At 43.9% G+C, this 144179-nt stretch overlaps 1 protein-coding gene across 1 annotated transcript; it reads left to right on the top strand.

The window, feature by feature from the left end:
* Positions 1 to 23357: 23357 nt before the first annotated feature.
* On the top strand, positions 23358 to 86646 carry PTCHD1 (patched domain containing 1). The gene is made up of 4 exons (XM_080652089.1): positions 23358 to 23544; positions 23628 to 24474; positions 67695 to 68355; positions 81354 to 86646. The coding sequence occupies exons 2-4, from the start codon at positions 24124 to 24126 to the stop codon at positions 83006 to 83008; spliced, it is 2667 nt and encodes an 888-aa protein (XP_080508215.1). The 5' UTR covers positions 23358 to 23544; positions 23628 to 24123; the 3' UTR covers positions 83009 to 86646.
* Positions 86647 to 144179: the final 57533 nt, after the last annotated feature.

Raw genomic sequence — 144179 nt, forward strand, 5'->3', positions numbered from 1 at the left:
TCTGTGCAACTTACAGTAGGGTATGGAAGACAGATATGCAAGAAGCAGGCAGGCAGGTAGATACATACCGAAGGTGCATTCAAATAATATCAGGAGTCAAGTTCAGAGAAAGGAGGCTGTAAAGAGGGCAGGCTGGAGGAAATAGCATGTGTGAAGGCCCTGGGGAGGCAGAGAAAGTGGGATTTTCCGGGAACGGAAAGAAGGCCAATGTGGCCAAGGTCAGAGAGAAAAAAAGAGAGAGAACTTAGAAATTGTCTGACACACTGACAATAACACATCATCAGTATGCAATCATTATTAGCTATTGAGGGACTCTTTTCTTTCTAATAAAAAAGCTCTCGCCCTGACTGGTTTGGCTCAGTGGATAGAGCATCGTCCTGCGGACTGAGAGGTCCCAGGTTCGATTCCAGTCAAGGGCATGTACCTTGGTTGCGGGCACATCCCCACCAGGGGGTGTGCAGGAGGCAGCTGATCGATGTTTCTCTCTCATCGATGTTTCTAACTCTCTATCCCTCTTCCTTCCTCTCTGTAAAAAATCAATAAAATATATTTAACAACCAAAAAAAAAAGCTCTCACTTCTTCAAGTGAAAACTCCAGCTTGGGGTAAATTTTCACAGCCCGTAACATTTTTCTAGAAATACTAGTACCTACCTGAGGGTCATTCATTAAATTAAAACTGTCCATTAATTTAACAGGACTTCTCAAACCTAGCTGCTCATTCGAAATACCTGGGGTGGGGGGGGGCTTTGAAAAAGAATGATTCCCTGACACCCACAACCAATCAAATCAGAAACCCGAGAAGGGGAATATGGGCCTGAGTATTTTTTTAAAGTTCCCCAGTTGCTGTCGTGTGTGGCCTGCATTAAGAACCAGGGCAATATCTTAACATGATGGAGTTTATGAGCAGCTATCCGGCCTGTCACTAAGCCAGGGCCCAAATGGGATACAAGAAAGGTACGTTGAATTGAAATTGGGATGAATCTGCTGAGAGCCTGCTCTGGGCTGGGCACTTTTCATTCACTCTGTGACTCGGTATCCCCAAAACTCCACGAGATCACTCTTTTCATCCCACTTCATGGATGGAAAACAACTGATATTCAGAAAAGCAAGATGCCCAGGTCATGCAATAAGCAAATAGGGGGTGGGGGCGGGCAGGAGTCCAACTTTAGTCCTTTGTTCTAAACCAGGGGTCCTCAAACTACGGCCCGCGGGCCACACGCGGCCCGCCGAGGACATTTATCCGGCCCGCCGGGTGTCGCTGCCTGTCCTGCTTAGCAGCCGACTCATCCCGGGCCCGCAGTGCGCATAGGAATTTGTTCATAGTTTTTTTTTTTAAACTATAGTCCGGCCCTCCAACGGTCTGAGGCACAGTGAACTGGCCCCCTGTTTAAAAAGTTTGAGGACCCCTGTATAAACCCTATCCTTTATCTACTACCCCATGCGGCTTTCTAAGAAAGAGGTATATGGGTGCAACCCTTGAGAAGCCAAAAAGGAAACTAGAGACTGAGAAGGTGGTGGCATTGACAGAGGTCGGGGGGGGGGGGGGGGGGAGGGCAGCGTATCAGAGGGCACAAGACAAACTGTACATAACTCATCATTTTCCCTTGCTCAGAAACTTCTCCCCACATTACTGAGGCGCCATCCCTGATACCACTCTTCCTCTCATCACCCTTACCTAATTCATCAGTAACTCCTATGGTCCATGCCTCTAAAATAGCTCCAAAACGCGGCCACTTCTCACTACCTGCACCGCTGCAACCCTAGTCCAAATCACACCACTCCCCACCAGGAGACTGCGCCAGCCTCCTTCAAACTCTTGCCTTCACCGGTTGATCTGCACCCAGTAGACAGAACTACGGTGGGACACGGAAGTCATATCAAGCAAGCTGCTTTGTTTAAACCCTCCTCACTGTGACCTCCGGGAATCTATCTCTAAAGCTCTGGGCTCCATCTCCTGCAAAGCTCCCTCTCACCCACACTGCCTTCCACCTGGCCCCCAATGTTTGCTGCTCTGTCAGGGCATTTCTACAGGCTATTCCTGCCACCTGGAGTGCTATAAGCCACATCTCCATAAAAGGAGAGGCTGTCTGCTTCTCCTTTTAGCGTTCAACTCCAAAGGCACCTCCTCAGAGAGGCCTTGCCTGATCATCATAGCTGAAGAGGCCTCCACCCTTACCTCGCTGGTCATGTGCTAGGCATTCGATAATTACTTGCTTAGGGATGGGCATGCTTTTAAAAGTGTAACTAACTGCATCTATGGCCAGAAGGACTGTGATTTTTTGGTTGGAAATTCTATTCATCACACTCTGTTTGACATGCTCTACAGCCTTGAACTCATCCCTCGTCCTCTTTCTCTGTGTGCAAAATGAGAAGAATGATTAACAAGAGTCTTGAGGTGACCTTCTGACTGAGGGCTCAATGCGTGTTAGCAATTAGACTCCCAGTGCCATATTCAGAAAGAGGAATGACCCAAAACCAAATCTTTTTTTTTTTCCTTGCACCTTTCCCTTTGCATTTGATGTGGGCTTTTCATTTGCATTTAGCACATTCAGGGAGGAGGCAAATAAACATTCCACCAGCTGACATCCTGTGAATGCGCATCAGATCCAGTCAGTGCAAGAAGGCTGGGAGCAAATGTGACCACAAGCCATCCAAGGCTTGGACCAAACTCCAAGTCCATTAATCTTCTGCAAGATAACCAAATCCACTGCCAATAAAAAATTAACACCACCATTTCCTGGATGTGGTGTTATCTTGGGGAGTCCAAACAGACCCAGAAAATGGAGTGTGGCTTTTACTCCAGGCCCTTCATAAAAACATGGACAGTGCCCGGGACAGATGACAAGCTGCTGCTACGGTCAGTGCCTGGTCCTCTGCCTGCCCTCCTTAACTGCAACATTAACCTGCCTCTGTGTGGGCCCATCTTGTCTCCACTCTGCAGCTAGTTCTATACCTGTGGATCCCCATGAGATATGGGGAGAATGCACAGGGTCCATAAGTCGGATGGGAAACTTTTACCTTTTGTTTCCAATCTTTTTTTTTTTTTTTCTGATAAAATTCTTTTTTCTTTCTTTTTCATTTTATTCTTAGCACAGCTTATTTTTATATTTTTATTGAAGTTATTGGGGTGACATCTATATATATATACACACACTGAGTGGCCAGATTATTATGATCTCTGAATGTGTAATAATCTGGCCACTCAGTGTATATCCTATATAATAAAAGGCTAATGTGCAAATTGTCCCCTCGACCTGGAGTTCAACCAGCAGGCAGGCCGGCCAACCGCCATGTCCCTTCCCCCTGGCCAGGCTGGCCGGACCCCACCCATGCACGAATTCATGCACTGGGCCTCATATATATATATATATATATATATATATATATATATATATATATACACACACACACACACACACACACACACACACACACACTGAGTGGCCAGATTAATATGCGTTCAGAGATCATAATAATCTGGCCACTCAGTGTATAAAAGACTAATATGCAATTTGTTGCCACAGGAGTTCGACCAGGAGGCCAATCACTCACTATGACGTGTGCTGACCACCAAGGGGCAGCATGGAATGAATGAAGGCCTTGGACAGCAGCTGGGAAAGGGAGGCCCTGGCCATCAGCCATCAGCCAGGGAAGGAAAGCCCCGGCCAGCAGCCGAAAGGAAGGCCCCAGCCAACAGCTGGCCAGGCCTAGGGACCCTACCCGTGTACGAATTTTGTGCACCAGGCCTCTAGTTGGATAATAAAACTATATAGGTTCCAGGTATACCATTCTATAATACATCATCTGTATATTGTATTATGTGTTCACCACCCAAGTCAAGTCTCCTTCTGTCACCATTTATTCCCCCAGAGGGAAAAGGGGGTGAAGGGAGCTAGAAGAGGATATAGAGGATCCACATCTATCACTTAATCCCTTCACATTGGCATTTTCTTCAACTCAACATAAGTAAGAAACCTCAGCAGTACTAGCAGTACCTGTGACTGTCACCAATAAGATTCACAGTTGTTCTCCTATCACATTTCAGTTGTTGCAGATATCTCAAAATACTGTTAATACTCATCACTGCTTCAAAACTACAGCAGTCATTAGACCTCTCATTAGATCTTGTTATTTAAAACGTTAATAAAGAAGCACGTGCATTACTCTATCACCAATCTGGTTCTTTAATCCTATATAATAAAAGGCTAATATGCAAATTGACCCAGTGGCGGAACAACTAGTTGCTATGATGCACACTGACCACTAGGGGGCAGATGCTTAACGCAGGAGCTGCCCCCTGGTGGTCAGTGAGCTCCCACGGGGTGAGTGCCGCTCAGCCAGAAGCCGGGCTCAAAGGCTGGTGAGTGCAGCGGCAGTGGCGGGAGCCTCTCCCACCTTGGTGGCAGCGCTAAGGATGTCCCACTGATGACTTAGGTTCCTGTCGTCGGACATCCCCCGAGGGCTCCCAGACTGCAAGAGGGCGCAGGCCGGGCTGAGGGACCCCCCCACCCCCGTGCACAAATTTTGTGCACCGGGTCTCTAGTAGTTTGAAAACTGTATTTCAGTATAAGTGATGTGCTTTGTTATCCTATGCATTTGATTTTACACATTTAAAAAACATTTTCTGAGAGGGAGCTCAGAGGCTTCACCAGAATTCCAAAAGTCGAGCTCCCACCTTAGGTCCCGCATTAAAGTGGCCAAAGCCTCTCACTGATACTTCAGAGAAGTTTTTATCTTAGGCAACACCTCAATGTGGATCAGGTTACTCTCATTTGTCTCCACAGCATGCCCCACTCTATCCTGTATCACCGTTTCTCGGCTTTTGTGGGCCATGCTACCTTTTAATATACAGTACATTCATGCTCACTTTTTAAAATATTTTTATTGATCTCAGAGAGGAAGTATGAGAGAGAGAGAGAGAGAGAGAGAGAGAGAGAGAGATCAATGATGAAAGCGAATCATTGATCAGCAGCCTCTTGCATGCCTTGTACTGGGGATCGAGTCTGCAACCCAGGCATGTGCCCTGACCGGGAATCGAACCATGACCTCTTAGTTCATAGGTCGACGCTCAATCTCTGAGCCAGCCAGCCAGGCCATTCATGGCCACTTTTAGTACTCTCTGAAATGCAAAACAAATTAAACGCTGTGATTAAAATACACTCAATGGGGCAAAGCACTGCTCTGTTTTAAACCATCACATGTCAACTTAATCAAAAATTCTGGTTCCCCAGCCGAAACCGGTTTGGCTCAGTGGATAGAGCGTCGGCCTGCGGACTGAAGGGTCCCGGGTTCGATTCCGGTCAGGGGCATGTGCCTTGGTTGTGGGCACATCCCCAGTGGGGGGTGTGCAGGAGGCAGCTGATCAATGTTTCTCTCTCATCGATGTTTCTAACTCTCTGTCCCTTCCCTTCCTCTCTGTAAAATATCAATAAAAATATATTTTAAAAAAAAAATTCTGGTTCCCCAATCTCACCAGCAACGTTGGCTGAGAATCACTTCTAAATGAATGTCTTTGTGGGAGGAGAGTAGAAATCACCCTTGTCCTTGGCTCCCCTCTCCAAGGTACTTGCCTCACTAAGAGCCCTATTCTTACCAGAATCACAGGCCAGGACGGGTTGGCTTCTCTGATGCTTGGCCTGGGAGGTAAGGGAGAGGGTCTCATTAGTGCGACATGGGCAAGTCTTTATTTTAGTTCTGCGATGCCAAGGGCGGGGTTTCTGGCAAAGTTTAGCAAGACCCTAAATGGAAAGGCAGAAATTGAGGAGAAAATGCAGTAGTCCAGAGATGGCACCTATACCATTCTCTTGGCCTTATCTTCAGAAAACCTACTTCTAATCCCAGGGTAACTCCAGTCTGGCTTCACAATGACTGGCCTGGCACTATCACTGGGCATTCAAGCCCCTGTCTTTTTCCTCCTCTCTGTCTGGCTGGGACGTGAGACTTGGCAACTGCCAACCCTACCCAGAGGGAGCTCATGGTTGGCACAGTTTCTAGGCCTGGCAGGAGTCTCAGGCCCTGCCACTGTCGGTTTCCTGACTTTTCTCCAGGTGTGTGCAGAGTGAGAAGAGAATGGGCCAATGACAGAATCAAAGAGAAAGCCAATATCTGAGGGGAGGGGCAGGACGAGGATATGGATCCAGGGGAGTGATACAGAATCCACAATGGTGGAGAGGAGCAGGCCCCAAAGAGTTGAAATGAGCACTGTGTGTGGCCCAGCTGTGTGGCCTTCTCTTTGGTTCCCCCTTGAGGCCATTACTGGTACTGCACCTAGTCCTGCACCCAGGCCCAGGCTGTAGGTAGTACAGCGCTCTCACGCTCGCGCTCTCTCTCTCTCTCTCTCTCTCTCTCTCTCTCTCTCTCTCTCTCTCTCTCTCTCTCTCTCTCTCTCTCTCCCCTCCACCCCGCCTGAAAAGCTGAAATCCCTAATCTCTTTCTCAACATGTCTTGATTTTCGTTGTTCATGTGCTACAGTTCTGGACATTAACACATAACGGGAAAATCTGCAGGGTGCTTCTAGGGAAAAGACTATATTCCTTATTAAAGGAACAGTCACATTTCGATCATAAGGCCACAAACATTAAGGGAAGGCCAAGAGAATGGTGTAGGTGCCATCTCTGACTTTCTTGAGCCGCTGAACCAATACCCCAGTGTCTAGCTCCAGATTGTGCATTCCCCAGGAAAAGGCAATCCTTTTTTGTTAAAGCCGCTCTTAGTTGGGTTTTTCTAACTGGCAGACAAAAGCATTCCTACCTCATACATCAGAAGAGCCTCCTCCTTCCAATATCTGTCCATCAACTCAAAGTAAACACACTGCTTCATTCCCAAACTCAGATGATATGAGGCCCACCTCTCCCTCGTTACCCGCTAGCCTACACAAACACTGCCGACACAGGTGACAGCCCTTAGCTATAACTACTAGCTGGGTTCATATACAATGTCATATCCTCTTCTGGTTAATGATATCTAGCTCCAACCTAAACTAGATCCCAGGCTTGTCTCAGCACCCCGACTGCCTACAGAGAGTTTCCACAATGCACAGTTGAAGAGTGGCCAGATGTGTGCCGTTTTGACATCAACTTTTACAGTTTATCTCAAACCTCACTCCTCTAAGAAGTTCCTCTTCATCACCCAAGCACGAAGTGACCACCCGCTTTGTTGAATGCCACTTACACAGGCACCACTCCTCTACTGCTGACCACGGATGGCACTGTGATGCATTGCGCTTCGGTATCTTCCACCTCCAGGAAGCCTCCCTAAGCCTCTCAGTCTGAGTTAGATACTCCAGTACAACTCCTGCAATGTCCTATGCCTTCCTCCACTCAAGTCCTCGCCACACTGTTGCCAGCTTCTGTCCACTTCTCTACATTCTCCAGTAAACTATGACTTTCTTGAGCTAGGGATGATCTCTTACTTACAACATACACTGAGTGGCCAGATTATTATGATCTCTGAACGCATAATAATCTGGCCACTCAATATATATATATATATATATATATATATATATATATATGTATATATATAAATAATTAGAGGCCCGGTGCATGAATTCGTGCATGGGTGGGGTCCAGCCAGCCTGACCAGGGCGAGGGGACATGGGCAGTTGGCCAGCCTGCCTGCTGGTTGAACTCCTGGTTGAGGGGACAATTTGCATATTAGCCTTTTATTACATAGGATATACACTGAGTGGCCAGATTATTATGTGTTCAGAGATCATAATAATCTGGCCACTCAGTGTATATCAGTTCTCATTTGGGAGCTGGCACATATCAGTTCTTAATAAATATTTGCTGAATAAATCAAGAATCTTCTCTCCCTGTCAAGATATCAAGCTTGTTGAAACAGGAATCTGGATTTTTGGCTCCTCACAACCCCCTAATAATTCACACAAGTAGACTTATGATATTGATCTGTATAGAGAGACAACTGTGATGTACATCAATAATTTCTTCTTGACAACTAAGGAACATGATTTTGTTTGTATATGCACATATACAAACATCTAATCCTGAAATATGCACGTATAAATATATACAACATTTGGCCAAGAGGTGCCAAATGAAAGCTTAGCCCAATGAGGTTTTTCCCACCAAATGACTAGGGGTTTGACTCAACCCTCCAATTTTCTCTGCATTATGCAGATCTAGCCTCTATTATTCTATTACTAAAAGCTTTGCAACAAAACTCATCAACAATTAAAAGGAGCCACTTCGGGTAAAGTTCTCAAATGAAGCACAGCAAGATGAGAGAGTTTCCCACAGGTAAGAACAAGGTGCCTTCTAAGACCAGTTTCACACGGATACACAGGCATGATCCTGTGACATCACCCACCAAAAGCCTACCATGACGTTGCTAAGTGATGCTCTCAAGAAAGCTGGTTTTGCAAAGCACCATCCATCACTCATGGCAAGGGCTGACCACTCAGACATGATGGCTCTAACTTGGGAGATTAGCATATTTAAAAGGATGACCTATATTCCCTTTCTTCCAGGTGGGAAATAGTAGCCACGTGATTCTCCCACATACAAAAAGAAAGTCACCTAAGGGTGAGGATGGGTTGAGGATGAGCATGGTATTGGCTGAGGACGGGGATGCAGCAGGTAAGCTGGGCAACTAGAGCACATATTTTCAAATAAAGTAGAAAGTAAGACTCTGAAACAGCGTTTGTTAGGCTCAAAATATAAAAATTGGGGTGGGGGCCAAAACCGGTTTGGCTCAGTGGATAGAGCGTCGGCCTGCGGACTGAAAGGTCCCAGGTTCGATTCCGGTCAAGGGCACGTAACTTGGTTGCGGGCACATCCCCAGTAGGAGGTGTGCAGGAGGCAGCTGATCGATGTTTCTCTCTCATCGATGTTTCTAACTCTCTATCCCTCTTCCTTCCTCTCTGTAAAAAAATCAATAAAATATATTAAAAAAAAAATTGGGGTGGGGGATAATACCTCCTATGACAGATCTAGTGATCTGTCACCAGATTTTTTAGGCTGCATTGCATCCCCTCAGAATTCATATATTGAATCCTTACCCCCAGAACAGTATTTGTTTTTGTTTTTGTTTTTTTTTAATATATTTTATTAATTTTTTTACAGAGAGGAAGAGAGAGGGATAGAGAGTTAGAAACATCGATGAGAGAGAGAGAGATGGATCAGCTGCCTCCTGCACGCCCCCTACTGGGGATGTGCCCGCAACCCAGGTACATGCCCTTGACCGGAATCGAACCTGGGACCCTTCAGTCCGCAGGCCGACGCTCTATCCACAGAGCCAAACCGGTTAGGGCCAGAACAGTATTTGGAAATAGGGCAATTGCAGATATAATCAGTTAATATGAAATCATACTGGAGTAGAGTGGACCCCTAATTTAAAATAACTGATGTCCTTCAAAACAAGGACACGCACGCACACACCCAAAGTACACCATGTGACCATGATGAGTGTACACTAAGGAATGCCAAAGGTTGCCAGCAAACCAACAGAAGCTAGGAGGGGAGATTCTCCCTCACAGGTCTCAGAAGGAACCAGTCCTATGGGACACCTTCATCTCAGACTTCTAGCCTCCAGAACTGTGAGACAGTAAATGTCTATTGTGTAAGCCACCCAGCTTTGTTGTACTCTGTTATGGCAGCCCTAGGATACTACTACACCAGATTAATAATTGCATCTCCAATGTTCGAATTGCCAAATGCCATCTCCTGTAGATTATTCACCACCACTAAAGAATTACCACCAACATAGAGCGGTGGCCTGCAGACCGAAGGGTCCCAGGTTCGATTCCGGTCAAGGGCATGTACCTTGGTTGCGGGCACATAACCAGTAGGAGGTGTGCAGGAGGCAGCTGATCGATGTTTCTCTCTCATCGATGTTTCTAACTCTCTATCCCTCTCCCTTCCGTTCTGTAAAAAATCAATAAAATACATATTTTTTAAAAACTCCTAGAATAAAACACAGGCTCTAAAATCTCTGACATTTCTCTTAGCAATATTTTTTTCTGATATATCTCCTCAGGCAAGGGAAACAAAAGAAAAATAAACAAAACAAACAAAAAGAATTACCACCACTGCAGTTTTCAAAGTCATCTTTCAAGTTGCTTCTAGCCCCTTCTTATGTATTTACTTTCCACAGTTAGAAAAATCTGTGTTTACTCATTTCTAAGATGGGGCTGATGCAAAGCCATCTGTTAAATGAGAAAAATTCCTATATATGAGATAATCAACAAATATGGTTCCAATTAATGATTTTTAATTACTATCCAAATATTGACTTGGATTGTGCCCATGTGATGTCAAAATAACTGATTTGCATATGAATATTTCAGTCAAACAATTAGCTGTTTTGCCTACATAACGCCAAATGATGTAGTTGATTGTTGTTCTATTATCAAATTGACTCGATTGACCGATGGTTTTGGCATCATAAAGCATAGTCTACATTCCTTTATGAGTACCAGGAGACCAAGCCAGAGAAATAAAAAGGCATTTCTTTTCTTTTCACTCCCAAGGACTGTTAATAATGAAATACTACAGTGGAGGGAATTTTCACTGAGAAAGTATCACTTAATAACATTAGTTAATAGTCCTTCCTGTGGGATTTTGTCACCACCTTATTTCATCTTTATTGTTCTACAGGGGAGTTCATTACTGTGCCTTAGGTGATACTACTGCTTTATAGAGACCAAAGTGTTACCGCTTCAGGTGAGGCAAATTAAACAGAATGCCTACCGAACTAATAATAAATAGGGAGGCAAAGCAGTGGGGGAAGGGACATGAACACATGTTCTCATTTTTCTCTTTTTCCCATTTCCTACTTTTCCTCACCACCCACTGGCCAGAGTGATGGGTACTGGATGGATAAATGTAGGGTGGAACTTGAAGGAGTAAATTGGGGAGAGTAGTTTGATCTGGAGATAGGGGAAGAAGTGAATTGGGTAAGCTTTATCCCAGTGGGTCCAAGCCAAAATCATTATTGGACCTCAGGCACAAGCTATAAATAACGTAATGTCTTTGTGGACTTCCCACAACTCTGAGACTCTCAGCTCCGTTTGGACAACTCCACTTTCTTTCCCCTTCTGAGTCAAAAAAGAGAGTGTCACAGTGGTCCCCATATTCCATCTTTGCTGTTCAATGGCTTAAAGAATTCCCCCAGCCCTAACAGGTTTGGCTCAGTGGATAGAGCATCGGCCTGCGGACTCAAGGGTCCCAGGTTCGATTCTGGTCAAGGGCATGTACCTTGGTTGCAGGCACATTCCCAGTAGGGGGTGTGCAGGAGGCAGCTGATTGATGTTTCTCTCTCATCGATGTTTCTAACTATCTCTCTCCCTTCCTCTCTGTAAAAAATCAATAAAATATATATTTTTTAAAAGAATTCCCCCAAATTGGAGATTCCACAAGTTTGGGATTCCATAGCAAGATGTGGACATCAATCTGAAATTCTTGTATCCTCAACAAGAGCTTCCCAGATCTATGTAAGTTACATGATCCTAATTCTTATTAGGATATTATGGGGATTTTCAAGAAATATTTTTAGATGTAAAAAGTCTTTCACCAAGAAATGAGAATTTAAAATATGGACGAATCAAGAAAGAGACTGCAAAGGTTTTGTGAAACTAACATCTAATAATAAGCAGAGAAAAACCAGCGTATATAATGATGAAAACACACAAGCAATCAGACAAAACACATTGCTGCTGAGAATGGAAAGTGGTTCAGGCTCTTTGGAAACAATTCAGTAGGTCCTCAAGTGTTAAGCACAGAGTTACTACATGACCCAGCTATTCCACTGCTAGGTATACACCCAACAGAAATGAAAACACGTATCCATACAAAAACGTGTACATTAATGTTCACAGCAGCATAATTCATAATAAGACTAAAAATAGCTTATTAAAGTGCTCTCATATTTACAATGCCCCCAGGCAGGTGTCAATGAAAGAATGTGTGTGTAACACTAAAATGTTGGTGCCTATTTTCTTCAATGTGATTTCTAATTGTGTAAATTAAAGCATGTGCCGTGTGTGTGTGTGTGTGTGTGTGTGTGTGTGTGTGTGTGTGTGTGTGTTTCTTAACAGAAGTATAAGCTACTACCAGGGAATAGAGGCTGACATATACAGGGCATGGTCCTTGGTCACCCTCAGAGATGGATGGGTTCTAGAGGGTCAATAGAAGGAAAATCCCCAGGTATCTATAATAATAAAAGCATAATATGCTAATTAGACCAGACGTCCTTCCGGACGACCTTCCAGACAAAGCCAGGGCTGCAAGGGAAGCCCGGATCCTGGGTGCCTGCCAGCGGCTGGAGGGAAGCCCAGGTCCCAGGTGCCAGAGAGAAGCCAGTGCCTGCAGCTGGGGGAAGGAAGGCCTACTCTTGCACGAATTTTGTGCATCGGGCCTCTAGTACATTGTAAAGATGAAGAGAATTAAAATGAATCAAAGAGGGAGGTTTCCATGGAATCTCACCCATGAAGGCCATACATTTCATTTTTCTTTCCCCACCCCACCCCCACCTCCTCATTTATCTCCTTACCTTGTCCTCCAAATGAAGTTTTCTCACGTAAGCAACTAGCCCTAAGATATAACTCAATTCTCTTGGGAGCAAGGACATTTAGCAATCCTCATAAATCACCATATGATGGACTTAACCTAGGATTTTAGCCTCCACCCTGTGGACTCATTCAGGCCACTAACCTCTCTTATCCAGCTCTCATGTCCAAACCATTACATTCAACCTGACTTTGTTGTAACTTAGAGCTTAACACAGTCCACCTTTTCTTCTTCCTCACCCTGAGCAGCTCTGTTCTCCAATAGAATTTGGTAAAAATAAACTGAAATTTTCTAGGGTTGAGTATGGTTTAGCATAGCTCTTTGAAGTGATACTATGTCTTCAGAAACCATGATGCAGTATCTCAGCTCCATTCTGCAATCATCTCAGACTTGCCAATCCTATTTTTCTACTAGTAAAAACATATAAATCGTTCCCTTTCTCTCCAGCCTACTGGCCTCAGCGTATTGCTCCAGGCCCTAATCTCTTCTTGGCCTATTATCATGACTTCCTAACTGGTCTCTTTGCCTCTTTGCCCTTTTTTATCCAAGGCCACCCAAGAAACTTTATAAAACATAAACCTGGCCATAAACTCCCCTGTTGAAAGCCCTGAAATGGCTCCCTATCACCTTCAGAATAAACAGTCAGCTCTTTACCCAGGCTTATAAGTCCCCTTTTAACGCAGCTCCAATCGGCTTTTCCAAACTACTGCCTATCCAATCTGAACTCTTTGTGGTTCCCCAAACAAGCTAAATTCTCTATCTCATCCTTATAATTTCAAATGTTATTCTCTCTGCCTGGAATATTCTTTCCCTCCATGGTGGGTTGACTAATTCTTTTTTTCCAAATGGCCTTACTGAGGAATAATTTACATACCATTAAATTCACTCGGCTTCACTAACTGCTAACCTCTGAGACTCCATTAGGATGTCATCTCCTGTTTTCGGTTGGGTTCCCCCAAAGACAGATCCTGAAACAAATATGTGGGTGTGAATGGTTTATTTGGGAGGGGAGTCCCAGAAACAAAGTGGGGGAGCAGAGAAGGTAGCTAGAAGAGAGAAAAGCCAGCAAAGGGGTGTGCTCATGAATGGGGGACTGCAGGGGGCAACCAGAGGCCCAGTCTGCGGGGAAGTCTCTCAGAGCCTGCGCAAAGCACATCTCTGAGTTGTCCCTCAGAGACGCAAAGAAGTTTGGGTATTTATTTATTTTTCCTGTCCCTCCTAGAGGTATCTCCTAGAGGTGTTAGCTCCCTGGCACTTCCTGCCTGCTCCATGGGCATAGAATATCTCACACAGAGACAGGCAGGAAGCCATCAGCGTATGGGGGAACTACCTAGAGGGCCAAGTGGGCCAAGAGGATGAGGATGGAGCACCAGACAGCATCTCTAGAAATCCTCTTAAAAGCTTTTCCAAACCCTACCTCTGCCTTTCAGGCTAGGTTAGGGGAACGTACTCATCGGTCCCATGACACATATGTCCTTGCCACACTACACAATTTTGTTGTTTCACTTGTTGGCCTCACTCCCCTGCACTGTGGACACCGGAAAGGCACGGTCTTCACATGTCTTCATGCTCCACATTTAGCAAGTGCCTTGGACCTATCAAGCCCAATAATGTGTGTGGTTGTTTCAATGCACTTTACATTCATTATCATGTTTCACACCTGAAAATCTCCTTAACAGAGGAATATCATCATCATCTTTATTATTCTGATTTTTTGTGAACAGAAATCTGAAATACAGGGATGAGACAGAGCTGGATGGAAGACCTTGTTTGCTAATGGCCTGGCTAGTAACCAAACTAGTTTCTGTTGCTTGGCAGGCTCCAGGAGATAACGGCAGTCACCGGAGGCTCAACCTTTCCACCCATGGTAGGGCAGACTTTCCCACATGGAGAATAATCCTCTTTATAATATTCAGAAGACGCCTGAAGGCAGAAGCAAAGCAGCCCTAGAAATGCCAAGTCCTGTGCTTTGTCTGAAAAAGGAAGCTTGAAACTGTTTTTCTTTTCTCACTTAACCTATCCTAGGAGCTGCCTTCCTGATGTAACTTTCCTACAAGTCTAATATTTGTTAATATGTAAATCAGACTTTACTATTAATTAATTCAGCAACACAACGCCATTCACTAGAAGGAAGTGAGCAGCCATGGGGAACAGAATGCCTTGTAGCTCTGTCATTTTTAAAAGTCAAAGCAAGAAGTACACAGTTCTAATAACAGAAGGGATGAAGTGCTTTGTTCTTAGGTTATGCTCTGGAGTACAATTTTTAAAGGGATTAAATATATAAACATCAAAGAGAGACTGCCCTGAAGCTAAAAGTTTTATCAGGAAACCCCCTGCTTTCTTATGTCCCCTATGTTCCTACATAAGACAATGGATCTGGGGATTATAGTGGTCTTTGTTCCCTTTATACAGTAAAGGAAAAGAATTAAGAAATCTTTCCCTTTGCACTGTAATGACTGCTGTTGAACCACTAAAAAATGGAAGAAATTCAACAGGCATAAGGTCAGAGTCTATTTGGTTGCTTTTTCTGTTATGTATTTTGGAACCACTTGACAGTTTTCCATTTTAACATTTTGAGGGATTTTTTTTCATGGTAGAATCCAGACAAGGACTGCATAAGTTTTGCCATCTGCAAAAGGAGTGGGTTGGATTAGATCAGCAAACACTTTGGGTTCCATAACAATATTTTTGTTGGTCCACAGAACTCCTCTAAGGAATACCAACATCAGAAATAAATCCAGCCAAAACCGGTTTGGCTCAGTGGATAGAGCGTCAGCCTGTGGACTGAAAGGTCCCAGGTTCGATTCCGGTCAAGGGCACGTAACTTGGTTGCGGGCACATCCCCAGTAGGGGGTGTGCAAGAGGCAGCTGATCAATGTTTCTCTCTCATCGATGTTTCTAACTCTCTATCCCTCTTCCTTCCTCTCTGTAAAAAATCAATAAAATGTATTTTAAAAAAAAAATAAAAATAAAAATAAAAAATAAAAAATAAAAAGAAATAAATCCAAACACTGAAAAACTGATTAATGGATAGGCCACAATATTGCCACTTTACAACACTATTAAATGAATAGTAAATACAGAAATAGCAATAAATTGTTTATAATATTCATGGCATATTATGTTATATGACTAAGATGTTTCTGACACATTATTATATCCAGTCAAGGCATTCTAGAAGAGGAAACAAGTAATTTTCTGCTTAAAAGAAGAATGATTAACAGAAAAACATGGATTCTTTTTTATTTTTAATGAATTTATTCGGGTGACATTGGTTAATAAACTTATGTAATTTTCCGGTACAATTCTATAATACAGCAACTGTATATTATATTGTGTGTCCACCACCCCTAGTCACATCTCCTTCCCTCACCATTCATCTCCCCTTTATCCTCTCCCACCTCCCCACAACCCCCCTTTACCTCTGGTAATCCCATACTGTTGTCTGTGCCTACTTACTACTTGGCTATAAAAAAAAAAGAAAATATTACCTTTTGCAACAGCATGGATGGACCTTGAGAGTATTACGCTAAGTGAAATAAGCCAGTCAGAGAAAGACAAGTACCACACAATTTCACTTATATGTGGAACCCAATGAACAAAATAAACTAACAAACAAAACAGAAACAGACTCATAGATACAGAGGACAGACTGACAGCTTTCAAAGCGGAGGGGGTTGGGGGCTGGGTGAAAAACATGAAAGGATTAAGCAAAAAATATATGGATTCTAATATCATATGGGCCTGGGTTTTATTTATACTTCCATTACAAAATCTTCCTACACAAGATATTTAATCTCCTTAATCCTCAGTCCCCTCTCTTTAAAAATGGGTTTGACAATGCATAATAGTCTACAGAGTGATTTTGCAAAGTATATACACCAAGACATGTGAAAGGGCCTAAGGCTAAACTTAGCACATAAAACACATAAAAATATTATTTTTCCCCTTTCCTATCATTTTGGTAAGTCTTAGGCAAAATTACTCCTAAAATTCAAGACATTATATTTTAGATTCAGTTCTAACATTTACCTTTAAATGTCCTCCCCACACAAACATATCACAAGGGCATAAAAGTATAGGGCACAATTTTAAATATGAATATACTGGATTTAGTGAGCCACTAATCTAAATTTCTTTCCATTTTAATTGTCCTGGATAAGGTAAAGATGATTAACCCCCTGGATTATATTACTTTAAATAACATCTTTAGCTCTAAAATTTCTCTAAAACCAAGTGATGGGGACCGGAAGGGGGAGGAGTAACTAGGTTTAAATGGATCTGTCCCTGGTGCTGAAACTGAATAATTTACCTAAACTCTCCTCATTTAGATGCTGTGGAAGAAAAGTCTTTTTAACTTAATGAAAAACCTCACATACACTTAGTTTAATATCAGGAAAGGGGCAATACTCAGGAATTCTTAGAATGAGGAGGTATCACCTTCTTTGGCCATGCTCAAAACTTTAGGACTGTGCCAAGTGAAGAGAGAAGGGGAGGGACCTCAACCAGTCGGGTCCAGTGATCAAACAGCTATCAAAAAACTGATATGTAATATTTGCATATCATATTTTTATAGATATAGATGTTTATAGATCATATGTACCAAACATTATATAACAAAGAAGCTCAAAACAGCAAGATGCTAACTCTAAGCTAAAGGTATCATCTATGTCTTTTTGGAGCTTTTCACACATTGTTGTGACCTCTCCTCTAGAATTTCCTTTACTTTGGCTTATACACTGAGTGGCCAGATTATTATGATCTCTGAACAAATAATAATCTGGCCACTCAGTGTGTGTGTGTGTGTGTGTGTGTGTGTGTGTGTGTGTGTGTGTGTATATTAGAGGCCCAGTGCATGAATTCATGCATGGATGGGGTCCGGTCAGCCTGGCCAGGGGGAGGGGACATGGGCAGTTGGCCAGACTGCCTGCTGGTCGAACTCCTGGTTGAGGGGACAATTTGCATATTAGCCTTTTATTATATAGGCTATACACTGAGTGGCCAGATTATTATGCGTTCAGAGATCATAATAATCTGGCCACTCAGTGTATTTTAATTCTCAGTAGATTTATTCAACCCTACTAGACTACAAATTCCTTGAGAGCAGGGAATCCCTTGCTCAATTTCTCATAGTTGTCGACCACAGTAGGAACTTGCTCACTGAAATTCAAATAAAATGTTTCACTAGAGTTAAATTAATGTTGGTGTGGCAGTCAGAGAAAGCTTATTCTACATGTGAGCTAGGATTTTAAAAGAACCTTGAAGATTGAAAGTATTTTGAAAGGTGGCAAGAAGATAAAGTCATGCTTTCTGTTAGGAGAAAAAAATGCAAAGCAAAATTTGGACCTGTCCACCTCAACCTTCTGGATTATATTAGAAGCACAGACACCAAGACAGTGTGTTCCAAAATGTTTCTCCCTGGATCCATGCATGAAATATACCTCTCTTAGCCCTGAGTCTTATGTTTATTCAGAAAAATGATTTTGCTTTACTCTTTTCCTTATGTCATGATGGATCATTCTTCTAAAAGATTCATGATGATATGGAGAGCCTACTGAGTTGGCAGAATATCCTGAAAGACTTAGATGTCCAATCAGCACACTTTTGAGTAGGAATTATCTACACATAACAGTGTGTCTCTTTATCGTAAGCAGCCTCTTAAGACTTGTCACACATGTGTTCCCTCTTCAATGGCAAGTTTTAACTATCTTCAGTAGTCCCCTTTGGGTAAAATTTCTGAAGTGTGGTGTTGCTCTGCATAAAACAGCCTCTTGGCCAAAACAGGGCTGAGTCCCAGAAGATATTTCATAGAAACATCTGCACTCAAGGTAATGCTGATGTTTGCCAGGGGAGCTTCCCCCCATAAAAGCATAACCTTTGTTCTACTTTGGCCTTCCCTGCGTATGTTTCTATTCTCCCAGAGATCTTACCTAGATCTTTTAGAATGGCAGAAACACTCAGCACTTTTAAAAATTCTGTAGTGTTATTAAGATCAGGAAAGTATCAGGTAATGATAAATACTCTATACTAAGTTCCACCCTCAACTGCAGCCACCCAAATATCCTTTCCATGATCCTGCTATGCATAGTCATTTCATAATTGACACAGACCTCTTTAGATTTAAGACACAGGCATGAAAATATTTTTTGTTCCTCAGGCAGAAAATGGTGGTGGGATTATTGAAAGCTAATGCTTGACAAACTTGCTAGATAAAAGCAGACCCTTGTTTCTAACCTTATCAAACCAAATAAGCTTTTCTTTTGAGTCCCCACTCTCTCCACACCATAATCAATCGTTTTTGCATCTCTGAGCAAGACTAAGCCAAGAGACTGATTCCAGATGTAACAGGTGACACCCCCTCAGTGGGAATACGTCATTTATTTTTATCAACATACTAGAGGCCCGGTGCACAGATTTGTGCACACTGAAATTAATTAGAAGGTAGCTGGTGGGACTGGGCAAGACGGGCGGACATGCCCTGGAGCCAACCTCCCATGGTCCTTCCCTGGGGCAGCACCAGGGCTCGAAGGGTGTCTGTGGAGTGAGCGGGGTCCCTCTAGCAGGTAGGGTCCCTCAGCCTGGCCTGCAGGGATCAGGCTGAAACTGGCAGTCTGACATCCCCCGAGGGGTCCCAGAATGCAAGAGGGCACTCTGCAAAGTTGCTGTCACTTGGTAGCTTCTGCATTGAGCGTCTGCCCCCTGGTGATCAGTGCGCATCATACCTGCCAGCCAGTTGGCCAGTTGCTTAGCCTTTTATATATATAGATTTAATCCCTGTGAAGGAATGCCCTTGTACCTTACCATTTAACAGTAATTAGAAAGGCATTGGTTAGGAGCAGTCTATTTAAAAGATAGTGCTGGATATTTGACCCTAAGAAAACAGCGATGCAGGTAGAGATTCATGTACAGGATGTTCAACTCAGTGTTATATATATTAGTAAAATTACAAAAAAAAACTAAATGTCCAACAATATGGTATAAACTAAGTAAATGAAGTTCAGCCATATGGTGGAATTCTATGCAGCTATTCAGATGTTTAAAAGCAGTATTAACTGACATGAGAAAATGTTCATGATCTATTTAATGGGGGAAGGGGGGAATGGTTGCCAAACTGAACGCTTATAATGACCTTCAATTTTAGAAAAAAAAATGTGTACGAACATTTTATATACATTGGCAAAGCCCTTCTGCCAAAAGAGTGCCAGGAACACACCAGTAGCTGAACAAGCTGGGTTTATTTTTTCATTGCAGTGAGGGAAAACATGCACCACAGAGAACTGAGGGGTGTCTCAAGAAGGTATTAGAAAGGACTTGCGGGATTTGGGCTTGGGCTAAGTGATTTTAAGGAAGGTTTAAGGCAGCAGGGCTTGCTCTGGATTGGCAGCTGTCAGGATGCCGGGGTAGTTTTATGGTTGGGTGCCTTAGTAAATCTTTAGCTAAAAGGAGAAAAGACTAGATCAAGTCTAAAGCTGTAGTTTTTTTTAAAAAAAAAATATAATAGTCACTCTTATTAGCCAGGATAGGGCCATGTTTGGTCGTTTCTGTAGTTTGGAGAAGGTTCATGTTTGTCTGTGTTCGGACATGATTATGAAGTGGTTTTAATTTTGTCTGGATCCATCACAGTTATAGGATGACCTTATCTGGTATCAGTGTTGTGGGGAATGGGTTTTGTTCAATAAGAGACCACCGAAGTTTAGATGTGAGTCCCATGTCAGCTCTCACAAACACCTGACCAGAAATCTAACTGTGACCTCCTGGTTCATAGGTCGATGCTCAACCACCAAGCCACACCAGCCGGGCAGTGCCTTCTATCTTTTAACCTATGTAATCCTCACTACAACTCTATGGGTTGGGTACTGTTATTATTGCCATTTTCCCTAAGTGTGGCATAAAGAGGTCAAGTCCTTTCCCAATGCATCACAGTAAGTGGTGGAGTAAGGATTCAACTTAATGGTTATGGAACCAACAGCCCTAACCTTCATATAATGTTGTCTGTGTGTACAACAACTTATCAACAGACGTTACCTTTCAAAGGTGGTGGGAGTACAGAGATACAGAGATCTTTTTGTTCCCTTCTTTTTCTTGTTATTTTTAATTTTTCTACAATTAGTACGTATTAATTTGTAATCAGAAAAGGAATAATTTACTAATGTCCTGATGGAAGCTCTGTTCCCAAGGTCACTGTCCCAAATGCAAACTCAAGTCTTTGGTGATGGCAATGCTCCCCTGAATGTCTGATCAAAGAGATGAGACAACGCCCTCTCTTCTCTTTCTTGCTCCAACTCAATTTTGAAAATGCTAACTAGATTGTGCACAATTTAAAAAAAAGTGGCAGAAAGATCAACTCTCAGGCTGTTGGGTGTCTCGGAATTAAAGCAGGCAGGGTGGAAGTTTCCCCAGATATACGGAAGGACAATTAGGAAGAGTTGGGAGAACTAGAAACAAACGCCTCAGCCTCAAAGGAAAGGCCCTTTCCGTGTGGGAGGACAACACTCCCACCAGGCCAGCTGAGCGAAGCTGGGTTTCTCCTGCTCTAAGACTCAGCCCAGGCGCGGAGCGAGGGGACGCCTGCGCTTCAGCCAGCGCGAAGGCTAACATTAAAAGGCCAGACATTCGAGAGATGGGCTAGAACCAAGGTTAGGAGGGAACCATTTGGAGGGACAAAGGCTTCAGAATAAAATGAGCTTTGCCAAAGAGACCTGTGGGCTGGTTTCCCTTCTTACCTCTGCCGCTGAGCTAGCATCAGAGCACAGGAAACATCTCTGTTCACTCCCCGCGCAGAGACTGACTTTAGGCCTTCTGAGAAGTGCCCACCCACCAGCTGCCCGCCCCCCCGCCCCCCCCGCCCCCCCCCCCCCCCCCGCCTCAGCCCTAAAGAAGTAGCTCCCGGTATTTCCCACTGCCACCGCGCACACCCCCCTCCCCCCGCCGCTGCCTTTCGGTCTAAGGGCATCCACCCTGTCATTTAGCACCTTGGCTGCGCAGCGGTGGGTGGTTTCCCAAAGCGTGTGCCCTAGCAGCCACTCGCGCTCGCCTCGCCGCTTGCAGGGGCACAAGTCAATGAGGCTTTTCCCTCCGCGATCATCGTGAATCAGCAAAGCGCTGCAGAGCAGCAGCGTAACCGCAAGCAGAAATTAAGATACTGGGGGAAGGGCACGAGCGGAGTGTTAGCTGGGGTATTTCTAGCCCCTCCCAATATGTACCTCCCGGGGAAGGCAGTACGGAGTCGTGTGGGGAGGTGCTGGCTGATGCTGCTGGTGAACTTAGGCGCCCGAGAGGAGCCTTTGGAAGCAGTGAGCGGTGTGGGGAATAGCGAGGGTGAGCAGAGAAAGTGAAGGAGAGTACAGAGGGATAGAAGGACCTATGGAGCGCAGGCTGAGCAGAACGGTTGCACCCCCGGGCTGGGCGGCGCAGCAGTTTTAGGTGTTGCTGAGGGAATATAGGAAGGAGTGTCTAGTCTGATGGAAGGAAGGAGAGAAACCAAAAAAGGAGGATTTCCCAGCCCACGACTTCCTGTTTCCAACGTGCAAGTTCCCAAGTTCAGTTTGAGAAGTGCAGGGCCGCTTGGCATTGGGAAGTAACACCTCCCTGAGTCGCGTTCTCCCACCCATTTCCCTCTCCCTCTCCTCGTCCCCTCTCTTCCTTCTTCCTCCTCCTCGCCCCAGTCCATCTCCCCTCAGCTTTTGTTAATATGCATGTCCATGTTCAGTAGTGCGGGCCACAGTCCAGGGATCGCGCCTCTATTTGCGGCTTGACCCTTCGTATTAGGAGGCCAAGCAGGAGCTACCAGAGGCTTGGGATGCGAAGGCTGAGCACTAGGAGAGGAAAGCCTGGGGACACCTCGCCACGCCCCAATCCCCACCCCCATGGCCGGACTGAGCGACTCTGTGGCCCAGACTCCAAGATCCGGCTCGGTCTGCGCTGCAGTGGATGGACCCCGGGGCTTGGAGCGCGCAACGAAAGGCGCTAAATTGTACCTGTGCATGGCCGTTCCCGCCGCTGTTGGTCTATCCCGGCCCGAAGCCGGTGCCCGCCTTCTCGGGGAATTCTCTGGAGGGGGAATTCGAGGGGAACCACAGTGGCTGCCTGATTGCTCGAGGCTGGTGCTCACACGTACACGCCCAACTTTGTCGAGCCTTCGGCGCCCTGGGGCTCCCCCGCGCCCCCTGCGGCTCGGCACGCTCAGAGACCAGTATCTCTCCAGGTCTGAGATAAGGGGTCCCCCACTCCCCACATTCGCGCATTTGAGGAGGAGAGAGTGGGGTGGAGGAGAGAAGGGGAGTAACGCTACGGACTCCCAGACCAGCTGTTCTCAAACATTCTACACCCGCACGGGCGCCCGCTCCAGCCCCGCCTCGCCAGGTCCCCCAGACCCGCCTGTGACGACAGAGGGGGGAGGGGGAGGACGACGCGGAGGCGGAGGAGGAGGAGGAGGAGGAGGAGGAGGAGGAGGAGGAGGAGGAGGCAGGGAGGAGAGCCAGGAGTCTGAAAGCACCAGAGCCTGATGACCCGTGGCTCCACCGACTGACCATCATTATCAACACTTTTATTATTGGGGGACGGGGCGGGGAGGTTGAGGGGCGCGCAGCAGAACTGCCCAACCCCAATCCGTTTGGAGCGATCCTAAATGAGGGTTTGTGTAAAGATTCTCCACAGGCGCCTTTTGGGTGGACGTACCCCGGACACGCACCGGACCCCGTGGTCCCGCGGAAACTGCAGTGTTGGGATATTTTAAATGGCTCTTACTTGAAAAGGAGGCGTGATCTCCACGTTCGAGCGTCTTCGCTCCCCACCCCCTCTCCGCACCAGCCAGTGCGCGCCACCACCTGAGCTTGGCGAGAGCCAGAGCGCACGCAGTCTTCAGCCTCCTCCTTTCCGCCTCTGGGGGAGCTCGGCTCTGAGAGGGTCCGCCTGATGCCCCCCGGGAGAACTCTTTACTTTTTGTTTGGAAAATCAGGGCCATTTCTTTATTCATCTCTGGGTCTCCCCGGAGGATACAGGGGAGGAGAAGGCGTGAGCGGCGGGCCGGGGGAGGGGAGCATGGGGAGGGGAGGGGACTGGGTGTAGCCTGGAATTCTCAGTCCTCGTGTTCCTAGGCTGGCGCGCAGAGTGTTCCCGGGATAGCGCCGCCGCCGCTCCCCGCGCCACCCCGTCGTTGGCCTTCGGGGTCGGGTGAGTGGGGTCATGACGCGCCGCGGGGGCTGCCCCGGGCCCCTTCCGCGCTGAGCCGGGAAACAACCCAGCCACACGGAGCCCCTCGGGCGGGGAGGCGGCGGAGGGTGGGGAGGGCGCACGGGGTAGGGCGGGGTGGGGGCAGCGCGGAGGCCGCCAGGCTGGGGGGCTCTCCGGGCCGGCGGGGCCGCGGGCTGGAGGGCGTGTCTCCGGCCCGAGGGGACCATCCCGAGGCGCGGCGCGGGACTCCCCGATGGTGGTGCCGCGGCTCCGGGAGAGCTCCGGGTCTCGCCTTCGCTTTCGCCGCCGCCGCCGCCGCCGTCGCCACCGCGGGCGCCACCACCGCCACCGCCGCCGCCGCCGCCCGAGCCCGCGCCGAGCGTGCGCCTCGCCCTCCTCCCGCGCCCGCTCTGCTCTAGGATGCTGCGGCAGGTTCTGCACAGGGGCTTGAGGACGTGTTTCTCCCGGCTCGGCCACTTCATTGCCAGTCACCCCGTCTTCTTCGCCTCGGCGCCCGTGCTCATCTCCATCCTGCTCGGCGCCAGCTTCAGCCGCTACCAGGTCGAGGAGAGCGTGGAGCACCTGCTGGCGCCCCAGCACAGTCTCGCCAAGATCGAGCGCAACCTCGTTAACAGCCTTTTCCCGGTCAACCGCTCCAAGCACCGGCTCTACTCGGACCTGCAGACCCCAGGGCGCTACGGCCGGGTCATCGTCACCTCCTTCCAGAAAGCCAACATGCTGGACCAACATCACACCGACCTGATCTTAAAGGTGAGAGGGGGACGGACGCGGGCAGCCTCCGCCGGCGCCGCTGCCGCGGCTGGGGCTGGCTGTGCGCGGGGTCCGGGGTGAGAGCGCCGCCTCTCCTATCCCAGGCGGCTGCCGCAGGGGCTCCCCTGCACCTCGCGCCCCTCGGAGGCCGCCTGGAGCCTCCCGGGCGGGAGTGTCCGGGTCCAAACCCGACCCGGCCCTGCCCTCGCCGCCGTCGTCGCCACCCAGACAGCTGCTGCAACAGTTGGGGCGGCGGCAGCCAGGGTGCTGTGGTCAGTGCGCTTGTTTTGGTTGCAGTGGTCTTGGGGGTTGGGCGGCTTTGGGGTAACTGGGCCAGGAAGGAGCAGAACAAGAAAATACGTACTAAAAAGTCCTGCCAGTTGAAAACTAAATACTATGCATGAGGGGATTCAGAGACACCCCCCCCCCTCTTCTTTTCTCTCCCTTCTTCTGGCCCCGGGAGTGTTTTGGGAAGGGCTGTTTGGAGGGGCTGTGAGGAGCAAAGGAATGCGAGGTGGGATGGTGAGGAAAATGCCTCCCTCCCACCCACCCAGAAGGAAGTGTGGTCCCTGACAAGGACAGGGGCTGCCCTGCTGCCCTCTACCCGGGAGCGAGGTAGCCATCTCTGTCTGCTGGGGTAGGACATGATGTTTGTAATTCACAGGTATTTCATCTGTCACCTCCTCTCCTTCGAAATGCAGAAACTTCTTTGGGAAAAGAGGGGATTCCGCGGATCCGCTTTTCTTTGGGCGCATTTGGGCATGAGGGTGAGGGGCAAAGCCAGAGGGTGAGGACACGCGCCAGGCTGTGTGGCCCTGACAGGAGCACAGGGAAGCCAGCAGCCGGTTAGAGGGTGGCTCTCACAGAAACAGGTTGTGCCATCATCGGCCTGCGGTGGGAATCTGGTGTGAAAAGTGAGGTTCATGGTGATAACTTTCTGGAAGTTCCTAAGCAGAGGAGTGGGGACGAAAGATGGAGAAGTGGAGACCTTGGGAGAGAAAAGCAAAAATAGGTGAGACTAGTCCATGCAAGTCCCTGGTGGGCATTATGGGGCTTGTTTACGTATGGTGCTTCCCTGGGGAGGGCAGAGGGGAACCAGTCCCAGATGGAGCCCTGGAGCAGAGGGATGGGAGGTGCTGCTTTTGTGTGGGTCTCTGGTCTAGAGCTGGGATTAGAAGCTGGTTAGATTGCTAGTCTTCTTATCCCAAGAGGAGTCAGCCAGTGAACCTGGGGGACTCTTTCCTTCTCTTTTCCTCCACGGGTAAACCTTTATCCCTAGAGACCAGCTAATTTCTCTCCCTCTATCTGTTGACATATTATCAATCAGTAATTAGCAATGAGGGGAATCTGACTAGGGACTCAATGGAATTAGGGCATTCCCACATTGGGTTGCTTGTGATATTTTTAATGGCACACACATTACACATACTCACTCATCACAGAGCCTTAGTAACATGAATCCCAAAATGTTTGCTTTTCTCATGATTATATTTCCAACATCAAAGTGCCCCCCCCCCAATACCTCAGTGAGCGTATTTTGGCATGCAGACAGATACAGCTCCAAATGCTTTCTCATGAAAACACGTAGTAGTTTCGTCACAGGCTTAAGGAAAGTATAATTTAGCCAATCCTGACAGTTGGAAAGCTGCCCCATGTTTTGCTAGATGATCTACTAAATGATGTTTCTCTTTGTATTCCCCCCGACCCAGGTGATGTTTCCACTGGCTTCCCCCCCCCCCAACAAACCCCCACGCCTGTGTGACAGGCAGTCACCAATTACATTCACTCTCAAGGTTAATGAGACATCAAAAGGCACATCAGATCTCTGTTAAACTGGATTGTTTCTCTCCTATTTGACTTTGATCTGTTCAAGACAGAAAACTGTATTATAAGAGAAAGTTGGAGAGAGGAGGAGACTGGCTTTGCATCCATGTCTAAAGGGCAACTTTAAAGGACAACAGTCTTGCCAGTGAATTGTTTTAAGAAATGGGGTGCTTTTTCATGTTCTAGGTGTCTGGGAAAAATCAAAACCCAGTGGAATAGTGCTCAGAACTGATTTCCAACCATTGGCTCTCTGGTCAAATAAATTCCAACAGCTCATAAAGACACAGACTTATGACACTGAGGCGATTGCCTTTGATTTTATGTATCCATGTTTTTCTTTCTACATCCAACTCCCATATTCGGTAGGTATGGAGACGAAGGACAGAAAAAGGGACCTTCAGTAGTCATGGTAATGTAAAGTGTGAGAATGAGCACTTTTTTTTTTCTTTCTTTCTATTAGAGACATGATGAAGACGTGTCCTTTACAAAAGGTGTCAGGAGTGGGAGTCACTGTTTCTGCCCTTACTAGTGTTATGCTGATACTTGGTTGCTGGCATCAAGGACAGCACTGACAGTTAACATTGTACACAACACCAGCCAGCCCCTGCCTGGTTTATTGCACTGCATTAGAAGTGAGGTGGACAAAGCAGAAGTAGGCTCAAGGCTCTTTCAGGCCCCACTCGGAAACTAGAGGAAGTAACTTCCCGGGCCATGTCCTTCAATCCTCATAGCGTTCTTGGTCGTACCTCAGATTCACATCAGATTCCCACCTCAGGCTGATTCAATGAAGGAGACCCTTCTTGGGATATTAATGCAGCTACTTTCACATATATATATATATATATATATATATATATATATATAATATTTTATTGATTTTTTACAGAGAGGAAGGGAGAGGGACAGAGCGTTAGAAATATCAATGAGAGAGAAACATCGATCAGCTGCCTCCTGCACACCCACTACTGGGGATGAGCCTGCAACCAAGGTACATGCCCTTGACCGGAATCGAACCTGGGACCCTCAGTCCGCAGGCCGACGCTCTATCCACTGAGCCAAACCGGTTAGGGCTAGTCCAGCTACTTTCTGATCTAAACTGGACTGAACTAGGATGATGACAAAAAATAAAAATCCAGGTTGATTTTTTAAAATATACTTGCGAGTATCACAGAAAAAAAAAATCCACATTTGAAAAGCAGCTGATCTGATTTGAAGGAGCTTTCTGAAATTTGGGCAAGGGATATGCTTGCCATCCTCTGACCATGCAACATAGAACTGGGCCCCAAACTGTGAGAGGGGTGACTCCCCCACAGTGGTTTCCTCTGCAGGCTGTGTGGCAAAGATGTCATTTTGGATGAAAGTGGGTAGAGCCTGATGGTGCTGGTAAGGGATCAGCCATTAATTTCTGAACCTCTTTAAGTAAATGTTGATCTTCAAAAGTCTTCATTTCACTAGAAGATTAAATTTAGCTCATTATCATATTTTAACAGAAAATACACGATGTTTCTCTCAGAGCAAATTTCTGGGTAGTGTCTCACGAGCTTTAATAGAAATGTTTTTTTCTTAATCATCTAAAATGAAGTACAAGAAGGTCTTGTTGATAATTGATCTGGGCTGTGATCAAGACGATACTTGATTTATTCCAGAATCATCTGTGGAGAGTGAGGAACCAGTTCAGTCCACTCTTTGTAATGATGCGTTCGCCTTTATAACACTTCATAAAATGTAAACATCAGGATGTTTAGATACAGTAAGTGCCTCGGGGTAGGCAGGAATGCGCTGTGATTCCATTTTACAAGTGCGAAAACTACTCTTTAAATATTAGCTGATTTGTCCATGAAAAAAGACCAAGACAGAACCAGGACTGGGACCCAGGGTGTTTGACTCCCAGCACAGTGCTCTTTTCATTGTAATGCACTGCCTTCCATATGATAAACTACTTGAATGATTTAAAATGTACATTTCTGTTATACAAATGAAGGGTATTTGACCAAAGTCTCGTACTCATCCCATACCGTTGTTCTTAACAGTGGTTACTGGATTATAAGTACACTAGAGGCCCAATGCATGAAATTCGTGCAAGAGTAGGCCTTCCTTCCCCCAGCTGCCAGCACCAGCTTCCCTCGCAGCCCCGGCTTCGTCTGGAAGGTCATCCGGAAGCACGTCTGGTCTAATTAGCATGTTACTCTTTTATTATTATAGATTCTCTTGACTTATTCTTCCTGATGTCAATGAAAAGCCACAGCGTGTTGGGCAAAAGTAGGCTTCCAGTGTTAAGTATTTGAAACAGTTTATCCTTGTGTTATTATGCATTAATTATTGTATTATTTTCCATATGAACAACTGTAAACCTACATTGGCCCCACCCTGTACAGAAACTCTGAGTACCCAAAGTAAAACATAAAGCATTTATAATTAGCAATATCCAAAGACAGAAATATCGCATCTTTTACTGAAAAAAAAATCTCTGGATGAAGAACGTGGCAATTTGAAGTTTGAGCGCTGTTCACTGGCCAGGTTCAGGTACACTCAACTCTAGTGCCTCACACAGTCCCTGGCGCCTCATGGACCGGACCCTTAGTACATACTTGTCAAATGGGCCAGCCCTGGTTTACTCAGACCCTTATGTGGTGGGTAAAGAAAATTCCCCAGAAACCACTTTAAAATCGATTTTCAAAATGACATTTTTATTTTTACAACTTTGCAGGCAATTGATAGGCTTCTCCTTTTCCAAGAAACCATTTCTCTGTCCTTGTTAATCTCTGTATATTTCAGTTTTGAAATTGGGTAGGTTCTTTGTAGGATTTTTTTTTCCCAGACCAAGGGAAGGACACATCATTGAAATGCAGGCGTACTTCCACTTACTGGGGAATGTCATTTTGTTCAAATACCGAATTTCTATTTTATTGAAACTTTTTATGTTTTCCAAGAAGGGCAGAATAATTGCTAGCTCAGGGTCATGAAGACCTGGTAGCTGGATGGGTGGGGATCCCAGCTTTTCCAAACACTCCCTCAGCACATCCCATCATTAAGGGGCTCGCCAACATTTCTTTCCCTACAATATAAGGATCAGCATACGCAAGCCTGTTTTCAAGATGAGAAGTTTTTACATTTAAAAAATATATATATCACGACAAAAACAAAGCAAAATAGGAGGTGGAGATGGCATGTGGCTCTCAAAGCCAAAAATGTTTCCTCTTTAGTCCTTTACCTGAAGAAGTTCCTGTCCTGTATTCCAAACCTCGTCTACTAGGACATTTTCAAGACGTCAATACTGTTAACCTCGAAGGCAGTGGCTCTCAACCGGGGCAGCTGTGCCCCCCAGGGGACACTTGGCAATGGTCGGAGACATTTTTGATTGGCATAACTGGCAGTGGGTTGCTACTGGCATCTAGTGGGTGGAGATAATGGATTCTGTTAAACACCCTGCGTGCACAGGACGGCCCTGCACAGCAAAGAATTATCTGGTCCCAACCCTGCTTGAAGGGGTTCATTTGTCTGTTTCTTCTGTTTTATTAGTTTTGTGGGGGGGGGTTGTTTTTGGTGGGGGTTTTTTTGCAGCTGCAATGATTATATAAAATGAAAAACTGCCAACATTTTCTAGAACTTTGGGGGCAAATACCATGACCTCTTAGGAAATGCTCTTTGGGGCAGTTGGGCAGAGACCAGATTTTTCAGCGTGGCCTTCCCCAAGGTGCAGTTAGCTATCTTGCTCTCTCCTATAGCTCTGCCCTTTATGGTCTAAGTCCCACCGAAGAGGAGCCCAAGAAACGGAATGCAGTCTGAACTGCTTGAGTGGCAAAGCTGCTGAATTGACCCTGGCCTTGAGACTTGTCAGAGTGCCCGTTCTGGGCAGTTCTGACCCTCACTCTGTAGCAGTCACCCACTAGGCCCGGCTTGTCCGGAGCGTGTAAGAGCCTGCTGTGAGTGGTGACCTGCCCGGGAGGCGGGAGGTGGTGCTTTGCTGCCTAGTCCATCTGCTTTGTGTTTCTGAACATAAAATGTCAAAAAGAAGAACTTGCATCTAAGGGACAGGAAATCAAAGACCCCTGGGTTTGGAAGGCACCTTAAAGGTCACGTCCGCAGATGCTAATGCCACAATCTGCGCTTAGCATCTCCGGGTGCTTTGTCTGGTGACGGGTGCTGTGACATCTTGGGCCGTCCAGTCCTCTCGGTGAGTTTTCTGAGTGGCAGATACTTTTAGAAAAGATTGAGCCTAGACCTGACAGGGCAGTATTTGTGTATCTGCTGGACCAGCCAGCTGCCTTTTAAATTGTTTTTTAATCTTTCAATGATAGCTGACATTCAATACGATCTTAGTTTCAGGTATACAGCATAGTGGTTTTGCACTTTATTTTTGCGCTAGGGGAAATTTTAAAAAGAGATCAAGATTCCTTTTCATTCTCCTTTGATTTCATAGGAGGCATATCCAAATAATCGAAGCATAATATTTTTCAAGGGTTGTCTGGTTTCTGAGTACATTTCAGTTGCGTGACTGGTATCCTCAGATGCCCACCTTGCGCATATCATTTAGATTTGGAGAGCAATCTTTTACTTCCCCATGCAGATAAGCACTTGGGACAGACTTTGGGTAAACTGCTAATTAAAACTGAAAATTTAAATATAAAGCTGGAGTGTGAGAAGAAGCCCACCTTTTTAATGACTCATAGGATCTTGATGGATGCTATATTAGCCTTAGAGCAGGATGATTTTTTTAATTAACACAAAAAGTGAACCTCTCAGGATTCGCCAGACTTAACAAACCTCACAAAATAGCTGCACATTAAATGGCAACTCCTTAGGCTAACTGCGAGAAGAAGAAATAAGTTAAAAGAGATGGTTTGTTTCCTGCCTGAGAAGTTGCGGCAGCTCTTGGCACAGGAGCTAGAGAGATGCAAGGTGCTGGGGATCTGATCAAGTTTGACTTTGTGGGACGTGCCATCTGGTACCTGACTTTGGGGCTCAGTGTGAGCCCCGAGTGATACGTGAGATAGACCTTTGAAGTCACCTGCTCGGTAGCACATCACAGCAAGCAGGCCTGTCTGCAGCACTGCCTGTGCTACCGCCACATGCCTGGAAGGCCACAGAACTTCCGAGGAATCCTGCCAGACTGATTTAATGACCAGCAGGGGAGGTGAGTAATCTCTAACCTTTAAAAGGGGGAAAAAAAAACAACAAAAACAGAAATCAACACCACTTGGTATTTCATATGGGAAACCCTGAATAATATGTCGTGCCTTCAACCTCAGAATGCAGATTTTGAACAAAAGGAGGCAATGAGGGGATGGGCAAGCTATTTTTATCTCCTCGCTCTCGAAGAAATCCTCTTGAGAATATTGTTTCTGGTATTTTGAAAGACGCCCATTGTTAGGTCTTCTGCTTTAGGTTTCATTTGTGGGTTCCATGTGCAATCGAGATGAGGATTGGAGTACAAGCAGTTACCTTGGGAGTTAATGTCCAAAAACACCGGTAAGGAAATGGGGACATCAAAAAGGGAGTAAGTAGCAGGAAGCCAGTCAAGGGAGTATTCTCAAGGCAGCGTCCACCGTGGGCACCCAGGACTCCGCCTCACTAGAGAACTCTGGGAGGCACAGTAGAACATGTGACCAAGTTATCCTAACTTCAGATGAAGAAACTGGATATTTATTCCCCACCTCTCCAGCCACCGTTAGATGATCCGGGAGCATTAAATAAATACCTGGCAATTTCAGGTGCTATATGTGTCCCTATAATCAGAATTCGTTTTGTTGTTGTTTTGTAAAAGCATCCAGTAAAAGTGCTGCAGGGGTTTGCAGTAAGTGGCCTTGACATGCAGGGGTGAGGGTGAACAGAGGGGATGTGGTTGGGACCATAAGAACATCTGCTCTAAGGGTCTGACCCCCCACCTGGAGTTATGCGTCTGGAAGCCGCGGGCAAGAATGATCCAGCATAGCTGTTTGGTTTATTCTTCAATTTGATAAGCAACTGCCATTTTGCGTTTTGTCACTGGAGGGTGGTAAACATGATTCCAGACAGGGCCTGGACACCAGCAGGCCTTATGGTTTTGTATGCCAAACCCCCCCGCATTTAAGTACCCCGCCCCTCTTCCCATGAGGAATATAAGAGAAGCCTACAGGCCCCCATTTTCACACATCTACTTTTTTTTAAAAAAAAATTAAATTTATTTGGGTGACCTTGGTTATTAAAATTATATAGGTTTCAAGTGTACAATTCTATAACGCATCATCTGTGTACTGCATTGTGTGTTCACCACCCAAAGTCAAATCTTCTGTCACCATATATTTGACCCCCTTTACTCTTTTCTATCTCCCCCCCCGCTCCCTCTGGTAACCACCATACTGTTGTCTGTGTCTATACGTGTTTGTTTGTCTTTTTTGTTCATTTGCTGCTTTCAGTTTTATATCCCACATATGGGTGAAATCATGCTTCTTGATTTTTTTCCATCTGAAAGGTAACGAGAGATCAAGATGGCCACTTCACACGTCCTCTCTTATTGTTCTCTCTAGAGCTGCATTCACTCCCTCCGTCAAACTTACATGTCTCCTACGTTAGGAGGCCTTCCAGAGAGGCTCCTTCCCTCCTTTAAGTCCATCTGGCTTTCAGTCACAGCCATATTCTTGAATGCTTAGCCATACACTATTATATAATGTGCTGTATTGTCACATGTTAGTTTCTCTTCAGCAAGATCATAAGCGCTTCGAGCACAGGAACAATTGTCTCATACTTCCCAATCTCTCTTAGAACCTAGCGTCACGTGGACTGTGCAGTGGGTGCTCAATACATTGTTGGTGGTTGATGACTTAGAGGATGGAAAATGTTCTCTCGTTTCCCCATTAATTTATTTTGGTCCAATATAATTTGGTCTGGTAGCATGGCCGTGTAATTTCTTTAAATCTGTCTTCATTTTTTTGATTCTTGATAAATCTTGGTTCCAAACTTGATGGTGAGCAATAAGCATCCATTCTGCTTCAGGATCTTCTGACATTTACTTTATATGAGGAGAAACTCTTAGGAAACCGAACAACTGACCACCTTCTCTGGTCCGAGTACAGTTTGGAAAGGTGTAAACTTGACCTCCTTATCCAGTGGCCCATTCCCATGTGGGAGGGCGGAGCACTCCGCAGTACCCAGGGAGCACCCTGGAAGTCAGCTCTCCACTACACGTGTCCTTAATTGCATGAACTAAAGTCTCAAAACTTGGGCCACAAGTCTACTCAAATATAAACATGAAGCACATTTTTTAAAAATCAAGGACAAGTAGTTTTTCCAGATGTAGCACCAATGTTCAAGAGATCACCATCCTGATGTTACCGAGTCTCATTCTTAAGAGGGAGCTCATGTGAACAGAAAGATTTGTTCTAAGAGGTGAATTTTAAAAAAGGATACTGGCACAGAAATCAGTGTTTCTCTGGTAAGTTTAACGGAAGCACTGGAACTACTAATTTTTCTCAGCACTGGAAATGACATTCCTTTCCCCCTTTTCCATGGGCTCCACAAATTTGTTAAATGCAGCTTTGTCAATTCCTTCCTATTGTCTCAAGACAAAAGGCATCTCTGCTATAGAACTCTCATTATAAGTTCTCAAAAATCTTCGTGATATTCAGTCCCTTAATTTTGTGACATTTTCACTGTTGTCATTTGTTTTTGTTGGTGTTTTGGTATCGCAAGTGGTCATACTGAGTAAGCTTGATGATGGCTCTTAGGCTCTTGAAGGTATCCACACATCACCTGGGCATGTAGGGAAAATACAGATTCTGATTCAGCCTAGGGTGGGACCGTGATTCTGAATGTCTAACGAGTTCTCAGGCGATACTGATGCTGCTGGTCCAGTGGAGTCCTCTTTGAGTAGCAAGGCTCATATTCAGCAGTTGTGAACAGAACACTAGGTTTGGAGTCAGGAAAGCCAAGTTCAAGTCCCAGTTCTTATAGGTATGTGATTTGGGGTAAGTCTCCTAACCTCCCAGAGAAGCAAGTTCCTCATCTGCACTGAACGCAATAGCTTCCCCCACTCCCACTCATGGTAAGGTTGCAATGAGATACGGTATGTGAAGGCACTGTGTAAGCCTATTCCTCAGTGTTTTGTAAGATGTGTTATCATTATTGCTTTGAAAATGACTATTACTTCCTCATATGTGCCAGCTTTTTCAGAACCATTATTGCCTGTTGAGTAAAGACACACGTAGGCCTTTTTTCTTTGATCCAACAGGCAATAATGGGTGTTCAATCTGCATTCTCAATGCTTAGATTGGCAATTTGTTGGTCTTTAATGACTCCATCTGAGTCATTATAGACGATTGGATTCGTCCTACTGCTGTGCATGCAGCTCCTAAGTTCTTAGGCAGAGCTGTCAGTGGGATAGGTGGATTGCATTCCAGCTCATCAAGGTGCTTTCTCAGTGCTCAGAACCTCATCTTTCATCTTCATGCTTGACAGTGCTTTGCACACATAGGAAGCCTTCATTTCCTGTCCAGGGAAGTGTCTTTGGAATAAAAAGTTCTAGGAGACTGTGGGCTCCTATTCTCATATTATCTTCACCACTCCTCACAATGGGGCATGCCAGAAAGGGATTCTCCAGCAATTTAGGTGAGAGAGTTGATAACTTGCCTCTCTCACTGAATTTACATGATGACAGTGTTTCCCTGGGAAATTTTGCCAACATAAATACACTGGGTGGCCAGATTATTATGATCTCTGAACTCATAATAATCTGGCCACTCAGTATAATATATATGTATAATAGAGGCCCGGTGCATGAATTCGTGCATGGGTGGAGCCCGGTCAGCCTGGCCAGGGGTAGGGAACATGGGCGGTTGGCTGGCCTGCCTGCTGGTCGAACTCCTGGTCGAGGGGACAATTTGCATATTAGCCTCTTATTATATAGGATATACACTGAGTGGCCAGATTATTATGCGTTCAGAGATCATAATAATCTGGCCACTCAGTGTAGATCTGCAAGCACTTGAAAGGGGAAAGTGTGGTCAGAGTTACCAGAGACCCGGAGGGACAGGCACAGTGAAAATGTAAAGTGTAAGTTTCTGCTTAATTGGGGTTTTAATCATTTAGAACATTGTATTCCCCCACCTCCTTTCCTAAAGTTTTAAAGAAATCTATAATTATCTAGGATCCAAATCAAATCCACCAAAAAAAAATCTTTTTGCCTACCTGGTTCTCTATGCCTAAATTCTTCAAACAAAACAAACCTCAGTGTAAATGAGGATCAGTAGTTCTCAAATTTGAATGTGTTTTCAAATTCCCTGGGAATTTGATAAACATGAAGATTCTGATTCAGTAGGGTCTGGGATAGTAGGCCTGAGGTCCTGTACTTTTTTAAATATATTTTTTAATTGATTTCAGAAAGGAAGGGAGAGGGGAAGAGAGATAGAAACATCGATGATGAGAGAGAATCATTGATTGGCTGCCTCCTGCATGCCCCACACTGGGGATCAAGCCTGAAACCCAGGGATGTGCCCTTGGTTGGAATCGAACCTGGGACCCTTCAGTCCGCAGGCTGACGCTCTACCCACTGAGCCAAACCTGCCAGGGCTGAGGTCCTGCACTTCCAACAAGCTCCCAGGGCTGTGGCTGCTGTTGCTGGTGTGAGGACCACACTGGCTAAAGCAGTGGCTTCGTGGGCCTGAGGAACCTTTGTGTATCATTAATTAATTGCTCGGTGCCATTTAATTGCCTCCATACTCTAAAGCAGTGGTTCTCCAACTTGAGCAGGTATCTCCTGGAGGACTTGTCCAAACACAGACTTGGGGTCTCACTGGAGGAGCTTCTGATCTGTAGGTCTGGGGTGGGGACTGAGAGTCGGCATTTCTAGCAGGTTCCCAAGGTGATGCTGTTCCTGCTGGACCACACTTGGAGAGCCACTGCTATAAAACATCCTGGTAACTGGCTGCCAGGACTAAGTCCAAAAATGCAGAGTCAGTCTCTCTTCTCTCTCTCTCTCTCTCTCTCTCTCTCCTCTCTCTTCTCTCTTCTCTCTCTCTCTCTCTCTCTCTCTCTCTCTCTCTCTCCTCCTGACCAAGAGATGCAAGGAGGGTGCAAAAGTTACTTGTGCAGCAATTAATTCTGAATGATGCTGTAATAGGTGTTTGCAAAGGGTACTACATAAGTCTGAACCTTTTTACGTTTGAAGTTTAAGGCAAGCATATTGGACAGAGCACCTGCTCCACTGCCTGTCTCAGATAAGCACCCCCGACTCACACACACATATACTGTGGCTGTTGTTGCTACCTTCACTGTGTGATTGCCAAAGCTTCCTGTCTTCCAAAGACTTCCCGCACACGGTCACCTGCCACTTGCCTTTACAGAAACCTTTTTTACATCAAACCAGAAGACACAGCAGGTACAAATAGGAGGTACATGTCGCATTTCTGAGACAAGGACCCAGCTCTGTGGTTGCCAGAGGCGTGGTGTCCACCATGAGGGCTCTGGAAGCTAATGTTCAGTTTCAACTACTGTCTGATGTCAGTGCTGTTTGAGATGAAGTGGAACTGGAGTGAAGTTCAGTAAGTACTGTTTTTGGCATGGTGGAATAGGGGTTGTTTCAGAGCCCCCAATTTCTGTGTTTGAGGCTGTGAACCCTTAATGTGTCCTTGATCAAGTCACTTAACCTCTCTGGGGTCTTCATTTCCTCGCCCATATATTGGAATCAACATTATCATCATCATAGGGTTGGGAGGTAATGTGTGAACAGATTATATAAAGTGTAACATGGCTAAAACCACACAAATCTCAGTGTCTGCACTCAATGCACACGTGTTTGTCTGGGGCAACGATTCCCTGGGAAGAAGAATAAACACCTTAGTTGACATATTTCACATCATGATCTTCTTTTGTTAAAAAAAAAAAATGCTTTTGGAGTCAGGGACTATCGTCTACTAACCAGAAGCTTTGCTGCCATGGCCTTATACTCCCAGATGATGCAATATTACATCAGTCTATATTTTTACTTTGAATGACCCACGGAGAATAAAAATAGCATATTTGTTCATCCACTGTCTACACTGCTAAAGCCTCAGAGGTGCACTATCCAATTCAGAAGCCACTAGCCATATGCAGCTATTTATTTAAATTTAATTAAAATAAGAACTTCATTTCCTCAGTTGCACTAGCCACTTTTCAAGTGCTTAATGGCCACATGTGCCTGTCATGTGCAGAAGAGAGAAAGAACATTTTTATCAGAGAAAGTTCTAGTCAACAGTACTGCTTTTCACAGATAAAATAACTGATATCCTATACCTTAACTAATAAGCAGTGGAATCAAGATTCAAACAGGTCTGGTTTCTAAAGCATCAGTTAAAAAAATAACTAGACCAGATTGCCTCCATGAAATACAGAAATAGATTAGTAAGGCTTGGCCCCTTGTGTCCGATGGCCTTGAAGTAGTATTTCAATCAGTAACAGAGTAAGGGGGAACTTTCAGATTCAGCATGTAGAGACCTTGAAAGTTATCACTCCAATCTTACATGGAGGAAAAAAAAAACTAGACAAGCTGAAAACCAATGACTTTTCTTGCACACATCAGAGAACTGAGGTCATAAGGGAAACTGCCATCCCAACATCTGTAGAGGCAGGCACATCTATAGAGACACAAACACAGTCTGTTTACCTGGAGCAGAAACATCCGGTAGAAACACTTAAATGGTAATTTGGACAAATTGCTAGAGGCTGAGGGTAGAGTAGCATGAGAGGTCAAGACTCCTGGGAGTTGCACTCACTATGTTTGTAGGAGCAGGGGTCATAGGGCTCACACTTTCTTAGGCTTCCCCTCCAGAAACCCCACCATATTCCAAGGTGAAGATTGGGCATGGAGTGGTAGAAGAGTAATCATTGTGAAATCTATTGTCTTTTTCATAACAAAGGCCTACTCTCCAGGAAAGAGGACTTGGCCAGAGCACGATTCTGAAACTTTACCCTAGATTCCTCCCCACTGAAGCCCCTTTTGTCTTCTGATTGTGGGGGAGGAAGGAAAGAGTCCTCAGGTGTCAAGGCTTCAAGTAAATAGATTAGGGGTGCTACAGCCAGAGAATGGAGTAGGGGGCAGGAGAGAAAACTGTATCATTGAAGAAATATTTGTGAAAGTCACAACCTCAAGGCACAGGCCCACTTAAAAACTGAGATTTCATCGTAAGATTAAACAGCATTTCCCCTCCCTACACCTTACCATCACATTAACAGGGCTCCTGTATAATAATAGCAGATTATAGCTAAAAGAGCTGCAAAACAAGAGGAGTACTTAGAGAAATCCAAAGTCAAGAGGTGGGGAAAATAATGACAGAAGAGAAATATGAAGTCTCTGGTACCTATAGCCATAACAAACATCAGATACATCCCAACTCCTAAATTAACATAAGTCCTTACTGTAACAACTTCAGTTCCTATTAACTGATATAGTATGTCCAGGTGTGTTTTTTTTTTTGGGGGGGGGGGCAGGGGGGATTACACACCATGACAAAAGAAAAATATATAATCTGAAGAGACAAAGGAAGCATGAGAACCATACTCAGCTACGACACAGATGTTACTAGTAGAATTACCAGACAGGAAACTTAAAATAACTAATTAATATATTAAGGGTTTTAATGGAAAAAGTAGACATCATCAATAACAGACAAATAATATAAGTAGAGAGATGAAAACTCTCAGGATGAATCAAAAGGAATTCTAGAAAAACTGTAGCAGAAATGAAGAATGGCTTTGATGGACTCATCAGTAGACTCAACACAGTCCAGGAGAGAATAAGTGAACTTGAATTCAAGGTAATCAAAACTTCAAAAACTGAAACACAAAGATATAAAAGAGTGAAAACACCCTAGAACATCCAAGAATTGTGGGAAAATATCAAAAGGTATAACATTACACACAATTAGAAAATGCTAGAAGAAGAGGGAATGTAGCAGAAGAAATATTTAACGTAATAATGGCCAAGAACTTTCCAAAATTACTGACAGACACTAAACTACATATCCACGTAGCTCACAGAACACAGGAAAAATAAAACCACACTTAGGCATATCATATTCAAACTGCAGAAAACCAAAGACAAAGAAAATCTTGAAAGAAATTGGGGGATAGAGAGAGAGACCTTAAATAGAGAGGGACAAAGATAAAAATTATATCACACTTCTCATCAGAAAGCACACAAGCAGGAAGAGAGTAGAGTGAAATATTTAGAGTTGAAAGGAAAAACCACAAACCTAAAATTCTATATCCAGGAAAATCATGCTTCAAAATAAAGAAGATAAAAAAAAAAGCTTTCTCAGAAAAACAAAAATTGAGAGAATTCATTACCTGCAAACCTTTCCTGGAAGAAATGTTCTTTAGCCAGAAGGAAAATTATAATAGGTCAGAAAACTCAGATCTACATAAAGGAAAAAAGGAAGGTAAAATATTTTCTAGTTTTCTTATTCTTAATTTATCTAAAACATAACTTTAAATCAGTAATAGTAACAATTTATTGAGAGATTATAACATATGGATAAGTGTCACTTGGGACAGGAGGTAGAAATTGGGAATACTCAAGTATAAGCATAGTCCACATGAAGCATACAGTATTATTTGAAGGTGAACTTAGATTAGGTTAGGTTATATTGTAAGTTCAAGGGCAACCACTAAATTTTTTAAAAGTCTAATACCAAGAGTTTTATAAAATGGAATACTATAAATTTTCAAAATAAGACAAGGCAGAGAAGAGGGGGGAAACAGAAGAAATACAACAACTAGAGAATAGTTATAACCATGATAGATATTAATCCAACTATATCAGTAAGTGCTTTAATATGAACGGTATATGTACCAATTAAAAGACGGTGACTATCAGAGTAAAGTAAGAAAAAGTAAGTTTCAGCCCTAGCTGGTTTGGCTCAGTGGATGGAGCGTCGGCCTGTGGACTGAAGGGTCCCAGGTTCGATTCCAGTCAAGGGCATGTACCTTGGTTGCAGGCACATCCCATGTAGGGGGTGTGCAGGAGGCAGCTGATCGATGTTTCTCTCTCATCGATGTTTCTGGCTCTCTATCCTTCTCCCTTCCTCTCTTTAAAAAATCAATAAAATATATTTTTTTAAAAAAAGAAAAGAAAAAGTAAGTTTCAGCTATATGTTATCTACCAGAAGCCCACTTTAAATATAAAGTCTCAGATAGGTTAAAAATAAAGTGATAGAGAAAGGTATGTCATGCTAACACTAATCAAAAGAAAGTTGAAGTAGCTATATTTCAGATATGGCTGACTTCAGAACAAAGAAAATTATCAGGAATAAAGAAGGGCTAAAGGAATCCGTTCTCTAAGAAGACATAACAATCCTAAACATGTATGCACTTAACAACAGATCATTAAAATACATGAGGCAAGAATTGATAGAGCTAAAAGGAGAAATAGATAAATCCACGATTATAGCTGGATATAGAATATTTAGTCAGAGGTAAGGAGCAAGATGATAATACTCTGGGCAGAGTCATATTCCAACTTTTATAAGGATAGCTCTTGGAGAAGTCTAGAAGATGGAGAGATAAGATATTAGAGATAGGGACATCTTCACCCAGCGAACTGATGTAAATCTGTTAGCAAGAGGCTTTGACTAGGATAGTGGCACAAGGAGGAAAAAGGGATTAAGATCACCATTTACAAAAATGTGTTTTAGGAATGTTTCCTTTGATGCTGAAAAAAAAAGGTTCTGTGGCCAAATAACTTAGAAAACGATGCATGTAGTATTCCTATGTTTAATTACATTAGCATATCAAAGGCTTTAAGAAGTTCCTTTGTAAAAGAAATCTACTTAAGTCTGTCCAGCCCAGCATTCCTTAAATTTATTTGATCATAGATACTTTATACTTTTTCGGTGACTCCTATTAACATCCCAAAGAACCAGTGTCCTTTAGAACACACACTGAAAATACTATCCAAAAAAAAAGGGGGGAAATAGAATCAACAGGATTTGAGGTTTATCGAATAAACAAATGAAAAGGGGTGACAGTGGCTTAGAAATTTCCCACATGGATAAGTAGAAAGAGGATGATGCTGTTAATCATAACAGGAAACAAGTAGAAGGGCAATTTGGAGGAAAAGATTCAGCTGTTGTATATATACCAGTTGAAATATTGCCATTAATAAATATTTGTAAATCTTCAGAAGGCAGATGGAAATTCGGATTTGGAGTTTGGAAGAGAGGTGAGGTATTGATGTGAACTGGGGATTGGTCAGCATAAAGATAGCAAGCCAAACCATGGAGATGAAATTAATTGCCCAAGAATAGTTGATTTGAATGTCACAAAATCAGAAGTGCCAGAGACAGAATCTTGAGCAATATCAAATTTATAAGGTAGGCACATATAAAGGAGTCAGTAAGACAGATACTGGAAAGCCAAGTTGAGACGTAAGAGAAGAAAGTCATGTCATGGAATTCATGAGAGAGAAGGAGGTTCAGTCACACCACACACATTGAGCACCTTTGTCAGGCATAGTGGAGGATACAGCAGTGAAGAAACCATACCCCATGCCTATTGAAGCCCTCTGGATTCCCATGAGAATCTCAGCATGCTTAACCATCATATATATCTTTAAATTTTATTTTTGTTGAGAGTATTACAGATGTCCCCCATTTCCCCTCTGCCCCCTCCACCTGGCTCCCATTTCCACCCCACATACTACTTTGACCCCACATTTTTTAGTTAACTACTAAGAGTTTAAGAAAATGAGGAGTGAAAAGTAGCCATTGGATATACCTGTTGAGAAGTCATTGTTGACTTTTGGTTGATGCTGGGACAGAGTCTAGACTGGAGTGGTTTGAGAAGTGAGTGGGAGGTGAGGAAATGAAGTTAGCAAGCATGAATCGCTGAAGTATAGTCAGAGACAACAAATGTAAATAGCTCCTTAAAGAAGGGGAGATGTGGCAGAACTTGGAAGGGAAGTGGAGCTAGTGAGGCCTTTTGTTTTTTAATATGGGAGAGATATAAGCATATTTCAAAGCTCATGTGAAGGAACTAATAGAAAAAGAGGACTTAGAAGAAGAGGGGATAAACAATACTAGAAAGAAGGAAAGGAAAGCCCGATCCCAATGCAAGGAATTGGCCTTAGAGACAGGGTAAGCCCTGGGGAGAATTGAAAAGATAGATAAGGGTATTTTTATGAACATGTTAGCAGCAGATAGTAATTCTCACAGGATGGCTTGGGGTTTTCTCTTTAAGATAGTAAACAAGGGCTGAAACCGGTTTGGCTCAGTGGATAGAGCGTTGGCCTGCAGACTGAAGGGTCCCAGGTTCGATTCCGGTCAAGGGCATGTACCTTGGTTGCAGGCACATCCCCAGTGGGAGGTGTGCAGGAGGCAGCTGATCGATGTTTCTCTCTCATCGATGTTTCTAGCTCTCTATCCCTCTCCCTTCCTCTCTGTAAAATATCAATAAAATATATTTTTTAAAAAAAGATAGTAAACAAGGTCGAAAGTAAGCCTTTGTCAAGTGCTACAAAAAAATGCTAAAAAAAAGTGAGCGTTTGTCTAATATCTATGGGCTTGGAGAGTAATTGACAAGGGAATGAAAAGAGACCAGGTAGTAAATCTGAAGCAATCTCTTGCAGAGTATAAAAGCAAAGAGACTCTCCTTACCTTTGTCTCAACATGGGCAAAAGTAGAAAGAAGAAATGGAAGTGGAGGTGAGAGAGAAGTTGAGAGAATTCACATTGGCTATATTTAAATTTCAGAAGTAGAATGTGAATTACAGAGGAGAGATTTGGTAACTCCATGCGATTTCTGACATTTGAATGGCGCATCAGATGAGACTGAAATGACCCTAGAATGGTTCAGAGAAAGGTTGGGATGGTGTGACCTCCAAGGGTGACACAACTCCTTGTGAGTCTTAAATTAGTTTAAAGTAAAAAGTTAAAAACATTTTAAATTCAAAGAGATCCTTCCGAGGATGAGGAGCAGCTGTTCTCCATCATCATCTAAGAAGTAAACAGGCTCCATCATTCATTTGGAGGGGAGCCACTGGACGAACTAAAGCAGAGGGGAGACAGGTTGGATTTGTGTTTTGGAAAAATGTGGTGGCAGCTTGGAGGACTGACTAAAAGAAGAAAAACAAAAGATGTGTTAGGAAACTGTTTCTGTCATCCAGATAGATTATGAGGGCTAGAACCAAATCAGGAGCAATGAAAATGGAGCACGAGAGGATGGATTTAAGAGATGTTGGAGGTAAAAATCAACAGGATTGGATGAATGATTTATGGATTGTCAACCGTGGCTGTGTATCTAGGCCCCTGCGAAGCTTTAAAATACAGATGCCCTCACCCTCGCCCAGAGATTTTTAAAAATGTATTTTTATTGATTTCAGACAGGGAGACAGCGATAGAAACATCAATGATGAGAGAGAATCATTGATTCATGTCCCACACTGGGGATCAAGCCCAAAACTGAGCATGTGCCCTGACCAGGAATCGAACCGTGACCTTGTGGCACATAGGCCAACGCTTAGCCATTGAACCACGGAGGCTGGGCTCGCCACGAGATTGTGATTTAGAGGTGTGAAGTTGAGCCCAGGCATCGGAGTTTGTAGAGTTCCCCACATGGTTCAGATGGCCAGGGTTCAGAGCAGCTGGCTCAGGCTGAGGAAACAGGAAGTGCAGGGTGAAGCTCACAGGTTTCCAATCCCAATCCGTCACGCCTGAACCAGCAGAAGATGAGGAGGCAGCAAAGAGGCAGTCTGGCTAAATTTAGGGAGGTAGCCCTTCCTCTTCCACTTGCTTTATGTTGAGTAAAATTGTAAAACGTTGAGTTATAGCCTAGTTCTCGTCCCATGGCTCATCTAAACAAATACATTTTTAAATGAAAATGAATCAGTTCAATTGAGCCATCTAAGCATCACCTCATCTTATTCAAACAACAACAACTTCCTATCAACCCCCAATTTTGAAGTATTTATACAAACAAAGAAATCCTCAGCAGGCTGGGCTGTCTGGTTCGAGAACAAGGTGAAATTCTGTGGTTTTGCTGCTGTCAGCCTCTCAGCATGTTCAAGAAAAGCCCCTTCCAACCTTTCTCCTAAAACCACCCAGGTACCAGTTCCACCTTCCTGCAGGCAAGTCTTTCATTTTGGGTTGGTTGAGTTTTGCTCCTGGGAGGCTGTTGTTTGGAATCCATCCAGGTGCTCCAATAGGTGCAGAGCGTGGTCACCCATGCCTCTGCTCTCCTGAGTCAGCAGGGCTGCAGGCAGGGGAAGGCTCCCAGTCACCGGTCACTGCTAATAAACCCCCAGGTTCCATGAAAGGTGTTCCGGGACCATGCATCATGCCCTCGGAGCCTTGAGTGGGAACGACTAATGTCTTTTACAGGTGACCTGCCAAAGCCACCAGTCTCTGCCTCAAGAACAATCTGAATTTTCCCCACTGAGAGTTGCTTGCTACCTGTTGGAATCAATCCCTCTCTCTCTCTCTCTCTCTCTCTCTCTCTTTCTCTCTCAAGTTGTGTGTGGAGCACCGTGAAAATGTTTCAGTTTCAAAAGGGTCTGCTCTTTAGCATTTCAATTTTCCCCTTTAAGAACATTTTTACCCCCTTTTCACTTAAAAAAAGTTACAAAGCCTGCTAGTATCCATTCTAATAATGCACAAGTACATGGTAACATCATAAGCACGTTGTATAGTTTAACCATTACTTAAACGGTTAATGTGAGATAGAAAGCATTAAGATGGCATTTACAGGGATACTTCTGTGTTCCAGGTTCTTTCTCCTGCCTATGCTATTTACAAGGTAATGAGGTAACTCCTATGCTCATCCATTTCTTAAATGAGCCAAAACCTAGAGATCTGTAGTCTGGTTTTTATATATTTTTAAAAATATTTCTTTATTGATTTCAGAGAGGAAGGGAGAGGGAGAGAGAGAAATCAATGATGAGAGAGAATCATTGACCGGCTGCCTCCTGCATGCCCCCTACTGGGGATTGAGCCCGCAACCTGGGCATGTGCCCTTGGCTGGAATCGAACCTGGGACCCTTCAGTCCGCAGGCCAACGCTCTATCCACTGAGCCAAACTGGCTAGGGCAGTGGTCGGCAAACTGCGGCTCGCAAGCCACATGCGGTTTGCCGCTCTGTTGACTAATGAGTTTGCTGACCACTGGGATAGGGGCTTAATCACAAGGAACAACAGCCTGTAATTATTGGAATCGAGAGTCTAGGTCAGTGGTCAGCAAACTCATTAGTCAACAGAGCGGCAAACTGCGGCTCGAGAGCCACATGTTTGCCAACCACTGGGCTAGGGCAAGGCTGGTTTATGTTGATTTAGATAAAGCTACTTCACCTTGGGAAAGGAGACAGGAAATGACAGACTGAGAATTTAAAAACCTCTTTATTCCTCATTTCAATGCCCTATACTTCCTAGAACTGCATATATTAACATCTGCCTGTGTCTTCCCTTGAGACTGGGCTGAGAAGCATCAACCTGCTGGGGGGTTTTGTGTTTAAATCGCCACAGCATCTTTACTTTGAGACATAAAAGTAACCATCTTACCCCACGTGTTCTGGTTCCTCTTGTTTGCTTTTTTTGCTGCTGTTCCCCCTGAGTCTTTGAGAACTACCTAGTACTTTCGCTTGATCACTTCCCAGTGTTTAACTAGGCTTCAGGGCATGCAGGTGGAAACTGTCTAATACCTGCTGGTGAAGCCAAGGCGGTTAGACAAGAGCATGTTATCTTGTCCGGAATGGTTCTGTCTTGAGTATTGTGTCTGCACTGTGGTGGGAGTGGAGATAGAACAAAGAATATCTCCCTAGCCGGTTTGGCTGAGTGGATAGAGCATAGGCATGTGGACTGAAGGGTCCCAGGTTCGATTCTGATCAAGGGCACATGCCTAGGTTGTAGGCTCGATCCCCAGTAGGGGGCATGCAGGAAGCAGCAGGTCAATGATTCTCTCTCATCATTGATGTTTCTATCTATCTCTTTCCATTTCCCTTTCTCTCTGAAGTCAATAAAACATATATTCAAAAAAAGAAGAAGAAGACTCAAAGATCTAAAAGAATATGTTCTACTAGAGGCCTGGTGCATGAAATTCCTGCACTCAGGAGGGGTCCCCTCAACCCGGCCTGCGCCCTCTCGCAGTCCGGGAGCCCTCGCTCCTTACTGCCTGCCTGCTCACTGCTCCTTACCGCTGGGCTTGCCGCTCCTTAGCATTGCCGCAAAGGCGAGAGAGGCTCCCGCCACCGCCGCTGTGCTCGCCAGCCATGAGACCAGCTTCTGGCTGAGCAGCGCTCCCCGTGGGAGTGCACTGACCACCAGGGGGCAGCTCCTGCATTACGTGTCTGCCCCCTGGTGGTCAGTGCCCATCATAGCGACTGGTCATTCCCCTGTTCAGTCAATTTGCATATTAGGGTTTTATTATCCTACTAGTGGCCCGGTACATGAAATTCTTGCATGGGGGTGGTGTCCCTCAGCCTGGCCTGCACCCTCTCCAATCTGGGACCGCTGGCTCCTAACCGCTCACCTGCCTGCCTGCCTGATCGCCCCTAACCACTCTGCCTGCTGGCCTGCTCACCCCCAACGGTCCCCCCACTGGCCTGCTCACCCCCAAGACCCCCCTGCCAGCCTGCTCGCCCCTAACTGTCCCCCCCCGCCAGCCTGATCACCCCCAACTGCCCTCCCCTCCTGGCCTGATCACTCCTAACCACCTCTGCCTCGGCCCTGCCACCATGGCTTTGTCCAGAAGGACATCCGGAAGGCCTCCTGGTCTAATTAGCATATTACTCTTTTATTAGTATAGACGTAATAAAGAGGTAATATGCAAATTGACCATCATGCCCTCACAAGATGGCTGCCTACAACCAGGCTGGCAGGGGGTTAGTGAGGGACGACCAAACAACTGAACAGCAGGCTGCGTGGGGCGACCAGGCAGGCGGGGGAGCCATAAGAGGTGACCAGGCCGGCAAGGGGGGCAGTTGGGGGTGACCAGGCAAGCAGGGGGGGCAATTGGGGGCAATCAGGCCAGCAGGGGGGCGCAGTTAGGGGCAACCAGGCTGGCAGAGAGGGGCAGTTGGGGTTGACCAGGCCAGCAGGGGGGGGGGCAGTAACAGGCAACCAGGCCAGCAGGGGGGGCAGTTGGGGACGATTAGGTTGGCAGGGGGAGCAGTGAAGGGGTGACTAGGCCAACGGGGGTGCAGTAAAAGGCGACCAGGCCAGTGGGGGTGGGGGGGCAGTTAGGTGCAACCAGGCCAGCAGTGGGGGGGGTGCAGTTGGGAGCGACCAGGCCGGCAGGGAGGGGCTGTTGGGGACGATTAGCTTGGCAGGGGGGGCCAGTGAAGGGGCGACTAGGCCAGCGGGGCGGGAGGGCAGTTGGGGGAAACTAGGCCTGCAGGGAAGGCAGTAAGGGTGACCAGGCCAGCGGAGGGGGACAGTTAGGAGCAACCAGGCTGGCAGGGAGGGGAAAGTTGGGGGCAACCTGGCTGGCAGCAGGGGGCAGTTAGGGGCGATCAGGCTGGCATGCAGAGGCATTGAGGGGCGATCAGGCCAGCAGGGAGGGCGCAGTTAGGGGTGACCAGGCAGGTGAGTGATTAGGAGCCAGTGGTCCAGGATTGTGAGAGGGATGTCTGACTGCCAACCTGGGGATCAGCAGGGATCGTGCCTAAACCAGCAGTCGAACATCCCCCAAGGGGTCCCGGATTGGAGAGGGTGTAGGCTGGGCTGAGTGGACACCCCTCCCGTGCACAAATTTTGTGCACCAGGCCTCTAGTATAGGATAATATGGCAGGTGATGAGACAGATGTGTTCACACACAGGGGTACAGAGAGGACCTCATCTGAATTTCCAGGTCAGGCTTCCTGGAGGAGGTGATGCCAGAACTGAGCCCATCACTCCTCACAAGTCCAAACTCCTAGAAGGGAGGACTGTGGATTGCAATTTTGCTTCCCTCTGCAGTCCTTCCTGAAGCAGCCACAGTTTCTTATTATTGCTCATCTGCAGCAGCTTCTCCCCAGATAGAGGACAGGGCTCTAAAAAGTGCCCTGCAGCCCTAGCCTGTTTGGCTCAGTGGATAGAGCGTTGGCCTGCAAACCAAAGGGTCCTGGGTTCGATTCCGGTCAAGAGCACTTACCTTGGTTGCAGTCTCCTCCCCGGCCCAGGCCCTGGTCGGGGCTCATACAGGAGGCAACCAATAGATGTGTTTCTCTCACATCGATATTTCTGTCTTTCCCTCTCTCTTTCATTCTCCCTAAAAATCAATGGAAAAATATCCTCAGGTGAGGATTAAAAAATGAATAAATAAATAAAAAGTGCCCTGCAGATCTTTCCTGCCTCACAGCAAATAAGGTACTGCAGAATAGCATGTTCTCACCTCCCACAAAAAGACAAATGCTGCTTCTTGCAAAGAATAGAACCCTCCCATCATGAGACAGGCAGCGTGCTCTTTGACAAGAACACCACTAGATAGCCAGGAAGAAAATGGAATTTCTAGGCATTAGGTTAAAACCTGCATGTGCCTTATGAATGGAAACCCATGGTCAAAGGTGCCAGTCACACTTTCTGACTAAAATGGGGAGAGGTTCCACCATTTATTAAGAACCTGCGTTGTGCTCCTCTGCCAGGCACTTTATTTGCACTGTCGGTTTCAGAAATCAGTATCACTTCTACACAGCATTCCCATTTGATGATAAGGAAACTGAGCCTCAAGTAGGGTGATTTTCTCAAGGTTATCAGGTGGTCACTGACTTAGTTGGATATGAACACAGTTCTGTATGAGCCCAATGTCAAGCTCTTCATAGCAAGACAGGCTGCCTCTGCAGCTCTTCTTTCTTGCCAGTCTTTACAGCCAGTCTATTTGTCTTGAATTTAGATATTCTCCTACAGATCAATAAAGAAAAGGCAAAACAACCCAATACTCACAGGGCAAAAGGTTTGAACAGGCACTTTGGAGAAGAGGCTAGCCACATGATTGAAAAATTACAAAGATCCTTATGGGGCAAGTGTTGCTGAGGATATGGGGCAACTGGAACTGATGTACATTGCTGATAGGGATGTAAAACGGTACAATCACTTTGGAAAGTGAAACTAAATGTATGCCTCTTCTCTGGTCCCAAAATTCCACTCCTGAGTCTATATACCCAGTGGAATTCTTAGGCTGCCGCCTACTGATGCCTGAAAGCTGATTGGACAGATCTCTTCCTAATTCATATCCCACTGGTAGTTTGAAATTGGCCATGGAGGGAGTGTTTGCAAGTACTTATGAATCAAAGCTATTTTTGTTAGAGAACTTTTGTTAAACATTTACCAACACATCACTGCATATATACCTGAGAGAAATGACTGTATATATCCACCAAAGGATTTGTACAAAGAACGCCCATAGCAGTTTTAGATATAAAAACCTTAAACTGGAAACAATGTGAAAGGGCCACCAACAGGAGAATTAAAAAAATAAATGATGAAATTGCCATCTATACTAATAAAAGGGTAATATGCTAATTAGACTGGGAGACCTTCCAGATGTCCTTCCGGACAAAGCCATGGTGGTGGGGCCAAGGCAGAGGCAGTTAGGGGTGATCAGGCTGGCAGGGCAGAACAGTTAGGGGGATCAAGCCAGCGGGGGGGAGGGTAGTTAGGGGTGATCAGACTAGAAGGGGGGGCAGTTGGGGGCGATCAGGCTGGCAGGCAGATTGGTTAGGGGCGATTAGGCAGGCAGGCAGGTGAGCGGTTAGGAGCCAGTGGTCCCAGATTGCGAGAGGGATGTTGGACTGCCAGTTTAGGCCCAATTCCACAGGGATTGGGCCTAAATCGGCAGTCGGACATCCCCCAAGGGGTCCCAGATTGGAGAGGGTGCAGGCCAGGCTGAGGGACACCACTCCCCCCCCCCCCCACCGTGCACGAATTTCATGCACTGGGCCACTAGTGCAAAAAATAAATAAAAATAGCAAACTACTAATAAACACAACATGGATGAATCTCACAGGAGGCAGACACATGAGAGGAAAGCTTAAGAATAAGCTAAGCTAATCAACGTTGATAGAAGTCAATAAGTTTCCTTCAGGGGCTGTGGGGGTATTGACTGGATCTTGATCTGAGCAATGTTTATATGCATGTGTACATATAAAATTTATTGAGCTGTGCACTTAAGATTGGTGCACTTTACTGTATATACATTGCACCTCAATAATGAAGAGTGTACACACACACACATCCTATTCAGCGACCCTATTAATAAGGTGGAAGAATGAGACTACCATCCCAGCAGTGCAGAGCACCCAGCAATGGTTAGTAACAGCAAGAAGAAAGGTAGCCTGAATCTTGGCAGACAAAGCAGCTCAGTGTTACTGGCAGCAGAGCTGATGCATGAAGAATTTGCCTCCACCAGTACATATCCCCAGGCACATCACTGCCTGGGAAGGAATCCAGTGAACACATCAGCTGTCTCTCCCACACACCTACCGCCATAATAGCAGAAATCCAGAAATGTAAAGCTAGGGACTCTCATCCAATTTGGGCAATATTCTAGCATTTGCTGTCAACAGAGAACACTGAAGTCTGAGACCTGACCTGCTGAGATGTTCCAGAAGGACGCAAAGAGCCTCAGTGATTTTTCCAATAAAGTGCAAGCCAAAGAAATGCCTGCTCCCTTTATCATCAGCAAGAAGAAAGATGAGAGATCGTGTCATCTCACAGTCCTCCACTCCTGGCAGGATGCAGGCCTAAGCCCTTGAGGAGTTAGAGTGCACTCTTGTCATCAATACACGCTGGACCCAACATGTGATTAGCTTTAAACTTTAGTGAGAAGACTGGACTATGCCCCAAATGAGGGAGGTGATAGCATCTGGCCATTTCCATTCATGAACTTATCAGAACCTCTTGAGAAATATTTGTTGTATACCTACTGTGAACAAGTTGGCCTCATCAAAAAAAAAAAAAAAAAGTATCCACCATCAAAAGACTGAGTATGAAGAGAAGCTCAAAACGTCCTAACATTACACCCTAAGGGTTCAGTTTTGTTTTATTTTATTTTTTTTAAATATATATTTTATTGATTTTTTTTTACAGAGAGGAAGGGAGAGGGAGAGAGAGTTAGAAACATCGATGAGAGAGAAACATCAATCAGCTGCCTCCTGCACACCCCCTATTGGGGATGTGCCCATAACCAAGGTACATGCCCTTGACCGGAATTGAACCTGGGACCTTTCAGTCCACAGGCTGATGCTCTAGCCACTGAGCAAAACTGGTTAGGATCAGTTTTGTTTTATTTCTTAACACCATAGTTGAATATACAAGAAATTGGGGAGTTTGTTTTCAAGTGGTGTAGTGTTCTGAGGACACTAGGAAACTCTCATTCCAGAGGCTGTGAGGATTAGGCATCTTATTTGGGTTTCCCCAGAAGCAGATCTTGAAACAAGAAACCAAGGACAGGCAGCTTATTTGGAAGTGATTGGCAACCGGAAGAGGAGCAGGGCAGAGAGTCAGAAAGTGGAAGGAGCCTAAAAGGGCGTGTGATCCAGGAGGCCACGGCTGTGGGTAACTGGAGCGTAACCCACCGTGGAAGCTCTGGGAACCAGCTGAAAACACACTCACCCATGAATAATCCCACCCATGGAGAGGGAGCTGGGTATTTATATGCCAGCTCCCATCTGTCATTGGTTGAGGTCTGCTCCCAGGGGATGTTAATTCCCCAGAACTTCTAGCTGCCAAGCAGATGGCAAAGTGGGCTTTCTGACAAAGAGGCGTGGGTGCTGGCATCCGAAGTCAGGCAGGTGTGCTCTCAAGAGGTAAGGGCTAGACTCTAGAGGATATGAACACCGTGCCAGCTGCATCTGCTACAGAGGAACTGGAGGCAATTGGCCAACAACTTCTATACTTGTATGTTCCATGACTGCACTTGAGAAGCATACATACAGAGAAGTGAAAGGCCAGACATTGGCTAGATCTGCACATCCATAAATCTACAACTAACCGACAACACATGGAGACCCAAACCTGGGAAATGCAGTTCAAATGCTTAATTGGTACTATGGATCTAAAAGTTTTTATCAACTTAAGATTGGTGCACTTTACTGTATACACTGAGTGGCCAGATTATTATGATCTCTGAACGCATAATAATCTGGCCACTCAGTGTACTTCTCTTGAGTAACTCATTTATTTGATATCAAAGATACTATAAATCGTGCACCTGATCAGTTTTCCCCTTTGCACTGGCTGATAGAAAGCTCAGGGCAAAGAGGTGGTTGATCTCCAGCAAAAGTCTAGAATACCTTTGGTACCCATTTGAGATACAAATACACTGAGTGGCAAGATTATTATGCGTTCAGAGATCATAATAATCTGGCCACTCAGTGTATATGTTACACCTGAATAATGAAGAGTGTCCACAAATACATTCTATTCAGCGACCCTGTTAATAAGGTGGTAGAGTGAGACTACTATCCCAGCAGTGCAGAGCACCCAGCCTGGCTTACTCTCTGGTCTGGCTTACTTCTGGTCTAAACTCTCCAGAGCTGTAAAAAAGTAGAGATATAAATTGCCTCCTTCAAGCCAGTTGATCGGTGTAGTTCAGATCTTCATTTCACCAACAAACTAGTTATAGCATTCATGTTTTAAACCATCTCCCTGTCTCTGATCTCCACCCTTCCTAATCCAGCTACCACAGATTGACCTTCCCCAGACACACTTCTGATCGTCTCATCCCCTGTTTGAAACTCTTCCTTGGCTCACCAGGACAAAGCCTATCTTCTAAGCTCAGCAGATTTAGACCTTGCTTGCCTCTCATTTCTCCATTTCCCTTGACATCTGTTTTGTGTCTCTGGGACTTTGCCTATGTTGTAAAGTCTGCCTGATATAGCTCTCTCCACCAGTCCCATAACCCCTATGCTAAGCCTCTGCCTGTGGTTAATTTCTTCTCATTCTTCAGGTGCTAATTTAGAAGTCACTTTCCCCGAACTCCATTGGTGTGGCTCAGTGGTTGAGCATCAGCCTATGAACCATGAGGTCACCGGTTGGATTCCTGGTGCCTGGATTGTGGGCTCTATCCTCAGTGTGTGGGGATGGGGGGTGGGGGGTGCGTGCAGGATGTTTATCTCTCATCAATGTTTCTCCCTTCCCCTCTCTCTGAAATCAATAAAAATATTTTTTAACTCACTTCTCTGAGAAATCTTCCCTTGTGCCTGCAAGGCTGGCATAGGTGCCCTTCCCTTAATATCCAGTACATCTCCCATCTAGAACTCCATGGAGATTTTGTAATTGCCCCATTGCTCATCTGTATCTCCCAAAATTTGAATGCGCTGTGAGGGCAGAGCCATCTTGTCTTGTTCACAGGGCTTGACTTAAGATTTACTAATAGTTACGAATAAATACAGGGGTGGGAAAAAGTCGGTTTACAGTTGTTCATATGGAAAATAATACAATAATACTTAATAATTAATAATTAATGCATACTCACAGCTGTGGGCCTACTTTTGCTTTACCCTGTATTCAATGATTGGGAAGATCCTCATCTGGCCCCTGTCTCCTCTCCAACTTTGTATTTCTTTTTCTTTTTCTTTTTTTGTTAATCCTCACCCGAGGATATATTTCCATTGATTTTCTTAGAGAGAGTGGAAGGGAGGGAGAGAGACAGTGAGACACAACGACTGGTTGCCTCCCACACATGCCCCGACCAGGGCCGGCCTACAACCGAGGTATGTGTACTTGACCAGAATCAAACCTGGGACCCTTCAGTCCGCAGGCACATCCACTGAGCCCAAACGGATAGGGCCAACTTTGTATTTCTTGGCACCCCCTCACTGCGACACAAACATGCATGTGCACGTGTGCACATACACGCACACATGACAGACTAGATTCCCTGTATCCCCATTATACCCTTTAGGTCAAGCAAGTCAAACTCGCGGGCCACTTGCTAGGTATACCTGTCACAGAACTGTAACCCTTCACTTCATGTTTCATATGTGTGAACCAATTCTGAGAATCAGCCTAACATCCACTAGACTCTAGGTCTCTTGAAGGTAAAACTGTGTCATAGTGTTTTTTAATCTTCCCAGGGCGTATATTAATGTCCAACATATGTAGACACTGAATACATGTGGAGTAAATAGTTCATTGTTATAACTGGTGATGAAATGCAGAAGACTTTCTTTGCATGTCCTCTAACTCCCAAAACAAAGCAAACATGCTCTGGCCTCCCGCCTGTCTGAGACTCATCACAGATTTCACATCTGCCAAGTCTTTGAGGCACTGTCAGCATTAAAGCAAGATGGAATCACCCCGAGTGACATCTTTGGACATGACAGCAATCTTTGCACCTGGTGGGTGAAGCCACATGTCAATGAGAAAACCAAGTAAAAGCCATCTGTCAATTCCAGCTGGGCCACTGTGCTCAGGTCAGGTAGATGGAATGTTCTAAGGATGCTATGGATTCACCCTTCTTCTGCAGTAGTGAACAGAACTGAGCTACAGAAGAGCTGAATCCTGATCAGAGCCTTAACAAGGGAGGAAGTTGCAGTGGAAGGAGGTTAGAGGTTGTTGAAAATAGAGATGGAAGTTTGTCCAGATTCCTTTCCTGGAGGCCCATCTGATGATAGCATAGCATCTTGTGCAATAGTCAAGGTCCCATCAGCAATGATGGGTCTGGAAACCAAAAGATTGCCATCTCCTGCCTACTGTCAGGTATCTATATATATATAAAAGGCTAATATGCAAAGTGTCCCCTCGGAGTTCAACCAGGAGACTGGGAGCTCGATCGCTGACCACCAGGGGGTGGCGCAGAATGAAGGAAGGCCCTGGCTGGCACCAGGCAGCTGGTGAAGGAAGACCCTGATCGCCAGCCAGGCCTAGGGACCCTACCCATGCACGAATTGTGTGCACTGGGCCTTTAGTAAATGGATAAAGTCACATCAGTGTTCCAAGCCTCTGGGACACCCATAAGTAGGGCCAGCATCCTGTTTTGCTTGTGATGGTCCCACTTTATGCTTGGTGTTCCTGCAAAATTAATAGTGCCCTCTTGCACTCTCAGAAGTTTTCCAATATGGATGATAAATTACACGGTCACCCTACCACCAATAGCATTAACAGCAGGCAAAACCTTCAAATACACATGACATTGGATATAGGTACATGGGCATTCTTACATTAGTTTCTACATTTTTCTGTATTTTTAAAAAACTTTTCCCTTCCAACCAAAGAAATCCAACAAACAAATACACATGAAAAACCAAACTACTCCATAAATAAACATAACACCTAATTATTTCAGTCCCAACCTCCTATTTTAAGTTGTTTTTCTACTTTTATATTTTTTAGATTATAGTCGAACCGTATCCATTTGTCTAATGAGATCAGTCATTTGTCTGCAGTGTGTAAACTACAGGACTAAATTCAATGTCATCTATTTAAGATGGAAATGATATGCATGTAGCACAGTAGCCTTTGGGTACAAATGAAATATCATTCAATGTCACCAGAGAAAACATAAATCAGCAAGAAGGAATAAACATTGAAGGTTCTCAGTTAGCACATCCTTGTTGGGCTTCCTCTATATGCCAGGGATACAGGATGGAAGGAACAGAATCCCTGCCCTCATGGAGCCAGTATATTATAGTGTCAAACTGCCTTTGGGGAGGGGCAATACTCAAATCCTATCACACCCCCAACTTCAATTTGATATTCTACAATAAGCTCCAAATTGCCAGCCCTTTTCACTAATATATTCTATAAAGTATTTTTTTTTCTTTTCCCTTTTGTGTGTGTGTGTGAGAGAGAGAAGGGGGCAGGCAAGGGAGTCACATAGGAAGCATACAAGATGCAAAGGATGCTATCTGGACAGATGAAAGTCTTATCTCTTCGCACATCTGTTTCCCTCATTCCCAGCTGATTGCACGTGCTCGTCATTGGTAATGGGATCGTGGCTTCTCTCTGAGGTCCCTGTCCTGGATATCTGGCATTAGCTGGGCCTCACCATTCAGTATAGGTCAGATTCTTGCTGCTTTATGTTCAACCCCTTGACTTTGCTATGTCATCGCCACTTTGAATTCAGAACTGCTACTAACATCTCATGCTACGGCTTAACCGTGCTTAAGCCTAATACCCCAAAACAAGTTGATCAATATCCAGATGGTCAAATCAGCAAAATTAGGGGGTAAAGTCTTTACTTTGCCAAAGGAATTCCCATTAGGGAACAATCTTCTGAGCCCAGGATTTAAATCTGTTCTGATCCACTTATGAAATCTGTGACTATGGGCAAGTTATTTAAGCTCCTTGAGGCTCAGCTTCCTCACCTGTAAATGCAATAGAACATCCACCTCCCGGAGTTGCAGTTAGGATTAAATGAGATGATAGATGCAGCATTCATTGCACAGAGCCCCAACACTGTAGGAACTTAATACTTTTTTGTTTCCTTTTTTTCCACCCCCTCTGTCATCCCCTACCTAGTCTGATGTGCACAGTCATCTAACTGGGCAGCTAACTTGAAAAAGGTGGGGTGGTTTCAGGCTGGGAGCTTACCATAGAATTAGGGAGTGCTGGCTTTTAAACACATACTAGCCAAATATTTGTGTTGATGCACACTATTAACCCCATTTATTTTTAGTCTCTCAGTAAACATGTGAACAAAAATCTGTCACCTACACATTTCATTGAATATATTTTTCAAGAACAACTGAGAAAGTTCTATCAGAGGGGGGAAAAAGGATTTTTTTGTTTTGCTCACAATCCTTTACTGGGTACCACTTGTGTGTCAGAGACTATATTGATCAGTTTACATTCAATTTCTCACTTTTCCTCCAACAATCCTAATTAGATAGGTACTATTATTTTCCCCATTTTACACATGAGGAAACTGAGGCACAGAGAGAGCTATTAAGTAACAGCATAGTGTCCAGGGTCAAACATCTACTACCCACCAAAGCTGGCAGTTGAGCCCCAGCGGTCTGTCTTTTCCACGCCACACTATACATCATTAGCACCTTCCAGTAGGTTCAAGGCCCTAGCAAGCTGAATTTGCTCTTTAAGACTTCTTTTCAGATCTGGGAGAGGGCAGCAGCTAAGAGCCACCTGTGACTTTTAAGGTCAGTAGTTTTATGTGAGAACAGAAAAAAATATTTCCAGGGGAAAAAAATGTACTAACAGGTAATACACTCTTCTAGGAATTACATCAAGTACTCGTTCCTGTAAAGCTGGTGGTCCATCATTCAGGAGTGCCATTACCAGGTCACTAGATGGAACTCTTTTCTTATTTCTTCTTTCATCAGCCTTAATGTTCATTGTCCGCAAGCTCAGTGCCCGATAGAAACTTAGTCAATCCACTGAGGGAAAAATAATCGCCAAGAAGCTCTTCTGATGGAGACGCTTGTTCATTACTTTGTCGAGTTAACATTGTTCTTAATTATTTGCAGTTTCGAATATTTCAGGGCTGTTTGGCATTTCTCTTTTTTTCTTAAGCTGAAGCTATTATAGGTGTGCATTTGAGTTGCACTCAGGGGCTCATACCCACGATGTCTACATTCTTATTTTTGCTTGTGGAAAAGGGAATGGGTGGCTATGTTGCCAGGATTCTTGTCCCAGCCTTACAAAGGGTTCAGCATTCTGGAGAAAGGGACTGATGAGTAGATTCAAGAAGGTGTCCAAAGACGAAAAAGATAATTTTGAAAGGCATTGGGGGTCAGGGGTGCTTCAGCTAAAGGAACTGAAGACTATCTCCTTGTCTAGGACCCTTGCTTTTATTAACACAATTTGTCCTAAGGCAAGGTGGAGATATACACTTCAAAGAGTAGGGTATCAAAGGGTAGAATACAGAAGCATTATCAGTTTGGGGAATAGCCTACAGCTGTTCAGGTGTTTGGCCAACAGGAGGCAATAAAATGCCCTGAGCTGTCTGGCAGCAAACGATTATCCTATTCAGGTTTGGGGGAAGTGCCGTTTAGCCATTTCCAACAGGTAAACTACATATGTGGCTCACCCTTGTTGAGCCGCCCAAGCTTCATCAACCTTTTGGTAAAACTCTTATAATTATTACATGCTGGAATTGGTTCCTGGCACTATGTGATATCTTTCCTAGCTCAAAACTGTTGTCCTTTTCCTAAAAGCCTATCTGGTACCTCCAGACCATCCCTTGAAAACCTAAGAAAATGGTCTGATGCCCCCCTATGAAAGCTCCAGTTCTGACAGGACTCTTGGGAAGGAGGAGGGGCTAGAAGGGGAAAAGAACAGACCCTTACTGAAGGGTGAACCCCATAAAATTGCCAATATGGAACCCCTTTTTTACCTATCCAAATGGCAATTTATATGGTTCAACCCAATACTAAATGCCAGGCCAGACACCTTTTATATGTTATCACAGTTGATCCTCATAATGTTTCTCTGAGGTCAGGTTTATCCCCATTTTAAAGGCAATGAAACTTTGTTAAAAGCCTAAAATCATTGTCTTCATTTTGATTTCCCACAAAGTTGACCCAGAGTCAAGGTCTCCATGTGAGTAGTATATTTGGAAGATGACCCCAGAAAGCACTGGTCAGAGAATGGCAGCCTGAGATGGGGAAGGGAAGCATTAAGGTATAGGGACATTGTCAAGCCAGTTCCTCTGGAGCCTAAACCCTCTGGGGAACTCTGGGAAACAGGGAGGAACACATGCCACAGGGTCATCCCACCTTGGGGACAAGGAAGCTTGGGCTATTTCTACATGAACTATTTTTAGTCATTGGTCCAGAACTAACAGAGGCAGGGTTTGAACTTGTGACATTCTGACCTCATAACCCATGCTGTTCCCACTGACGCACAAAATGTTGTCAAAGCGTGGGAAAGATCAGGGGCTCCCGGAGAATTGGGAATCAATTCCAGGATTGTATCTGGGCAGCTGTAAGACACCAGAGGAGAGACCGTTCCCTGCTTCCCTGCTCTACAACCACAGTTGCGTAGCTCTCTAGCTTACAAAATGCATGCACAACCATCACATCATTTGGCTCCCATCATGCCCCTGAGACAGACTAAAATCCATTCGCTTACAAGATTATTATGTGCATGTGTTTACTCCGTAACTATCGAGTATGTGTGCCAGGAAGTGTTCTAGCTAATGGAGATGTAGTAGACCAGACACACACTCATGGTAAAACTCATATTCTAGTGGGGGAAGCAGAATAAAGAAGCAAGGATGTGTACTATGTCATGTCATCGTTGGTGCCATGGACAGTTTAAAACAAGCAAAGAGGATGGTGATGGCAAGAGATGCTATTTTTTTTCCGTTGGAGGTGGGGTCAGGGAAGATGATTCCATTTGATGAGGGTAGTGAAGGAAGTGAGGCTATTTGGAGGAAGGATGAAAAGAAAGATGGGCAGTGAAATTAGGGTGTGGTTAGGCATGAGTCTGGAGACACCAGGAAGGGCAATGTACCATCTTGTTGGCTACAGTTGGGACTTAGGTTTTTGCTCTCAGCTCAGTGAGGAAGCATTGGCGGATCTGGAACGTGGAAACGGCTGGGTGTATGTTTTCAAAGGTTCATTTGTTATGTCGCTCTAACTCAGATGGTCAGCGAGACCCAGAACCAGGTCTCAAATTGAAGTTTTCTGACTCCTGATCCAGTGCTCTTCCCCCTCAGGTCCACAGTTGTCCTCCAGACCTGGGTATGCTTGCTCTCCTGTGTCTTTTGTTGTTTTGCTATTTTAATTGAATGTATTGGGGGGACACTGGTTAATGAAGTTACATAAGTTTCAGGTGTTCAAATCTATAATAAATCATCTGTATATCGTCTGTTCACCACCCCAAGTCAAGTCTCCTTCTATCATCATGTATCCCCTCTTTGCCCTCTTCTACCTCCCCCACCCCCTTTTCCTCTGGTAATCCTCACACTGTCGCCTGTGTCTGTGAGTTGGGTGTTTTTTGGTGTGTGGGGGGGTTTTTTTGCTTAATCCATTCACCTTTTTCAACCAGCCCTCTTACATGTGGAATCTAATGAACAAAATAAACTAACAAACAAAACAGAAATAGACTCATCGGTTGGCATTCTGCTTTTTTCTGTCCCTTGCGGTTTGGTTGTGGTTTCCTGACCAGATCTTAAAACTGCTGTTACCTACTCCCCAGACTTTGAGCTCCTTGGGACTCCTCTTTGCCTCGTGGCTAACCAGCTTTAACCAGTTTTATCCATCAAAACTCATGGCCCACAAACTTGCTCAACCAGAGTTTAAGCCTGACCATGAAAGTTTAAAAAACTTTCCTGACCATAAAAAAAAAAAAAAAGTTTAACTTCCCAGATCTCCAGAGGTCTTCAAGATATCAAGGAACTTTCTTGTACTCAAGATCAAGTGACATTTTCTCCCAGACGATGGGAAAAAGCGAATAGTGGGCCCGTAGTGAACTGCTTTCTTTCTCATCCAGACCAACACAGAATCAGGCTAAAGTTGCCATGAGACAGTGTCATTGCCTTTTCCTTCATGATTACCATTTTTCGTTTCTAAAAATCTCAGATTGATTGGCTTCAGATCCAAAGGGGCTTTGTTTATTCAGCCAAGGCTGCAAAAACAAACAGCCTATTGGGGGGATTACAGTGTGGGGCTCTCTTGACTGGTATTTAGTGTCAACAGCCACAAAACGTGTTTACCCCCTGGTAGAGCCAGGAGAAAAACAAACCTTCCACTCTCCCCTACCTGCACTGGCACTACCTACGGACAGAAGTGCCCATTTGTCCTTTGTCACCGCAGCAGGTCAGCATGACGCTAGGCACGCAGGCACAGAAGAAGTGTGTGGCTAGATAGTCACTTGTTTGGCTACATGCACCGCTTGAATTTCGTGTCCTCCGAACATGTAATGTTTCAGAGGCAGAATGTTATTTCTGTTCACTTATTAAGGGATGACTAACTTGCTTTTGGCTGTACTACAAATGAATCACGGTAACCATCCCCAACTTGCAACTTCTGGTGTTCTGATGTAATGCGTTTCTATTAAAAGAAGAGGAAAGAGAGTGGGTGAGAGTGAGATCATGCAGAGACGGAACATAACACCCAGGGAGCTAGCGTAATTGATGAACTTTAGAGGCCAGATCCGTCCACTTTGAGGTGTTTTCTTGTGTCCTGGGCGAGGATACCTTGCCAGTCGGTTCCTAGGCATTTACAGGTGCAGATTATAGACCCATATCAGGACCTGGCATTTCGAGGGCCTGGGTGAAGAAAGCATTTCCTTTGGGGGTGAAAACGAGATATTCCTTGAAAGCATTTAAAGGCAGTTTTGATTTCGTGTCACTTTGAGGTAATATTAGAGGGCACATGATATAGGTTGGAAAGGCAAACCAAGGACCTCCCTTTTGACATTGTTTTCATGGTATGCAGCGTATTTGAGAGCGGCTGTAGGAGGGAGGGAGTGGGAAGGCGAGACAAGGAAAGGAGGGCAGCCTAGAAAGGTGGTATCATCAGACACTGCCCCTGGGGAACCCCCACCTCCTCCGAATCACCCCCTCACAGGTGAGGTGGCTGGGGGACAGCTTGACGTGTTAATTGCCCTTCCTGGCAGAGTGGCCTTCCCACCCTCCCGCTCCCCCTTTTTCAGCAAGAAGCAAAGACAAAAAGCGCAGAGGGGTATTGTAAAAGGTCCTCAGAGCCCACAGGTATTTTGTTTTTCCTACGTTAATCACCTCTCCAGAGCAGACACTGCCTCCCGCCCCGAGCCCTTCTGCACTCTCCTCCGCAAGGTGCCCTGCTGTCTTCTGAGGAAGATTGGAGTGTGCCAAGGAGAGGCAGAGAGGAAATTAGACTCCGGCCTGTCGTGACCAGCAGCCCACACTGGCTTTGTCCCAGGCCCTGGCAGAAGGGGATTATAAGAGCCAGCGCCTCCCAGAACGGGAAATCACTCATAGAAGTGAATCTTTTTTTTTTTTTCCCCAGTAACCTTACCCTGTCGTTTTCTTTCTGGGTTGCATTTACTATGAGATCTGTTATTGACCTAAAAAGAACCTCGATGTGTTGTCAAAGCATACTTCAAGTAGCTATGATAACTATCAAATTGGTATTTATGAAGTTCACTTTCACTCGCCCAGGATCTGATTGTATGGTGTGTGGATGTTCCTCGGCTTTTTTTTTTTTTTTTTTTAAATATATTTTATTGATATTTTACAGAGAGGAAAGGAGAGGGATAGAAAGCTAGAAACATCGATGAGAGAGAAACATCGATCAGCTGCCTCCTGCACACCCACTGGGGATGTGCCCGCAACCAAGGTACATGCCCTTGACCGGAATCGAACCCGGGACCCTTCAGTCCGCAGGCCGACACTCTATCCACTGAACCAAACCGGTTTCGGCCCTCGGCTTATGTTGTGTACGTTATGTCAGAACCCAAAGGCTCTGTCCGTAAGATAAACTGGGCCAACCTCCCTTCTGACTGAAAAAATATGAGACCTGAAGAAGGAGAGTGACATTCCCAGGGTCTCTGACATTCCTTCCTAAGTAGCAGAGGCCAGACTTAAGCCCAAACTTCTCGTTACTGCACTTCATTGGACTTTTTCCTTGGTAAGTTCATCTGAGCAAGTTTGATTTGGCAGCTACAGAGGCTGGATGGAGAAGAAGAAAGGTCAGTAAGCTCAGACCCCATCCCCTTCATCACCTGTTAGCATCGCCATGTAATGTTGCTGTCTCAGATGAGGTCTGGTGTTTGGGACTATTTCTGGTCTCTCTGAATGGACCCCAGATCCCCAAATGTGGCTGTCCTACATCTCAGTCATGTCCTCGGCCGATCGTTTGAACTGGGTGGGCTGACACCGCGTCTTGTTCATCCACTAAAGCTCTGAGGTTGTGCTGGTCTGTGGCTAAGTGTCCCGCTGTGGAGTGGGGCCTAATTGACAGTACTGCGTCTGCCCTTTCTTTACCAGGTCATCTTAGGTGAGTTACTGCCACTCTCTAGGCCTCAACTGCTCCAGCTATAAAATGGGAATAATGATTTAAGCATTTCCATAGGGTCTTGTCTCGAGTAAATTTTTAAAACTGTATAGAAAGTACTTAGCAAACCAGTTACAATTACTAGGATCATTCTGCACCTGAAGGGTGATGAGAGCAAAGAAGCTAACGGTTTAACCGGGGGTGGGCAAACTTTTTGACTCGAGGGCCACAATGGGTTCTTAAACTGGACCGGAGGGCCGGAACCAAAGCATGGATGGAGTGTTTGTGTGAACTAATATAAATTCAAAGTAAAGGAGCGGAGGGGAGAGCAAGAGAACCGGATAGAACAGCCGGATCCACCCGCAGGCCGTAGTTTGCCCAAGGCTGGTTTAAACAGTACGTTCAGAGCCTTAAAATGTTGTGATTGTGATTGACACCGGATTAAGTTTTGCTAGTACAGAACACTTGGTGCTGTCTGCTGTTAGGATCTTCCCATTGTTTTGGACATTGTATGTCTCTTTTTTTTGTTTTCTTTTAAAATCTTTTTGATTGATTTTTAGAGATAGAGGAAAGGAGAGGGATAAAGAGATGGAAACATCGATGAGACAGATGAGACAGGAACATCATCGATCGGCTGCCTCCTGCACACCCCACCCTGGGGATGGAGCCTGCAACCCAGGCGTGTGCCCTGGCCGGGAATCAAACCGTGACCTCCTGGTTCATAGGTCAACACTCAACCACTCAGTCACACCAGCCAGACTGGACATTGTGTCACTTATGAGATTTTCCATGCGTTGAGTGTGATGTGAGCCCCCTGAACTCAGAGAAATTATCCTATTATTAACAACACAGTAGATTTGATAACTTATTGAATGTGTATTGATCAAATAACTAAAAATCTATACGCAGTTAATAGAAACATGGATTATATGTTGATTCACATGATAGAGTGAGACTGTATGAAGGCTCGGGACTTGTGATTTTTCTCTTCTGGGAAGAGGCTCGCTTATCTAGCCCAATAACAAGCTTGTGTGGATTGAGGTTGTCTATTTTGTGGACTAAGTTGTCTCGGCCATTTCACTCTCTTGCTTTGATGTTTTCCTGTCTTTCCTTCCCCCTTCTCCACCCAAAAGCAAAGATTAATTTAAAGGCAAAGATGACGTCACCGTAAGTTAACTTGTCATCATTTTTACTTTTCCTTTCTTTTTCAGTGCCGAAATGAAAAGTAAGTATAAAGCAAAGGAAATCATAGCTTTGCTCTCCTGCTTCCCTTTTCCCCTGTGAATATATGTAGGAACACCTACTAACGTACCTGCTGTCCTGAGTGGGGCTCCTTTAAGAAAGTACATCAGGGCATTTTAAAACCCCTGTACGGTAGCTGTCCAGGTAGCAGGTGCAGCGTGTCTGCCCATGGCCACGTGGGAAGCCAAGAGTAAGTAGATTGTGTGTGTGCTTGATGTGTAGGCATAACATCCAAAGATCAGAACGGAATCTTTTCACAAGTCCCAGAAGGGAGTCTTACTGCTCCTTCCCCATGCCTCTTATTATCTCTCACCTCTTATCCCATAGACTCTCGCTGCCAGGTGGGTGGCCTCAGCCAACACCCCCTCTCTGGCTGCTTTGTCACTCAGCATCTCCATGCCACTCAGAAGCAAGAGTGACACATGTTCTACCCACCTCTCCATCAGAAATTCAAAGCAGCTGCATCTCACAGCAGCTCTGGTACTAAGAGTTAACAAACCTTCCCTGCCAAACTTCAGTAAGTTCTCCTTTCCCCAGCCTCCCTCCTATGATTTTGTGGTACAGGGGTTAACAAGGTGTCTGCTTTCTTTGCTCAGTGATCCCAGGGGTCAGAGCAGTAGATCAGCTGAGTTAGCAGATCACTAAATAGTTTACAACAACTCCCAACGCAGCAGGGCGGCATGGCCGCCTTCGAGAATGGATGGAAAATATCCCCTTGCTATAATTGGGTTCAGCCTTGTGGCTTAACACCATCTTATTTGGCAATCTTTTTCTCTTGACATATTTAGTAATCACTCTAAGAAAGATTTATTAGACTGTTCATGGGAACAAACAATGCATTAAATATTACACATATGCATGCTTTCAATACCACTCCTTTTCTAGTCTATTCTGAACCTTTCCCCAAAGTCTTGCTTTTAACTCATCAAAATTCTCCCTTGTCTTTAAATTCCTCTTGGTTCTTGTCTCCTCCAAAAGAACCTTTCATATTTTGGAATGTTTTTGTAGTTATGAGTTCTTTTCATCAAAATTCACTGGGCCATGCTTACAGAAGAAAACACACTCTCACAGTTTAAAACCACTGAAGATCTCTTGTTCATCATTAATCTCAAAACAACAATTTAGCATATGGTTAGAGTTTTGTAAAAATAATCTCCTGGGTATCTCTGGGGGCGGGGGGGAGAGAGAGGGGGAGAGAGAGAGACAAGGAATGAACTCCAAATATTTCAGCCAAACACAATACAATGAACTGTTTCCTGAACCTGAGGGTTGGCACCCATGGAGAGATGTGGGGGAGGGGCCCAGAGAATCAGGATTAGCAACTTACGCTCTGTGCTCACTAAAGGACTTTGACAGCTAGCACCCCTCAGACATTTTCAAAAAAAATAATACATATCCCACCCCACCCCACCCGCCGGCACACGCAGAGGAAACTGTCTTAGCAAATAATCCATCTAGAACAGATTTGAAAGAAAATACATCAGGGTCATGGAGATGCTAGAAGGTTATGAGTTACAATGACATAGCCACAGCATGGCAACCCTGGATGTTACTCCCTTTACATATGACATGTTCTTCTTCAGTCATCAGATATACAATAATGGCTGTCTCTGCTCTTGGGAGAGCCCCCTCAGGGCTGGGCACCGTTCTACATGCACTCATTTACTTAACATTCAACTTCCTGTCTACCACTGACCGGATTTTGTACACTGGCCACAATCCACACACAGAAGGCCTTGTTTTCTCACCTTAGGTGGTAGGTTACACATAGTCCTACACATCTGATTTTTTTAGGGGTGAGGCATTGAAAGCACAAATTCAGGAATTAGTTGCTAGCAAGAACCTTCATTCGCCTGCTGGTATTGCCAACTTAGAGGTGTAGTGTGAGGGGCCAGGAGCATAGGTTCAGGAGCCAGACTGCATGATTCAGCCCAGATCACTCTCTCTTACTGTGTCTGTGAACTTGGGCAAGTGATCTGGCTTCTGGATGTCTCAGTTTCCTCATAGAAAAAATGAGGCTACACTTAGTTTCTTATAAGGATGAAATGAAATCAGCTGTGCCCGGCATGTCGTGGGGACTGTTACATGAGTGTATTCCCGTGTGCACTGTGATCGCAGGCATACAGACCTGGGCAGGCAAACATTACTAAGGGTGAGGTGGCTAGAATGAATTCCACTGTGATCCCTGAGCACAACTCCCATGGATCCCAGCCAGACTCTTACAGTGATCGCTCCCTTCCCATATAATCAGACAAGGAAAGTCAGAGAATATGAGGGCTCTCAAGGTGAACCTCTTTTATGGCACCGAGTGATTGAATTGGATGCAGAAATTGCTTAGCTGCCTGCAAATCAGCAGCGAGGGCTGGGCCTGCAGAGGACCTCTGCACCTGGAACTGCACCTTAGTTCCTTTTCACTTGACACTTTCAAGAGAGAGACACTGAGCCCTAACCAGTTTGGCTCAGTGGATAGAGCGTCGGCCTGCGGACTGTAGGGTCCCAGGTTCGATTCCAGTCAAGGGCATGTACCTTGGTTGTGGGCACATCCCCAGTAGGGGGTGTGCAGGAGGCAGCTGATCGATGTTTCTCTCTCATCGATGTTTCTAACTCTCTATCCCTCTCCCTTCCTCTCTGTAAAAAATCAAAATATATTTTTTTTAAAAAGAGAGAGAGACACTGAACGGTGGACCTATATAAGGTTTTCAGACATTTGTAGACCAATCGAGTCACAAATAAAGAACACGACTTGTGGAAATAATGCTGGTACTTGAACCCGGCACTTCTCAAACTTTCACTGTACCAGAAACTCCTAGAGGGCTTATGAAAACACAGATTTCTAGGCCCCACCCCAGAGATTCTGATTTACTAGGTCTGAGGTAGGGCTTGAGAGTTTCCGTTTCTGGCAAGTTCCCAGGTTGTGCTGATGCTGCTGGTCCAGGGACCACGCCGTGAGAACCACTTGTCAAATGTGTGTTTTGCATCCTTACTACCTATTTTTTAAATATACTTTCTTGATTTCAGAGAGGAAGGGAGAGAGAGCAATAGAAACCTCAATGATGAGAGAGAATCGTTGACCGGCTGCCTCCTGCACACCCCCAACTGGGGATCAAGCCTGCAACCAGGGCATGTGCCCTGACCAAGAATTGAACCGTGACCTTCTGGTTCATAGGCTGACAATGGCTGGGCTCCTTACTACCTATTTCTGATGTAAGGTTATAACATTTAACTTGAACTCTTTAGCATAGAGATGGCATGAGTGACTCCCCACCCCCCCAAAATACAGATATTTGAATCCACAGAGCTCATGTCCTTATTCATGTGTATTTTTGCTAATAAACACTGACTTTCATTTTTTCCCCCATAGTTGCATGCTGCTGTGACCAAGATCCAGGTTCCAAGACCTGGTTTCAATTACACGTTTGCCCACATATGTGTCCTGAATAACGATAAGACTTGCATCGTGGATGACATAGTGCATGTGCTGGAAGAGCTAAAGAATGCGCGGGCCACCAACCGGACCAATTTTGCTATCACATACCCGATCACTCACTTAAAGGACGGGAGGGCCGTGTACAATGGGCACCAGCTTGGAGGTGTCACCGTGCACAGCAAGGACCGGGTGAAATCCGCAGAGGCCGTCCAGCTCACCTACTACCTGCAGTCCATCAACAGTCTCAACGATATGGTGGCTGAGAGGTGGGAGTCCAGCTTCTGCGACACTGTCCGACTATTCCAGAAGTCCAACAGCAAAATCAAAATATACCCTTACACGTCCTCCTCGCTGAGGGAAGACTTCCAGAAGACCAGCCGCGTATCAGAACGTTACCTGGTCACCAGCCTGATCCTGGTGGTCACCATGGCCATCCTCTGCTGCTCAATGCAGGACTGCGTCCGCAGCAAACCCTGGCTAGGCCTACTCGGCTTGGTGACCATAACCCTGGCCACTCTCACCGCAGCCGGGATCATCAATCTTACTGGTGGGAAATACAATTCCACCTTCCTGGGAGTCCCTTTCGTCATGCTAGGTAATTACCGCCCTTCCTTTTTCTGGTTCCTCCTGCTGGTAATGGTGATTGGGTTCCTAGAAGGCAAACAGCAGCCATCTCACAACTTAGTTTCATTGTCAGTGTCTTCCCTTTGCCTAGAAGTCCTGGGACCAATGGTAAGAAGTCCTAGTGGTCAGCAAGAAGCAGCCTTATTTGGTAAAGGTGCGAGAAGTCCAACGTCCTGGGCTCCAGCCCTGGCTCTCCATTAAGTAGCCGTGTGGCATTTGGCAGATACTCATCTTTGTGCCATCGTGTCTTAGGTTGAGCCTCCCCAGAAACAGACTGTGAGACAAGGATTTAGATCCGAGTCGTTTATTTGGGAGGTGAGCCCAGGAAGCCCCAGTGTGGGAATGAGAACCTGAGACAGAGCAGGAAGACAATTCAGGGCATGTGAATGAACAGGTTCCTGCTGCGGGCATCTGCGGCTCAGTCCCACTGGGGACCTTTGGGAGACCTCAGAGAACACTCCACAGAGAGGCCCTCCTTCAGGAGTGAGGAAGCTGGGAGCTGGGCTGTGTCCCCAGAAGCCCTGTGCATGACTCGTCGAGGGCTCTCCCAGGGTTATTAACACCCAAGCTCTTCACAGGGAAGACCCAGCACATTCCTACAGCTGGAGAAATCCCTCTGGTCACGGGTATTGGTATAGGAAGCCTTCCATGACCTTTAGAATGGTGAACAGGAGGGCACGTGGGTTGAGCACTGACAGTGTCTGCTACCCTCAGTTTCCCCGCCCACTAGATAGAGTGGATGTGAACATCACAGAAAAGGACATAAGTAAATGTACAAGAATTTTAAAAGCAACAAGTGAGACATAAATAGATGGAAACTTTTCCTGTCCTTGCTATGAACTCAGGAGAATGTTTCAAAATGATGGTGTAAGAGCCCTGGCTGGTTTGGCTCAGTAGGTAGAGCGTTGACCTGTGGACTGGAGGGTCCCAGGTTCGATTCCAGCCAAGGGCACATGCCTGGGTTTCAGGCTCGATCCCCAGTAGGGGGCGTGCAGGAGGCAGCCGATCAATGATTCTCTCTCATCATTGATGTTTCTATCTCTCTCTCCCTCTCTCTTCTTCTCTGAAATCAATACTATATATATATATATATATTTTTTAAATGATGGTGTAAAAATCCACTCTATTCTCTCCATGGAGGCTGCAGGAATTTCCTGATAAAGATAATGCTCAAAACAAAGGCATAGTGCCTGGTCACGGTGGCTCAGCGGTCGAGCATCCACTCTCTCCCTGTCCCTTCCTCTCTGAAATCAATAAAAATGTATTTAAAAAACAAACAAGCAAAAGACAAAGGCATAGTGGTCATAACATAGCATCAGTGACTCTGTCCATCTGGTCTTGAAGATGGCATGCCCAGCAAGCCTGAGATGGCCGAGTCCTTGGGGGCCAGGATTCAAACGGTTAGCTTTCCCCCTTTTCTCTGGCAGCTTCTCATCAATTCCTTCAGCAAAATTAAAACCTTGGGAATCAGATGACAAACGAAGTGGCATTTTTTTGTTGACTGAGAAATAAGTATGATGGAGTGCGCCTTTTGCCCTGTTGGGGGGAGCTGAAGAGAAAAGAAGCCGCGTTATGGTTGGTTAAGCAGAAGGCGGGGCTGCAAGGCCACAGAATGGCCTGCTGGCCTCGCTGCTCCGCGGCTGCAGGAATTTAGACCTAGGCTAGGAGCAGACATTAGTAGCCTTTGTGGGAAAGTGGGGCACTGTGCAGAGACTGAGCAAGCTGCGGCTCTACCAGCTCGGTTTACTGATCGCTGCGGAACACAACAGAGAAAGAGGCTGCTACGCTTCCTCCTGACTCCAATCTGTTCAGAAGGCAGCTTAATGTGTCTCTTTAAAATAACCCCCAGACGATGATGTGGGTCGATGGTGGTCTACAGGGTGGTTTCTTAAAGAGTGAGTAAGGACTTAGTATGTGTAGCTTCCACAGAGGCTTGAGTCAAGATTTAAATTAAGATGTTTTGCTCATGCTTAGTCACAGGCTTGGGTTTGTTTTTTTAGCTTTCGTTTTAAAAATAGTGGTTTTTGTTGTGATTATTTTTGTGGGGGCTAGTGGGTGGAGATAAATAGGAATAAGAAAAGGGTGGGGAACTGAAGGGAGACAGTTAGGTTCTAAAAGTGAAGAAAAAGGGCTGGAAAAAGGGCTATTGTCTCCGGTTTTATGAAACTCTAGGTAGTTACCAGTGAGTTCAAAGTATGATACAATATTTAAAACTCCCAAACCTTACTACTGAGTCAGGGGCACTGACCTTTTTTTCCTTAGATTGTCAAATAAAAAAAATGACAACAGCCAACACACACACACACAACCTCCCTAAAAACTAATTGCACTAAGTAAAATAAAAATATTTAGTGCTTCTTAATATTAATATTAAAATAGTAATATTCAACATTTTTTCAAATTCATTTCACTAAAAAATCTGTTTCACTAATCAAATGACATTAAATATTCAAAATTTCATTAAATTAATTTTATTAGGAAAAATTATAATATTGACAATTTCTTAAAACTTCTATTTGTACTTTTTAGAGAGGTTTTAAATATCGTAAGTAAAAGTCAACACAGAAAGGCATATACCAGATAGTTCTGGGGCAGAGAAGGATGTAAGAGATGGAAAGATGCTGTTAACAGGGGAGTGTCTTTGAAAAACAAACCCAGAAATAGTAATGTCACGGCCCTGCAGAGACTGAGTATCACTGAACTTCACGTCCGAGTTCAATTCAGAAAAAGCCGGCATTGGCAATGAAAGAGACCAAGCGAGTACGCTTGTTTGCAATTTGTGAGGAATGTTAGGCATTGATTTGATGGCAGTTTTCCCTGCTGACAGTCAGTATGCAACCTTTCTGTACATTTTCAGTCCAAAGAGGTCTCAAATGACTTAGTCACAACATGAAAGGAAGCTATGCATTTTAGTAGCTAAGGCCCATTTGCAATAAATACTTTGCACCATGTAATGGGTGCTTAATATGCTCATAAAGCCAACAGTGCCTGGATTTAGGATGGTTGTTGCCCTGCTGTATTTCTCAGATAAACTCTTCATTCTCAGAGATTGAATAAAATACAAGCAATAGCACGTATGACAATGTATTCAGGGCCAATGTTAAATTCTGGTTTTTGATCACCAATCTTAAAATGCCAATAAATATTTCAAATGACCAAGAAGAAATACAGTCCTAAGGGTTTTGCACTTAGTAAAAAACTGTCTGGTTTTTTAAATTGCCTGTCTATAACACAAAACGACTATGCTTAACCTAAGCAGATTTAAGCAAATCTTCTTGATTTTTTTATGTTACCACAATACATTATCAAATAAAAATTTAAAAATATGTGGCCTCATTTAGAAGGAAAGGAATCTCAGAAACAGTCTCTAATATCGATATTTCCTTAGCTGACAATAGGTCTACAATGTGATAGATTGTAGACTCAAGAAACTAAATATTCTCAGTGTAATGCCGGTCACATAAGGCCAGACACAGCCAAATGCCAAAATGGCAGTAGATTTAGAATGGAAAATTTTAAGACCACGTGTGTCAAGCAGTATTAACCTGACAAAATTCCAGAATAGGAAAGAATTTGGATAAACTCTGAGAGTTCACCATAATGGGATATGACTGTGTGTTTCTAGCCAAGATGGTACGTGACATCTCTGGCAATAAGAATATATCCTACACAGATGAATCATTTTGGCAATGATGTAAGCAGAGATACATCATGATTTAGAATGTTTTTAATCAGCAGCATGCATATTAGACATTCCCACTTCTGGCAAAACCCCTGTCCATATGACTCAGATCAGTTTATTCAGAGCTGAAATCCTTAAAGGTCTACATGCTCATTGACATTTTTTAGTTACTATAATCTGGAGAGGAGTTTATTTCATCTATAGCCCTTATGCATAAAGTAATAGCTTATATTTCCAAACTATATTCATATCAGGTATTAAGATATTTGAGCTGCCACTTGAAAACATAAGACACCCATCATTTTGACCCATTATGGAATTTCCTTTAAAGGATGAGGATTTACACCACTGTCCTACAGTTGTGTGTGATTTAAGAAATTAGCATAGGTTTTGTGCATGTAAGCTCTCCCTACAGGCTTAATATTTCCACAGATTTTCTGATCCAACAAATAAGGAAAGGAAAGGAATGTTCGAGAATATAGAAGGGAACAGAAGGAAGGTTTTCTTCCTTCTTCATCTGGAAGGGTTGTTGCTGCATGTATATACTGACCAGCTGAAAGGAGAGAATTGAAGTTGTAGCAAAGGGTAGTTTGGGTATTAGTGGATCTCATTTAAAATGATTGCTTTGCATTTATCAAGATACAAGAGTGGTGAAGATCAGATGAGACAAAAATATTCTTCAAGAAAAATATTTTTCAAGTCATTTCAAATGTTTAGGATTTTGAGAAGGTCAAATGCCAGATCCTCTTCCTTCTGAATTATCCAGCCAGGCCACTCATATTCAAGGATAGAAAAGGAAGAAAGAATGTGATTAAGTGCTAGGAGGAAAATAATAGCAGGGATGTTTGGCTTCTTTCAGATATACATTCTAAGATTATTTGTATTTAGCAGAAACTAGAAGATCAAGTTCAGTTCTCCAAGAATTTGTTGTAATTTGGTGTCACCTAGAATATGATGTAGTATATGGAGCTCAGTCTTATAAAGGGGTAAAAGTTCTTGTGCAAGCAATGTAGTTTTAAATGAAAAATTGCAACTCAGTAATTTTTTCTCTTAAACTTAAGCACACCTGAAAGGTTTTGCTTTCTTTTTTTTAAAATATATTTTATTGATATTTTACAGAGAGGAAGGGAGAGGGATAGAGAGCTAGAAACATCGATGAGAGAGAAACATTGATCAGCTGCCTCCTGCACACCTCCCACTGGGGATGTGCCCGCAACCAAGGTACATGCCCTTGACCGGAATCGAACCCGGGACCCTTCAGTCCACAGGCCGACGCTCTATCCACTGAGCCAAACTGGTTTTGGCAAGGTTTTGCTTTCTTGATGAGTATTTTGGTGTATTTCTAAAATCATGAGAAACTGGGGGAAGGGCAGGAATCAGCCAAATTAAAATAAGAAAGCCCAAACCATATGATCTTGCCAATACTCAACTATTTTTGACCTATAAAATTGACACCAATATCCAACCATTTTTGAACTACAAAAGCAATAATTGCTTATGGTTCAACCTAACACATTATTGTAGAAGTCCATTGTTGCAACAATATGACAATCTACACAGTAAAATAGAAGTACTATATTAGAGAGTTGTGGAAATACTCTTAGAGATAAATCACTAATAGGTTCAGTAGATTCTAGGAAAAATCTGGTTTATAGAGGTTTGTTTTTTTTTATATATTTTATTGATTTCAGAGAGGAAGGGAGAGGGAGAGATAGAAACATCAATGATGAGAGAGAATCACTGATCGGCTGCTTCCTGCATGCCCCACACTGGGGATTGAGCCCGCAACCCCGGGCACATGCCCTGACCTGGAATGGAACCCTGAACTCCTGGTTCATAGGTCAACGTTCAACCACTGAGCCATGCCAGCCAGGCTATAGAGGTTTTGTTGTTCCCATTTTTTTAAATATCTGATTGGAAATTAGAGTGATTTCATACAATATTTTCAATTTTTTTTCTGAAAACCTTATATGTAATGGTCTCTGGTTATTGTGGGACTAGTTTACAAGGAGATTATGTAATCTAGTTTTGTGGATAGTTCTCAGCCTCTTATTCTCATGTTCTACCAAATCATATTACAGTAAGGGGTAGGTGGGGAGAAATAGGTTTAAACAAAATACAGTTTATTGTTCTAAACCAGGGGTGGGCAAACTTTTTGACTCGAGGGCCACAATGGGTTCTTAAACTGGACCGGAGGGCCGGAACAAAAGCATGGATGGAGTATTTGTGTGAACTAATATAAATTCAAACTAAAGGAGCAGATGGGAGAGCAAAAGAACCCTCTGCTCTTTCGGCTCTGCGGGCCGGATAGAACAGCCGAACGGGCCAGATCCGGCCTGCGGGCAGTAGTTTGCCCACGGCTGTAAACCACAAAGGAAGCCAAGAACAGGATTGGGGTTGCAGGTCTAGGAAGGCAGAGCTCAGTTACATAGAGGAATGCAAGAGCGCCACCTTTTCGACCCGGGTCTCCTTTTTTTTTTTTTTTTTTAAATATATTTTATTGATATTTTACAGAGAGGAAGGGAGAGGGATAGAGAGTTAGAAACATCGATGAGAGAGAAACATCGATCAGCTGCCTCCTGCACACCTCCCACTGGGGATGTGCCCGCAACCAAGGTACATGCCCCTGACCGGAATCGAACCCGGGACCTCTCAGTCCGCAGGCCGACGCTCCATCCACTGAGCCAAACCGGTTTCGGCTCAACCCGGGTCTCCTTAAGTATTCTCTGGGTGGCCTAGCCACCTACTTTAGGGAATGGGAGAGTGGCAGATTCCACGAAGGTCAGGCAGTAGGAGACAACATCAGGACACTAAGCTGGTAAAAATTAAACCATGAGGGGAAACACCTAGTGTGGTGTTGCATTTGGACTAACGTCTCAGAAAGTCACTGCTGGGCTGGGTAGTCTTCACCAGATGGGTCTGCAGGAGTTCACCACACAAGTAGAGTCATGGTCATTGTTAAGGCAACCCTGCATTTCACATAGAGGCTATTTCACCAGGCAAGAGCCAAAATGTAGACAGAACCTAAGAAAGGGATTCTAGCCCCTTCTCTGCATTGATTGATGCAGCCGCACTAGCATTTCTTTTCCTTACCAGGAAAGTAAGTTTCACATCAGTCTGCTATTCATCGTGGGTATGGGTGTGTATAACCTGGTTGCATAATATATATTATATATCACATTAGCTATCATATGCAATATTATTTATTATGCAATAACTTCAGGTTGTATGTATACAGATGTATTTTATGTGTTTATAACATATATTATGTAGTGTATATGGTTTGAATATAAATACTCTATATTTATCTATATACTGTATAGTATATATTCACACATTTTATATGCAAATATATAAAATATGTTTGAATAGGATAAGCTATATATACATATATTTATAATTTACATATGCCTTCTATATGAAGTTATTACACAATGACCATAGCATATATTATGGGCCACATACGTACACACCAATTTTATATAATGCTGCACACACTCAGTATCTAATTATCTTTAAATACAGAAGAGCTATTAGCAAAGTCATTTCTTGGACTCTTATTTGCAGCTCCTTAGTGGAGGAAAATCATTTCTCAGATAAAAACCCAGTACTGTGATTAGAATTACCAAGATATGACCGGTCTCTGGTAGAAAGAATAAGATGTGTGTATTCATCCTGATGTGAGCATCCGTCTTACCTTAAGCAGACTAGACCTTTACTCTCACTCTTAACTGTGAGACAAAACAGGCTGTGATAAACCAAACAATTCGGCATAGAAAGTAAATGTTTATAATTGGCAAAGTGTAAATGTAACCCAATTAACTTCCCCCTGAAAATAGATGTTACTCAACCCAGACATATCTACACTTTAAGTTTCTTCTAAAAAAAACACACAAAAATCCTAAATTTATGTGGGTGTCAGTCAAAGAAACGCATTTTATAAACATGAGCTACTTAGTCAAGCTCATCTAAGAATAAAATCTGTCTTAAGTGGATTTTGCGCATGTAGTCGTTAGACTCTGTGGGTTTTTAGAAGAATGTAGTCATTTTACTTCCATATATGAGGTTTGGCTCCACTGTCTCCTGGTATGAAAAATTTTCGCATTGAAACCGAAAGATCATCCATCAGCAAACTACCCCATTTCACCTCCTCATCTTCTCAGCTATGGCTTACTTTTAGGAAGTCAGGCTGAGGAAACCATGCCAGTACGGAAAGGATTAAAATGTGAGGAGTGCCTACAGGTGTCAGCCTCTGCCTGTGGCAGCGTGTGCCAGGGAAGGTGGGAGAATCTGGGTCTAAAGAAAAAGCTGCCTTACAAAAAGCCACAGGCACAAAATAGATCAATTTGCCCGTGATTGTTCATGGACCAAAGGAAAAAAAAAATCCAAATCACCCAGATTGCCTGTGATAGCAAAACCATTAACTACATTTAAAATATGATTCGCTTTCTGAGGAACTTCCCAGAAGCGGATCTACTGGGTAAAGTTGGGTTAATTCTTAGTTCTTTGTTAGTGGATTCCTCCGTTAGTGGATTGTAAACAACCCTGCAGGCTTTGGTCAGGCCCCAGAAAAGGGTCTGGACCAGAGTGAGATTTCATCTGAGGTTCCTGACACTCACCCTAAATGACTTCAGGATTAGCCAGTTGAAAGGCTGCCGCCATTGGTGTCATTTAGCACCTTGTGCTGCTTTTTCTCTTCATTGGCTCCCAAGCCTGAAAGTTAACTGCACATAAAGATACAAAATTCTTTGGGGGAAAAAGAAAAATGATCAGCCTAAAACCCTTTAGTATTTGAGTTTACTAGATGACAATCCCGAAGTCTGCTGCTAATAAAATTTCAATTGCACTCCTGGTACAAATTGCGTCTGAACATTGGTGAAGAGCTAGCTCTATTGTCCTTGTCCCGGAGCTTGGCTAAAAGCCCGTGGTGCCTTCAAAGCATTCACTCATGAATAATTAGAACTTGGACCTGTGTGTGTGTCTTGACACATACTGATATGCATGTAACTCTACAGACGTGCCATGGAAGCAAAAGAGAAACAAATATCTTGAATGTACTTTTAGAAGACAAGTGAATACTTGAAGAGCTTCTTTATCTTCAGAATTTGATAGCATCAGTATGTGTTGTTTAACAGTTTCCTTTGGCAACTGTTCACGGGCTTAAATACTGTGACTGTAAGAGGGAATGGCCTGGGATATTGGTCAGTTCCTGGCATGCTGACTATGATACAATTTCCGGCCATGGGCCTGCCCCTCTGATGACAAGCCCTGGCTCCCATGACCACGGTAGGGTCTTGGTCACCAAGGGCTAACTCTGTTTGGAACTTCTTGTTAGGTAGCTTCTCGCATGAACGCTGCTACCCGGGAGTCCTCATGAACATTGGAGATGGAAAATGGTCCCATGCCCAAGAGATGCTTTGTGCCAATGACATAGGCCCCCTGGGTCAGATGTAATAGGAAAGCTTATAGAGCTCTGACTTCGTAGAGAAAATTGAATAACTAGAGTTCAAAGCAGAGAGCAATACTTCTGTTTTTAAAGCACCTTTGCAATATGGGGAAAACAACAGCCAAACCTCTGAAAAGTCTCTCCAATCCACATGCAGTATCTGTTCGCCTGCATCGGTAAGATGTGGCTTCAGAGTCCTGCTTGCTGGACCCCAGGCCCCAAATTAAGAGAATGACGGATGATGGTGATGCTGCAGAAGGGAGGCAACTGCTGAGAGAGGAAAGTGGGGAGGAACCGAGCCTACCTAACTCTTTCTTCCCTGCCTTCCCTTGGTTTCCACTGGCCCACGTTCGGAAGTGACTATAAAAGACAAGGCTGCCGAAACCGGTTTGGCTCAGTGGATAGAGCGTCGGCCTGCGGACTGAAGGGTCCCGGGTTCGATTCTAGTCAAGGGCACATGCCCTGGTTGCGGGCACATCCCCAGTGGGAGGTGTGCAGGAGGCAGCTGATCGATGTTTCTCTCTCATCGATGCTTCTAGCTCTCTATCCCTCTCCTTTCCTCTCTGTAAAATATCAATAAAATATATATATTTTTTTTAAAAAAGACAAGGCTGGAGGGGGAAGTATGAAGGAGTCTGTCCCTGGGAAGTCCACCTACCTACGATTTCCTCTTCACTGCCTCCTCATTTCTATTCTCTGTCCCATTCCCCAGACCTAAGGGAAGCTGCTTTGGTAGATCAGTGTTCCGGGGAGAGGGGTGCATTTCAAAGGATACCCTTGAAAGTCAAAACCAAAGGGACTGTGGCTATACTTATAGGCAGAGCAGGCATCCCAGGGTGCAGGGCACTCTTCATGTCCTAAGGCTCTGGGAATATGTCTCCCCTTGAGTGTAGGCCAGGAAACAGGGGCCCTACAGTTCAGCTCTGCTTTAGGGTCATAGATCGACCTCTTCAACATCAATACCGAGGTGCGAATCAGGTCTAGTGCCAGCTAGGCACTCCAGGCTGTTAATCCCAGGGAGGCAGCTATGCTGGCACTCATCCATCCCCTGTTGACTGAGCTTCGGGAAGGAGGCCTGGTTATGGTGTAGGCCAGTGGTCGGCAAACTGCGGCTCTGTTGACTAATGAGTTTGCCGACCACTGGTGTAGGCGGTTGTCCCTGAAATCCAAAGAGCTCTGTGAAGATACTGTACAACTCCAGGTCCGGGTTTAAGGTAAAGGCATCTGTTGGTGGGGTGTGGCTTGAGAAGCAACAATCTTAGCCTATCAGGAATGGGTGGCGGCAAGGCAAATGATAGCTAGCAACCAGTGCTGAGGGATCAGTAGAACAGATTCTTTCTCAGGGATCCCTTTGCCGGCCTCTGTGAGTGGCAGCATGCACATCCCTGGAGCAAGAGGGAAAAAGGAAAGGCATCATTGCCAAAAGCCTAAGAATAAAATCAGAATGCTCTCTGGAATTGTCCCCAGACCCAAGAGCATGTGGGCAAACAGTTAAAATACAATAAAAACCATCAAACTATAGGACAAGGCACTGAAAATGTAGCAGCAGAACTCAAGAGACAAGCAAATAGCCTACTTCTCCTTTTCCCTGAATTTATTTTCATCCTGGACCCTCCAGCACCATCCTTTTTACCTCATAGCTCTGTTCATGCAAATATCTTTTCTCTATTAGCTTCTAAGATTATTGAACGGCAAGGTAAGAAATGGGTTCTTGTTGTAGCTTCCAATCAGGGTCAGATAATGTCATTATAAAATATTACACCAATTTTAAGAAAGGAGTGTAAAACAGAGCTCATTTAAATTCTACTATATGGCTGATTAAAATCCTTCCATGTGCATCCTTATTTTCTTGCCATATTTAATGATTCAGTACTAAAGCCCTGTTTGAAAACTTTTTTTGTTTCTAACAAGTAAATACTGTAAAAAAACAAAACAAAACACTTCCATTTGCCATTTTCAGTGAAACGCTAAATTGTTTTGCCCATTGGAACTTAGACTTAACTTAGATGAAATTGTCAAGACTGTTTCCCCGGGGTGCAGATACTTCAGGGATATTAACCCTCCTTTACCTTCGTTGTCAAGGGATACGTTGCTTTTAACCAAAGGTCAGTTGGTCCTTCCTGACAACACAGTGGAAATAGACTTACCAGCTTTCCCCCCTGAGACTGGCTGTTAGCTACCGAAAACATAATTAACAACAGTCTGCCAGGCAACAAGGGCATTTTTTTGCTTCATGTACGGAGAGTTTAGGTGCCTCCAATTTAACAGGGGCCACAGAGCTAGTTATCAAATTGACAATTTTGACCTGACCTCGAAAAGTGGCTGTAAAACGATGGCTAGTAAATTAAGATAAATGCCAAGTCCCTCTGAGGAAACAGGCCTATGTAATAACTATCAAATGGGCATTCGGGTTTGAGGCCAAGATTTCACAAGAAGGCTATAAATACCAGCCTGGGCACGAGGGAAGATGTGCGATCAGTTATTGTATACACAACATCACAGTGACTCACTTCCCTCAGCATTACGCTTGGCTGGAGATTTTAAATTCCTTTTTAAAAACAAGACTATTGTACCACAGGGTAAAGATTTTATTATCCTCAATAATGGAATTGAATATGCCAAGGCGCAGAAGCAGAAAATTAGATCTGTTGATGCCGGTGCCAAGACAGGGGGTTACTGAAAAACACGATGGGTCACATTGATGGGAGGCCCGTTGGGGAAGGGTCTGGCTCCAACCAAGACAGGTGAGAGGAGTCCAGCTAGATCTGGTCTCAGACAGTAGAGTGGAGTGAGAACATGGGCATCTACTGTACCTCTACTATTCCCGTGTTACTGGAATGCTAACCCAGGAGGCAAAGGCGCTGTGGAGTTAAGCAAAGAGGTTACTAATCTTGGTCTCTCCCTCAGAGGCCATTGCCAAATAATGCCGAGAAGCCAGAAGTCACCGCCTGCTTGATTCATCATCTTTGAATGACAAAACTTGGTCAAACAGGTCCCTGGAGACAAAATACAAGCCATAAACTTTCAACCTAAATTTTCTTTTGTTAAATTCCTTATCGTTGAAAGTATGACAGATATTCCCCTTTTATTTTTATTTTTATTTTGATCAACTGCAGAGGGGGGGTCATATGACTCTTATGTCTTCTTTCATTTTTCCTGCTCATTCAGACTTGTTCCTACTGTGTTTGCTTCCGTCTGTCTCTCGGATTTATTGCTTCCTGCACCGATATTTAGGGAAGGAAACATAAAAGAGGATGTGATTTAAGTTCCTGTCAATGCTCAAATTAAATACAATGCCTCGTTCTCCCTAAAGCCCTCCACTTGGCCAGACTTAAATGAGATGATGAGATGTAACTCAGGACCCTCTGCCCACTGCCTTCCTCTGTGCTGACCTCCAGCCAGACTTGTGGGGATGACAAGCAAAATGATGAGTGACTAGGTATCTCCTCTGGAGTGTCCCACCAACCAAGGGAAATGGATGCTCTGCAAACTACACCAACAACCTTAAACTGCCGATCTACACCATCCCCAAGAGACATAGGCACAAGTCTACTCCGCTTTCTCTAGGCAAAAATCCACCCAGTTCTCTTAAGCCAGGAGGGAGCATGAAGATCTTAGCTCCTGTGGCTGCCCTTTGAACTAGCCATTAACATTTATGATTCACGCAAACACAGGCCTCTCTCTCCACAGGAGAAGTCATTGACATTTACTTGTCACTGGTCACACTAGGGCTGGTTCTATTTCCCTTGACCCAGTAAGTTGCCCATAACCAAGTTGATTCCTCTCTTTAAAGAGATCAGTCTTTCAAACTTTTGATCTGGTCTTTTTCTGCCCCCCTCAGGTCATGGATTATATGGGACTTTTGAAATGTTATCCTCCTGGAGGAAAACTAGAGAAGACCAACACGTTAAAGAGAGAACTGCAGAGGTCTATGCCGACTCCATGCTCTCCTTTTCTCTCACCACTGCCATGTACCTGGTCACCTTTGGCATAGGGGCCAGCCCTTTCACGAACATTGAGGCAGCCAGAATCTTCTGCTGCAATTCCTGTATTGCAATCCTTTTCAACTACCTCTATGTACTCTCATTTTATGGTTCCAGCCTGGTGTTCACTGGCTACATAGAAAACAATTACCAGCATAGTATCTTCTGTAGAAAAGTCCCAAAGCCCGATGTATTGCAGGAGAAGCCGGCATGGTACAGGTTTCTCCTGACAGCCCGATTCAGCGAGGACACAAGTGACGGTGAGGAAGCCAACACGTATGAGAGTCACCTATTGGTATGTTTCCTCAAACGCTATTACTGTGACTGGATAACCAACACCTATGTCAAGCCTTTTGTAGTTCTCTTTTACCTTATTTATATTTCCTTTGCCTTAATGGGCTATCTGCAGGTCAGTGAAGGGTCAGACCTTAGTAACATCGTAGCGACTGCGACACAAACCATTGAGTACACTACTGCCCAGCAAAAGTACTTCAGCAACTACAGTCCAGTGATTGGGTTCTACATCTATGAGTCCATAGAATACTGGAACACTAGTGTCCAAGAAGATGTACTAGAATACACCAAGGGGTTTGTGCGGATATCCTGGTTTGAGAGCTATTTAAATTACCTTCGGAAACTCAATGTGTCCACTGGCTTGCCTAAGAAAAACTTCACAGACATGTTGAGGAACTCCTTCTTGAAAGCCCCCCAATATTCGCATTTTCAAGAGGACATCATCTTCTCGAAAAAGTACAATGATGAGTTCGATGTAGTGGCCTCCAGAATGTTTTTGGTGGCTAAGACCATGGAAACCAACAGAGAAGAACTCTACGATCTCCTGGAAACCCTGAGGAGACTTTCTGTCACCTCCAAGGTGAAGTTCATTGTTTTCAACCCATCTTTCGTGTACATGGATCGATACGCCTCCTCTCTGGGCGCCCCCCTGCACAACTCCTGCATCAGTGCTTTGTTCCTGCTCTTCTTCTCGGCATTCCTGGTGGCAGATTCCCTGATCAATGTCTGGCTCACTCTAACGGTCGTGTCCGTGGAGTTTGGAGTTGTAGGTTTCATGACCTTATGGAAAGTCGAACTAGACTGCATTTCTGTGCTATGCTTAATTTATGGAATTAACTACACAATTGACAATTGTGCTCCACTGTTATCCACATTTGTTCTTGGCAAGGACCTCACGAGAACTAAATGGGTAAAAAATGCCCTGGAAGTGCACGGGGTAGCTATTTTACAGAGTTACCTCTGCTATCTTGTTGGTCTGATTCCTCTCGCAGCTGTGCCTTCAAATCTGACCTGTACACTGTTCAGGTGCTTGTTTTTAATAGCATTTGTCACCTTCTTTCACTGCTTTGCCATTTTACCTGTGATACTGACTTTCCTGCCACCCTCTAAGAAAAAAAGGAAAGATAAGAAAAATCCTGAAAACCGGGAGGAAATTGAGTGTGTAGAAATGGTGGATATGGATAGTACCCGAGTGGTTGACCAAATCACAACAGTGTGAGAGTGTGTCTGCTTGTTATATTTTCACCCTAGGTCTTACGAAGAGCAAAGAGATGATGCTAATGAAACAGATTTAGAGTTTTTCTTTCTTTTGTAAGGATAAGAAACGGGCATTGATTGCCAAAAAGAAAGTAAAGGACAAGGGGGGGACATGGGCATTGCATATTTTCAACCTTTTAAACAAAAGGTTGTTATCAGAAAGAATTTACACACACACACACACACACACACACACACACACACAGACTTATAGTTTCCTAAAGGAAGATCAAATAGAAGGAAGCTTAAAAGCAAGCAGAATCCTATTTTATTCACACTGCAGATGTTGCTGGTATTGTGACAAAAACCTACTGATTGAAAGGTCAGCTGCCAAGGCAGAAATAGCTTTAAGCATTGTTCAAACAGTAAGCCTTCCAGAACTTCTGCCGAGCAGTAGCTCCAGGCAGGCTCTGTGGTTTGAGGTTTCAGTCATCTCATCTAGCTCCCCAACACCCCAAGGAGATGCTTGTGAAAGCTCTGGCCAGCAAAAGCGAGCCAGAACTTCAGAAGCAGACACACGGTGGAGTAGTGATCACCATGGGCTGAAATCGAGTCACCTCTCAATTCACCCAGGTGAGGCAGTTTTGTTGTGTAGAATGAATGGATCCTATCCCCCTCCCCCCTCCCATCAATATATTTTTAACATTTGTCTGGTTTGGTTACTATACCTTTAAACCAGTGACAGCTCCAGCATTGCAGAGTTGGGCGATTCTATTTTGGAATATCCTGTTGCTTGTCACCAAATGGATCTGCTTTATTAGTTACAGCTCTTGGCAGGAGGCTCTGAGTCCCCAAAACCACAGAGCCAAACCCAAATACCTGGCACGATGGAGGAAAAGCAGGTGTCTACTTGAACCCAGAGACAGTGTTTCCATTTTAAGAAAAAAAATGGCCAGCTGGTACAGCTGTTTGTGGTCTGGATCTACATGCAATTTGTGCGTGGATGCCCAGAAACAAAATCTGCCCACGCCTAGCTAAGGGAGGAGAAAAGAACACTGAGATGGTAGTGCCAGTGCACCTGCGCTATGATACATCCCTGCTCAGAGACACGGAGGACAGAAGGTGCTTTGGTGGGCGCAAGTCCTGAAGCTGAGAAACTTCGAGAAAGCGCAGGCAGGGAGATAAAGGATTGAAAGGGAGATAGATGGAATGACCGGAAGATGTACTCTCTGATATAAATCTATCAATGATGACAGTCAAACTTTCCTGCTAAACTGGCTGCACTTTCATCTTCCTGCCCCACCCCAAGCCTTCGTTGCTGCCCGTCTACTTCATTGCATGGCCCGTCTGCACGTCAATGAGCCTAGATGCTTATACTGTTGACTTGCAGTATCTGCAGGATCTAAACAGAAATGGTTTGATCTGCAGAGGCTATGTATGTTGCCCCAGACCCCCGCGTTTCTTTAAGTCTGTACAAATTAAGCTAAAAGCTGGTCACATTTGAGGCAACTGTCTACAGTGTTTTTTCCCTTTTAGAGATGTAGCTAACTTAGACATCTATAGTGATAAGCATTTCCCAAAAGCACCTTACCTTTTTGGACTTTAGCGGATGTACTGTGCAACTTTCCCATCCTCCGCAGAGGAGGAAACTGAGACCTAGGAGGATAAAGCGACTCACCCAGGGTCACACCACTAGAGGGTTTCTATCATTTTAGCATGTCTAAGACAGGGCAGGCCAATTTTAGATTTTCTCATAAGAGGGCTATTACTCCCTTCAAAGTACATTTCCAAGGAAGGAACACGGGACTGTGTTGGCCACAGGGCAGGCTTTTTTTTTTTTTTAACGTCTGGGTAATGGTTTGGGATTTGTCATTGTCTTGCCAAACAGCAAAAACGCCCAAATGATTCAGATGTACTCCACCAAGTGCAAACCTGTGCTTTCTATTTCATGTACTGTTGCTCACACAGCTGTAAATACATGTGCAGGGGATCATCACTAGTACATTACACACTTGTTCAATCTCTCCTGCAGACACACGAAGCGATCATACCAACATGGTATGTACTCAACTAGAAGATAATGAGCTTTAATCTGAGGACAAACACAGTCCTCAAAAAAGGGCAAATTCACATAATAGATCTGCGATCAATTCTCTCTCCAAGGGGCCTGCAACAAGGCTATTATTTATCAAACACGGCTGAAGAGGGGATTGCTTTTATTCTTAAATCATATGTTGCTAAATCATTTTCTGAACAGTGTGTCCTAAATCAGCCATTGATTTAGTGTCGGCCACGTGGAGCACCTCGGGTTCAAACGACTCCACAAAACTGATACGACACACTCACCGATTAAGTGGATTTTGTTGAGAATTTAATCATTCAGTGTGGTCAACCGGAAGGACTTACTGTGGAACTTTGTTTTACGACAGTTTTCCAACTTGATTGAGACTCTGTATTCCTTGGGATAATGTACTTTTAAATGAAGGGACTTTTCAACCTTATCAACTTCTCTTTTCAACACTTGAAATCAAGGCTTATGAAATTCTGACTGTGGAATGACTTTTTTTTTTTTTACTGGGGGACTCTGCATGCCAAGATTTATTACTGATTATTTATTGTTAGATCATTATTTAATTGTTAATAATGATTATTGATTATTGCTCTGACAGCATTGGTTTAGCCCCAGCTTAACCCCACCATGGAGAAGACACTTTAGAAGTAACTCAAAATCACATCCATATAAAATTTGTCTTTACTTCATGAAGTTTTACTTTTTCAATTGCTATAAAGAGGGAAAGAACGACCCTAGCAAACACTTGGAAAAGTTTTAGTTTTCAATTAATTCCAACCAAGGCATTAATATTCACTTTACCAAAGAAACTCATTTGGTTGGTTTTGAGTTGGTGTTTGTTTACCAAAGAAAATATTCCATTCATCACAAACATTTCTCCTGGTCAACTTTTAAAAAACTGTGATACTTGGGCTTTCTTGGCCATTAATAAGGAAAAAAAGTCAGGGTAAGGATTATATTCTCTCAGCAGAAGACATAAATTCCCAAGAAACTTGGGTTTTGCAAGACAGAAAATGATACTTGAAATGGGGCATTATTGTTTAGCAATGGTCCAATAAGTAGCATAAGGGCTCCTCAGGCTAAAAGGACTACACATGTTCCACAGAAAACAAGACAAACCCTCATGAAACCCCCTCTCCATTGTTCCAGCTCGTAAGTGTTGTCCTGGTTAGGTTTTGGGGTTGGAGGTTTTTTGGCTTTTGTTTTGCTGTGGTTTGGTTTGTGGTGTTTGTGTTTGGCTGTCTTGTTCTCACCTTTCCTACCACTTTCACCCCTTCAATTTTCAGTCAAAAGTGGAATAATCCGAATCCATCCTCCATGGCTGCAGTTATGTATGCAATATACTGCTCTATACAAGGCCCTTGATGACCCTTTCATTGTAACTAACCACCACCCAACTGTTCTAAGTGGTATTCTTGGACCCTAACACCACTTTCCTCCAGCCCCAGCTGTGTCTATCTCAAGAACAGGTGGGCTGGGCAGCCACCTTGGGGGTTTGGCAAGAGGCAGAGCCTTTTGGACACAAATGGTATCCTCTTCCTAATGGCTTTATTCCTTCGGATCCTATTAAAGTAGTCCTGCAGCTTGTAGTAGTGTCTGTGAATCTCTGCTTTCTCGTCTGCAAAATGGGGATAATAACAGTCATTATCTTTTAATCCAGCAAATACTTACTGAGTGCCTAATATCACCTAGATCCTGTTGAAGACTGGGACAGAAGTGAACAAATCAGATCAAGCCATCCACCCTCGGAGAGCCTACATTTGAGTGATGATGCAGAGTCACTGGAAGGATTAAGTGAGATGATACATTTATGGCAAGACCTAGCGTACAAAAGTAACTGAAGACATTATTATTTGTAACTAGTAGCCCTGCGCACGAATCTGTGCGCCAGTAGCTCTCTTTGGGGCCTGGCCACTATGTGCCCGCGGCCCAGAGGCTCTCTGCGGCCCAGAGGCCCATCCACAGCCAGGTGCAGAACACTTGCCTTGTTGCCGGGGCAATGACGCAAGCATTCTGCTCCCTGGCCTGGCCAGAGGCCCATCGTGGTTGGGTGCGGAACGCTTGCCTCATCGCCATGGCGACGAAGCAAACATTCTGCCACGCCGCTCACGATGCCCATTCTGAGGGGCTGCCCCCCTGGGATGGGGGACTCTGGCAGGGCTGAGAGAACGGCACCGCCGTCTTTGTGACGGAGTGATGGTTAATTTGCATATTACCCTTTTATTAGATACGATGTGTCTGTTCCACAGTGGGGCTCAGGATGCATAGCTACAGAGAAGTAGATTTTTGTAGACTTGGGCCCAGGATTAGGGCCACAGAAAGATGCAATTAGTTGTCCTGGTCATTTTAGGACATTTGAAATTCAGCTAGATCACCACTTAGTAGGGCAATGGTAAAGGGGGCCTAAGCCCCAGATGTTGGAGTTGGATTTCAATCCTTGAAGGAATGGGATAAAGGCACTTCGGGATGGGAGCAGGGAAGGGAGGGAACTTCCAACTTAATTACTATGCTCAGCCTGTCTGGAGACATTTGAACATTCTTTTTGGGTAATTTGCTTTGAAGTTTGTGCTACATAAAAAGCGCCAGGTATTTGAAAACGAAGTTCCCATTTTTGAAAAGCATGGTAAAGCTGCGACACGATGGAAAAGATTGAATTAGTGCTACTGGAATCTGGCAAAGACCTGAGAATGGCTTCAGCCATCGCAGAGTTCCTCCCTATGGTGGTCAAAACTGTTTATTTCTGTGTCGCGCCAGCCCAGGAGACAGCGAAGAGGAAAGTGAATGAGCTCAGATCTGTTCACCTCAATAGGCAGTATGAGGCTGTCCTCCCAGCCTGCCTCTCACCTGCCCTGCTTCTGCCAAAGTGATCTGTTTGAAGTCCTCTTTGATACCTTTGAGGGCGCTGTGCAAGGAAGAGGACGTTAGGGGACCAGAGAGTTATGGCCTCTGTGCAAATTTTTCAAGTTAGATTAAAATTAGCACCGCAAGGGTTTGGAGGAACCTACCTACTGTGGAAAGAAGGCTTCTTTTCAAAGTACAAAGAAAACAATGTGTACTGAGGAGGCAGCCCACAGAGGAAGCACAGTGAAAGGAATGCAATTCCTGTGGAATGTGCCAGCCTCTTCCGCTCCGCAATGGTGACACCACATGAATCTTTGGGTAGAATTAAGCTTACCCCCTTGTTTTTCACGTCAGGAAAGGGGAACCTGGAGAAATGAAATTCCATGCCCAGAGCTAGCTAGAAGCAGACACAGGACTATTACTGACGTCTCCTAGTTCCTAGTCTCAGTCCTTTCTCCACTCTGCCAAATTCTGTGTATCTAAACCAGGGGTGGGCAAACTTTTTGACTCGAGGGCCACAATGGGTTCTTAAACTGGACCGGAGGGCCGGAACAAAAGCATGGATGGAGTGTTTGTGTGAACTAATATAAATTCAAAGTAAAGGAGCGGAGGGGAGAGCAAGAGAACCGGATAGAACAGCCGGATCCGGCCCGCGGGCCATAGTTTGCCCACGGCTGAGAGGCTGTGAATGAGTCCGTGGGAGGGTGGGACTCTGAGCTCCCTAAAAATAAATTATATGCAAAAATATGCATATATGTTCAGTTCCTGGTTGTCATCAGATCCCCAAAGAGGTCTTTGACCCAAAAAGAGTGAAGAACCACTGTCCTAAATTCATAAAGTCCTCATTGGGAGTGGGATCCTGGTGTCCTCATGAAAGTCAAGAATTTCTCAACCATCTTTTCTCTAAGGAGCCAAAACTGCTTCCAAATACTGGTTTCTTCATGCTCAGCCAAGTGTCCACTTCCATTCATTGATTCCTTACTCCTTTATTCTGCAAACATATTGTGACTGTCCAATCTATGTTTCAGCACCAAGCTCTCCAGGAGGGGACTGGGGAAAGGACCCCTCTGTGCTGCGCTCTTGTTGGCAGAACGAACACCAGGCTGCTGCCACATTCTCACTGTTGCAACAAAGTCCATAGACCCTCAAAATGACAGGAACCACACACCATACACATACATATGTGGGGGGAACCAGCAGAGCCGGCATAAAGAAGTGGGCCCTGTTAAAGAACCAGGGGCAGAGCAGCCTAGTTCCACGTTGCATAGGGTAGGCTGCATGGCAGTAGCATATCCCATCCTTGCAAGGGCTAGCTCCCAGGTGAGCCCTTTTCTGAGACATCCGCCATTGGTAAGTATGCACACCCAGCCGCTGACTCTCCAACAAGGAGAGAACGTGTTTCATTCATCCTGATAATATTTGTAGTGGGCAAATAGGAAATCATGGCCGTGGACATACGGTTACAGCTTAGGACAGATGTGTCTTAGACACAGACATGCAAATAGAAGCCCGGTTCTCTGGACTCCTCACCATAAGCTAGATACAGTGTACATTGATGGAGGAAGTTGGACAATAAGTGACTCTATTTGTACCTGTTGGTTGTGCTTTTTCTTTTTTTTTTTTCTTTTTTTTTTTCTAAATATATTTTATTAATTTTTTACAGAGAGGAAGAGAGAGGAGAGGGATAGAGAGCCAGAAACATCGATGAGAGAGAAACATCGATCAGCTGCCTCCTGCACACCTCCTACTGGGGATGTGCCCGCAACCAAGGTATGTGCCCTTGACCAGAATCGAACCCGGGACCTTTCAGTCCGCAGACCGACGCTCTATCCACTGAGCCAAACTGGTTTCGGCGGTTGTGCTTTTTCTGATATAACTTCAGGCACAATGGGATGCACCTGGGTTGTCCTAAAGGCAAGGCTGGGGGAGTCACTGCCTGGCCTTCCCTGAAGCGCAAGGGAGGCACTGGCTGCTGCCCAGTGCCATTTGCATAACCCTCTGCCCAGACACGACAAGGGAAGGCTTCTACTGAGATGGAGAAATATTAGTCCCACTATGTAGCATCAGAGTGAACTTTGAAGATTGTGTTCACTGAGATCTATAAAGTATTTTGTTTAAGCCCTTAAAAAATGGCAAAGACTCACCCTTTTTCTATTACCCATTCCAGGCTCATCCTTGGAAAAATCCATATGATTCTCTTTGGCAAAACAGTATACTTAAATTCCAGGGTGAACCTTCAACGTGTTTGGCCCACTCACGTATGCACACGCACGCGCACACATGCACACATAATGCATGGACACTCAATACACCTATAACACATGTACTTCACTCAATACACCTGTAACACATGTAATTCATGCATACACATAACACACACAGCCATGCACACTGCCTTTTACAACATCCCTGACACATTTGAGGTACATTTAAAATGTCTTAGCAGGCCTGGCTAGTGTGACTCAGTGGTTAAGTGTCAGCCCATGAACCAGCAAGGTCATGGTTCAATTCCCATTCAGGGCACATGCCTGGGTTGCTGGCTTGGTCCCCAGTTGGGGGCGTGCAGGAGGCAGCCCATTGATGATTCTCTCTCATCACTGATGTTTCTATCTCTCTCCCCCTTTCCCTTCCGCTCTCTGAAATCAATAAAAACATATTTTTAAAAATAAAACAAAAATGCCTTAGCAGCCCCAGCCCTGTGGTTCTACGGGCTTTGACAGGCCAGGGCTTCAGCTATGTGCAGGAAGCCATAATACATACTACCTTCCCCTTCTATGTTTCCTGAGAGCTGGTCTGAGACCAGCCAAGGAGTACACTAAAAAAGAAACCTGGGAAAGTGAATGTTTCTTAGAATTTACAAATTGCTAACTAGCAGCCTTATAGTGGGAAACTGCATTTGAGGGAATTTTCTAAGACAAAGATGAAAACAGCAAAGGCCAAAACCACAGCGATCTCTCCCAAGGTCTAGGCAGGAAGTGAGGAAGGACATGTGGGATGGTCATTCCATCTTGCCAACCTACAGTCTTAAGAGGGCATTTGTCACTTATCCCTAGCATTAGTTTGATAGGAAAGTCAATGTCTTTCATGCACATTAAGGAAAGCAGGTGCCACCCAAGGAAGTCTGGTGATAGGAAACATCAGTTTGGGAGAAAAGTCATACAAGTAACACACACACACACACACACACACACACAGGGCATGAACATTAAGAGGAGTTGGGGAGAGGAGGCCTAGTGCAGTGCTAAAAATTTAGACACTGTGACAGGAAAAAAGTAATTAATGGTAAGGTGAAATGAATCACATTTGCATGGAATGACTGAACATGTGAACTTGAAATAATGGAGTTGTTCAGAAATATCTATAAGATAAAGGTATGGAGCCTGAGTCTGTACTTTTTCAAATAAAGTAAAAGGACCTCACATTTTCTTTTAAATTCTCCACTCATAATTCCTCCCCAGTAACTTGGCAAGAACATACTTAAGTTCTATTCCTATTGTCTATGATTCCATAATTCAACCACCCACTCTTGGTTCTGTATTCATACTCCAGCTTAGAGCTGTGAGCAGAATTATTGAATGGTAGGCCCAAACAAGAGAAGTTTCAGCTTGGGTTTCATAGTTCCTTGGTCAAATTTCTCATTCCTGTAAATGTGCAAAAGTTGCAAAGCTGTAAAAAGTGTGTCTCGTAGACAATGAATTTAGTTTTTTTTTTAAATACATTTTATTAATTTTTTACAGAGAGGAAGAGAGAGGAGAGGGATAGAGAGCTAGAAACATCGATGAGAGAGAAACATCGATCAGCTGCCTCCTGCACACCTCCCACTGGGGATGTGCCCACAACCAAGGTACGTGCCCTTGACCGGAATCGAACCTGGGACCTTTCAGTCCGCAGGCCGACGCTCTATCCACTGAGCCAAACCAGTTTCGGCGAATTTAGGTTTTTTTAACAGCAAAGATAACCCATGCCAATTATTATTATTATTATTATCATTATTATTATTTTATTTCAGAAAGAAAGGGAGAGGGAGAGAGAGAAACATCGATGATGAGAGTGAATCATTGATGGGTTGCCTCCTGCATGCCCCACACTGGGATTGAGCCTGCAACCTGGGCATGTGCCCTGACCAGGAATCAAACCATGACCTCCTGGTTCATAGGTCGATGCTCAACCGCCGAGTCATGCCAGCCAGGCGACGCACCAATAATTATTAACAATGAAATAGTCGTAACAGTTAAATGTTCCTTTAGTAGTTCAATTTTAGTGGGTGATGAAAGGGAAGAGAATCCAAATAATTAGTGATGTGGAAACGATCCTCACCCGTAGACATAAAATAGTTTAAACAGCAAAACGGGGTCCCTCTCTTATTTTCATGGCTAATGTAAGAAATTCCTGAAATTGCATGTTATTTTATAAAGTTTTCGGCTAAATCAGAATGGATTTTTAAGTTGTATCCATGTCAATTGATCATCAGATCACATTTTGTCATTCAGATTAATCACTAATACAGCATTCAGAAATCTTACCTACTTCTCCACAAGAGACCCCAACAAAATGTTGTTTCCCCGTGTTTTAGTTGGGTTTCTTCACACTAGCAAATAGGTAATTCTAGGAGTAATAAATTATTTTTAAACCAAGAAAGAATATCTAAATTCTAGGACACATAATTAGTTCAGCGTGTTCAGTCTGGAGACAGATAAGCATCAAACCCTGTAGGGAAAACTACCAAAATTGCATCTGGAGCTTGACAAGGTGTGAGTCACGCCACCTTGATCCATGACAGGCAGCACCTGCTCAGAGGGGATTAATTGAAAACTTACCCAGAAAAATTTCCCACGAAGAGTTAAAACATTTGTCCATAAAGGAGCATTAATAAACTATATTTTTTACCTAAAGTCAAGATACGTTTCAGCTCTGGCCGGTTTGGCTCAGTGGATAGAGCGTCAGCCTGCAGACCAAAGAGTCCTGGGTTCGATTGCGGTCAAGGGCAGGTACCTTGCTGGCAGGGTCCTCCCCGGCTTGGGCCCTTATCAGGGTCAGTGCAGGAGGCAACCAATCCATCATCGATGTTTCTGTCTTTCCCTCTCTCTTCCACTCTCCCTAAAAATCGATGGAAAAATATCCTCACCAAAAAAAATGATATTTTTTAGGTGTCCAAAGAAAATCAATGTGATAAGAAATTATTAGCTCTTTCAGGAAACAATGATGTCCCATATTTTGCACCACTTGAGTTTCTCTGACACCTAAAATATGTCTTTTTTTAAAAAATATATTTTATTGATTTTTCACAGAGAGGAAGGGAGAGGGATAGTGAGTTAGAAACATCAATGAGAGAGAAACATCGATTAGCTGCCTCCTGTACACCTCCTACTGGGGATGTGCCCGCAACCAAGGTACATGCCCTCGACTGGAATCGAACCTGGGACCTTTCAGTCTGCAGGCCGACGCTCTATCCACTGAGCCAAACCATTTAGGGCCTAAAATATGTCTTGATGTCATCCCACACCTACACAAAAACAAAATCAGCAGGGAAAACCATCCCCCTGATGACTGGCAATCCCACGGGTTCCTCTCCATCTGACCAGCTTTCACCAGAGGGCAATATTTCAGGTTTGCACATGCAATTTAGAGACTGTAGAACCCCCAAGCCATTTAAGCACACTAAGCCTGGTTAGTGGCTCATGCCAAATACACCCGATCCTTAGTTAACTGTCCTTTCATATCAAAATCCCACCTTTTCATAAAGCATCCTATTTTCAAACTAGATAGCAAATTCCAAGTGTAAAGATTTCAAACTTAGCGCTTTCACTTTTTCATACATGTTTCCAATCTTCTTTTCTTTAACTTGATTTACTTTATTTTTATTGTTTACACTCTTACAGATGTCCCCCATCTTCTCTTAGACACACACCAAAAAGTGAAATGGCAGTGGGCGGGGGAATATCTTCAGTTTTACCTTTTCCCCCTTTTCTTCATTTTCTACATCCAGATGTAGACAATGCTCTTTAAGAGCAATTAGCATGTGTTCTTTTTTGTTGTTCTATTTTTTCCAGATGAGCAATCAGAAAAGTTAATATGACTTCATTTCTTACAGATACGGATTGGGTGTTTTGCTTGTTTGGCAGCAGATGTCTTTTATTAAAACCTTGCATATGGTCCCTTCTTTGGCTTAATGGCCACAATGCTATACATCTGTCTCTGAAGGAAGAAAAACCCATGTCCTGGCCTTAGTTTCATATGTAATCACAAACAAAGGCATAAAAGTATAGCAGGAAGCACCTATGTACCTATTTGCCTGTGTTTAAAAGACATGAACAGCCCTAACCGGTTTGGCTCAGTGGATAGAGCGTCAGCCTGCGGACTCAAGGATCCCAGGTTCGATTCTGGTCAAGGGCATGTACCTTGGTTGTGGGCACATCCCCAGTGGGGGGTGTGCAGGAGGCAGCTGAATCGATGTTTCTCTCTCATCGATGTTTCTAACTCTCTATCTCTCTCCCTTCCTCTCTGTAAAAAAATCAATAATATATATTAAAAATAAATTGGACAGAACCTGAGGACCACTTAGATCTGAGACTGAATGATATACATATTTTTTAAAAAAGAAGTGAACAGAAGCCTATGAAAAATATAAGTTTGGCCTCTCTTTTCAGTAGAATTCTGGTCTTGCAAAGGCAAGAGGAAATGCTGGATGTATTAGTTATAGTTCAATACCTGAATGGAGAGGGAGGAGGAAAGCCTGGGAGGGGAGTAGCAAAGCAATACATATGCATGTGGTGCCAAATCAGTTTGGGGGTGGGGGTGGGGTTTTATTGATTTGAGAGAGAAGGGAAGGGAGAGAAAGAGAGAAACATCAATGTGAGAGAGAAACATTGATCAGTTGCCTCCCTTACATCTGGGTGGGTTTTCATTTTGAGTTAATTTCGCAACGCTAACTGAATGGATGCACGATGATCACTGTCCTAAAGAAAGCTTGAATCCAAACTTATATGCCACAGGTTCCAAATTACAATATTGATCTTGAAATGTAAAGGACTGGAATGAATTCAGATTTTGGCTCAATAGTTCTGAGCTGGGAATAGCAAAAGTTACACTCATACTGCTGTCTGTTAGAGTCCTTATTTAGCCTATTCCCATGGAAACTGAAATCAAATCTCTCTCTTTCTCTCTCTCTGTCTGAGGAAAATACTGTCGAGAGAGAGAGAGAGAGAGAGAGAGAGAGAGAATCCACAGGATAGTTTCTGCGTGGACACTCTCTCATAGGTGATAACTCTCCAACAAATGGAAGAAAGGCCAGGCGGACTTCCTTTTTCAGAAGGCAACCTATAATGCAGATGAAAAACCCAGGTCAGGCCCTAACCAGTTTGGCTCAGTGGATACAGCATCGGCCTGCGGACTCAGGGGTCCCAGGTTCGATTCCAGTCAAGGGCATGTACCTTGATGCGGGCACATCCCCAGTAGGGGGCGTGCAGGAGGCAGCTGATCAATGTTTCTCTCTTATCAATGTTTCTAACTCTCTATCCCTCTCCCTTCTCTCTGTAAAAAAAAATTAATAAAATATATTTAAAAAAAGAAAAACCCAGGTCAGAAAAGTAAGCATATCGCACCAGGCCTTTGCTACCAATGCCTTAGAGCAGTGGTCGGCAAACCGCGGCTCGCGAGCCACATGCGGCTCTTTGGCCCCTTGAGTGTGGCTCTTCCACAAAATACCACGGCCTGGGTGAGTCTATGTTGAAGAAGTGGCGTTAGAAGAAGTTTAAGTTTAAAAAATTGGGCTCTCAAAAGAAATTTCAATCGTTGCACTGTTGATATTTGGCTCTGTTGACTAGGGAGTTTGCCGACCACTGCCTTAGAGAATTCCATTTCCTAAGCACATGTTCAATTAATTTAGTTAACTAACTTGGAAATATTTTATAGTGGGAGGACGGACTTCCACGGGAATTAAATGTAATCCTTTGGATTTTTGCCCACGTTGCTTTACTCTCAAGCATCGACATTTCCCTAAATAGCCCAGCAAGTCAGAGCCAAGGAAAAAGAGAAAATGAATGAGTTCATTTCAATATTTCAACATATACTTAGTTAAGTTTCCATCTTAATGGCAAAATACTATGGGTATATTCCAGATCTATGGCGATATTTAGTAAATGATCTTCAGTCACTGTCTCCCTTGAAGATAGACCAACACTCAAGTTTCTGCCTAGAAAGGGGCCCTGCTGAAACCTACATTAAGTTTGGAGAAAGAAAGAATACTGCCTCTCTCCATATCCCTCCCATTATGCCATCAGGTAATCTGGATATCATCTTATAGACAATTTCCGATAGGGGGAAATACTTTACTTTCCAATTCTCTTCCCCTTTTCCATATGAAAAGATAAAAATTGGATTTCTTTTCAAAGGATTTCACTTTAAAATGGATGATAAATGATGGTTTTCCTTACCACATGCCTCAGCAAAGTTGGTGAGTTTTACAACTCGAGAAGTATTTGAGCTTTTTCTGGAATCAGAGACCGGACGAAGAGCTGTATGTTTCCGTTAACGGGCAAAGATCAACAGGGCAGCAGGACAAAACTCATGCCTGATCTTAAACATGAGTTTTAATTTTTTAAACCTTACTGCCACATATTCTCATGTGTGCTTCATCTGTGTTGTATTTCCAGCCTGTCCTGGGAGAAGGTGCAAGCAGGGTCTGCCTCTTTGGCTGTCATGAGAACTTTCCTGAAACCAAGATTCTTGACTCTTGATCCAAGGTCAGAGTGGGACACAAGGTTGAAAACCATAGGGCTTCCAAACTCATGATCTGGAATCCTTACTTTGCCCCTGACTTGAGAATATTTTGCTTTCCACCTCTAAGTGCTGGGGCTTGGCTGAGCCTGTAGATCAGGGCTACACTAGATTCTGGCAGAAGTGCCTCTGGGCCAGACTTTAGCAGTCCTTTACTCCCACCTGCACATTCCCATCTATAATGTGTCTATATTCCATTCCATTCTACATGCTATTCCAATAGCTTATCCACTAACCTTTGCACTATCCCAGTGGTCGGCAAACTCACTAGTCAACAGAGCCAAATATCAACAGTACAACGATTGAAATTTCTTTTGAGAGTCAAATTTTTTAAACTTAAACTTCTTCTAACGCCACTTCTTCAAAATGGACTCACCCAGGCCGTGGTATTTTGTGGAAGAGCCACACTCAAGGGGCCAAAGAGCCGCATGTGGCTCGCAAGCCGCAGTTTGCCGACCACGGCACTATCCTATCTAATGAAAAAGTAATGTGCAAATTGACCATCACTCCAACACACAAGATGGCTGCCCCCATGTGGTCAAAGATCGCTGCCCCCATGTGGACACAAGATGGCTGCCACAAGATGGCCAGCAGGGGAGGGCAGTTGGGAGGGACCAGGCCTGCAAGGGAGGGCAGTTGGGGCTGATTAAGCCTGCAGGGGAGGGCAGTTAGGGGTGACCAGGCCAGCAGAGGAGGGAAGTTGGGGGCAATTGGGCCTGCAGGGAAGGGCAGTTGGGGAGGACCCAGGCCTGCAGGGGAGGGCAGCTGGGGACAACCAGGCCTGCAGAGGAGGGCAGTTAGGGGTGACCAGGCCTGTAGGGGAGGGCAGTTAGGGGCAAACAGGCTGGCAGGGGAGCAATTAGGCATCAATCAGGCTGGCAGGGGAGTGGTTAGGGGGTGATCAGGCTGGCAGGCAGAAGCGGTTAGGGGCAATCAGGAAGGCAGGCAGGCGAGCAGTTGGGAGCCAGCAGTCCTGGATTGTGAGAGGGTTGTCCGACTGCCCGTTTAGGCCCGATCCTGGTAGGATCGGGCCTAAACGGGCAGTCGGACATCCCTCGAGGGGTCCCAGATTGGAGAGGGTGCAGGCTGGGCTGAGGGACACACACACCCCCGTGCACAAATTTCATGCACCGGGCCTCTAGTCTATCTATATAAAAAGCCTAAGCGACCGACAGGTTGACTGGTCGCTATGACGCGCACTGACCACCGGGGGGCAGACGCTCAATGTAGGAGCTGCCCCCTGGTGGTCAGTGCACTCCAGAGCACTGCTCAGCTGACCGACGGGCACCAGACACAGGGCTCATGGTTGGCTGCCACTGCCCGGAGACAGCAGCGGAGCGGCAGCGAGCCAACCAAGGGGAGGCGACAGGCGCAGTGGGGCCAAGATGAGCAGGAGTGGCAGGCAGGAGCAGCAGGCAGCATTGGACTGCTGGTTTCAACCCAATCCCCGCAGGCTACGCTAAGGGACCCCACCAGTGCACAGATCCGTGCACCAGGCCTCTAGTATATTTATAAGTAAAATCAAACTCCACTCATATCCAAAAGCAGAAGATCCTAGAACTGTCATGAGTACTTAAGGTAATGAGTGCTTATGGCACCAAAGCCCTGTGCTCAACCCTCTTCTGGATATTGCAGTTAATTCAGATTTTGCTTGCCTTGAACCATGAACAAAATGTTGCACCTGCAATTCAACAGAGAGGCATATTCAGTTCATACAACATTGAGCTTCCTCCTCACCCAGAGTTCAGGGATCCCTGTCTCTTCCCGTCACACCCTACAGAGGTCACTGTCACTCATAGCTCTAAGAAGCCTCCACTTTTCTGCAAGCAATGGCACAAACAGCTGCACACCACTAATTCGAATTCACCATAACCATATTTTATTTTATTTTTTAAAATATATTTTTATTGATTTCAGAGAGGGAGAGAGATATGAAATCATCAATGATGAGAGAGAATCATTGATCGGCTGCCTCCTGCACGCCCCACACTGGGGATCAAACCCACAACTCAAGCATGTGCCCTGACCGGGAATCAAACAGTGACCTTCTGGTTCATCGGTCGACGCTCAACTACTGCGCCATGCAGACTGGGAACCATAACTATATTTTAAAGTAATTATTGCCTCCCACGTTATTTCTATTACCTAAAACCTGTGTGTTCTTTAAGTACATTCTACATTTTTATAAACTCCCTGATAGCTACACTAGTTCTACTCCGGATTCATGTTGAACTGTGTTCCCATTTCTTGGTTGTTTCCTCGAAAAGAAAGACAGGTCTATTTTCAAAGTAAAAATTTCCCCTTTCCCTGTCTCTTTCTGATGTTACAGAAGTTTAAAGTTACTAAGACACCTCTTACATACTCTTCAGATTTCCTTGCACCTCAGTAAATCCTCCCCACACTTCTCCACTGCTAAGGGAGCAATCTGGAGTTGAGTTTTTCTGTTCCCATGTTTTTGTTTTTAAATATTTTTTATTGATTTCAGAGAGGAAGGGAGAAGGAAGAGAGAGATAGAAACATCAATGATGAGAGAGACTCATTGATCGGCTGCCTTCTACACGGGAACCAAGCCCACAACCCAGGCATGTGCCCCAACCAACCCGGAATCGAACTGTGACCTCCCAGTTCATAGGTCGATGCTCAACCACTGAGCCTTGCCAATAGGGTCTCCCATGTTTTATGACAAAGAACTTCTTGATTATGTCTACTGGAGTATGAGAGGATAAAAAAGTACTAAGTAAATAGCAGCACAATTTACAATAGCTAAGATTTGGAAACAGCCTAGGTGCCCATCAGCAGATGAGTGGATGAAAAAACTGTGGTACATCTACACAATGGAATACTACGCTGCGGTAAAAAAAGAAGGAATTCCTACCATTTGCAACAGCATGGATGGAACTGGAGAGCATTATGCTAAGCGAAATAAGCCAGTCAGAGAAAGATAAATATCACATGATTGCACTCATTTGTGGAATATCATGAACAACAAACTGATGAACAAAAATAGATCCAGAGACAGAGAAACACCGAACAGACCATCAAACCTCAGAGAGCAGGCGGCAGAGAGTTGGGGGGGGGGGTGGAAAAGATCAACCAAAGGACTTGTATGCATGCATATTAGCATAACCAATGGACACGGACACTGGAGGGGTGGGGGCTTGTCCTGGGGAGGGTAGTGGCCGGGGAGGGGTCGATGAGGGAAAAAGGAGACATATGTAATACTTTAAATAATAATTTTTAAAAAGCACAAAGTGCCAATTATTTGTACATGGCTGCTCTGGAAGTTCTAGTATTCAGAAGCATCTCAAGGACGACCTGGAAAAGAAGGAACCATCCAGAAGCTCACAATTTTTATCTTTCTAGGGCTTCCCTTTCTCTCTTTTTAAAATCCTCCTGCGACCCTCAGTCCAAGAGCTAACACGCTATATCCACTGAGCCAAACCTGCCAGTGCTCTAGGGTTTCTCTCTTTTTTTTTAAATATATTTTATTGATTTTTACAGACAGGAAGGGAGAGGGATAGAAAGTTAGAAACATCGATGAGAGAGAAACATCGATCAGCTGCCTCCTGCACACCCCCTACTGGGGATGTGCCCGCAACTAAGGTACATGCCCTTGACCGGAATCGAACCTGGGACCCTTCAGTCCGCAGGCCGACGCTCTATCCACTGAGCCAAACCAGCTAGAGCTCTAGGGTTTCTCTTTACGGTAGCTGCTCCTTGGCTCTCATCAAGGCAATGATTTTGAACTCCCTGGTATAATTTTCTGCTCTCATCTGAAGCAGAAAATAGCACTGTGAATAACAAAAACGTTTCCATACAGTTCCAAAATTTCCTCAAGAGGTATTCAAATAGAAGCATTTCTTTTATTACTCCCTCACAGATTTTACTTTGAAGAAATTGTGATCTACAAAGCATTTCATTGTCTACTACATCTCTCCCATCATTCTGTCCACAGCAGCCAGATGGTACTTCTTATTAGCAGAAGAAATCATCAGACAAGAACAATTGGCTGTTGAACAATTAAGAACACTGCCTGGTGTGTGTTTCCCAGGAACGCACTCTTGGTTCCCGGTAACCAGAATGTGTCAGCTTTAACATTTTCCTGCATCTTCAAGTCCCAAGGCAACACTTCTAAACAAACCCTCAGCTTCATCTCAAAACTGAACTGAGCTCCAGGGACAGTCATAAAATTTATGATGGCAGGCTGTCACTTAGGAATCACTGCTGGATTAGAGTACCTGATGGACAAGAAGGAGATAGGGGGTGTGGGGGAGAGGAGGAGTACCTAATCTGTATATTTAAAAACTTCATTTCCTTAGTCCTAGCCGGTGTGGCTCAGTTGGTTGGAGCATTGTCCCATGCACCAAAAGGTTGTGGGTTTGATTCCCAGGGCATATACCCAGGTTTCAGGTTCAAGCCCTGGTGTGTCAATGTTTCTCTCTCATCTCTCTCTCTCTCTCTCTCTCTCTCTCTCTCTCTCTCTCTCTCTCTCTCTCTCCCTCTCTAAAATCAATAACAAATAAAATAAAAACTTCATTTCCTTAACACAGTATTTTTTCTCATGAGGTATTTGGCTATTTGGAACTTCTAGCTATTCAACAACTTATAAATGGTGGAAGTACACCTTCTGAAAATACATAATATTGTTAAAAGACCCCTAAAAGGGTGTTTTTCTTTTGAAACCCTACTGATGTACATTATCATTCCAGAAGGATTTTTTAATTTGAAATTAATTTTCAACTAAGTGACTCTTGGGTTTAAATTGTTCTGCCCACCAGTCTTTTGACTAATGATTAACAAATGAATTCCTTAATGAGTTAGGGAACCTGCTATGTCAAGGAATCTCTTGGTTAAATGGGATCACAACATATATATCACTGTAAAAGAGAAGCTCGGCCCAGCTGCTGTGGCTCGTGGTTGAGTGTTGACTATGAACCAGGAAGTCACAGTTCAATTCCTAGTCAGGGCACATGCCCAGGTTGTGGGCTCGATCCCCAGTAGGGGACGTGCAGGAGGCAGCTAATCAATGATTCACTCTCAGCATTGATGTTTCTATCTTTCCCTCCCTCTCCCTTCCTCTCTGAAATCAATCAAAATATATTTAAAAAAATAAATAAGAGAGGTTCAATGGAGCAAGGTTATTTCCACCTACTCACAAGATTTTTTAAAAATGCTTTGTTGGCTTGATTATAAATGCTATATCTTAATTGGTCCGTGTGAAAAATAGTCTATCTGGCAAAGTGGTCCTCTATAAGGAATGAACTCGATTATTAGCTATTGCACACAAGTCGTAATTTCTGCTACTACTAGCAATTCCTCTTCAATGACTTACATCCACTCACCTATCAAACAATCGAACCTGCTACACAAAAGTCACCTAAATTTCCCTCAAACTACCTACCAAAGAAAACAGAGGATACTCAGAATCCGTGACACAAGTAGGGATATGAGGTGGGAAATTGGGTGGGATTTAATATTTCTCCTGCCCATACTAGTTTCTAATTCACTACTAAGATAGTAAGTTGCTTCCGATGCTTAAAGTAAGAAATAATTTCCTGCCGAAACCGGTTTGGCTCAGTGGATAGAGCGTCGGCCTGCGGACTGAAGGGTCCCGGGTTCGATTCCGGTCAAGGGCATGTACCTTGGTTGCAGGCACATCCCCAGTGGGAGGTGTGCAGGAGGCAGCTGATCGATGTTTCTCTCCCATCGATGTTTCTAGCTTTCTATCCCTCTCCTTTCCTCTCTAAAATACCAATAAAATATATTTTTTTAAAAAAAGAAATAATTTCCTGAAATCAAAGAAAGTTTGATTTCTTATGGAAAAGGATATTTGTCAATTTTACCCCTGTTGGAAAACTCCAGATTTAGCTGATTTAATTGAGGTAATATTAGCTCTCATGTCTGCCATCATTTTCAGATATTTGTATATAGCTATGATTATAACATAAGAAATCAAAATAAATTTTAGAACAAATGAATCATTAACAATTCTAGTTAAATCTTGTGCACAGGCTTTCTCTGTTGCATTTTGTAAATGGTTTATCTTATATAGAAGTAAATGTATTAAAAATTCAAACCGTACAGGGATTGTTTTGGGTATCCTATATATTAAAAGTCTTAAAATTGTTTCTTACCTAACCTGGTGATTCAAAAAATAGATTACATTCATTGCAGCACTGACTTGGAGGCCTACTGTAACATCTGTTTTGGAAACAGATACTACATCAATTATTTTAAAGGAAAGTCTCCTCACATCAGCTGTCAGCCCTACACTGTGGTGGGCCTGATTTGTGATGGGACCCATGGTGAGGATGAGAGGCTGTGAAGGGTACCATGGGACCCCCTTCCTCAAGAGAAACACATCTCAGTCATCTTACTGGCAGCAAATATGGACTGCCAGCGTCCTATAGGAGCAAACAGTGTGCTATTTTTTCTTGACTGGTTTCACAGAAAGTGGAAGTTCCCTGACACACACTCATTCAGCAATAATGAGTAGATAGCACGAGCGACACTAGGGGTCAATATAGCTTAGAAAAGAATTAAAGGGGGCAAGGGAATAACAAAACATTTTGGAAGCAACTGCAGCAAGAATGAAGGCTTAATTTGTGCTGCCTGCCCTTCCTCTGCTCTATGGCACTATCTGTTTTCAGTGTCCCGCCAAGGGTCATCACCCATAATCCCAACGATCCACTCTTCACTAAAAAGCCCAAATGACTCAGGATCTGATGGACTGTGGAAATATGACCTCTTTGGAACACTACTAAATTAACCAAGTGAATGGAGGAGGTGTACATGCTTTCTCAGTAGCATAGTATTGGTTTCATGTAATCATATTTGATAGTCATTGGGTATCTCTGCTCAATAACAGGCAGCTATGAGAGGAAGTCAGCCCACAAGGAACCTATATCTAGACAGAATAAAATGATATGCACATCAAAATGAGTATCCAAGACACTTATGTGTGCAACTAGAGGCCCGGTGCATGAAATTCGTGCACAGGGGAGGAGGGTCCCCTCAGCCCAGCCTGCACCCTCTCCAATCTGGGACCCCTTAGGGGATGTCCAACTGCCGATTTTGGCCCGATCCCAGTTGGACATCCCTCTCACAATCCAGGACCGCTGGCTCCTAACTGCCCCCCCCCCACTGGCCTGGTCACCCCTTAGTGCCCCCCCTGCCAGCCTGGTTTCCCCCAACTGCCCCCCTCTGCTGGCCTTGTTGCACCCAACTGCCCCCCCTGCTGGCCTGGTTGTCCTTCACTGCCCCCTCTGCTGGCCTGGTTGCTCCCAACTGCGCCCCCTCCCGCTGGCCTGGTTGCCCCTCACTGCCCCCCCTGCCGGCTTGGTCACCCCACGCAGCCTGCTGGTCAGTCATTTGGTCGTCCCTCGCTAACCCCCCTGCAGGCCTGGTCACACCACATAGCCTGCTGTTGGGTTGTTATTGTGAGGGTGTCATGACCAATTTGCATATTACCCTTTTATTAGTATAGATGCCTTCTACCCACCTCTGAATTCCACTACTCCCAAGATGTCTCCTCTGCTAATTGCAAAGCATGAGGGAAATTTGTTGTAAGTTAACCGCATGCCTGGGATCCCCTTTCCACTCACTGTATGAGGATGAATTCGATTGCAAGTGACTGAAAAACCAACTCAAAATCGTTTAAGCAGTAAAAGGAAAGTCCAGTGCAAGGCTTGCAGATTTCAGGGCAGGTTTGAGTCAATGAACTTGAAGTTCTACGTTCCTTCCTCCATGTGTCAACTTTATTGTGAAGCTGCTTTCCCCTTTATGGCCTCAAGATAGCTCTAGTAATTCCCATCCACTCCAAGATAGGGAGAGAGAGTCAATCTAGCCTTAAAGAGCCTGGAAGCTTCTTACCCAGGAATGCCTAGGACTGTGCCACAAATCCATCCCTGAAGCAATATCTATGACGAAGACACAGGATTACTCTGAGGAGTTCAGGCCTAAGTGACAGATCTCATCCCTAGTGGCAAGGGTAGGGTCAGTTTCCCCAAAAGCAATTGGGGGAATGGAACCAAAACTTTCAAGATGAAGGAACAGCTACACAGAAATACATGTATGGGTTCCCGGCTGGAGAAGGAAGACTGTAGAGGAGCAACCTTCCTCTATAAGGAGAAGCCACTGTCCACACTCCAGCCTTCCTGATTGCTCTTCTCATACTGTTGTTGTATTGCAAATCAGCGAGCTGGACAAGACACCTTAATCAGCCAATTAGTTAGGAGTCATCTTTATTGGGCGCAGGTTCAGAGCAGATTACCTCTGTCAAATTCTGAACAAACACAGGAGGGAGTATTTCCTTTTTATATCCTTCTAGTTCTTTGTGTAAGTTATTTTGTAGAAAGCTTGTGACCTTGAGTACATATCATATCTTGCAAACACCTGTCATATATATACAGACAACTTGTAACCTTGAGTATCATATCATATCTATACAGACACCTGTAACCTTGAGTATCATATCTATACAGGCACCTGGCATCAATATCAGAGTATCAGTCCCTTATGTTAGATGGCTAGCTTGCAAGGTCAGGCAATTAAGTTTATCTTTTCTATTCAAGCAAAAAAAAAAAAAGTTATTTTACAGTCTAAAAAATAACAGAGGGACTAGCAAAAATAGCAGAATTCTAAAACAGCAGTTTCAAATAGCAGTTTTCCAAAGGAGGGATTATTATTATGCTTCACTGTAAGTATCAAGGGAGCCCAGACTGGGTGTTTGGACATTAGAGAGCCATCACTCGCTAATGTCAGCACCACCTCTAGCTCACGGAGCTCCAGTTGAAGGAGAAGGGGTAAGTAAGGAGGTCTCTCTACCATGGCTGTATAAAGTCAACTGCCCACTACAAAAGCCATTCACAACAGTGTGCCCTCTCTTGGAGGGGTGAAGAAACCTCATCATTACAGGCCTGGTACAGTGGCACTTCCTGACATTAGATGTTATCAGGAGTCCACTGAACTTCTGATTCGCAAACTTCCCTTCTAGAGTCTGGTGCAAGAAATTGCTCAGGACTTCAAACAGATGTGGACCTTGCCAGCGTGACTCGATTGGGTAAGCATTGTCATCCCGTGCACCAAAAGGTTGCTGGTTCAATTCCAGGTCAGGGCACATACTCTGGTTGCCGGTTTGATCCCCGGTCGGGTGCGTACGGGAGGCAACCGATCGGATGGCTGTTTCTCTTTCACATAGATGTTTCTCTCTCTCTTTCTCCCTCTCCTTTCCTCTCTCTCTAAAACCAATAAGAAAACATTGGGGGAAAAACAGATCTGCACTTCCGGAGTGTAGCTATTGGTGCTTTGCAGGGGCAAGTGAGGCCCATCTGGTGGGCCTTTGTGAAGGCACCAACCTGTGTGCCCTCCATGCCAAATGTGCAACAATCATGCCAAACGACGTCCAGCGAGCACGCCACAAGCATGGAGCATGTGCTTAAAAATCCACTAGGACGGGAAGTATTTCATTCTTGCAAAAAAATGATCTTCCTATTATTGCTAGTCCTGAACATTAGTTTTCTTCCCCCATGGGGTCAAAAGGTACTTAAGTATATGACTGCAAGTGGAAAATGAAGAAAAGAAATCAGATATTGGCAAGTGTTTCAATTTTCATCTGTGTGTGAATTTTTAAATATAAATGTGGAGAAATAAAGCATTAATGCAAGTCAAAATGTTTTGGTGAACGAGTTTCAGCAGTTCAACTTTATAAAAATACAAATAAACCTGTTAAATTTTTCTGGACAACGCCAGCATTTGGGTTTATTTATAAACAACTGAATGTCTTACTGATGACAATTTTAAAAGAAAAAGAAATAGCTGAGGGCATGGCACATACATACCTGAGTTCAGAAATACTCTTTTCCTGTTTAACAAAATAAGCCACTTTTTAAAATGGTATCTTATTGTTAAAACTATTACAGATGTCCCCTTTGTTCCCCCCTTAACCTCCTCCACCCTGCTCCCATCTCTCCCCCCTGGGCTTCACCATCCTATTGTCTGTGTCCAAGGGTTATGCATATATGCATACGAGTTCTTTGGTAGGTCTCTTCCCACCCATGCCCCTTCCCTCTGAGATACATCAGTCTGTTCCACGTTTCCATTTCTCTGGATCTATCTGTTCATCATTTTTTGTTGTTGTTCATTAGATTCCACATACGAGTAAGATCATGTAATAATTGTCTTTCGCTGACAGGCTTATTTCGCTTAGCATAATCTACAGGTTAGATCATTTTAGCCAATAGTTGGCCACAGGCTAGACCAGCCTTGGGCAAACTACGGCCCACAGGCCGGATCCGGCTGTTCTATTCGGTTCTCTTGCTCTCCCCTCCACTCCTTTACTTTGAATTTATATTAGTTCACACATACACTCCATCCATGCTTTTGTTTCGGCCCTCCGGTCCAGTTTAAGAACCCATTGTGGCCCTCGAGTCAAAAAGTTTGCCCACCCCGTATCCAGCACACCAGACAATTTTACGCACCAGTGATTTGGGAAACATGAGCATACAGGAAAGAACTGCCCAGTAAAATGGAGGTCAAAGGACTCAAGAACACAGGACACTTCTGTACCATAGCCAAGGATAGACGAGAGCACCGTTGAGAAGTAACTCTCAAAATGCACTTGTCTGAGAGCCCACCACTTTCTTTTTTTTTAATATAGTTTATTGATTTTTTACAGAGAGGAAGGGAGAGGGACAGAGAGCTAGAAACATCAATGAGAGAGAAACATCAATCAGCTGCCTCCTGCACACCTCCTACTGGGGATGTGCCTGCAACCAAGGTACATGCCCTTGACCGGAATTGAACCTGGGACCCTTCAGTCCGCAGGCTGATACTCTATCCACTGAGCCAAACCGGTCAGGGCAGCCCACCACTTTCACCTGTGACCACCATCTACTCTCCACTTCCCTGCCATCCTCACCTCTTCCCGCCTCTCAGGTTTCACCTCTCAGAAGTAAGGAGGACAAGAGCAACCCATCAATAGAGTGGGCATCATCCTACTGCTCTTCTGCTCTTTCATCAGGCATGGCCCCACTTCAGATCATTTCATCCTTGTTCTTACTTTTCAAGCAAACACTGGAGGGCCTACAGGTGTCCCATTTCATTAACAGACGAACTGACTGAGGATGAAGAAGCTATAAAACCAATCATAGGAGTATCTCATTGGCAAGAAGGGTGAAACCAGCCCCTCTTGTGGTTTCTGCCCAATTGTCGTTTTTCCAATGCCTACAATGCGTACCAAGCTTTGTTTCTGAAATACTTCCCCTCTGAAAGGAGTTAAGCCATAATTTATCCCTGTATCTCTATGCCCTAGCACTGTAAAAACTACTCAAATGGCCTGTCCTAGGGCAATGAGTGCATCAACAGTATCTCTTTATATGGAGGCCAACATGTTACAAGGCAATAAAAGATGGCTTCCTTTAGGGGATTTTTGTCTATATCCTCTTGTCTGTGTCACTCCTGATCCTTGCTTGCCTTTCAGACTTGATGAATGAAGGGGCTCATGGTCAGAGTAGTTATTTTCTATAAGTAAAATTTAATGGCACTCAGTTAATTTCTAGGAAACAACTGGCTTTGTTAAATGCTGAGGTCTGCCTGAATCCTTCACCTCTGCCACAGAGGTGCACCTGGCAGCTAATGGGTTATTTTTGTTTTGGATTCATTATGGCAGGCTGCCCTGACATTATACACTGAGTGGCCACATTATTATGATCTCTGAACACATAATAATCTGGCCACTCAGTATATATATTAGAGGCCCGGTGCATGAATTCGTGCATGGGTGGGGTCCGGCCAGCCTGGCCAGGGGGAGGGGACATGGGCGGTTGGCCGGCCTTCCTACTGGTCGAACTCCTGGTCGAGGGGACAATTTGCATATTATCCTTTTATTATATAGGATATACACTGAGTGGCCAGATTATTATGCGTCCAGAGATCATAATAATCTGGCCACTCAGTGTATATCCCACCAAAGGAATGAAAGCTAATTCAAGAAGGAGTTGGACCATGGGAGTCCAGCATGCTGTGTCCTTATTTGTCCCACTCAGACTTATTTCTCATTCCTGGTATATAAGGAAACACTTTTGCATTCAGAACTATAATTGTACAGATTACAATTGAGCATAGGTTTAAAGAGAAAACAGCAGAACAAGTCATGTTTGCACCTACAACTCATGATACAATCATAAACTATATCTGGCCAATACTGAGGACAGGGATTCTCAAACTTACAAAATTATACCATCCTTGTTTCATTTCCAATGATTCCATATTATGCCCTAAAGTGACTTCTTTTTAACTATATTAAAATTTATTTTGCTTTGAAGGTTTCAATTACTTTTTAGAATTCCATGATAACCTTCAAGGTCACTGAAAGACAGCTCCAGCACTGAAATAAAATCTGAAGTGAATGATCAGTGATTCAGGGTTTGGAGAATTAAAAAATATAAATGTAAACTAAGCCAGCGTTCTTTAGGTTTCCAGGGCTAAAAATAGTTTCCTCTTTTTAAAAGCATTTTGTTACAAGTCACCCAGATTTAGTAATATTCTGGAGCATTGGGCTTCTCAAATTTTGGCACAAGAATCACCTGGAGGGTTTGCTCAAACAGATGGGTGGGCCTCACTCCCAGAGATTCATCAGTATGTTTGGGGTGCAGTGCAAGAATTTGCATCTCTAACCTCAGAGGAAAGGTAGGGGAGGGAGGGGGTAAGGGGGAGAGATCAACCAAAGGACTTGTATGCATGCATATAAGCCTAACCAATGGACACAGACACCAGGGAGGTGAGGGCATGAGTGGGGGGTGTAGGGGCAATGGGGGGATAAGGACACATATGTAATACCTTAATCAATAAAGAAAAAAAGAATTTGCATCTCTATTAGTTCCCATATGATACTGATGCTGCCAGCCCATGAATCACAGACTCTAAAGGATCCTTCACAAACCTGAGGTCTGTATTATGTGATAAGACAAAGCCCCAAACCCTTTCCCTTTATTCGTGGTGTATAATAAGGACAAAAAGGCAACCACAATATTTGGTCTCATTGTCATCATTGTCATGAGAGCCATAGGGATGCACCTAGAGGCAATGACCATATGCACTGAGGATGTGAACACCATGGCAAAACTAAAAGCAGGTTCCAGAATCAGCCATTTAGGTTAATGCCACAGCCCCATGATGCAGCTGACCATTTGGTTCTGATCGATTGTGACTACCTACTTTCCTGCCTCCAATTCACAAATACATAGGACAGGTATTTTAATTAGGGCAGGGAATTCTGTGGACACAAGAATATTACCTGGGAATGTGAATGGTCCCTAGGAAGAAGTAAACAAATCTAGACAGTAATGCAAGCAACACGAATCCAGATTATTACAGAGGGAAAAAGTCAACCACCTGTATGTTCATTCTCCAGATGCTGAATACACAGATTGATTAATTTTTTTCTTTACCAAAGTTCCACTAAATTAACTGATTACCATGGGTGGGGAGCTCATGAGGAAATAAAACATTATCTTGATTAAAATAAGCAGCAGTTGTTTTTCTGTTGACAAGAAGAAAGAAACTGACCTTTGTCACCACCTCCAAGTACCAGCCCTGCCTTCATTCCATGAGCAGTTCAGCCCAGAAGTTGGAATACTTAACCCCATTTACTATAAGAAAATTCAGGCCCAGAAAGCTTAAGTAACATGTCCAAGGTCATTCTGCTACGAAATTGCAGATCTGAGTTTCAACAAAATCATACCTTTTTCTCTACACATACAAGACCTGCTAGACAGCTTCTCTTACTACTGCTAACATTTACTGAGTGCTTTCTGAGTATGTGATATATACAGGGGTGGACAAAAGTAGCTTTACAGTTTTAGCACAAATCAATAATACAATAAGTAATCAATAATAATACGAGCATAAACTCTGTGTTTCACATACTCACAACTGGAAACCTACTTTTGCCCACCCCTGTATTGTCTTCCAATACTCACAACAATCCCATAAGAGAGGCACTAATATTATTTTCATTTTACAGATGAGAAAACCGAAATGCTGAGAAGTTAAGTAACTTGCCCAAAGTCACACAGAGAACAAGTGGTAGAGCTGGGATTTGATCCTTGGCAGTTAGAATATAGGCCCGTGGTCTCAATTCCTACTATGTTGCCTGCCACACTGGACAAGAGAAAAGGAATAGTTTGGGAGTTGTTAAAAACAACCAGCTATCAATAATATACCATCAACTAAAGACCTGAAACTTAGGAGGACTCTTAAATTTAGCAATGATGGAAGAGACAGCATTAATCTTGGAAAACCCTTTGAAGAGGTAAGTTTCTGACCAGGTTGTGAGAGAATCAAAGAACATGGTGAGTGAGTCAAATCCCAAAGGTCGAGGAGGGAGTACATCACACTTGGAGGAATAGTAAGAAGGCAAGGAACCGCCCTAACCGGTTTGCTCAGTGGATAGAGCATCGGCCTGCAGACTGAAGGGTCCCGGGTTCGATTCCGATCAAGGGCATGTACCTTGGTTGCGGGCTCATCCCCAGTAGGGGGCGTGCAGGAGGCAGCTGATCGATGTTTCTAACTATCCCTCTCCCTTCTTCTCTGTAAAAATCAATAAAATATATTTTTAAAAAAAGAAGGCAAGGAACCATGGCTATAGAGGAAAGACAATTCTGGGAGACATTTTGGCTTCATCAGAAGGGTACAAAATGAACTAGAATACACGACTGCAGTAGCTGGTGAGGTAATATTTTACTACCAACTCTCCTGAGAAAACATTTTGCATCCATCCCATTGAGGTGTGGCCAGTTTCTGTAATGCAAAATTACTTTTCCATACAAACAATAGCTTCTGGGGAAAGACACCATTGTCTTTCTAGAGACTCTCTCTTTTCCTAAGAGGCCACTTAGATGAATCTGCATATGTTAAGAATATATGCACCCTAGCCAGTTTGACTCAGTGGATAGAGCATTGGCCTGCATACCATACTGAAGGCTCCCGGTTCGATTCCGGTCAAGGGCATGTACCTGGGTTGCAAGCTCTTCCCTGGTCAGGGCTTGTGCAGGAGGCAACCAATTGATGTGTTTCTCTCACATCGATATTTCTCTCTGTCTTTCCCTCTCTCTTTCACTCTCTCTAAAAATCAATGGAGCCAAAACCGGTTTGGCTCAGTGGAAGAGCATCAGCCTGCGGACTGAAAGGTCCCAGGTTTGATTCCGGTCAAGGGCATGTAACTTGGTTGCGGGCACATCCCCAGTAGGAGGTGTGCAAGAGGCAGCTGATCGATGTTTCTCATCGATGTTTCTGACTATCTATCACTCTTCCTTCCTCTCTGTAAAAAATCAATAAAATATATTTAAAAAAATAAAAATAAAAATCAATGGAAAGATATCCTTGGGTGAGAATTTAAAAGAATGAAAAAAGAAAGAATATACTATATTCTGTGTATAATTCAACAGAAACAGACTCACACTCAATGTTCAAAGCTGCAACACAATTTGTCAGAAAGATCTTCAGGTGTCACTGTCTATATTTGGGACCTGTGCTTTGCCTGTTGAGGAGCACTAATTTCTATTTTCCCTAACTCATTTTACTCCATTATTTCTAGTTTACACCTCAGAAACAGTGTATCTAATTAATTTGGTTCCTGAAGAGGCACTTATATTTTCCCTTAACCTTCAATATTTGCATCCCCCTGCGTCAGGAATGTCCAGCTTCGGGAAGCTGGAGATTTGATTACCCAAGTGGTTGGAGCAGAAAATCAACACCCAATACGGTAGAAGAAAGCATGAAAACATTATGCAATACATACATATGAAACAAAGATAGGGTGAAACCTAGGGGAGATACCTTGTCTATATATATAAAAGCCAAGTGACCAGAATGATGGAACAACTGGAACAACTTCCCATGGCCCCTCCCCCCTCATTGGGGCAGGCTGGCTGGACCCCACCTGTGCACAAATTCGTGCACCAGGCCTCTAGTTTAATGATAAACCATTAACACCAGAATTCAGAATTCAGCCCTACCTCGAGCCTTACTAACAGTCCTTCCCCCATGCTAATGAAAGAGGATTTTTGGACTGGAATGCACGGTGTTCCCTGGACAGGATGGCTTTTCCCGGGCTCTCTGTCCATCAGAGTCAAAGAATGAATTCACAGATGGAAGATGATATAGTAACGGTGGAAATTTATTGAAGAACAAGAACAGACTGCCACGTGGGGAGGGGGAAAGGGTCCCACTGAGTCACTTTTTCCATGGTTTATAAAGGCTGCAGATCTGTGTGCCTTGATATCCCCTCTGATTGGTCACTATCCCCTTCTGATTTGGTCACTATAGCAACTCCTGAGCTCAAAGGTTGAACCTCACATGGGACATCTGAGGCTCTCCTCCCCTCCTTACTTACTGTTTCCCTATTCCCTCTGGATTTTCTTCCTTCTTCCCTTTATTCTGTAAATGTGTACCTTTTGTTACTCCCAGCTCCCTTGTCTTATGGGAATGTAACTTCTTTTATATATATATTATTGATTTTTTACAGAGAGGAAGGGAGAGGGAGAGAGAGTCAGAAACATCGATGAAAGAGAAACATCGATCAGCTGCCTCCTGCACACCCCCTACTGGGGATGTGCCCGCAACCAAGGTACATGCCCTTGACCGGAATCAAACCCAGGACTCTTCAGTCCTCAGGCCAACACTCTATCCAGTGAGCCAAACCGGTTAGGGCATGGAAATGTAACTTCTGCTGCTCCCTGCTCCCTTGTCTTATGGAAATGTACCCTTTTGCAACTCTGTAGCCCTGTTTTTCCATGGACCCCTTAATTTTTAAAATTTCCTAAACCTGCCTATTTCACCCCACAAAATTCCCATTTTACCCCCCAAAAAAAACTCCTTTCACTACTTAACTCATCTGGTTTTCTCCTGTAGAACCTAATTTGGCTTGCCCTGGAATTAGCATTTGCCCTTAAGAAAGCACATATAGACTTTTGGCTGGGGCAAAATTTTCCTTCATTCCAGGATACCTTACCATAACCTCATCCACTATCTTTTTTAAAATAATAAATTGTTGATTGTATTGTGTTTAAAATATATTTGTATTGATTTCAGAGAGGAAGGAAGAGGGAGAGAGAGATAGAAACATCAATGACAAGAGAGAATCATTGATTGGCTGCCTCCTGCACGCCCCCTACTGGCGATCGAGCCTGCAAACCGGGCATCTGCCCTTGACTGGAATCGAACCCGGGACCCTTCAGTCCACAGAGGCTGACGCTGTATCCACTGAGCCAAACCAGCTAGAGCCTCATCCACTGTCTTGACACCTTGCCTCCATCTCTGGATCCTGTCCATTCCCCATTCCCTGAGTGCTATCTTAAGTCCTTTTATAAACTTTCTTTACTTTTTGTAAGAACCCTTTACATTTCAAAGTCTTGTGTTTTGATTATTTTCCCTTCTTAGTCATAAGGTTTTTATTCCTTTTTCAAAGACCTCTTATGTGGTAACTGGTCTATTCATATTTTCTTCTTTTAACCTTTTTATGCTATTTTTCTCACCCAATTTTGATCCTATTACATAATTTTGAATTGGACTCTTTTCACTAAGAGTTATAACATAAACATCTTGCCATCATGATGGTTTTAAAATATGCCCACAAATTCTTTTATACTCTTCTAGGCAAAAAGTAGTGCCTAACCACCCCTCTCTCTAGAGCAGTGGTTCTCAACCTTCCTAATGCCGCAACGCTTTAATACAGTTCCTCATGTTGTGGTGACCCCCAACCATAAAATGATTTTCGTTGCTACTTCATAACTGTAATTTTGCTACTGTTATGAATTGTAATGTAAATATCTGTGTTTTCTGATGGTCTTAGGCTCTACAGCAGTGGTTCTCAACTGCTAGCAGGGTCGACTAAGACCATCGGAAAACACAGATATTTACATTACGATCATAACAGTAGCAAAATTACAGTTATGAAGTAGCAACGAAAATCATTTTATGGTTGGGGGTCACCACAACATGAGGAACTGTATTAAAGGTTTGCAGCATTAGGAAGGTTGAGAACCACTGCTCTAGAATATCAGCTGTGTTTAGTGACTTGTTTCCAAGGAATAGAATATGGCAACAAAAGGTATATGGCTTCTGAGACTAGGTCATAAAAGGCACTACGCCTTCATCTTTGTTCATCCTTTCACATAATTGCTCTGGAGGAAGTCAGCTGCCAGATCATGAGGACATTCAAGCAGCCCAAAGGAGAAGGCTCTGACAATAGCAAGCACTAACTTGCCAGGCATGGAAGTGAGCTACCTTGGAAGTGCACCCTCCAGGACCTTTCAAGTCTTCAGATGACTGGAGCCCAGGCCAAGATCTTGACTTCAACCTCAAGAAAGACCCTAAGGGAGAAACCAAGATGGCGGCATAGGTAAACACCTGAACTGCTGCCTCGCACAACAACTTCAAAACTACAACTAAAAGACAAAACGGACATCATCCAGAACCACAGGAAGGCTGGCTGAGTGGAAATTCTACAACTAGAAGGAAAGAGAAAAGCTCACTGAGACTCAGAGGAGCTGCGGAAGTAAAGGCAGAGGTACGGAGGCACACGCAGAGACGGCTGGCAACTGAGGATGTGCCTAGCTTTCTCAATCTGCAGGGAGACACAAGCTCCCAACTGCTCTGAACTCCAGTTCTGGGTGAGACTCTGGGGACCCAGACTCATACGGGGAGAAACTGGACTGTCTGGCAGTGGGCAGAACTTGAGGGTGGCTTTCTCTCAGAGGTGCTTGCAGCGATTACCAAGGGACACTGAGATCCGGGGGCCTCTTAGGGCAGGGGTGACAGGAAGCCGTGCTGTTTGCTCCGCCCTGAGACTCCGACCCATCCACGCTGTGCGCAGAGGCTTTTGCATATGAATGACCTGGTCCTTTGAAAGCTAAACTTACCTAACAAACTGCAGCTGAGTCAGAGAGACCCAGAACATCCAAAAGAAGGCCCAAGGCCACACAGCAGCTTGCATTGCTTCATAGCTGGGCCTCATCTGGGCACCTCCAAAACCCAAACAAAGAAGAGGAATCTGCAGATCTTTCCATAGCTCCTGCTGGGTGGCCTCAGGCAGAGGATAAATTAGCACCTTCTTGTAGATCCAAGAGCCAGTGTACCCAGGGGTCAGAGTAGGACCATCCAGATTACAACTCCTTAGATCCATAAGGGACACACTCAGGGGGAAGACTCAGTGAGCACCACAGCCCCACTGAAGGAAGTCTTGCCTCATAAGGGTGTCTCCAGCACACAAGTTCTCCCATTGTAGACATAGCTGATCCTCACAGCCAATTGGCCTGCAGGTCAATTCCTCCCAGTGATACCAACAACAATCAAGGCTTAACTACAACAAGACTGTGAACACAGCCCACAAAGGGGTGCACCAAGAGTGTCCACCTCAGGTAACTGGGGAGGCTGAGCCACTGGGCCCTACAGGACACCTAGCACACAAAGCCACTCTATCAACCCAGGGAAGCAGCCAAAATGCGGAGACAAAGAAACAAGTCACAAATGAAAGAAATGGAGGAAAGCAAATGACTGGATATAGAGTTCAAAACCACGGTTATAATGTTTTTCAAGAATTTTCTAGAAAAGGCTGATAAATTTAGTGAGACCCTCGAGGATATGAAAAAGGACCAACTAGAAATTAAGCATACACTGACTGAAATAAAAAATAATATACAGAGATCCAACAGCAGTCTAGAGGACCACAAGAATCAAGTCAAAGATTTGAAATACAAAGAAGTAAAAAACACCCAACCAGAAAAGCAAAAAGAAAAAAGAATCCAAAAATATGATGACAGTGTAAGGAGCCTCTGGGACAACTTCAAGCGTACCAACATCTGAATTATGGGGGTGCCAGAAGAAGAGAGAGAGCAAGATACTAAAAACCTATTTGAAGAAATAATGACAGAAAACTTCCCCCACCTGGTGAAAGAAATAGACTTACAAGTCCAGGAAGCATAGAGAACCCCAAACAAAAGGAATCCAAAGAGGACCACACCAAGACACATCATAATTAAAATGCCAAGAGCAAAAGACAAAGAGAGAATATTAAAAGCAGCAAGAGAAAAACAGTTAGTTACCTACAAGGGAGCACCCATACAATTGTCAGCTGATTTCTCAACAGAAACTATGCAGGCCAGATGGGAGTGGCAAGAAATATTCAAAGTGATGAATAGCAAGAACCTACAAACAAGATTACTCTACCCAGAAAAGCTATCATTCAGAATTGAAGGTCAGATAAAGAGCTTCACAGATAAGAAAAAGCTAAAGGAATTCATCAGTGCCAAACCAATATCATATAAAATGCTGAAAGGCATTCTTTAAGAAGAGGAGGCAGAAGAAAAAGGTAAAGATAAAAATTATGAACAACAACCCTAGTGGCTAGGCTTAGTGGATAGAGCGTCAGCCTGTGGACTGAAGGGTCCCAGGTTCAATTCCGGCCAAGGGCACATGCCTTGATCCCCAGTAGGGGGCGTGCAGGAGGCAGCCGATCAATGATTCTCTCTCATCATTGATGTTTCTTCTCTCTCTCCCTCTCCCTTCCTCTCTGAAATCAATAAAAATGTATTTTTTAATTTTTTTTAAAAAGAAGGAAGACCCTATATTAGAATCATCCAGCTAAGCTGCTGCCAGATTTCTGAGCCACAGAAACTGGGTCCAATAATAAATGTGCACTGTTTTAAGCCACTTTGGAGCCATTTGTTATGCTGCAGTAGCTAATGAGCACAGGTATGTTATAAATATTTCATAAACATTATTTTAATAACTGTGCTTTATATATGTCTTATATGTGCATGTAAATATACATATCTGTTTTGACAGGAAGTTATCTATTTTGACAAGTGTAATGTCCACAACATGAAAAAGTTAAAGTCTGTTTTTCACTAATACCTTTAGTTTCTTCTTCAAATCAAAATACTAAAAGGGTACTTTCCTAGCTCTTCTACAATACTGGCTTAGGTCATCAAAAGTCTCTTTCTTCCCATGCTACACTTAAAATGCAAAGAAAATGGCAATTTTCATATCCGCAAGGAGGGAAAATTAAAACAAAATGAAAATAATTTCCCTCTTAAAATATTTCTTTCATGTTATGCTCAGAGAAATATCTATTCTTTCTATTCTTTTCAAGTGCTGAGGACATATATGGCTTTTTTGATCATTACATTGTAGTTTGGACTCATTCAATTTATCCTAAAAAAAGAGAACGTATGAACCATGTACATATGCCACTTCTGGAATTGCTGAAGAAACATATCTGCCACATGAACTATTGGGATAAAACATTATTCATTCAAACAACCATCAAATATCTTCAAGCACTTATTTACGTGATAGGCATGGGGAACAGTTGTGAACATGGCAGGCGTTGCTGCCATTACAAAACTTACAACCAGCATGATATCCAAACAAGGAAACAGGTTATTAAAATACAGAGTGTTGAGTGTTATAATGGTGATGGATGCGAGCACATAGAAGATTCACCTTCTCCAGGCCTGGCAATAAGGTAAGGCTTTCTAGGTGAAATGACTTTTAAAACAAGGTAAACGCAATCATGGATTGGTAAAATGGCTTACCAAGGGAAAAAAAGCCCAGATATCTAGTGTTCGCCAATTCTTATAATATAAATACTCCAACCGTGGTCAATTTTAAGCTACTAATGTGATGTCACTGATCATGATTTAGGAAGCCAGATACAGAATCAGCTCTCATATACTGGTACAAGCCAGCCCCAATGAACAACCGGAAATGCTCAATTGTTTTATCCTCTCTTCTAGATTACTGCAATAAATCCTCTGACCAACCATGGCTCCTCTCCTAACCTCCTCCCAGCTGTCATCATCATGCCTCTTTTGTGCATAAAACTTGGAGTGACTCGCCATCTTAGTGTGTCTGGCCTGCTATTAACAAACAACCATAGATTGGGTGGCTTATAAAAAACAGAGTTATTTATCGCAGTCCTAGCGGCTGGAAGTCTGAGATCAGAGTGCCAGGATGGTTGACTTCTGCTGACAGCCCTGTTCCACTTTGCAGGCTGCTGAGTTCTCACTGTGTCCTCAAGTCGTAGAAAGGGGCAAGGCATCTCTCTGGGGTCTCTTTATAAAGGAACTAATCCCATTCACGAAGGCTCTGCCCTCATGACCTAATCGCCTGCTATAGGCTCCACCTCCTAATACCACCACATTGGGCATTAGGTTCTCAACATATGAATTTTAGGTGGGCACAAACATTCAGACCACAGCACTCACCATTGTATATGAAAACAAAACTTGGCAAAACATATAAGACTCTTCATGGACTGGCCCTGCCTGCCTATTTAGCCTCAACTTCTACCACCTCTTCCTATGCCTGCTATGTGCTAGCCATGCTGAATAGTCATTAACTGACCTGTTAACCCTAGAACACACCATCTGTTCTCCCCACTCCTACAAGGATAATAATATAAGCTAATATTCATGGAGCACTAACTGAATGCCAGGGAAGGTGCTAAGCACTAGAAACACAAAGATAAATAAGACACAATCCCTGAACTCAGCAATAGTAGGATGGGCTGACAGACATGAAAAATCCATATTATAATGGCTTGAGATGAGCACAGTGTCTACAGGGATGGATACAACACATAATCAGGAACAATAAATACTAACCAAACCCTATTAAATAGCCTGGAGTGTAGTAGGTGCTAAATAAATATTTGTTAAATACATGAGTTCGTGACATATGCCGGATCAGGGTAACATTTGAGATGTGTGCTATGTACAAGCTTTCGGAGAAGGGAGCGCTCATTGCTTATTGAAGAGAAGACCAAAAACATCTATAATAATAAAAGCGTAATATGCTAATTAGACCAGATGTCCTTCCGGATGACCTTCCAGATGCAGCCGGGGCTGCAACAGCTGAGCCCCTTGCACGACTTTCGTGCATCGGGCCTCTAGTATTTTTAGAAAATGATTTATAAAGAAACCAGTCCTGCAAGACACCTCTAGGGGCCTACTGAGCCTCCAGGTCTTCAAAGCTTTGCAGATTTCTGCAATGAGCTATGGCTTCCATAAGAGTCACCCTTAAGGTTTAACATGACATAGATTCCAGCCAGTTGGCCTCAAGGTACTTTCCAGGCAACTTTATTTCTAAAACTCTTCCCAGAGTTCTGGTATGCATCCCTGATTTAGAACCCCTGCATATAACTACACTTCCAAGCAAAAGGCAGCATTGTGATTATTTATTGAGAGGAGAAGGGAAGAGAGACAGCTTTTGCAAAGCCAACCTTTCGGTAACCTCCTTTCTCCAATGGCAGCTACACACAGATCTTCCCTGCAGCAGAGGCTAACCACTAACGGCCTCTGGCCACCAATATTTCAGGGGTGGCTTGCTGTCATTACAGCTGCCTTAAATGGAAGCTGGGATGGGTTATTTTTCTTTCTTTCTTTTGGTCCTCTGAATATGCAAAACAAGGTGTTGTCCAGAGGTCCTTGAGAGGAAGGTCTCAGTATCTGTCCTTGTTATAGTACCGCTGCTTAACAGGGTACAAAAAAGAAGTGGGGAAACAGAGGGGAGAGGGCGGAGAAGGACAAATTACGGCTCCGCACCAAAAAAAGAAGCCACTGTCGAGGTGTGTGTACAACACTTCAGTCTGGTCTGAACAAAGCTATGAGTGTCTTTCCAAAGGGCTGACATCAGACAAGTTTTTATTCTCCCCATTTTTCTTCTCTGGGAAGACTTTCCAGCCCAAGGATTCTTATCCACTTTAGCTTATTTACTGCCAGTAATTAAAACAAAGCCCAAGCAATCCAAGGCGACTGTGTTAAATTCTGGTACTTCATGGAAAACTTTTATATTTAACTTTATTCAAAATGCAGCCTGTCCTTAAAAATAAACACCAATTTTTCTATCGTATGAATGGACATTTGGGTTCATCCCCGTTTTGCTATTATAGACAACACTGAAATAAAGCACCCTTTGGAGATTTATATTATTATTTCTTTAGACTAATTACATAGAAGTGAGTTCTTGGGTCAAACATGGGAAACACATTTTAAGGCAAGCTTGCCTTCCAGAACCGTTAGTCAATTTATTTTTTTTTAATATATTTTATTGATTTTTTACAGAGAGGAAGAGAGAGGGATAGAGAGTTAGAAACATCGATGAGAGAGAAACATCGATCAGCTGCCTCCTGCACACCCCCCACTGGGGATGTGCCTGCAACCAAGGTACATGCCCTTGACCGGAATCGAACCCGGGACCCTTCAGTCCGCAGGCCGACGCTCTATCCACTGAGCCAAACCGGTTTCGGCCCGTTAGTCAATTTAAATGCCTCCGTGGTACAGCACACTGCCTGCTGCCTCGCATCTGCAGCCTCTCTGGCTATTTGCAATCTTTTTCTTTTTGAATAGTTTTTTTTAAATGTATTTTATTGATTTTTTACAGAGAGGAAGGGAGAGGGATAGAGAGTTAGAAACATCGATGAGAGAGAAACATCGATCAGCTGCCTCCTGCACACCCTCCACTGGGGATGTGCCCACAACCAAGGTACATGCCCTTGACCGGAATTGAACCTGGGACCCTTGAATCCGCAGGCTGACGCTCTATCCGCTGAGCCAAACCGGTCAGGGCTATTCGCAATCTTTTTCATCTTTGACAGTATGGTAGCTGAAAAAAACACCATCATACTGTCATTTTAACATGTACTTCTCTAAAGAACGTGTGCTTCTCTAGTTATTGTGAAATTAAGCACCTCCTCTTGTTTACTAGTTTCTGTGTGAATTTCTTCTTTTGAAAACTGCCTATTTACATCTTTGCCCATTTTTCTATTTGTTTTATTAATTTGTAAAATATCTTTACATAATAAAGATATGTGCCCAGCCGGCATGGCTCAGTGGTTGAGCATCAACCTATGAACCAGGAGGTCACGGTTCGATTCAGGGCACATGCCTGGGTTGCAGGCTCGATCCCCAGTGTGGGGCGTGCAGGAGGCAGCCGATTAATGATTCTCTCTCATCATTGATGTTTCTACCTCTCTCTCCCTCTCCCTTCCTCTCTGAAATCAATAAAGATATATTTTTAAAAAAATATATGTTCTTACCCTGGGGCATCTTTGGTTGTTACTTGTTTTTTAAATGTTTTAATGTTGTCATGCCAATTTAGTAGTAGTATTTCTATGTGTTCAAACTGACTCAGTTTTTCTTTATTGTTTTAATTGAATTTATTGGGTTGACATTGGTTAATAAAATGATACAGGTTTCAGGTGTACACTTCTATAATACGCCATCTGTGTATTATATTGTGTATTCACCACCTCAAGTTAAGTCTCCTTCCATCACCATTTTCCACCTACGCCCTCTTCTACCTACCCCACCCCCAGTTTTCTTTAATGTGGTAAAACCTTGAGGCCAAACTAAGGAAATCCTTCACCCCCTCCAAAAATTTAAAATGATTTGTTGATTCTTACCTCTAATATTTATATAGTGCTGTTTTCCACAGTTAAGTATTTAATACTTCTGGAACATTTTTAACGATATGAGGAAGAAACCAGCTTTTCCTTTCCAAATGGATAGCCAATATCCCAGTTCTATTTTACGAGCTATCCTTCTTTGATTTTCAGATAGCTTGGTGGTGTGTTTAGCTACATTCATCTTGTAGGTAAGTGTTAAATGTCAGCAGATTTAGTCTCAGATATTGCTTTTTTTTTTTTTTGTAGTTATAAGCTTACATCCTTTGGGTTATAGGAGGCCAGAAGTAAATTTGGTAGATCTATCTATTACCAATTGATCTCCACAGAAGTAAATGGTCTCATTATGTAACCCATTTATACCAGGTATTGCTCAGTAGAACAAACACTAACATAGTCTACTCAACTTCTTTCCAAAGTGCTCTGAAAATATACCAAACACATAATATCGAGTAATGTAAAAGAAATTGCATTGGTGCTGAATGCAACTGCAACACCAACCTAGCTTTAAATCTGACATTCTGGCCCTAATTGGTTTGGCTCAGTGGATAGAGCGTCGGCCTGCAGACTGAAAGGTCCCAGGTTCGATTCCGGTCAAGGGCATGCACCTTGGTTGCGGGCACATCCCTAATAGGAGGTGTGCAGGAGGCAGCTGATCGATGTTTCTCTCTCATTGATGTTTCTAACTCTCTATCCCTCTCCCTTCCTCTCTGTAAAAAATCAATAAAATATATTTTTTAAAAAAATAGGACATTCTGCCTTTTAAAAAACTAACATTTGCCTTCACTGACTTTTCTAGAGAAGGCTGCCCATTCTCCAGTGTGAGACAGTTTAAAGCAAGATTTGCTCAAAGCAAACAGCAGGATTCCACCTTTTTTCCATTTACAACAACATGGATGGGCCTTGAGACTAAGTGAAATAAGTCAGATATAAAAAGACAACTGCCATATGATTTCATTCACATGTGGAATATTAAGAACAGAAACAACAAATGAACAAAGAGAACAAACTCATAGAGGCAGACAACAGATCAGTGATTATTAGCAGAGAAGAGGGGTGGGCAAAATGGGTAAAAGTCAATTGTGTGGTGATGGGTGGAAGCTAGACTTTTGGTGGTGAGCACAATGTAGGGTAATACAGATGTCGAATTATAATGTTGCACACCTGGAACTTATAAAGTTATAAACCAAGGTTACCTCAATAAAAACATTGTTTAAGATTTGACCAAAGCAAGTGTCAAAGGCCAAATGATATCAAGAAAATTTATAAATACCTGTAATATATTCAGTGGTCAACTAGGGTGTCCAGAAATAATTAACATAAAATGAAAAGAATCACAGTACTAATTTCAAACACCATGAATATATATATATGTGTGTGTGTGTGTGTGTGTGTGTGTGTGTGTGTGTGTGTATATATATATACATATACATACATATATGTGTGTATATATATATTATTTTTACCCATTTGGTAGATATCTATCATTTTGCCTTCAATTTATGAATTCAGTTCTACAGAAAAAAAACATTTTTTAATGACAAGTCATCAATGGGCTTCAAATGGCTGGTTTCTCGAGCACCTGAATCATATCCAATTTTTTTTACATCTGCTAAGACAATGATTCCTTGGAAAAGACACCAAAACCAAAGGAACAAAAACTAAAATAAACATGTGTGGCTACATCAAACTAAAGAACTTCTGCACAGCAAAGAAATCAAAATATGAATTGAAAAGGCAACCTATCAAATATTTGTAAACCATATATCTGATAAGGGGTTAATATCCAAAATATATAAAAACTCAGACGCCCTAGCCCCGTGGTCGGCAAACTGTGGCTCGCGAGCCACATGCGGCTCTTTGGCCCCTTGAGTGTGGCTCTTCCACAAAATACCACGGCCTGGGCGAGTGTATTTTGAAGAAGTGGCGTTAGAAGAAGTTTAAATTTAAAAAATTTGGCTCTCAAAAGAAATTTCAATCGTTGTACTGTTGATATTTGGCTCTGTTGACTAATGAGTTTGCCGACGACTACAAAGCCGGTTTGGCTAAGGGCATAGAGAGTCGCCTGAGGACTGAAGGCTCCTGGGTTCCATTCCGGTCAAGGGCATATGCCCGGGTTGCGGGCTCAATCCCCAGTAGAGGGCGTGCAGGAGGCAGCCAATCAAGGATTCTCTCTCATCATTGATATTTCTATCTCTCTCTCTCTCTCTCCTTTCCTTTCTGAAATCATTAAAAATAAATTTTTTAAAAAAATAAAAATAAAAACTCAGACAACTCAAGACCACTAAAGCAAATAGACCAATTTTTTAATAGGGAAAGGACCCGAATACACGTTTTTCCAAAGAAGGCATATATAAATGGCCAATAGGTACAGAAAAAGGTGCTCAAACTCACTAATAATCACAGAAATGCAAATCAAAACCTCAATAAGATGTCATCTCATACCTGTTAGAATGGCTATTATCAAAAAGACAAGAGATAACAAATGTTGGCAAGGAATTGGGGAAAAGGGAATCCTTATACACTGTTGGTTGGACTATTAATAGGTTCAGCCATTATGGAAAGCAGTGTAGAGGTTCCTCAAAAAATTAAAAATAGAACATATGAGTCAACAATTCCATTCCTGAGTATATACCCAAAGAAATGAAATCAGTATCTCAAAGAGATATTTGCACTCCCACATTCATTGCAGCATTATTCAATGGCCAAGACATAGAAACAACCTTCGACAGATGACTGGATAAAGAAAATGTGATATATGATGAGACAAAGGAATATTATTCAGCCATACAAAAAAGGAAATTCTGCCACTTGCAATTACATGGATGTGTCTGGAGGGATTGTGCTAAGTGAAATAGGCCAGACAGAGAAAGGCAAATACTGCATGGTATCAATTATACCTGGAATCATTTTTTTAAGTTGATTTCATAGAAATAGAGAATAGAATGGTGGTTTCCAGGGGTTGAGGGGAGGGAGAAGTGGGGAGATGTAGGACAAAGGTTACAAACTTCCAGTTATAAGAAGAATAAGTTCTGAGGATCTAATGCACAGCATGGTGACGAAAGTTAATAATACTGTATTATACACTTAACAGTTGCTGAGAGTAGATCTTAAGCATTCTCACCACAAAAAAGGGGGGAGAAGAGTATGTGAAGTGATGGATGTATTAATTATCTTAATCTTGGTAATAATTCTACAATGTATATGTATATGAAATCATCACATTGTATACTTTAAATATATACAATTATATTTGTCAATTTCCCCCTATTAAGTTAGAAAAATTATAGCAATATACAGTAATTTATATAAAATAAGTAAAAAAATATGAAGCACAAATAGTAAAGTTGGGACTCCCATTAAAAAATAAATAGTAGGTAGGTAGATAGATAGGTAAAAAGATGAAGCATAGACAGATGGAAAAAAAAGGAGAGAGTAAGAAGGTTTTGCTCTTGGTAGTAGATAATGTATCTCTACCATCTCTTTATTCACAAGCTCTTTCCACACACATAAACAACACTCAAGTTTCCTCCTCTTAAAAAAAATCTTCACTCCAATTCACAATCATCCCCAAAGAAATTATTATTCTCTCTCCTTTTGCTTAAAAAACAAGCTTCTAAAAAGAGTAATATACATTCACTTTCAGCACTTTATCGCCTCTCATTCACATTTTAGTGATATCGGTTCCACACTTACCACCCCACAGAAACAGCTCTTGTTGGTGACCCTGCTTATCTGACTCTGGTCTTCCCTCCATCAATTCACATCATCAGAAATGCCCTCTGTTCACTTACACTCATTGCTTTACTCTTCCACCTCAAATGTTCTAAAACTCAAATCTAAAACCCAATGCTTCCATTAGCGTCTTAAACAAGGCCTTCTACAACCTGGTCCTATCTACCTACCTCTCCAGTATCATTTTCTTGAGTCATCACCCTAGGCTCCCGCCAGCTCACACAAGGGTCAAATGATCTTCCTCACCTCCATGCTACATATCATACAGAGATACTTGGTGTTTCCTCAGTAGCAAATATCTATTGCCAAGTTATACAACACCCATTTTTTTTTCATTAAACACTCATAAGTCAGCATCTCCTGATCACCTGCACCTGTAGATGGCCCATATCTGTGCACCCAGGAATGCCTCTCTCATAGCATTTATCACACCACACTTTATTTTCAGTTTACTTGTCTGTCATGGCTTCTAGGTTGTGAACTTATTAAGAGAAGCCACAGTGCCTAAAACCCAGTATAAACTTCATAGATTTTTGTTCCATAAATTCTATTTCTCAACCCAAATTAAGTTATACAAATGTAAGGTGCCTGTATTGGGGAATGGATAAAAAAGAGCCACGCTATTAACTACTGTCTCTGAGGGGCATAGAGAAAGGAGCATAAACAAGGTAGAACTACTAAACACTGACTTAAACATAGAGTGGTTCTTATGGGGAAATTTGGGGCCTTAACACAATATAGGAAAGATCATTTGAGAGCAGTAAAAGCTTCTTGGAGTCACTTGAAGGAACACCATTTACAGCATCACTTGTGGGCAGCTAGCCTTGTCCTATGGACAAATTTGATTTAGTATTCCAAGGTTCATTTGTATGAGACTGTTCTTCCGCAGCCAAACAGGAAAACAGTTGAGCATCATCTGTGTCACCTCCGAACATAAAGGACAGTGATGTATTCTCACTGCTTGGTGTTTCACCATCTTAGAGTCCTTGTGAGAAATGTGGCATGCCTGTGTTTTTGCTGGTGTCAAATGGATGATTTCCAGTGACTAATGATGATGCCAACTGGCTTCCAAAGATCTCATATCTTGTGAAAATAATTCAGAAGCATAAGGTCCAAAAGACACCATAAGAATATTTCACCAAAAATAAATTTTCCTAAGACACTGAGCAATTTTAAATAGAGTAGGGTTTGGATTGTTTGTTTTTTGAAAATGTCCCAACTGAAGTCAGGTAAAAAAATTATTTATTCATTTACCGATCCAGTTAGTCAACAAACAATTATTAAGCAATTCTTATGTGCCTTGATGGTAGTGTTCAGCGTAGAAATAAACAGATGAATAAGATGCAGTCCCTGCTCTTAATGAATTCATAGTTCACAGGGATAAGATACACAACCAATAACACTACATAACAAATGCAATAGTGACACAGTCAAAGTGCTATGGGGACTTGTTTAATTTATTTTTTTAATATTCAAAATACCAGCTGCTCCTCTCTGGGAGTGTATTATACTTCCCCATCCCATTGACGAATGACATAGGATTTCTTGTGGTCAATGAAATATGAGCAGGATTGACATGCTCCACTTCTAAGCTAAGACCCATTGCTTAGTTTCACTATATTTTTCTTTTCCATATGCCAACTGACCAGCAATATCACAGATAAAGGCTGCTCTGCCTTCCTGGGTCCCCAAGTAAAGAAGATTCAGAGGAGGGGCACAACTGACTTAAGATACACATGTAACATACACTGAGTGGCCAGATTATTATGATCTCTGAACGCATAATAAGCTGGCCACTCAGTGTATATCCTATATAATAAAAGGCTAATATGCAAATTGTCCCCTCAACTAGGAGTTGGACCAGCAGGCAGGCCGGCCAACCGCCCATGTCCCCTCCCCCTGGCCAGCTTATTATGCATTTAGAGATCATAATAATCTGGCCACTCAGTGTAAATGAGACATAAACTTAAGTCGCTGAGATTTGGAAGTAATTTGTTAGTGTAGTATAACCTGGCTTACCTTGACTGAAACAACTGTCAAAAAGAAATTAACGTGGGGTGGAATGTAAGTTGAATGTATTAAGGAAGTGACATACTGGATTTGACCTTGAAGGTTGTAGGAGCAGATAAGTGAATGGGTTTTGGGGGCAGAGGTTCTGGTGTGAGCAAAGACCTGGTGGAAGTCTTAGCCTATATAGGCAAGTTAGCCACCACAGTGGACTATAAAAAGTGTGCTAGAGTAACGTATTAAAGCTCCATTGGCCATGACAAAGAGTACAAATTTTAGCCAGCTGCTGCTTAGGAGCCAAGAAAGGTCTTAAGGATCCTAAGTATAAGGTGTTGGTTCTCTTTTGATGCTTGTATGTGTAATACTTTAGGCAAGGACTAGCATTGGCAGAGATAAAACTCTGTGGAGTCCCAGGACTAGAGTTGGGACAGGGGGGAAAGCAAAGGAATAGGCTATGATGATTGAATGATTTTGTCTATGGCCCAAATTAAGCTGAAGTCAACTGAAATCACAAAGGAAACATCCGTAGGATTTTTTTGTTCCCTCCATGTTACAACCCCTTAAAATGAAAAGAGGCTACACAGTATACCCATAGGGTAATGGAGGTAGAAATGGAGCCCAAACAGACCTGTAGGACACTTGACTCAGCTCTGAAGAGAACAGTGGTGGAGGGAAACAATATTAAGCGGCCAGTGCAGTACCATTTCCAGAGAAAAGAGCTTCCAGAGAAAAGAAAAGGGCACATGGTGAGCTTTCAAAACACCTCCAGACTTGGCTCTGAATTCAGAGCAGGGGAAGAAAATAAAAACAGGGCAGGGTGGGAAGAGAGCAAAAGTGCTGACAGGCACAGGAAAAAGAAGCTTGTGCTACATGCCAGGACTGCTTTGGTGACAGTTCTTTCTTTTCTTGCTCTATTTTATTTCTTAATAAAAGCTCGATCAGAAAGAGCTCTTAAAACTGCCTGCTTCTCACCGAGTTTCTCGCACTGAATTGAGACAGCTTGTTGGTTTCTCTTGGCATATTAGACAGTGATTATATATGAAAAGTTGAGATTTTTTTTTAAGAAAATGTCTATCCATCCTATTTCAGACCTAATGTCTTGGTGAGACAAAGATACTAAAAGCCATCTGAGAAGTATATTACATTGGTTGCCCATGCAATAGCAAGATAAGAATTCAATATGGCTACCCAGAGCCAACCCAGACTATGATGACATTCAGCCACAGACTAGTTACCATTTTCCCTCAAGAATTATTTCTTCTTTGGTGCAATGCTCAGCATGCATCAACTCTGCAATCAGTCTCTTCATATTCTTTGAAATATGTCACTGGCTGTCTTGGCCTACCCCAAACAATTATGTGTCCTCCCGTGAGTTCCCAACACTACCAACTGACATTGAAGAGGGGGTTTTACAAAGACCTCAACAGAAGTTTTGGAAGCTTAACAGTGGAATAAGGAGCTATGCAGCATAGGGACTTCAGAGTCAGGGTATTCTCTTTAAAAAAAAAAAAAAAAAAAAAAAAAAAGGATCCTACAAGACTGAAAAATTCCATCCCATTCTCCTCTGCCTATCTAATTTCTACTCATTTTTTCAAGACCCAGGACAACTCTAACCCACCACTGAGAAGCCTTTTGTGGCATAAACAATTTATAGTTACTGTTTCCTCTCAATTGTACTTGTTTATAATTTTTTCCTAGTGCTTACAGCATCATCTCCATGACTCAATGTGAAAGGGGGCAGAAAAAGAATGTTGGGGAACCAGCTAGTATTGTAAGAAATATTAATCATGCTCTGTGAACCATGATTGTTTTATTCTGATTAAAGAAGGCACTTCTACCCTGGCTGGAGCTGACCTGGAGATGAAACCCTTCCTCCCCACTTGGAGCTGCCTATCATCACGGAAGGATGAACAAAGATTTGTTGCAGAAACCAGAATCGCCAGCCCTTTGAAGACCCCCAGCCCTTTTTGCATCCCTGCAGGCCTTTGCAAATCTCCAGCCTGCTTACCTGTTAATTTTGGCACTCCCTTTGGCTATTTCCCCATGGAACCCTAGCCTTTGCATATCACTAAGCCCTGGGAAGACCCCTAATCCTTCTGCGTATCTGTACACTGCCTTTTTGCCTACTTTCCTTTGTACTTATTATAAGCAGCTGGCTGATGGGGGCGCTGCAGAGAAGATTTTCGTGGCTGACCTGCTGCGCTCCCATACTGCATGCAGTATTGGAATAAACGCTCACATATGATTCAACTCTGTCTCTACTGAATTGGCTCGAGTAATGGACCCACTGTTTGTCTGGTTACAAATGTAGTCCAGTAGGTTCTCAGGTTACATTGGAGATCCATTCCTACGGCGTGACGGAACGCAATTTTCAACGTAAGCTGGAACCCACCTACATAAGCACCTACGTCACTCACATGGAGCACATACACAGCAGTAATGAAGTGACACTGTAAAAAAAATTTAAAAGAAAGGTAACAATTCCTGACCTTTACTTGTGGCAAATAAATAATAAAAAACATAAAGCACATATGTACATATGTCAAAATGACGGAACTTTTTTTTTTTTTTATAAATAAACTAGAGGCCTGGTGCATGAATTCGTGCACAGGTGGGGTCCCTCGACCTGGCTGGTGATCGAGGCCAATTGGGGCCATGGGAGGTTGGCTGGTCCGGGGGAGGGCCTGCGGGAGGTTGGCTATGGGTGTGCACTGACCACCAGGGGGCACTCCTGCATTGAGCGGCTGCCCCCTGGTGGTCAGTGTGCATCATAGCCACCAGTTGACCAGTTGTTCGGTCGTTCAGTTGTTCAGTTGCTTAGGCTTTTATATATATAGATGGGAGATGGTGACACAACCACAAAACAATGTACATCGAGTCCGACATAACCTGAGGACTGCCTGTATCTAACTCTGTAATGATAGCTAACTTAGGTTAGGTGAAAGTCTTGTCTGACAAATGTATTAACCACTATTTCATCCCTATCTCTCTCTCTCCTCCCCCTTTCCCTCCTTCCCTCTCTTTCTCTCTCAAAACAGAGATACATAGATATATGATAACTCTCTCTATATATAGAGATGTCATATATATATATACCTGTCTCTATTTCTATAAAGGCACAAGAGATAAACAAACATGAAGGCTACAAATATGTTTAAAGCATTCAAGAAACTTACATAAATTGATTTTTGAGTTCAACTTGAAACTTGATTACTTTGTTATCCTGTTTAGTGCCTTAAAAGGATCAGTCCTTCATTTAAAAATAAAGTAGTTATTTGTCTCATTACATTGATTTAGTTTAAATCACATTTTAATTTATTTAGAAATTTCAAACAACATTAATGGAGGGTATGAGATTTTATGCTTGTTAAAAAGGGAAATGGGTTGAAAAAAATGATTGAGAAATCCTGTTTCATGTCATTTGCCTAAAGTCGTATTTCTGGTAATAAGACAAGAGGAAAAATGTCCCTTGTGTACCCTTCAGCTTGATTCAAACATGGGCCCCTGAGGTGCCTACCAATGGACTCCAAGGCCATTTATCCCAATGAGAACATGCCACCTACCACCTGCCACTTTTCACTTGTTGTACTTCCATTAGAACCAAGCAAGACCTCAGCTCTTCCCAAGGGATTTTCCTTTTTTTTTTTTTTTTCTCAGCACATAAGCAAGCAGACTGGGTCTGGTGTCTCACCCATTTTAGCAGCTTCTTATCGCAGAGGCTTTGTAGACAGTATAATTACTCAACCTCAGTAGTACACAGCTGCTCTGAGCAAATTTCCCTCTTCTGCTTAAAAACAAACACAGACAATTGTCTGACTTAGTGCCTATTTTGCCTTCTGATTCCACTACCCTATTAGAAGGCAGTTGTCTTCCTTCATATGTGCTTCTCCATGTCTCCCTTTGAGGAAACACAGTTGTCACTCTTCCTGGAGAAAGCTCCCCTGAGATGTAGCTACCGTCTTTTCATACAGAGCCTTTCCACCGTGGTATTCTAATGTAGGAAAATGGGAATTTACATAGTCCAGAGATATGTTCAAATTCCTACAGGGCTTTGAACTTGGCCAAGCAAAAGCCACAGAGAGCAGCTGCTTCTTTTTCAAGGGTGAATGAATCCAGTTACAGCTAGTGTTTTGAACTATCTTTCACATGAGTTGCTTTCATTGGAGACATTTGCTCTGATGTTTTCCGTTTCATCATTAATGTTTCTTGGATTACTAATGTAAACAAAATATAAGCCACGTTAGGGAGGTGAGTCACACACATTTCCTGAAAGTCTGAGTCGTTACAGAGGCCTCTGAGGATGCTGCCAGTTTCCAACTGAGCTCCATAGGTTGTGAGAACAGGAAACCACACCAGGAACCTTAATAACTGGAGTTTGTTAGGATACACAGGCACCAGAACTGAAAAGACACTGGGAGCCAAGGGTAATCTGGGGATTCGCTGTTACCTCCTCTGTTGCAGACCACGTGATCTCTTGTTTATGGTTTCTCTGTAGCTTTCTGAATATCTGCTTCCTCAAAATCTGACCTGCCATGAGGCCCCTGGCTGCTGAGAAAATGCTCAGTATGCGATGTGGTTCAAAAGCCCACCCTGTAGCCGAAACCGGTTTGGCTCAGTGGATAGAGCGTCGGCCTGCGGACTGAAAGGTCCCGGGTTCGATTCCGGTCAGGGGCATGTACCTTGGTTGCGGGCACATCCCCATTGGGAGGTGTGCAGGAGGCAGCTGATCGATGTTTCTCTCTCATCGATGTTTCTAGCTCTCTATCCCTCTCCCTTCCTCTCTGTGAAATATCAATAAAATATATTTAAAAAAAAAGCCCACCCTGTAAATATCGAGACCTCTCTATTTATACACTTTCAGCCTCAGTTCCTGAGGCCATGTGCCTCATTTTCTTAGTTCAGATCCTCAAGAGAGGTCATCTGATTCACTAACAAGATTTTCAAGCCAAGCTATGGACTGAGTATACTAGTATATCCCACGGTCCCAACAACTATGGGCAAGGAGGTAGAGTCACTTAACCTGTATTTCTATGTTTAATTTTTTGAGGAACCTCCACACTGTTTTCCTTAGTGGCTGCGTGAATTTACATTCCCACCAACAGTACGCAAGGGTTCCCATTTCTCCACATCTTCTCCAGCACATTATTTGTTGACTTTTTTATAATAGCCATTCTGACAAGTGTAAGGTATTATAATAATAATATATCTCATTGTGGTTTTGATTTTCATCTCTGATGACTGGTGATGGTAAGCAATTTTCATATGTCTGTTGGCCATCTGTATGTCTTCTTTGGAGAAATGTCTACTCAGGTTCTCTGCCCATTTTTTAATCAGATGGTTTGTTTTTTGAAGTTGAGTTGTATGCGTTCTTTTTCCTTAAGTTATTTTTTATTGATTTCAGAGAGAGGAAGGGAGAGGGAGAGATAGAAACATCAATTGGCTGCCTCCTGCACTCTCCCTACTGGGGATCGAGCCCACAAACTGGGCATGTGTCCCCAACCTGGAATCGAACCAGCGACCTCCTGGTGCATGGAATGATGCTCAACCAACTGAGCAACACCTGCCGGGCCTTATGAGTTCTTCATGTATTTTAAATATTAATCCCTTATTGGGATGTCCTTTGCAAATATCTTCTCCCACTCAGTAGACTGTCTTTTGATTTGCAGGTGGTTTCCTTCACTGTGCTAAAGCTTTTTTGTTTGATGTACTTTTGCTTTTGTTGCCCTAGGCAAGAACTAATCTTAACACGCCTCAGATGATTTTAATGTACAGCCAGAGTTGTAACCCACTGGTTTAGATCTCTAAGGTCTCCTCCAGCTTATCAATGCACCTGGATATACCTTTATGAAACTATGATTGCTATAGTTTTTGCCTTTCTAGAACGTTTACCCCACACCTTCTTCCAGTAATAACAACCTTCTGTTTGAGAACATGTTCCATGTGGTTCTGTGGGGCAAATGCCTTGCTTATCATATACTGAGCATTTACTGTTATATTAAATATAATACATGCCATTAAAGAAAATCAAGTGATAGTTATAGCTGTACCCAATAAACAGCCAAAAGTCTTAAGGGGCCACAGGGTGAAGGACCCAAATAAAACATCCTGAAATCATAGTGTTTTGTTTGCATTCAGTAAGAGACACAGTCAGTGATCAAATCCCTAAGATTCTGTAAAGCTCTGTTTATGACAGTGCGCACTCCACTAAACCTGTAAACTTTATTCTGTTGACAATATTTACAGGGTGGGTTTTTGAACCACAAAATCTGGACCCAGAGTCTACAGCTCTTAACTACAAACCCATATCACCCCAGAATGGATAGCAGAGCAGGCTGTTTATTTGTCTTATGATCAATAAATGGGGGGAGTAACACTTTCAGAATTATCATTAGTGATGCAAAAAAAATTAGCTATTCTCCCAAACTTAACATATTGCATTTCAAATTATTATTTTAAAAAATCCATGTTGACCTGGCCAGGTAGCTCAGTTGGTTAGAGCATGTCCCAATACACCAAGGTTATGGGTTCAATTCCCGGTCAGGGCATATACAAGATCAATGAATGAATTATGAATGTGTAAATAAGTGGAACAACAAATCTCTCTCTCTCTCTTGCCCTAACCCAATGGTCGGCAAACTGCGGCTCGCGGTTTGCCGCTCTGTTGACTAATGAGTTTGCCGACCACTGGGATAGGGGCTTAATCACAAGGAACAACAACAGCCTGTAATTATTGGAATCGAGAGTCTAGGTCAGTGGTCGGCAAACTCATTAGTCAACAGAGCGGCAAACCGCGGCTCGCGAGCCACAGTTTGCCCACCACTGCCCTAACCGGTTTGGCTCACTGGATAGAGTGTAGGCCCACGGACTGAAAGGTCCCGGGTTCGATTCCGGTCAAGGGCATGTACCTTGGTTTCGGGCACATCCCCAGTGGGGGGTGTGCAGGAGGCAGCTGATTGATGTTTCTCTCTCATCGATGTTTCTAACTCTCTATCCCTCTCCCTTCCTCTCTGTGAAAAATCAATAAAATATATATTTTTAAAAATCTCTCTCTCTCTCTCTCTCTCTCTCTCTCTCTCTCTCTCTCTCATCAATCAATAAAAAGATCCGAGTTGTCATTTGGATATTCTTTTTATTTAACAAGTAGGTAAAGTTCATGTTTAAGTGGCTTATGTCAATCGTTTCCAGGGTAGTTCTGTGAAAGAGGCTTAATCTATTTGCCACCAATTTATCTTCCAAGTCCAAAGAACTTATTGAGCACTATTGTGACTCAATGTCTCTTTCTCTCTGACTACCTGGGTAAACACTTGCGATGGGGAGATAGGAACTACACCAGATGCTGTTATTAGCTTTGGAGCTCCAGTGCTCCTGAGACGTTTTAAAAAAAAGACCAGAGTTACATTTTGTTATTTGAACTTGAAAGTTATCTGAAAGGTACATAAAATCATACATAACTAGACATTCTTTTATTGACTCCTCACATCAGAGGAGACTTGAGGGACCTGTTCCTTCAGAATTGGTCTGTAAGAGATGATTCTCTTTTCCCACATTTGTTTCCCCTTCCATTTCAACATCATCTCATCCCTTCCGTGGGCATAATTAAAACTTTGGAAAAAGAAAGAAAACATTAGAAAAATACCGGTGAAGGGGATCCGAATATGCTATCACAAAAGATGCCACTTTGGCATAAAGATTATTTTGAGCTGAAGACAATTAAGAAACAGCAGACACAGGAGGAACTCTCTACCCTCCCTCTTCCTGCCTAAAAGCAGGGCACACATTTCCCTTCGTAAAGGTGATACGAATTCCACTTGCAAAGGTATTACCCTGTCCTGTTCCAGGAAGAGAAAAACGGCTCTTTCCCACTTATCACAAACCTTACTAACAACCCTTGTCTACCATACATTTCCTAGTTGCCTTGTTACAATTGACCACACTCAGGAGCCCAAACTCCCCTTTCCTTGGTCTAGTTGTTTCTCCCCAATTTATTGACCTTTGTTACGATGGTATATCAACCCCAAATTATAACCACCCATGTTAAGTTACTCATCCAGTTCTCCCACATATGTGTATGTTGCATGCATAACTAAGCTGTTTTTCATCCTGTTTACCTGTGTTTTGTCAATTTAATTCTCAGACCCCAGTTACCAATCCTAAGAGGGTAGATAAAAAAAAAAATGTTTCCCATCCTTCACTGGATACAGACACTCACATTGAAGTTACGGCAGAAATGGTCCAAGAGGACCAAAAGAAGAGTGGGAGGAAAAGGGAGGAAAAAAGAAGCCAATACACTTAATCCAAAAGTTCGGGAAAGAAAGTTACGCTGTCCTCAATTACTCCCTCCAACCTCACTCTCCATCAACTCATCCAAGCTCAATGTGCCTAATAATTTTCCTTTCCTGCCTACTATTATAAAAAGATGTTCCCTCTGGTAAAAACATCAACAAATCTCATCTTTTCTCGCCATGATCAGTAAAAAGTGTATGGAAGGTTTTCCAGGTTGGAAACAGTCCTCACAAAACAAACCTTTTTTTTAGGCCTCTTTAAAGAATATAAAATAAGGGACATAAGTAAGCAATGGCTTCAACCTTGAAACACAAACATATAAAGTAAGTCAACCTTAAAATTAAATTTAAAAAATAAAGGTACTCTTTATTTTTAAAATGTTTCGCCAGCTTTTGGGGAAACAAAACTGACAAATGACACTGTATAAGTTTAAGGTGTACAATGTGATGACTGACATGTATATATTGCAAAATGTTTACCACAATAAGGTTAGTTAACATATTTTTCACCTGACATAATTACCATTTTGTTATTTGTATGGTTAGAACATTTAAGATAACGCTCATGGCAATTTTCCAGCATACAATAGTGTTGTTAACTATAGTCACCATGGAACTTATTCAACTTCTAACTAAAAATTTGAACCTTTTGACCAATACCTCCCCATTTTCTCCACCTATCCCCTCATAACCATCACTCTATTGTTTCTCTGAGTTTGACGTATTTAGATTCTACATTTAAGTGAGATCATACAGGACATGGCCTGGGTTATGATCCTTAAATCCTTTGTGGAAATTGCAGGATTATAAACTACAAAATGAATTTGGAGTTTTGACTTCTGTTCTTATCCTGAAGAATAATAGTTACAGTGTAGTATCATGTCACAAACCACTCTCCCAAGGGCTGGTACCAAGTCTTACTGATCTTTATATTTCCAGCACCTGAAACAATGGCTAGCACATGGTCACCCCTCAAAGTGTTTAACTGCCCAGCCAGCGTGCCTCAGTGGCTGATCAATGACCTAAGAACCACCAGGTCACAGTTTGATTCCCGGTCAGGGCACATGTCCAGGTTGCGGGCTCGATCCCAAGTGTGAGGCATGCAGGAGGCAGCAGATCGATGACTCTCTCTCATCATGGATGTTTCTCTCTCTCTCCCTCTCCCTTCCTCTCTGAAAACAATAAAAATATATTTTTTTAATGCTTATAGGTGTTTAATAATGAATGAAGTAACTAACCAACTACTTAATCAAATGGCCATCCAGAAACTGTCTCAAACTGTTTATTTGTCCTGCACATTGTTTAAATGAAAACCATGGAGTTGGGGAGTATCAGCAATTCTCTGAAGCAGACAACTGTCCCCAACCGTAGCCCAGGAGACCAGGAATAGAATTGCTCCTTCTGACCATCAAGCAGCACAGTGCCAGGTGAGCCCGGGACCACTGGAGCAAACGATGACACATTCAACTCACAGCCCAGCTCTGGGCCAGACGCAGTTGCTAAGAGTTCCTGGCTGAGCTGAGCAAGTCCCCAGGAAGCCAAGGACAGTTCTAGTCCAACCTGCCGGACAGTTTTCCCATCTGTCTGCCTCGTGCCACCTGGAGCGCTCCGCACATCTCACCAGGAAGGACGCTGAGACCCTCGCTCTCAGGCCCAGAGCACCATTCTGCTCAGATGCCCCGTTTCTGTTCCTTTGGACCAGACTCTTCGTGACTGTCAATGTGACCATTAACTGGCCTTGTTCATTAACCCTTACTATCGGGTAATAGGCAAAAGTCTGAAGCAGCATCTAGTATCGGGGTTTTTTTGTGTGTGTTTTTTTTTCATCTCTTCACTTTCCCCAACATGTAAATTTAAACAGGTCCCTCGGCTCTGGGTACTGCACAGAACAGAAATGCCAGAGACAAGAAGAGCTACAGAAATAGTCAGCCTCTTGGGGCTAGTAATCCTTCCTCTGAGAATTTATAAAAAGGAAATATTTCAGCCCAGCCAGTGGTTGAGCTTTGACCCATGAACCAGGAAGTCAAAGTATGTGCCCTGCCCGGGTTGTGGGCTTGATCCCCAGTGGTGGCTGTGCAGGAGCCAGCCGATCGATGTTTCTCTCTCATCTATGTTTCTATCTATTTCTCCCTTCCCCTCTCTCTAAAATCAATAAAAACATATTTTTATACATTTTTTTAAAAAGTAAATGTTTCAATAGGAAAAAAAGCTGCCAGCAGCTCTTCACTGAAGTATTATATACAATAGTAAAAATTTGTAAATAATCTAAATGTTATATCATATGGAAACTATTTTGTAATTTATGACACATCAGTTAAGTACAGTATTCTAAGTTGTTCACAATAATTATGAAGACTGTCTAAAAATGGAAATGTACATAGTAGAATGCTAATTTAAAATCGTATCTATGTTCTGATTGCCATCTGTTCTAGTATTGTGAATATAAAGTTTGGGAAAGAACATGAGATAAAATAACATCTGATGTTTTAGTAGTGTAGAATTATGAGTATTTTTTTATTCAGAGAATTACCTAATACTGCTAACACTGAACAGTCAACAATGTGTAATCTCTGAATGCCAGTGCTACCATAACATCATTTTCTTTGTTTCGGTTAGCACCCAATTAAAAACCACGAGAAAGAAACTGTAAAGAAATTTGGGAATTGCTATTTTGAAATCCACTATCATATTACAACTCCTAGAGGGCAAGTACTATGCCATTCACTTTTTAAATCTCTATAATCCAGTTCAGCGTCTCATACACATTAAGTGCTCCATAAATATTGTCAAATCGAGAGAAGGAACAGTTCCCCACCCCATCCCACAAAACAACTGGCAACAAAGCTGTGAAAAACAATTACATTAAAAGAAGTAATCTAGAGTGGATCAAAAAACTGTGGTACAGCTACACAATGGGATACTACGCTGTGGTAAAAAAGAAGGAATTCTTACCATTTGCAGCAACATGGATGGAACTGGAGAGCATTATGTTAAGTGAAATAAGCCAGGCAATGAAAGAAAAATACCACATGATTTCACTCATTTGTGGAATATAATGAACAACATGAACTAAGAGGTCATGGTTCGATTCCCAGTCAGGGCACATGCCCCGGTTGTGTGCTCGATCCCCAGTAAGGGATGTGCAGGAGGCAGCCAATAGATGTTTCTCTCTCATCCATGTTTCTATCTCTCTATCCTTCTCCATTCCTCTCTCCCTAAAAATCAATAAAAACATATTTTTTAAAAGTAATCTAAAAGGTCTGTTTGGGTTTGATATATTCCGAAGCAGGTTCAGGTACTTCATTGACTTTGCAGATTATCCCAGGAAGGTCTGGGAAGGGTGACAAGAAGTAAGGCAGGGAAGAGAAAGAAGCCAATAAGGATGCATTATTGAGCAGGTTACTACTGTGGAAAACAGGCTCAATCCCACTGGGACATACTGTAGAACACATCCTCAGAGTTATCCTCCCAAAGGGAGAGGAGCTGTGGAATTCATCCCATCGTTTGCTGAGGGCTGCTCTGGGGTATTCACTCGCCCTGCACATGGACTGAGCATAATCCCACCAGAAAAAACCCATGGGCAAGAAAGCAAGTGTTGCCCTAGCTGGTTTGGCTCAGTGGATAGTGTCAGCCTGCGGACTGAAGGGTCCCAGGTTCAATTCTGGTCAAGGGCACATGCCTGGGTTGCGGGCTCAATCACCAATAGGGGGCGTGCACGAGACAGCTGATCAATGATTCTCTCTCATCATTGATATTTCTCTCTCTCTCTCTCTCTCTCTCTCTCTCTCTCTCTCTCTCTCTCCCCCCCCCCCCTCCCCTTCCTCTCTGAAATCAATAAAAATATATTTAAAAAAAAGAAAGAAAGCAAGTGTTCTTGCGAGAAGCCAATGTTTGTGTGTATGGGAATCAGCAGTGTGTGGTAAGGGGGCTATAGGACAGAGAGGTTGACAGCGTCAGCCACAGGGCCTACATAATAGATGCCAAATAGGCAGCTCAAACAGAGAGATCAGCCCAGTTTCAGAAGTAGAGCTTGAACTAACCCTTAAACGGGAAGCAGGATATGGATGGGATCATAACCACTATATCAGAAGTCTCCTGGGATATGTGAATTGACCAGCACCACACCAAACCCTTGATGGGTGCTCAGAAAATGTTCGTTTCCATCCTTTCCCCTCTCAAGAGTGTGGAGAGTCTTGAAATTGCTACTCTGTGAGTGTTCTAACACTCAAGTGGCAGAATGGAAAAGGCAGGGTGCGAGTCAAGTCCTGGGGCTGCATGTGTCAAGGGGTGCTCGACGGAGGAGAAGAAAGGAGGGTTACCTGGAGCAAGACTCTTTGTGGCATCATTATTATCAATTTCAGTGAAATGGAGGAGAGGGAGAAAATAGGGCAAGCAGGAGGAATGGAGATTGGGAGCTGGCTGGTACCTCAAACCAAACTCCATCAGAAACGTTTGGAGAGATTTTTGTTCAGCTAGCTTGTGTGAATTGTGGTCCCTTTACATGTGAAGGGAAAAATGACCCTTGCCTTTCAAGGATAGAGAACAAAGGGGAGGCAGGGGTAGTGGTGGTAAGAAGCGCCCATGCGATCCTTAGTTTTTCTTGCTGAGAAGCTTGGAAAGTGCCTCCAACCCCACCCCAGCCACCCACTCACATGGGAACCAACAGAACGGGCTTGGTGAAGAGAACTAGGCCTTCTACTCTGGAGTTTTGATAACCCAGCAACCAATGTGAGGATTAGCTCGGCAAAGAGACCCAAATCCCAGTCACTTCACAGTGGCCAGGTCCTCGCTGCCTCCACAGCAATCCTAGGGTTTGCACTGGGCAGGGAGAGGGGATGCAGGCTGCACTGAGGAAGCTGTGAGGGCCCTTTTAACCAGCTTCCTGAGCTACGACTGGAATCAGAGCCCTCTGGGTAGGAGCACCTGAGACCAGCGGCTGCATGCATTTTTCTTTTCTTTAATTAAATTTATTGAGGTAACACTGGTTAATAACGTTATATAAATTTCAGGTGTACAACAGTATAATGTGATATCTGTACATTCTATTGTGTGCTCACCACCCAAAGTCTAGTTTTCTTCTGTTACCATATAATTAACCCCTTTACCCAATTTACCCTACCCCTATGTTCTCTGCATGCATTTTTTTTTCTTTTCTTTTTTCTTTTCTCTTCTTTTTTAATCCTCACCCAAGGATACTTTTCCATTGATTTTTAGAGAGTGGAAGCAAGAGGGAAAGACAGAGAGAAATATCGATGTGAGAGAAACACACCAATTGGTGGCCTCCTGCATGAACCCCACCCAGGGCCCAGGCCGGGGAGGAGCCTGCAACTGAGGTACATGCCCTTGAATGGAATCGAACCTGGGACTCTTCGGTCTGCAGGCCGACGCTCTATCCACTGAGCCAAACTGGCTAGGGCATCTTTTCTTTTCGTTTCGTTGTGTGTGTGTGTGTGTGTGTGTGTGTGTGTGTGTGTGTGTTCAGAGACCAATGCAAATGTTTCAGGGATTCAGAAGAATATGTTGTATCCTCCCTAGTTCTCCTAATTCTCCTAATTTTATAGTCTTCACATATCAGGCTGGGCTCAAACCCCATTTCATCTGAGCTACTCCATTCTAGCTGTACCACTCCAGCCAAGTTAGTCAGTTCTTCACCTGTAACATAGTGTCAGCATGAGGCTTAGTGATAAATACCAACCTGCTCCCCACCATGTATCAGGCATTGTTCCAGTTGCTCATTTCAGATTAATCTCATTGGGTTGGTACTCATATTACCACCCTTTCTACATATGAAGAAATGAGGCACAGAGAGAGCATATAACTCGCTATTAAGATGTGAGGCTTGAACCCAGGCAACTTGGCCGCAGGGCCTGCCCTTTAAACCACCATGCTCTATTATCTCCCAGGAGGTGAAAGTACCTGGCAACCATGCACATGGGACTCAGTACTTTACATTTACACTGAGTGGCCAGATTATGATGATCTCTGAACGCATAATAATCTGGCCACTCAGTGTATATCCTAAATAATAAAAAGCTAATATGCAAATTGTCCCCTCGATCAGGAGTTCGACCAGCAGGCAGGCCGGCCAACCGCCCATGTCCCCTCCCCCTGGCCAGGCTGGCCGGACCCTACCCATGCATGAATTCATGCACGGGGCCTCTAATGTGTGTGTGTATATATATACACACATTAGAGGCCCCGTGCATGAAATTCATGCACGGGGGTGTGTGTCCCTCAGCCCAGTCTGCACCCTCTTCAATCTGGAACCCCTCGAGGGATGTCCGACTGCCCATTTAGGCCCGATCCCGGTAGAATCGGGCCTAAATGGGCAGTCGGACATCCCGCTCACAATCCAGGACTGCTGGCTCCCAACTGCTCACCTGCCTGCCTGCCTTCCTGATTGCCCCTAACCGCTTCTGCCTGACAGCCTGATCACCCCCTCACCACTCCCCTGACAGCCTGATTGATGCCTAACTGTTCCCCTGCCAGCCTGTTTTCCCCTAACTGCCCTCCCCTGCAGGCCCAGTTGCCTCCAACTTCCCTCCTCTGCCGGCCTGGTCACCCCTAACTGCCCTCCCCTGCAGGCTTGATCGCCCCCAACTGCCCTCCCTTGCAGGCCTGGTCCCTCCCAACTGCCCTCCCCTGCTGGCCATCTTGTGGCAGCCATCTGTGTCCACATGGGGGCAGCCATCTTGTGTCCACATGGGGGAAGCCATCTTGTGTGTTGGAGTGATGGTCAATCTGCATATTACTCTTTTATTAGGATAGAGGCCTGGTGCACGGGTGGGGGCCAGCTGGTTTGCCCTGAAGGATGTCCCGGATCAGGGTGGGGGTTCCCTTGGGGCATGGGGTGGCCTGGGCGAGGGGCCTGTGATGGTTTGCAGGCCAGCCATGCCCCCCGGCGACCCAAGCGGATGCCCTGGTATCTGGGATTTATTTATATTCTATAATTGAAACTTTGTAGCCTTGAGTGGAGGCCAAGGCAGGCCAGGGTGTGTGGAAAGTTTGGCTTCCTCCATTGCCAGGGAAACCCAAGCCTCCTACTCACTCCGTGGCCACAGCCATCTTGGTTGGGTTAATTTGCATACTCGCTCCTGATTGGCTGGTGGGCCTGGCTTGTGAGTGTAGCAGAGTGATGGTTAATTTGCATACTACTCTTTTATTAGATAGGAATATACTGAGTGGCCAGATTATTATGCATTCAGAGATCATAATAATCTGGCCACTCAGTGTATATGTTGAAGAGAACTTAGACTTTAGAGTCAGACTAACCTCCCATTTAATTGCTGTGTAATCCTGGGCAAATCTGTTATCTCTTTGAGCCTTAATTTCCTGAAAGTCATAGGGCTCCTGGAATATGTGAATTTACCTGCAACAACCTGGTATTTGATGGGTGCTCAGATAAATGTCTGCAGAGCCTTGAAGTTCTCTGGGAGTGTCCTAACACTCTAAACCTGTCTCCCCTGCAATAAACCAAAGGGGTAAACAAACAGGATTAATAAAAGCCATCAGGCCCGGCCCAGTGTGCTCAGTGTTTGAGGGTCAACCTAGGATCCTAGGTTCGATTCCCGGTCAGGGCACATGCCTGGGTTGCGGGCTCAATCCCCAGTGTGGGGTGTGCAGAAGGCAGACGATCGATGATTCTCTCTCATCATTGATGTTTCTATCTCTCACTCCCTCTCATTTCCTCTCTGAAATCAATAAAAATATATGTATTTTTAAAAGCCATCAGGCATAGCATCTCAGGCCCTATCTGAAAATGTCCTGGGCTGGGCATGCATAGATAACAGTGTGGTGATGGCAGGGGGTGGGGTGCAGGTGGAAGAAGGCATAGAGTGGATAAATGGTGATGGAATAAAGAAAAGAGAAAGAAAATGTCCTGGGATTTTTCCTGCTGGAAGGAAAACAGGAAACAGGAAAGATGTTTAGGGAGGCCCCCACCACAAAATGTAATAAATGGCAACAAATAAGACAGACTGGGCAGCCAGGGCAATAGGCATCTTGGTAATATAAGCAG

Source organism: Plecotus auritus (assembly GCF_963455305.1).
Source record: "Plecotus auritus genome assembly, chromosome: X".
NCBI lineage: Eukaryota > Metazoa > Chordata > Mammalia > Chiroptera > Vespertilionidae > Plecotus > Plecotus auritus.

What these genes read in the sequence shown, in the direction of transcription:
- PTCHD1 (XM_080652089.1), top strand. Translation starts at nt 24,124, where the DNA reads ATGCTGCGGCAGGTTCTGCACAGGGGCTTGAGGACGTGTTTCTCCCGG. An exon ending in ACACCGACCTGATCTTAAAG is followed by an intron (nt 24,475 to 67,694) that starts GTGAGAGGGGGA and finishes TTTCCCCCATAG; the next exon opens with TTGCATGCTGCTGTGACCAA. An exon ending in AGTCCCTTTCGTCATGCTAG is followed by an intron (nt 68,356 to 81,353) that starts GTAATTACCGCC and finishes TGCCCCCCTCAG; the next exon opens with GTCATGGATTATATGGGACT.